This window comes from Lynx rufus, unplaced genomic scaffold, assembly GCF_022079265.1.
Source record: "Lynx rufus isolate CCGP_SWC_20201006 ecotype Redwood Valley unplaced genomic scaffold, mLynRuf1.p SCAF_1, whole genome shotgun sequence".
NCBI lineage: Eukaryota > Metazoa > Chordata > Mammalia > Carnivora > Felidae > Lynx > Lynx rufus.
Window position 1 is genome coordinate 165,372,655 of NW_025814823.1, and position 144,179 is coordinate 165,516,833.

General features: G+C 34.6%; 1 pseudogene; it reads left to right on the top strand.

Annotated features, from left to right (window-relative positions):
- Positions 1 to 10,263: 10,263 nt before the first annotated feature.
- Positions 10,264 to 111,105, top strand: LOC124509965 (40S ribosomal protein SA-like; annotated as a pseudogene).
- The last annotated feature ends 33,074 nt before the right edge of the window (positions 111,106 to 144,179 follow it).

Here is a 144,179-nt window from a genome sequence, read left to right on the forward strand (position 1 = left end):
TTCAAAATAAATGCTATTAACTAAATTTTAGCTGTATCAATTTTTTCAACTAAATGTATCAATTATTTAAATACAAATTATAATTAATATAACTTAATATAAGTTAATATGCATTCTGTATTTTTTAAATTATATATAATTTTTCTTTTTTTCTAATAAGAAATAAAATACATTTCATTCTTTGGCAGGAGTCTTATATTATTTTTTCAGCCAAAAGTATATGTAAAAAGTTTTTTTAATCAAAAAACTCCTATGATAAATATCTATTGTTTTTATACTAAAGACCTCATCTACTTTACAGTATAAATCGTATGATGTTATAATTTGACAATATGACTGTTTCCTTTAGCAAAGTATAAACTCTTAAAAGCAAAGTTTTACTAAGTGCTTAATAAATTCATTGATAAGTGAATGCATGAATTTTTTATGTTACTAATTTTTTTGGTTACTTTGGAGTTTGTTTAACATAGGGACATAAATCTTTAGGTACCTAATTTAAATGAATATATAGCTATCTCTGGACTTAAAAAAATGAAATCCAGTTTAAAATTCTTCCACCTTTAAGTAAATGGATTGGTTTCGTATAATTATTGTTAAATATGTTTTCCTAGGTAATCCATTATGGAGTGCATTACAAAATTCTTGTGAAGAGCTGTGATTGATTTATAATGACCTTATTCATTCAGATCTTGATTAGCAATTTCTACATTTATTTCTTTAAAGAAAATACAACAGTTTCAATTTAATTTATGATTCCAAGTTGGTGTGGAAGAGATTTTTTGTGGTTACCATTAGGCGCATATATAATATCTTATTCAAATAGCAGTCTGTATTAAGTTGATGGTCACTTAAGTTTGTATCCATTCTAAAAGCACTAATTTATCACCCCTCCCTTCTTTATTTATATGATACTATACTTTACATCCTTTTTTGAATGCCTTGACTTTTATACGTATAGTTGATTTTACTGCTTTTGTGCCTTAACCTCTATACTGGTTTTATAAATGATTAATCTAGTGTTTTTATTATCTTTATATTTACCTATAAATATTTTCCTTTCATAATTTTCTTTCTCCTGACTATGGTCTTTCCTTTCCCCTCAAAGTATTCCCTTTAACATTTCTTGTAAGTCTTGTTTTGTGGTGATGAACTCCTACAACTTGTGTTTGTCTGGAAAACTATCTCTTCTTCTAAGGTGAATAATAGTCTTGTTGGGTAGAGTATTTCTAACTGTAGCTTTTTCCCTTTCATCGCTTTGAGTATATCATGTCTCTACATTCTGGCCTGAAAAGTTTCTGCTGAAAAATTAGCTGTAGCCTTATGGAGTTTCCCATGTATGTAACTGTCTTCTTTTTTCTTGTTGCTTTTTAAAATTCTCTCTTTATCTCTATTTTTTTGTCATTTTCATCATTATGTATCTTGGTGTGGACCTCTTTGGGTTTATTTGGCCTGCAGGGGGCAGCGGGGGGTGGCTCTTAATGTCTCCTGGATCTGGATGTCTGTTTTTTTCTCCTAGATTAGGGAAGTTTTTAGCTATTCTTCAAGTAAGATTTCTGCCTTCTTTTCTCTTTCTTCATTTTTTGGGATCCCTATAATATGAATGTTATTACACTTGATGGTGTTGCTGAGCTCCCTTAACCTATTTTCATTTTTTGTTATTCTTTTTTCTTTTTGCTGGTCAGCTTGGTCATTCTGTCTTCCAGTTTGCTAATCTTTCTACTTCCTCAAATCTACCATTGATTCCCTCTAGTATATTTTTAATTTCAGTTATTGAGTTCTTCATATCTGATTTGTTCTTTTTTTTAGTACTTATTTATTTTTGAGACAGAGCACAAGCAGGAGAGGGGCAGAGAGAGAGGAAGACATAGAATCATAAGCAGGATCCAGACTCTGAGCTGTCAGCAGAGAGCCTGATGCAGGGCTCAAACCTATGAGCTCAGGTCATGAGATCATGACTCAAGCTGAAGTTGGATGCCCAACTGACTGACTCCCAGATGCCCCTGATTTGTTCTTTTTTATGTTCTCTATCTCTTTGTTGAACGTCTAACTGGAATCCTCCTTTCTTTTATCAAGTTCATTAAGTATTTTTATGATGATTACTTTGAATCCTCTGTCAGGCATACTGTTTGTCTCCATTTCATTTAGCTCTTTTGCTGTGTTTTTGTTCTGATCATTCATTTGGGACATATTCGCCTAGCTTCTTATTGTCTAACTCTGTGTTTGTTTTCTATGTATTAGAAAAGTAATTTACATCTCCTATCTTGAAAGTAGTGGCCTTATGAAGAAGAGGTCCTGTAGTGTCTTGTAGCACACTCTCCTTTACACCAGAACCTGGCACTACAGGGCTATCTCCTATGTTGGTTGCATACACCTACTGTTTTAACTTAGTCTAATTTACCTTCAGTTTAGTCATCTGCCATGACACACTTTGCCTGTTGTGGCAAGGGTTTGGTCCCTGTATTGGCAAGGGGCCAGTTTGGGACAGCTCTGTTCTTCTAATTAGGTGGTCTCAGCAGCCAGACAAGATGCTTGCCCTCGGCCCATTTTCTGGGGCTGCAGTTCCACTGATGTGCCAGCTGCTCTCTCTGCATTGTCCCTGAGAAGCTTTCATTGGTGGGTGGGGCCTCCAGAGAGACCAGATATCTTGGTTGTTCTTGGAGATGTCTTTTAAAGATCCCTACCCTTCCAGCATGAATCATCATGTTTACCCCAGGTGCCTTTCATACTGCTGCTTCTATACTATATCTCTGTGGGGTTGTTTTTTATGTGGTCTCACATAACAAACAGGGGGCACTCAGTTTCCTGTCAACCTCTGGCTCTCCTAGAACTGACCCTACTGATTTTTAAAGTACACAAGGGTAAGCAAAACCCTTGAAAAACTCACAAAGTTAAGCCCACTGGTTTTCAAAGCCATATGTTATAGGGATTTGCCTTCCTGGTGTAGGTTTCCTATGCCTGGGGTCCCTGGGGTGTCTGGTGTGCCTGGTGTGGGGTCTGCTTCTCTCCCTTCTCTGTGCTTGTGGTGTCCCTCCCCTGTGGTTAGTCTCAATAGGAGTTTGATTTCTGACTGCTTTCTCTGCCCCTCCTACCCTTTTTTGATGTGGCCTCCTCTCTTTGATCAAGTATGGAAAATATTTTCTGACATTCTTTGGGTCATTTTCTGGGTGCACTGATGTGGCTCTTATCTAGATGTGTCTGTGGGAAGAGATGAGCTTAGAATCCTCCTACTCTGCCATCTTCCCAGCAACCTCTTGGGGGAGATTTTTTGAATGTTGATATGTTCTTATGATAACTTGATGACATTTTGGATAAATATATCTTGTGTCCATATACAGTGCATAAATAATGAGGAATATATAGGGAGGAAAAGACTTTCATATGGCTTCTTGCCATAGTACTCTGAATAATGTCTCTTTGGCAAATTCATACTTCAGCATTTATGTACAATACCAACTTAAACTAGTCATTCTTAATAAGAAGGATGAATTATCATAGCCTAAGGAGCTTTTTGAAAATATGGACTCCACTGGAAAATTCTTATATAGACTAGGAATGGCACTCAGCTGTATGTAAGTGGTAATATTATCCAGGTCATTTCTATACATAGCCCTGATATAACTCCTGAATTATAGGCATACAATGCTCATACTTGGGACATATATTTATATTCCAGCTAAGCTGGACATGTATAGATGTTCATATAATATAAATTCTCTTATATGTTTGATACTTTAGGAGTCAGGCCAATAAGCCAAATAATCAATATATCTTAGTGATGGCATGATAGTTTTTTTTTTTTTTCAGGCTGGTTGTTTTACTAACATATAAGAGCGATAGTATTAGAAATATATTCTGGAAGAATGTAAATCTTCTAGGCCACTTAACACCAGTGGTCACAAGTTGAATATATATCCCTCTCTATCCCCATGTCTTACTTTCTGCTTTTTCTTGGAGACTCCACAACTACTTTCCCTTCTGCACTCTTGTATTTTTAGCTGCCAGGATTAGTGCTTTATTTCAAGAAATTTCATTCTTCTCAGTAGGTGTGAATATCCTTCTCTTTAAACTGCATTTGAGATAATTAACTACTATTCTGAAAGGCTGCCTAAACCATAATCCCTTCCAAATAAGTAAGTTCTTACACTAACAGCAATAATGCTTAGTGTAGATTGCACTAGGCTTTCTGACTTGATTCCAAAGCTATCATTTTTAGTTAACCTAGACACAGAAAAGTCCAGCATTCTATACAGGGGTTAATATAAAATCTCTACTTAATAATGACAGGTACCATTAGTCAGTTACTAACCAATGCAATCTCAGGAGTGGCACAGATGCCAAGAGATATAGGCAGATACGAACTAGAAATAATGAAGCAACAGGTTTCAGTATTTGCATTTCCAGTGTTCAAAATGCACAAGCCTCTCTTGTATTGCTATATGCTATTTCCTAATTGAAAACTTCTTTACCTTTTCCACCATGAGATTCCATGTTTATAATCTGATATTCAGAGGAAAATAAATATAATTCTCACATGTGTTAGATTAAGAAGATAATAGTACAAAAAAATGAAGGAAAGAATACTACATAAAATAAGTGTCATGAATCAAGGTGGGGAAATTATACTTTTGCTCCAAACCAAAGTTTTAAAAAATTATCAAAAAACTAACACAAGTAGAAAGAGTTACCTCCATTAGAGATTATGCCTTTTGACTGATTACATTTTAGAGGCTTCTTTAGACTCTAGACTTTAGACCCCAGACCTCCCTTTTCTTAGAACATTTGCTTTAGAAAACTGGTTAATTGTAATTTTTTTTCTCTTCCTCTTTGAGTTGTAAATCTTTCAAAAGGTCCTTGTAAGGTTTAACCCAGGAATGTCTTTCTGAAGTATCAGGAACCATCCCTTTGAAATCTAATTATCAAAGATGGGCCCCAGTCTCTCACCTTCTGTGGGGAGATAGGAACTTCACTCTGTCTTGACCCTGCTGCAATTTATAAAATTACCTTCCACTATGAAAATGGAAGAAAGTTTACTTATCCTATGAGTAAAACCATTTGGCAAACAGGGTAGCCTATGATTACTACCATCTCAGTTCTTACAAATTCCCTAATCCTTTTTTTTTTTTCTCTCTCTCTCTTGGTCGAGTTGAGCTCAGTCTGAGGTCTAGTCTCTTTCCCAATTGCAGTAATCTTGAAGAAAGTCCTCACTGCCTGCTTAACCTTATCTGGGACAGTTTTTGCTCCAATACTCTCACTCTTTCCTCTCCTTCTTCCTTAAATAATGCTGTTTATGGTAGAATCCATAAAGAAAAAGATGCCAAGGCCACACTAAATTCATGCACTATTGGCAGAGAATAGGAATAACCAAGACTATATGACCAAGAAAGTCCAAATCAAAAAGAAAGTTGATTAGGAAGGGAGAAATGGGTCCTTGCTTTTGAGGTGGCAAGTTATCCTTTCTCTAGAGCTGCCCTAAATAACATTCCATTTCTTCATAAATTCAATGAGACAATTTTCTGTGATTTGTTGTACTAGATTTCAAGGATCATTACTTTTACTGTCTTTATTCCTCCCAAAGGATGGTTACCAGAAAATTCCCAGAATTCTCCCGCCACAAGGCAAATGAAAGTTCTTAAGTTTGGGTAAACTGTTCAGCAAACATTTTCAAGGGATGGAGAATTCTTAAAAGAGGAATCACAGGACACATGGATATTGTAGTGAAATTCACAGGTTAAAAACACAGCTCGCTCAGCCCCCCTCCCTCTCCCAATTTCTTTATTGGGCAAACACACTTTATTTATCTTATTCTGTTTCCTCTGGGATGGGGAAGTCTTTTATTCTTATAGTGCTTATAACTTTTAAGCTTAAGTGGAAGAAAACTTCTTAGTCCCCTCCCCTAGACTAAAAAGAAAAGTGGATCTTATTGATGGATTAAAGAGAACAAATGAAATTTGGAGATATATCACCATAAATAACATTTTGGTTGCTCTTGACTTTTTCAAGGTCATATTTCCTCACTAATACAGATCTTTCTTTTTTTCTTACCAACAAGCGAATATCTCCCAAACCAAGCCAAAACACACACACACACACACACACACACACACACACACACACACCAAGAGCAATTGAGTATAATGAAAATTGTTTTGAGGTGCAGACTTTAAAATATGTGATATAATACTGAATATTGTATTTAGTTCATAAATATATTGAACCAGGAATCTAAAGGCTGGAGTAATATTCCAGTTTAGCTACTATTAGCTTTTGCCTTTGAGCAAGACATTTGAAATCTATGAACCTCAGTATTTTGCCTAAAGATAGAAATAGTGATTCCTGCTGTAAGAATATCAGAGGAATACTTTTAAAATTGAATGCAATACTGAATATGAAAATGATTCATGAAATATGAATACGTACAAAACTAAAGATGACAGTACTAAGGAAAATAGTCCATTAGTGCTTGATGTTGTACATCTTAAATCAAGTATTGACTTAAACAACACTGATATTTCAAAAATCTAGAAGTTGATACTAATCAGTTTGAGAAGAAACATCTTAGAGAATATAAAAAAAAAACTTTTGGATGACATCCATGGTGTGCTTATGTAAGCATTCAAGTATTCAGGTATATTTATTTACCAGAGATTTTTATTCATATGGTTAAATGCTTACTGCAGTTCAGGGTCTTTCTGTTGCAACTACTAAACGTATAGTTTTGAGTGTATTTATAGAGCAGTGTTTAGCTTTGTTGATTATAATGAATTAAAATTTGATAACAGTGATGGTTTTATGAAGCTATAGTCTCTCCCTAAATTAACTTGAAACTACATTTTTAAACCAGACAAAGTGTATTCTAAGGAATATATCAAAAAATAAACATGTAAAAACAATCTAAGAACAATTTTGTAGAAGAAAAGTTAATAGAGATTTGGATTTCCTTGTGTCAGAAATGCAGTTAAACCTTAAAGCATTTTCTATAGCCCAGTGATTTTACAGCAAGATCATTGAAATAGAACACAGAGTCATGAGATAAATCCCAATACCTAGATGGATTTGGTAGGTGAATGTCTGGTCCCACTTCAAATTGGGGAGGAGAAGGGAATGAGTTGTTTTAATACATGAGGTTCAGACTTCTGGCTCATGATAGACATACAAACAAAAAATATAAACAGATGCCCACTTCATTCCTTACACCATGTAAAATTCAAGGTGGATAATAATTCAGAAGTTAAAAATGAAACTGCAGAAGTGTTAGAAGAAAACATAGGCATATATACCTTTATATATGTTAGGAATAGGCAAACACTTTCTAAACATAATCTGTAATATCCTAATAAAATTAGCCAAGATAGTACAAAAATTTATTTCCTTCGAAGAGTAAGGTGGATCAATACTCAGGATATGAAGAATCTGAAAAATGTGGATATTTAAAAAGAAATAGTGAAAAGAGTATGTGTTATTTGTACATACCCTCCTTGTATAAAGATAAATAAATAAATGCATGCTAGTTCTCATATATGAAGAATATTTTTTTTAATGTTTCGATCTTTTTATTTTTGAGAAAGAGATAGGGTGCATGCACATGAGCAAGGGAGGGGCAGAGAGAAAGGGAGAGAGAGAATCCCAAGCAGGCTCCATGCTGTCAGCACAGACCCTGATGCGGGGCTCGAGCCCATGAACCATGAGATCATGACCTGAGCTGAAATCAAGAATGGGACACTTAACCACCTGAGCCACACAGGTGCCCCATGAAGACTATTTATGAAAAAAGCATATGGAAATATATTTAAAGCAAACTATTATTAACATTTATTTGAGGGAAAATGTTCTCTAGACTCTGAAGAAGACAAATGTTAGAGCTAGGGTTTCCAAAACCCTTGCTTTTAATATATATTTAACCTTCATTTTAGATTCAATTTTAACATGTGTTCTAGTGAATTTTTATTTTTTAATATGTGTAGGAAACAGTACTCCATTGTTTATATTGGTGTTAATATAATATGGTTTGAAATCTTGTAGAAGTATTTTTAAATAATTGAGTTTCTTACAGGGTTTGTCTTTTGATGATTTTTTTTATTAACTTCTATAATAGGTAATTGTGTAAAAGTTATCCCAGTGATTTTCTATACAGACAAGAAATATAACATAATATAATCAAAAAATATCTGAAGAAATATACATTACTGGGGTCAGATTGGACCAAAGTAATAAGAAAGTTCAGTTACTGACCTTCTCCTAAACAAGGCTCTGCTCTAACACTAGATATCCAGGAAAGCTTCGGGGGTGAAGGGATTGGCCTTGAATCTACGATCTAGATTGAGAGCATGAAATACACCATAAAGCAAATAAAGCAAATAATATAATTTTATTTTTGATAAGAGTGCTTAAAAAATTAAGCTTGAGAGGAGTTGTTTCAGATAGAATACACAGAGGGTATTTTTTCTGAGGAGATGACATTTCAACAAAAACTGTAATAAAGTGAAAAAGAGCTATGCAAAAATGTCCAGATGCAATTTACAATGTCATAGTTAAGTTGCAGCTATAAAACCTGTGTGTCTTTGAGGAATGAGCTGGGTCAGGAGTTGGAAAAAAGTAAATCAGAACGCTAAGCAGAGAGTAGATTATGTAAGGTCTTGTTGATCACCTGATGGTATTGAGCACAGAAAGGATAAAATATGATTTATATTTTACAAAGGTTACATCACCTGCTGCCAAAGAATGAAATGTCTTTGGGTTTGGTGGGTGTTGGCAAGTGTGGGGGTATGGGAGCCAGAGTACTGCTATGGTCTCTGCTAAAGAAGATGGTAGCTAGCTTGGTCTAAGGAAATAGTGGTACATTTAGTGATAAGTTGTTTGATTCTGATTTTGAAACTTGAGCCAGTAGGCCTTGAAGATGGATTTCATGTGAGGTATAGGCAAAGCAAGGGATTCACCATGACTCCTATATTTTGCCACTGAAGACTGGGTAAATGGTGTGCTTTATTAGAATGGGGAATCCTGTGTGAGAAGTAGGTTTTGCAGGAATGCTCAGAAAGTAAGATTTTGTTTTCATATGCAAAATTTGAGACACCTGGTATTCTAGGTGTCAAAAAGTCAGTTCAATATGAGTCGATAGCTCATAGAAAGTGTCAGACTAGAGATACAAATTTGGGAGTGATCAGTGTATATTTAAGGTCGGAGGATGAATTTTCCTTATAAATGAAGAGGAAAAGACCAATATTTGTTCCTGATATTTATGTTTTATATAATAGATGGTATATATTTTTTTCTTTCTTTCTTTTTTTTTTTTTTGGCTGCGTAGATGAATTAGGTCAGAAATGTAATAAAGAACATTGATAATGTAATGTATAACCGAGGGGGAGCAGCAATGGTAAGTTCAGTGACTTTCCTTTTTGTATAACATGATGTGAGTATTGGACAGAAGGTTCATGAAATTGAGCCCTTTTTAGGCTCTGCGCGAATAGCAGAGAGATTCTCCCTGTCTCTCTCTATCTGCCCCTCCCCTGCTCATGTTCTCCTTCTCTCCCTCTCTCCCAAAATAAATAAATAAACTAAAAAAATTAAAAAAATCAATTGACTGTGAAAATAATGACTATTTTGGTCTCTATTCTGCCCCATTGATATATAATTGATTCTTGTTATCTGTGGTAGTTTTGTTCTATAAAGTCCACTGTGCTGATGAATACTTAGCAGTTACTCTTAAGGGAGATATAGGGTTAGGTTCTTGTAAACCTCTGGTCACAACATTTTTTCAGTTGATCAATATATACTATTGTTATACATTTGTTTCTGTTTTAGAACATCTTATTTAATATACTGTTGATTCATCAACATTGAACTCACTGCCAACAGCACTAAAACTCATACCTGAATGATGTTTATCTAATACACTCATTTTCTCCATAAGGCACATGGTAGCCTTCTTCAGCTTGTAAGCCCTAGATAGTATTTGAACACGATGCTTGGGAACATTCTAAACAGCAAAATCACCAACTAAAAAATGTGAAAAGCATGGCACTAAATAGACTGCAAAAAAGGACATTTGTTTACACTATGAGTTGAAAGAAGGCAGAGTGTTGCCTAATTGGATGTCAGCTGGGAAAGTGTCAGGGGACTCAAAATGTTACTGCTCTGTGTATGTCTGAGACTGCACAGCATATCTTGATTTGGGGGTTACAAATAATATTAGTCAGGAAGTAAGTTCACAAATAGAGAATTTTTTCCTAAGCCCGGGCTCTTATGTTCCTGGGGAAAGGAGGAGCAATGCCGGGCCCTGGCCGGGCCTCAGAAGCCCAGCGGGACCAGGATGCTTCACAACATGAAAGGGTGAGCATCTCTGGGTCACAGAGATACCTGCAGTACATCTGCACCCACCCTGATGTGGCCAGCACTTCCCTTTGTCTTCAATGTAATGATTTCATCATAAGTTTATACAACTTAATAGCCACTACATTTAAAACTGGTGAACACAATTAATGAAAATCAGCATTTAAATAAGCACATTAATGTGTAATTCTTTATCTCATGTAATTTCTTTTCTAAACTCAGTCTTGTCTTCAATTGAGTAAGATCATGACTTCTAGCATTATTTTCCTGCATGTATCCCATAAGACATAGTATTTTTTTTATTTATTAAAAAAAATGAATTGCTTATAGGTGTGACATGCACAAAGGCCAGATTGGGATTTTATGTTATGAAAGATAATGTAGCTTATTGGTTAAGAAAATGTACTCTATTATAAATATATTATTATCACATTTTTCCAAAATATGTTTTTATTTAAATCAAACTCAAGCTTGCACAATTTTATTTCCATAATCTCTAGTATTAGAAGATTACTTTGTTAAAACAACTTTGTATATCCAAAATATATTAGAAATCTTAAAAATTCAGTGTAATTGCATTAAAACCATGGTATCCATAAGGTGGACACAGAAAGTAATATATTAAGTTCATGTCCATACAAATATCAGTGTTTAATGTAAAATTACAAAACTGAACACTGACAAAAGTTGAATTAATGCATTCTAATATTAAAAATAAAAACAAAAGACTTTGGAATTTATAGAAAGAAAGACTTTTATATGCTGCCTCGGTGCTGCCTATTTGCCTCTTCTCTGCCACTCGTTTACTACATGACTGTGCAATTTTCTCGTAACCTCACTGTGCCTCAGTCTTCATCTGTAAAAACAGAAGTAACATAACACCTCATCAAATGTTTTTCTTTGCTTGGTTTTTGTTTGGTCACCTGATTCTTTTTTTTTTTTTTTTTTAAATGAGGATCAGATGAAGTATAGCACTTAAAACAGTAGGTGTCACATTTTTAGGACCATAGAAGTTTAGTATGGTAGGAATAGTATTATCTAAGATGAATTTTTCTTTTACTGATTTTAAAATCTATTTGCATATATTTTTTAAATTTTTTTAATGTTTATTTATTTATTTCTGAGACAGAGACAGAGCATGAGCAGGGGAGCAGCAGAGAGAGAGGGAGACACAGAATCAGAAGCAGGCTCCAAGCTCTGAGCTGTCAGCACAGAGCCCAACGCGGGGCTCGAACTCACAAACCGTGAGATCATGCATGACCTGAGCCAAAGTTGGTCGCTCAACCGACTGAGCCACTCAGGCGCCCCCTATTTGCATTTATTAATAGGTCATCTACCTGTGTTCTTTGGCCTGTCACATGTCCTTATATTTTCATGGCCCAGAAAATTTTACTAATGTGTTTTCCTATAAGTACATGCATGCATATATATTCTCCTAAGTTGAATGTTTGTAATTATTTCTTGTATTTATATGTACAGCCATAACTTCACACACCTGACTCCTATATTGCTTTTTGCAGTATTTATTGAATACTTTCTCTTTTTTTAATTAAATGTTTATTTATTTTAAGAGAGAATGAGCACAAGCAGGCAAGGGGCAGAGAGAGAGAGAGAGAGGGAGACAGAGGGGGAAAGAGAGAAAGAATCTCAAGCTGGATCTGCGCTGTCAGCGCAGAGCCTGATGTGAGGCTGGAACTCACTCACTGTGAGATCATGACCCAAGCTGAAATCAAGAGTCTGACACTTAACTGGCTGAGCAACCCAGGTGCCCCTGAATCCTTTCTAATGACAAAAATGAAAGTTACTGTCCCTCACCTTTCCTCTCCATCTGCCCCTCCATGCTATTTAAGATGATATTACTTTAATATTTAAATATTTTATTATTAAGTATATTTAAAATCCCTTTATTTCATGTATCCATTTATCTATAACCCTCATCTGTAAGATGTAAACAGTTTACTAATTTATATTTCCCCTTCCTCTTCTAACTTAGCTAGATAAGAAATTATAACTTGCATTAAGCCTTAATTTTTGAATAAAATACAAACCATGTCTACCTCAAATTATTTGGAAGTTATAAAAATGATGATTTAAATTATTTGAGATGAGCTCATAGTAACAACTATTTCTGAATTCTAGTATCTTCACAAAGACTTGTTGATACTGTATTAGAACTAAAGATAACTGGGCATACAGTACTTGGCATATGCTTTCTTTTTTGGATATTTACTTGGAATTGCTCCACTATATTGTATCATTGAATGTTGCTCTAAAATAACATAAGCCATCTTGTTCTTTTACTCTTATGTAACATGATTTTCTTGTCTTTTTAACCAAACAAGCAGAATTCTTTGAAAATAAGTAACTTTGTGCGTATGTATCCTAGTACTGACCATCTGAGCTTAATTTACTCAGGCCATAGTATGCCTTTTCAATCTGTGAATCTAAATCATCTTTTCCTTTTGGAAATATTTCCAGTTGGAATTACATTGGAATTACAAAAAAATATTGGAATTACATTCATTAACTTCTGCTCAATTAGTTTAGCTTCTTTTGACAAACCAATGATGTGCATTTTGGAATTTTGACTGTATTCAGTAGAGAGGGAGAAAGAGAATCCCAAACAGGCTCCACACTCAGCACAGATCCTGATGAGGGGCTCCATCTCATGAACCCTGAGATAATGACCTGAGCCAAAATCCATAGCTCAACACTTAACCAACTGAGCCACCGAGGCACCCCAGTCTAATACTTTTGACCTCATGCATTTCTATTTCATTTTGCTCTCTTCTTTTCTGTTGTCTATCATCTAAATCTCTTACTTCATTTTCAGTCATTTGATTTTATCCAGGAACTTCAAATATACCTGCATTTCTAAAACAGTATTATTTTTTTTCCTTTCCTTTTTTCCTGAACTTTCTGAGTCCTATATCTTTGCTTGATGGCCTTTTTATAAACTATATTGCTTCAAATCTTATTTTATCTTCATATTAATATAAGTGATCACAAGTTCTGTTTGTTTAATGAAATCACTTTTTCTTATGAAAATATTCATGTTCCATGCATTTCTTGTCTGTTCCCCCCCCCCCCCCCAATTTTTGGTAAATATCCTGTGCTGGTTCCTTTTTGGTTGCTCATCTGAATCAGGTGAACCTTTTCCAAGAGGGATCCATTTGTATCCAATCCATAAGGGCAAGACCATATCCTCATTCCCAGGGAGAGCATGTGTTTTTTGTTTGTTTGTTTTTGTTAAGTATTTACTACTCCCCTCCATAGATAGAGGCAGATGTACAGCATTATTCATGATTCAAGTCTCACCTCATCACTCACACTACTCTTCTAGACACCTGGTTGTTTTGATTAATGTAAACGTGGTCTGAGTAATTTCCTCATTCAATTCCTCCATGCCTATTTTTTCAGTTCTAGGGAATTTGCCAATGTTGCAAATAAATGTTTTGGTCATCCTTCATCTTACCTTGTCAGATATTTCTGGGAACTTCAAATAAAATCAAAATCTCTCCTTTTCTACTGAAATCAGAGATTTGGGGAAACTTTCCATCTATGTGGTTATTTGTTTACTTGTTATTTCTTTGCAAATGGGGTTATTTTGTTCTCCTTTTTTTAGGCTTGTTCCCAAGACAAGTAGAAGGAAATGCTAGGTGTATGTTTCCAACGTTGTGCCAGTTATTAAGCTAGTGTCTTAAGCCCCAAATTCATTCATCTACACTCCGTTTTGTGATGTTGTGTTGTTGCTGTAACTCTAATCTAATTTTCTTTGAATTAGCTGGCTTCCTATTAGATTCTTCCAATGAGGGATACTGGAGGTTGACTTACAGTCAGAAGTGAAATGAAGAGACTTACTTCTTCCTGTTTCCTTGTTTCCATTTGGCTTTGCTTTCATCAACAGGACTTCATTCTCAGAAAAAGCAGTTGGTTTTAATCTTCAACCACCTGCACCAGCTTAATGGCAGTCTCTTCCTAGAGGCCTAAACCTCTAGCTTTGTCATTGTTCTTGTCTCAATTCCTGGGGTGCTGGACGTAACTGGTCACTGGCCTCTTCTTACAGACCTGAGTAAGCTCCCAGGTGCTCTTCCCCCATGTCTCTTAAGTTTGGATTATCCCCAAACCTTGTTCATCTAACCACATGGGTTTTAGCTGCTTCCAGAATTTGTGATTGCTATGTTATAATATTGTTCCTATTTGCTTTTGCTGGTCTTATAATCAATACTTTTCAACCAATTATCTAAATTAAGCTCCCTGTTTAAATACCTCACATAGTTTCTATTTTCCTGAGAAGAATTTAATTGCTCTCCAAAGAACAAAAAAGTAAAAATGCAATAATAATGTTATTCTTGTTATATATGTTAAACAGTTTGGGTTTCTGTTTTTTTTATTCTGATATAAGTTGACACAACTTTTAAAATATGTCTTTCCTTGGTTTAAGAAGCAGAATAGACAGTTATTCCCATTAACTGTCCATAGTGGATAACCATAAAAGTAAATGCAAGAAATGCTTGGTTCCTATATCACTTAGAGACCTTTATAAATTTGTGGAACCCAGAGATGAAACCAGTTCCATAAAGGTTTTTCTTCTTTTGTGCGGGCTGGAAGACCCCACCTGAAATTAACAGTAAGCCACAAGAGTCTGTTCTGGCAATGTCATCCATAATACTATCTCACATGTCACCCATAATGATACCTCCCTTTGGTCAACACTGAATTAGAAGGAGGATAATATGTCCAGTGGAAGTTTTTTTTTTTTCTTTTACTATGCTATCAGGTTATGTCTTCAAAGGGAGAAGCTATAGCTCTAAATTGCTAAGACTAAAATGATACTGTTCTGCCCTTTTCCTGGAATCTGAGTATTGCCAACACTATTTCCTTGTTCTCAATTTTCTATCCCAGGCTTGTACTTTTTCTTGGGCTATCTCCAGTTCTGCCTTAAAATTTTAGGTATGACACATCATAACTCTTCATGATAATTAAAAAAAATCTTACTCTGAATTTTAAAAATTTGTACAAAAATATGTAAACAAATTACCAACCTTGCATTTACCTAATAAGACTTTACTTTAAAGACTTTGTTTACTGAACACCTGTGTGCCACCTGCTATTCTCTGTGCTGGAGATAAGACATGAACAAAACAAAACAAAATCCACAATCTCATGAATTACCATAACAGTAATGGAGTGAAATGCTTCAAAATTAAGTCAATTACCATGCATGTGATGTTCCACTAAAATTGAGAATCACTGAGGTAACTAATCTGATGACTACCTAATTTTTGATGTCTCCATTCAGTGAAGTAGATTCACAATCTACTGGATAGTTTAGGATAATATATACTCAAATGTTGAATTTATGTAGACAAGTTGTATTTTTATTTCCCCAAATAGAAGCTCTTACATGGAAATAGCTGATTGGCATATTTAGTAAGATTAAAACCTTTACTCAAGACTTTGTTTAAAGCTAAAAGTAAAATACACCGTGATTTTAATATAGGCAGAGCCACTTCTAACAGGTCATTTCTGACACCAGAAACAAGAGAAGATACATGTTTAAAGTCCAGCTGCAAAATCGTGGTTTTTGAGGTAGTAAATAGAAAAGAAATCCTGATGCCACAGAAATGATTTCTGAATTAAATTGATAAGAAATGGTATAAAATCAATACATTTAGTGAAAAGTAACTATAAACTAGAATTTTTAATTCTCCATGGCAAAATAAAACAGAAATGTTTTTTTAAAGAATTTTCAGTGTGTTTTAATTATAATTTTTATATAAGGTGATTTATTTTAGAGTATCTTTAAATATTATTGATTCTAATGCATTTAAACTTTGAATAATATTTAGAGTATGCCATCTTCTCGTCTCAGCTGCTCACTGCAAATGCTGTCTGAGAACGCACCATGACTTGGCAGTTGCCCACTGACCGCAAGTTCAGATTTATGACGAGGCAACAATCCAGCTCTGTTTGTTTGCCTTTGGTTCAGCAGTCTGTTCCTGTGGTGATTTCCACATGGCATACATGCAAGAAGGTCACAATCATCTTGGTCCAGGGATTTGGAATCTAAATTACTTATTAGAAAAAACAAATCCATGGTCTTTAGAGGAATATGAAACATAGCATTTTTTTGGAAAGTGCTGTCTTAAAACATTCAGAATCTTACTCTGAGGCAAACAAAATGCATCAATCACCGTGATGACTATGGACAAAGACTACAACCTTTCCTCTAGGTGTCATTGCTATGGGCATACAATAAAATCTAGCTTCTCACAAAGACACTCTACTTTAAAAACATTTTAAAGTATGGAAATAACGAAGATTACAGGCAACTGAAATTAGTTACATTATTAGAAGGAAGTAAGGAAAAACTTGTTCATGTGTCTCCATTTTATATATACAATAAATATTCAGTGTATATATACTGAAACTTGAATGCATTCGATGTAAAGAATTGGGGCAGTTGTAGATGACTTGAGACAGGAAGCTCATCTATAGCATCTGAACCATCTGCCAGCCGTTCAGTGTCTCTGGGTTGCCAGTTGTATCTGGGACCTGCCAAGGAGCCAGATGCTCTCATGGCTTTCTATCCTATAGTAATTGCTCTCCAAAGAACAAAAAAGGAAAAATGCAAGAATAATGTTATTTTTTGTCATGTTTGCTAAATATTTTTGGTTTCTGTTTTTTATTCTGATATAGGTGAAAATAAATGCTTGAAAACAAAATACTTTTCTAGAAATGAAACTTGTGTATTCCAAAATTGAATCTTTTACGTTTCCTTCAACTATTAGGAGTAAATAGGTCAAGAAAAATGGCCTCAGATCCCAATACATTCTGTCTGTCTACATTCTTGAAAGACCGTAAGGGTGGTTGAGGAGAGGCTAAATGTTATCAGAGGAAGAGGATAATAGCACCATATATTCAGCATTAACTTCATAAATATTTGTTTCTTTTTGAATGAATAAATTGTATTAAGAGAGATGACAAACACAATTAGAAGTATTATCTCTACCATAGAAAGGAACCCTGAATAGAAGCTGGGACCTTGATTTTTTTCCAAGATATAAAGATGTTTAAGTTAGTTGGTGTGGAAGCGAGGGACAAGGAGAAAATTAGGACCAGGTGGAACATCCTAGCAGGACCTATGTGTCATGTTAAAGAGGCATTTTGTCACTACTGACCAGCTGATTCATTCCATTTTCTGAAGCACTTCATCTAAAATCTGGCTCTCTGAAGGATATTTTGGTTTCTTACTAACTGTAATATCTGCTACCTAGTTTCCTCCAAGCCAGCTTAATTTAAGTAAGTGAAAACATCCTTTCTTTGTTCTACAAACAATAAATAGTCTCTCTCTCTCTCTCTCTCTCACACACACACACACACACACACACACACACACACTCCTTCGTCAGCCTAGTCTGGAATTTAGTAAGTGTCCATAAATATTGGATGTTCCTATTAATTTGTATGTAAGTAGTAGTCTAGCATTTCAAAAGGGTACACATATATTCCATAGTCTAAAAAGCCTGGTTTCCAATTCTGGTCATGAAGTTTCATTAAAAATCTCTGATCTTCATTTTCTCATATCAATAAAAGATAGGTGGTAACAATTCTTGTATAAGATTAATCAAAGATTAAATTTAAAAATATATTTTAAAAATATTTTAGAAACAAAATGTAGTTTATTAATCCTACTTATAGCAGTATACTTATAACAAATGAAAAGGGCACAGCTTCTCCTGGACTCACTTTCCTCATCTATAAAGCACATTCGAAAAATCCCCACTTCTTACCTTAGTTTTAGCCCTGTATCATTCCACTTTCAGGAAGAAGTTAGTGAGAATACACACTTATGAAGAATTACGTTTTGAAAGAAGTGTCATGAATGTGGGACTGAATTGATAATGGAGTATATAAGAAAGATAGGTCTTTAGCACCGCCAAAGGGAGAAGGTGGGCATCCACAAAACATAATCTAATTTGAGTGTCTTGCCAATGTTTCAATGGATTGCCGAGTATAGATTAAAGAGAGTTGCAAAACGGTAGAGGGTACAGCATGAGGACATAGCACCTCTGTTAATGCATAACACACTGATGCTTATATTTTGATATTGTTGCCTCCTTTTACTCAAATTGTAGTTGAAGTGCTGAGAAAACTGTTGTTTACAGTTGAGCACTTTAGTTATTTCGTCTCCTTATTTATTTAAATTTTTTTAAGTTTATTTGTTTTTGAGAGACAGAGACAGAGCATGAGCAGGGGAGGGGCAGAGAGAGAGGGGGGGACACAGAAGCCGAAGCAGGCTCCAGGCTCTGAGCTGTGAGCACAGAGTCCAACATTGAGCTTGAACTCATGAACCACTAGATCATGACCTAAGCCAAAGTCGGATGCTTAACTGACTAAGCCACCCAGGTGCCCCTCTCCTTATTTATTACTGGACTGATATGGTGTTTTCTAAGAGTGATGTACAAATACAGGAAGAAAAAGAAGAGTTTCCATTGAACACTGTGAATACTTAGTGCAGTGCCCAGAATGTGGTAAGTGCCCATAAATATTAGATATTATTATTAATTGGGGATTTTTAAATTTATTTGAAAGAGAGAGAGAGAGCAAGAAAGAGCACATGTGCATGAGTGGGGAGGGATAGAGAGAGACAGCTGTCAGTGCATGTTGATCCCATGAACCGTGAGATCATGACCTGAGCTGAAATCAAAAGCCTGACACTTAACCGACCCAGGTGCTCTAAGATATTCTTACTAATTTGTATGTAAGTGAGAAACATGATAGCATTTCAGAAGGGCATATAATCCAGTATAAAATACCTGTTTTCTAATTCTGGTCTTGGAAGTTTCATTAAAAATCTCTGAACTTCATTTCTTCCTATAAAGAAAATATAGGTAATAACAATTCTTATGTAAGATTAATCAAAGATTAAATTTAAAAACATATTTTAAAATATTTTAGAAACAAAACACAGTTCATAAAGCCTACTTATTAGGAGTGCCTGGGTAGCTCAGTTGGGTGAGGGTCCGGCTTCAGCTCAGGTCATGATCTCACTACTCTAGAGTTCGAGCCCCACATCGTGCTCTCTGCTGACAGCTTAGAGCCTGGAGCCTGCTTCAGATTTTGTGTCTCCCTCTCTCTCTCTCCTCCTCCCCTGCTCATGCTCTGTCTCTCTCTCTCTCTCAAAATTAAATAACCATTAGTATATTTTTTTTAAATAAATAAAAATAGAGCCTACTTGTAACCAATGAAAAGGGCACAGCTTCCCCTGGACTCACTTTCCTCATCTGCAAAGCAGATTTGAAAAATTCCTAACTCTGTGACTTATACTTTATGTTATTTCAAAATAGTGTGCTTTTCTTTTTCTCAGTTATAAAAAGTCACCAATTTCTGAAAAATATAAATAATATAGGAACACATAATAAAAAAATAAAAAATCATGTTTATCTCATCCAAGAATAAACATTGTGCCATTTTAGTAAGAATATTTCTGGGATTCTCTCCCTTGGGAGATTACCTTGGGAATTACTGTTCCCAAGTATTATCCTACCCTCCTGCCTATTTAAGTCAAGTTGCCATGTCATCTGTGTTCCTCCTGTGGCAAAGTATACATCCTTGCTCATTGACTTTGTCTTGGTTCCTGTGACTCACTTTGGCTCATGGCATGGAAGGTACATGATATTCACCTTGTCTGAGCAAAAGCTATTGAAACATTGTGTGTTTTTGCCTGCTGTCCTTCTTTTTCTCTCTTCAACTAGGAAGAAATGTTTCATATTGGGGCTGCTCCTTCAGTGAGGTCCCTGAATCCTGGAATGAGAAAAAAATGGAAGAGAGCTTGTGCTATGGAAAATTCTAAGATGGTCCCCATGACCTCCTGATGTTGTTCTCATGATTATATTCTGGTACAAGCCAAAAGGGATTTTGAGGATGTAATTGAGGTTTCTAATCAGTTGACTTTAAAACAGGGAGGTTATCCAGTTGGGGTTAACTAATCATGTGAGCCCTTTCACAGCAGAGTTTTTCTGACACAGTAGAAGAAGAAATCTGAGATATTGAAAGCATGAGAGAAACTCAATATAAGGAAGATTCACTATCATTGAGGCGAAAAAGGCAGCAGGGCAAGGACCTAAGAGCAGCCTCTAGTTGGTGAGTGGTCCCTGACACTTTGAAAGAAAAAGGCTGACAGCTTGCAAAAAAAAAAAAGAGGGCTTCATATCTACGACTTTGAGCCACTGAATTATATGAAAAATGAATGAAGTTGGAGGAAGATTATTTACTTCAATTTACAGATGAAAACTCCAACTGGCAAAGACTTGACTTGGGCCTTGGGAGCCCATAAGCAGAGAACCCAGTTGAGTTCCCTTGGACTTCTGACTCCAGAGAACTGTGAGATGATAAATGAGTTGATTAAGACACTACAGTGGTGTTAATTTGTTACGCAGCCACAGAAATGTAATAGAGCTACAGCAACCAGCCCACAGCAGCTGCCACATAATATAAACGAGAAACAAATATTGTAATAAACCACTGAAATTGGAGGGTGATTTTGTTATTACAAAGCTGTAATTAAATACACTGTGTCTTCACACACATATTCTCTGTGTGTGTGTCACACACAGTATTTTCATGCCATTATACACATCGTATTGAAAATTCTTCTTTGTAACTTACTCATCCATTGCATGATTCAGTGTAGAAATTTTTCCTACAATATTGCTTGTAATGGTTATGTAATTTCCCATTGTTTAAATGTACAACATATTATTTCCTGTAAATCAGCACTACTTCTTTAAACAAACCCTATTTCGGAAACTTTTAGGTTATACAATTATTCATGATTCAAAAAAGAAAACTCCCAACAACATCCTTTTGTATGAATATTCTCACAGTGTGCTCTCCTGAAGTATCTTACTAATTTGTAGCTTTTATTATTTTATTTTAATAATTTACATTCTTTCTTGTTTATAGTTGTTACTATGTCCCCAATTTTTACCACTGAGATATCTGTGACTTATACACTTATACAGATATAGAAGGTGTATACATACACATATATATACACACATATGCATACTTTAATACAGTTTTTAAAATTATTTATTTTTGAGAGAGAGAGACAGAGAGAGAGAGAGCATATAGGAGGACCAGAGAGAGAGGGAGAGAGAGAGAATCCCAAGCAGTCTCCACCCTGTCAATGCATGACCCGATGCGGGGCTTGACTTCGCGAACTGTGACATCATGACCTGAGCCGAAACCAAGAGTCAGTTGCTTAATCCACTGAGCCACCTGGGTACCCCATGCAGTTTTAAAGGTTATGAAGCCATGGGACATCCAGGTTTCTCAGTCGGTTAAACATCCAAGTCTTGATTTTGGCTTAGGTCATGATCTCACAATTGGAGCCTCGCGTAGAGGTCTGTGCTGACAGGGCAGAGCCTGCTTGGGAGTCTGTCTTTTCCTCTCTTTCTGCCCCTCCCTGCACTCACTAGCACTCTCCCTCTCCCTTTCTCTCTCTCAAAATAAATAAATAAACATTTTAAAAAATGTTATGAAGCCAAAAGTTTCCAGGTATCTTTCACTAGTGTTCCCTTAATTTAGAAAGAAAGAAATATGAATTTTAAGTTAGAAATGATGGCATATAAGCAAACATTCTTTACTGTACCTTCTACATTTTCTGTTGGTATTTCAGACAGCACTTGGAAAGTCCAAATTTTAAAGCCAGAGCAGCTGTTCAACAAAATGTTCACACAAGCCAGCAGGCTAGTACACTCTCAATAGGTTTGTGTAACAAATAACTGCAAAGTTGTTTCTGCATAAATGAGAAGTTCATGGCCAACTACAAAGTTTACATGTGTAATTTAGCTCTAACACTGGAAAAGATAGCTAGGAATGTGCATATCTGGTGTATATAATGAAGGAAAGGATAACTAGGGAAGCAATGAAGAATTCAGAACATTTTTATCTGGATAACTTAAGGTATTGGCTTGAGTTCAGCATCATTAATTACTATTTTCCTCAGTAAATTTCTTACAATTCCTTTGAGACAAGTTTTATTTTCTCTATTTAAATCTTCTGAGCCTGATTACAGTAAACTAAATTGTTACTGTTTTCTTTTCTGTACAATGGATATCTATATATCATAATGTTGTTTGTGTATTATGGAAATTGTATGAAGTATTTGGGGTTCTTTCAGAATGAAAGACATTGCCTAGGCTGAAGATAGCAATGTTAAACAATGTGATAAATAAGTTATTTCCTTTTTGTCTGACCGAAGAGTTTTATGGTTTACCATTGGTAGTAACTGTATTTCAAGTGTTTTCATCTGAACAAACAAACAAAAATTGCTTTTGAAAAAATCTAATCTTTAGGACATTTAATACACTAGAAAAACTTGTATTCTTGACCAAACTAAGTGGCTCCAGCGGTATTTCCTGTTAGATTGGAAGTAAAGTGCCTCTGCCAAGAAAAGACTAATAATGTATATAATGCCAGTGCTACCTGCATTGTTTGCTTGATTGCTTTTTAGCAGTAGGAGTTTGAAAATGAAAGGCAGTAAATGGAATTATAAGCTTTGTACCTCATTGTCTGAGAAAGAAATAATGGTATGTTAGGGCCCAAAATTCAATGGCATATTTTATTTTTATTATTTTGGCTACGTAAAAATTTCTTATGAATATAAAAATGTATAGAACCTTCCTGTAGAACATTTTAATGTTTTAGTTCATGAATTTTTCACTTTGAAACCAAATACACAAAGACCTCAACTTATAGTGATTCACCCTAACAGAGAGCATTCCAACTGCATCAGTCCTGTTCTTTGTGATACGACAGGTAGTGAGAACATGACATGTCACCCAACTAATTCTGAGGAAATAACAAAGGAAAAATCATTTATGAGAGACAGGTAATTTTATTTAAAAAACCAAATGACTGTAAGTCTCCACAAAATTGCCCTCACGGCACCTGTTGACGTTCCACCAAGAAATTCTATGAATTCCACAACCTCCATGATAAAATACCTCATATTATGATTTGTTCCAGAAAATAGGGATACATATTAAAGAAGATCGTTATGTGAAAATGAGTCCGTATCGTATTAAATATTATTTGAATTATGCTTATTGTTTCTCTTATGAGAAAAAAGAGGTTGAGATCTCAGCCATAGTCAGTGTAGAAAGATAGATGAGATTAGCAATACCCGAACTCATGATTTGTATATTTTTCTCCCCCTGACCTGGCAATTCCTGCTGGGACCTTTAAATTACTTTCTTCAAAGACAATTTGTCCTCTAAATCTCTTCCCCTGCCTTGATGAGAGTAGATAAATTTGTATGACTGCTAATTAATCATATAAGTAAGTACTTGATGTGTCTGCTCATTTTTGTAAAAGTTTGGGAATAGGGTACTTGTTATGAATACAGATCCCAGTGATATCACTGTGTTTAAGTCTTAATCTATTTGACTTTGAATACTTTTTCTAGAGATGTAACTCATAATGAAGAATGTCTCCTCTCTGTCCAAAGCATTATAAAGATAAGACTATCAACAAAATCTACCTTTCACTTTTAGGCAATAAACCTTCATGTCAGGTAGTATAGAAAAGGCTACAATTTTATGCATTACTTTGGAGAAATATAATGAACTAATGAGTTCTATTATGTATCAGGTATTGTGACCACAAGAGAAAAAGTAATGAACAAGCTGTTCGGTGTTTTAAGGGAGCTTACCACCTCCTTGGGAAAACAGACATTACATTGTAATATCAAACTACTTAATAAATGATGGTGTATGTGATGGTAAATATAGTGCTATAGGACCCAAAGGGAGGGCACTAAAGCCATTATGAATTGTTGATGGGGATTGTGGTCAGTGAAGTGATCACAGAGTTCAGAGATATTTATAGGACTTCAGTGATGAGTTTATTTTAGATAGGTCATGTGAAGTAGAGAGTGGGGGAGGACAGAGAGGAGAGCTCTAGAAGTGCAGTATAAACAGAGGTTTGGATGCTCAGAGCCTAGAAAGCATAGAAAATTGTGGAATTAAAATGAAGTCCTCAAACTGGCTTATCATTTTCTGTTATCACATCTTAAAATTAAGTTTTTATTATTTAATAACTTCACTATATTTCATTATTTTATTTTATTTTTGCCTTGTTTTCTAGTTTTATATTCTTATATTCCCTGTATTATCTGGCTATTCTCTGGTCTACTGCAAAGCCAGAAAATGTAGGTAAGGTAGAAGAAAGGCATTGTGTCACCATGAATTCTAACACCTTGATTTTTCTTTTCTTTTCTTTTCTTTTCTTTTCTTTTCTTTTCTTTTCTTTCTTTCTTTCTTTCTTTCTTTCTTTCTTTCTTTCTTTCTTTCTTTCAAGTTTATTTTTATTTTTGAGAGAGAGAGAGAGCAAGCGAGCAGCAGAGGGGCAGAGAGGGGGGAAAGAAGATCTGAATCAGGCTCAGAGCTGACAGCAGCAAGCCAGACATGGGGCTCAAACCCATGAACTGTGAGATCAGGACCTGAGCCAAAATCAAGAGTCAGACAATTAACTGAATCAGCCACCCAGGCACCCCTAATTTTTCTTTTCTTAATTTTTTTATTATATTTATTCATTTTTGAGAGATGGAGGAAGACAGAGCACAAGTAGCGGAGAGGCAGAGAGAGAGGGAGACACAGAATCCGAAGCAGGTTTCAGGCTCTGAGCTGTCAGCACAGAGTCCAATGTGGGCTCAAACCCACAAACCATGAGATCATGACCTGAGTCCAAGTCAGACACTTAACCGAGCCACCCAGGTGCCCCATCCCCAATTTTTCTTAATAAGAATAATCTACCAAGATGTCAGTGAGAAAATGTGCAGAGTTCCATCCAAGAGACTACTGATATTTAGGAATATATCCTTTCACAAGTAGCACTGAAAAATCAATAAAAGGTTGGCTAGATTTGAATCTTTCTTATCATTTTTGATAAGTTATCCTTGAATCTCTACTCAGCAAAGCAAGACAGGTAGTTTCTGCTTATTTCCTTTCTCTATTTAAGGAGCATACTCAGAGACACATCAGGCGGTTTCGTATCTGTTATACATAGCACCCTGACTATTGGAAATGAAGATACCTTCAATAAATGAGGACTATTTGAATAACTATGGATCCTAGAAATCATTGAGATACTGCAGATAATCTCTTTACAGACTCACCCAAGGTACAGATCATAACATTTTGATAAACACACAAAAATCCCTAATACGCAAATAGACATATTTGCTCTATTAAAAAAAAAGCAACAAGGTGATGTGATTACACTAAATTATATGTTGAAAGGTACTTTGTTGTTCCCCGTTTCTTTACATGTACTTACTGCGCTACTACTGATACTTTGGGAAGCCACTTTTGTTCCTAAGGTTAGAAGAGCTTTATTTAATACAGGTGGAGCGGTAATTATGATCAATGTAAATTTCCAAGCACAGATTGTGCAAGCTGCTGGTGCTGGCAGTGTGCTTTGTGTGTATTGATGTCCATGTGCCAAATGTTGTATCTATTAGCCTAGAGACATCAGCAGGATTGGACATCAGCTGAACACGGCATACTGAAAAGTAAATAGAAACTCAGCATCTGAAGTCAAGGTGCAAAATCAGTGTGAAAAATGTAGTGAATGAGAATTTTAAAAATTGATGAAATAAAGCTTGCTTGAACTTAAACTCTAAATTTAAATTTCTCTAGAAAATAGAAATTATTACCGGTTCATTATTTATTTTGCTTCAATTTTTGTACTTGCCTTTTAAAATTCCGTAGCATTTTTGGAAATGTTAAATTCTAGAATAATGTAAGAATAATGTAAGGGATTCCTGTGGGATAGCTGAGCAAATCACTATGACATATTTGATATATAAAATACATGAAAATGGGGGTAATACAGATACACATACATCTCATGTTCTTAATAATGAAATGAACATTGGTAAGCCTGTGCATCAACAAATAAGCTTCAGCATTACAAATCATTCCCTCACATACAGATATAAAAATACTGTTCTGCATTTCTAGGAATTAAATTTTTTCTTTTTCAAATTGAAATATTTAGTCTGTATTAAATACGTTATTGTGGATGCTTGCTGTATGGATTACATTTTAATTTTTTGTTCTATTTGGATATCCAGTTGTATCAACATCATTATTGTTAATTTCCTTTTAAAAACTATGTGGTTTAGCTGTAAATGTATGGATTCAATAGATCAATCTTTGTGGTATAGACTATACCTGTCTTCTAAAGGGTGTATTACCTCACTCATTTAGATCTTTTAACATCTTTCAGTATGTTTCACATTTTATCTTCAAAGTTTTTGTATATATTTTGTTTACTACAGCCCTTGATACCTTATAGTTCTGTTATTAAATATTGTTTTAAATGTTTTGTAACTATTTTTACTGATAAATAAAATTTCAGTTTGCTGTTTATGCCAATATTTACAACCTTGCTAAATTCTTAAACAACTCTAATAAATATAATTTGTCTATGAATAAATTTTAGGGGGCATTATATAAATAGCCATATAATTAATTAATAATAAGAGTCTGACTTTTTCCTCTCAAAGATCTCTACTGCATATTTACAAAGAGTCTGCTATAATAGTCGTCTTTGTCTTGATGTTGATCTAAAGAAATAATTCTGCATTTTCACAGAAGAAATCATATTTGCTGAGTGTTGATAGAATTTAGGAAGTTAAGAAAGTTTCCTCCTATCCCTAGTTTGCTAGGGGATGATAAATTTATAGTTCGTAAATTTTGTCATGTGTGTTTTTTTAATTTATTTTTCATTTATTTATTTTTGAGATAGAGAGAAACAGAACACAAGTGGGGGAGGGGCAGAGAGAGAAGGAGGCACAGAATCTGAAGCAGGCTCCAGGCTCTGAGCTGTCAGCACAGAGCCCTACACAGGGATTGAAGTCACAAACCGTGAGATCATGACCTGAGCCACCCAGGCGCCCCCATGCATTTTTTTCTGATTCTATTCAAATGAGAGTTTAGATTTTTCCTTCATAACCTGTTAATGAGATAAATTATACTTATGAATTTTATAATGTGAAGCCACTATGCATTCCTAGGATATATCCCTATTTTTTTATATGTTGTTGCTAATATTGTGTTTTAGATTTTTGCATCTCAAGGTCCTTGTTTGATTTTGATATCAAGGTAATATAGGACTTATTAACTAAGTTGGCTTCCCTTCCTCTATTCTATTCTGTTTAAGAACTTGCTTAAGGTTGTAATTATAACTTACTTGAACTTTTGCTTGAACCTACCTGTAAAACCATCTGGGCCTGGTTTCTTCTTTGTAAGAAATTTTAAATCACAGACTCCATTTATACAGTGATTATAGAAATTTTACATTTCTTTTTTATATTTTTAATTTTAATTTTTACTTTTTTATTTGAGTATAGTTACATGATGTTATGCTAATTTCAGATGTGTAACAGTGATTTTACATTTTTATATGTTACACTATGCTCATCACAAGTGTAACTACCATCTGTCACCGTGCAATGATATTACAATACCATTGACTATATTCCCTATACTGTACCTTTTATTCCCATGACATTTTAAAAAAATTTTATCTTAATTTTTTTTTTTATTTTAGAGAAAGAGAATGCATGAGAGTAGGGGATAGGGACAGAGGGAGAGAGAGAGAGAGAGAGAGAGAATCTTAAGTGACATGGGGCTAAATCCCATGACTCTGAGATCATGACCTGAGCTGAAATCGAGAGTCAGATAGACACTCAACCAACTGAGTCACCCAGGCGTCCCCACCTCATGACTTCTTTTTAATTAGTTTTATTAAATTATCTATTAAAAAGCATTTTCCCATTTAATTGTAACATGTTAATCTTTACTGACATTAATGTTTTCATAATACTCTCATTAACTTTTCTTTTTTTCTTTAGTTTGTCCTCTTTTCCAATATGATTTCATTGCATGCTCTTTCTCTCTTTTGTCAGTCTTTCGAGAAGATTTTCTTTCTTATTAGCCTTTTCACTAGAGCCAACTTTTGAGCTTTGTTGGACCTCTCTCTTGCATCGTTAAGGAATCAAATTGTGGTGCCTTTCTTTTGAGAGGATTTGGAAATTCTGTTTCAGAATCCAGGGGAAGTTACCAAGTGAACCTATTCTAATTCTCCTAAATATTTATAGACACATGGGACAATTTCAGGGTCCACCTTCTGTCTCTTTGGTAGAGAATAGCAGCCTAGTTTTTCCATTTCCAATATGATATTGTCATTTTCCTGAATGCAGTCTGATTTCTGTGTGCACTAGTTTTCAAGTGTCAGTTTTACCTTGATGACTTATTTTTATTTGTATTTGTCCTTGGACATTTCCTTTGCTTACAACAGTGCCTTAGAAGTGTATTTGTTGTAAATTATCTAGGATCAAGTATTATTCGTGTAAGAAGTACCTCCTGGGTATCTTTCTGTCATACTGCTAGGAATGGAATTCCCCTCTGAGATATTTTCAAAGGTTTAGGTATTTCAGGTAAACTTTACTTAAATATTTGGTCTTAAAGAATGTCTGTTTGAAGTCTGCCCTTCAAACCTTTGGGTAAATGAGGAAAGTAAATTAAGATTCAACAATTGAAGCCTTAGCTGTTATTATTTCAAAATATGAAAATAAGTTTGTCTACACTAAGAGAAATCTCTTTCCAATGCTAACATCTTGCCAACTGCTTCATATCGTATTTTAGCTCTCTTGATATTATCAAAAAGGGAAGAGGAAAACTAATTTATTGAGCTGTTGTAATATGCCAGACATTTTATTAGTTACTTTTCATTTGCCAGTTCAATAAATCCTCAGACCAATTTTATGGCTGAGTGTTATGGCCATTTTTAATTTGAAGAAAGAAAAAGATGGAGAAATTTGCACAGGCTAATAACAGTTTAAGGATTCAAACTGAGCTCTGTTTGACCTAAAGTTATCTTACAATATGGTAGTACAACCTACCTCTGTTTTATAGGTGTGGAAATTGAGGCTTCCAAGGTCTAAAAAGTAACTTATCCAAATAAAACTGAAATGTGCATCTCGCTGATTTCAAAGTCTGTGCACGTTCCAAAATATTTTGTTTTGTACATGCATCACAACCACACCATAAAATATAGGGTGACATGTCAAGTCTCACATATTCCCCAACACATCAGGACTCTTTAAGAGCAGCAAGGTTTTATCATCACCCCTTTACGTCACGTGTAAATGCAGATATTGACCATCTAATTTTATAGTAACATAAAATAAAATATATCCATTTACACTGTTTAATTTCATGAGTTTTGACAGAAATAGACATACCAGAATCCACAGCCACAGTCACAGTACTGAACATTTCCATCACTCTCAAAAGGGTTCCCCTGGGCCAGTTGCTGTTCATTTCTCCACCCACTCAGACCTCAGCAACAGCCGATATGCTTTTTTGTTTTATAGAATATTTTGCCTTTTTAAGAATTTTTGTATAAACAGAATTCTATAGTATGTGGTCCTTGTATCTGATTTTTCATTCATCACAATGATGAGTGAAATGTGATGTTGAGGTTCCTCCATGATGTATATATTAATATGTCATTCCTTTTTAGATGACTGGTATTCTATTATACCATATTTTGTTTATTTATTTCCTTATTGATGAATATTTGGGTTATTTACAACTTTGGGATATTGTAAATGAAACCACTGAAGAAATTGATGTATAAGTCTTTAGGTTCACATATACTTTAATTAATCTTGGATACATACTTGGAATGGATGGCTAATCTATATGGAAGGTATATACGCAACTAAAGAAACTGCCAGTTTTCCAAAGTTATAATGATAATTTACATTCTACCCAGTTTTTGAGAGTTCTAGTCATTTAATGAGCTCTCCAATACTTAGTATATTCAGAATTTTTTAAAAAAATGTAGTCATTCTAGTTTGTGTGTGTGCGTTTGTGTTTGTGCGCATGTATATGTGCATTTGCATGTGCATGCACACTCATGTAGAATTATCTTATGTGGTTCTAACTTGCAATTAGTTGAACACTAATTCTATGGAGCAATGATGTGACCATTGGTCATTTGTATATCTTCTTTTCGTCTTTCAAGGGTTTTGTCCACTATTCAAATTGGCTTATTTGTCTTCCTATTGTGTTTTTGAAAAAAATATTTTTAATGTTTTATTTATTTTTGAGACAGAGAGAGACAGAGCATGAGCAGGGGAGGGGCAGAGAGAGAGGGAGACACAGAATCTGAAGCAGGCTCCAGGCTCTGAGCTGTCAACACAAAGCCCGATGGGGGGCTCGAACTCACAAACTGCGAGATCATGTCCTGGGCCGAAGTCTGACGCTTAACTGACTGAGCCACCCAGGTGCCCCCCCCCCCCACCCCGCCTATTGTGTTTTAAGAACACAGTATATATTCAGGTTACAAATCCTCTGACTGTGGAGCACATGAGTGACTCAGTTGCTCAAGTGTCTGACTCTTGATCTCAGCTTTGGTCACCATATCATGGTTTGTGGGATCAAGCCCCATGTCATACTTTGAGCTGATAGCGCCAAGCCTGCTTGGGATTCTCTCTCTCCCTCACATTCTGCCTCTGTCATGCTTGCTGTCTCTCTCTCTCTCTCTCTCTCTCTCTCAAAAGAAATAAGTAAACTTAAAAAAAAATCCTCTGACTGATTTATGCATAGTAAGTATTTTCTCTCTATTCATGGTCTGACTTTTGATTTTCTTAATGGTGTCTTTTGTTTAGAAGTTCTTCATTTTGATGAAGTCCATTATCAATTTTTCTTCTTTTATGTTTGTATTCATTGTGCACTATTTAAAAATATTCACCGAACCACAGATCATAAGAATTCTTCTATGTTTTCTTCTATAAGCTAATAGCTTTAACTTTTTTAAAGTTTTAATGTTTATTTTTGAGGGGGGGTGGGTAGGGGCAGAGAGAGACACACACAGAAACTGAAGCAGCCTCTAGGCTCTGAGCTGTCAGCACAGAGCCCTTCGCGGGGCTCAAACTCACAAACTGAGAGATCATGACCTGAGCCGAAGTTGGACACTTAACCGATTGAGCCACCCAGGACCCCCTATAACTTTAACTTTTATAGTTAAGTCTATGACCCGTGGTCTTTTCAGATAAGAATAGATATTGAAAAGTTTTTATATAGATATCCAGTTTTAACAAAATGTCATGGAAAAGACTTATTTTTCAACCTTGAATTATCTTGGCGACTTTAAAAAATCAATTATGTACGTGTGTGTATACATATATACATATATATATATATATATAATCTATGTACATATATATGCATATGTCGTTTCTAGACAATCTCTTATTTTTAATTAATTTATATTATACCAACCACGCTTTTTTTCATGAATGCTTCATAAGAGTAGTTCATAAAATCAAGTATCCTAAGTTCACAGATTTTGTAAAAATTGCTTTAGTTCTTATTTGTGTGACTTTCCATATAAATTTTGGAATAGATTGCCATTTAAAAATTCCCGACATAATTTTGATAGTTGTCACATTCAAATATACTGGTCAATTGAGGTAAAATTAACATCTTAATGATACTCACTTTTCTAATCCATGTGGATAATATATTTTTCCATTTACTTTGCATTTTTTAAATTTATAACCAATATTTTATGTTTCCATATAATACCATTCTCATCTTTTAAAAATTTTTATGTTTGGGGCGCCTGGGTGGCGCAGTTGGTTAAGCGTCCGACTTCAGCTAGGTCATGATCTCGCGGTCCGTGAGTTCGAGCCCTGCGTCAGGCTGTGGGCTGATGGCTCAGAGCCTGGAGCCTGTTTCTGATTCTGTGTCTCCCTCTCTCTCTGCCCCTCCCCCGTTCATGCTCTGTCTCTCTCTGTCCCAAAAATAAATAAACGTTGAAAAAAAAAATTTAAAAAAAAAATTATGTTTGTTTTTGACACTGTTGTAAATAGAAGTTTTAGAAATTTCATTTTTCAACTTTCTTGCTGTGTTGGATTTTATAGATTAACTGTGTGTACCATGGCCTTTCTAGTTACATTTATGTAGTTGTTTTGTAGATTCTTTTGAACTTTCTACTTAGACTGTCATGTATACAATATATTTTTCTTTGGTTCATTTCCAGATTGATTTTCTATTTATCTTTGTTCTTCAGTAGTTTAACTATGATATACATACATGTGATTTTTTTGTGTGTTTTTCCTGTTTGGCTTCACAGTTTCTTGAATGTATAAAGATACATTTTTACACATCATTAATATTTCATCTTTATTTGGTCAAATGTTTTTACCTCATTATTATTATACTATGTTAACACTTCTTAGATTTTTGTTATTGTCTGCTTATTTTTTCCATTTTTTCCTGTTTCACTCTGATTGGATAATTTTTATTGATCCATATGCAAATTTCTGACTCTCCCATTATCTTTACTGCATTCTTAATTATCCCAGCCGATTTTCATTGTGTATTTCTCATTTCTAGGATTTCCATTTTTTAACTATATATTTCCTATATTTCTATCTTTGTGTTCATTATGAGCATATTTTTCACTACTTCATCTTATGTAGGTATAATAAATATCTTCAAGTCATTTTTTATAATTGCAACATCTGGGTCTGTTAAATTTTGGTCCTGTTAATTGTGTTTCAGCAAGCAATTAATTTAGTTAGACCCAAATTTCTAACTTTGTCACAATTGCAGTATGCATCACCTCATATCTCAGCTCATTTCTTTTGACTTAGCCACATTCTGTTCTGGTATACCTCATGCATACTTGATTTGGGGATCAGCAGAATGTGGGTAAATTTTATACAGAGAAGCTGGGATTTCTCTTATCCGCTTCTCTCTTTCAGTGATATTCCCCCTCACTTTCCAACAGCAGTGGTTTGACTCGGTTCCTTGCCTTTACCTCTGCAGGACAGAAGGTTCCCATGACTTCCATTGGAGTTTCCAGCACTCTGCACTATATTGCAACTGCCTGCAGGCTAAAGCTATAAAAATCTTATCCCATGCTCTAATTCTCTGTAAAGTTTTAACTCATCTGCAAAAAATTTGCCTGCTTTAGTTTATTTTCTAGAGCTTTTTGGGCATTTTTGCAGAGAGGTAGGTGGGTAAATGTTTTTATGTTTGTTAAGTATTTGCTGAAATGTTTATAGTTGTTATTTGTCGGATGGTAAGTTACTACTTTACCACACCTAATGCAGAATGACTCTCATATACTTGTTTCTTGTACTTAAAGAAGAATATACCTCTCACATTTTTTTTCTTTTCTTCTATCTTTTAGTACAGAAGAGGTGGAAATTTCATTTCCTCTGTTCCACATCTGGCTTTGGAGACATGAAGTAGCTATCAAAATTAGTATTCTTTACAGTAGAAAATGATTGCTATGATCTTAATCAGGTAATAATGGCTCCTGTCTAAACATTTTGAAATTATGTGGAATTAGGCATTATCAAGGACAAAGTAAATTAGCTCAAGCTTCCCAAATTATATTTCTTTTATATACATATATGTGCATATAAAAGGTTATTAAATCAAACTTTTCTAATTGTATAAAAATTCGGTTTAAGGTTTAAAGGAATTTAAACATGACAAATACACCAATTTGCAAAGAGAGTCATTAAATTCCTCACTGCGGGGGTTGAAAAAGCAGCATATAAAACCAGCATTGCAAACCTTAGCCTATCAGCAGATTGCAATTTATATGGGAAGAGAAATCTAGAGACTGCGGAAGCAGTGAGTTTTTATTTAAAGTTTGTTGGCATAGTACTCTTCGTTTTCTCTCACTTACTTGTAGGGGAGCCCAGGAGTAGAGTACTTCTCATCCAGTGCCAACTAAAGAAAGTATCAATAAAACTGCTTTTAGGGAAAGAGTGTACTTTCAAAGAGTGGGAGTTGTTACTATAACTGTATGCTTGCTGATAGGCAAAATCTCATAGACTTGCCCTTTACTGCTTCAGGGCCAAGCAAGGGGAGAGAGCTCTTCAAACTACTTGTGTTATCACATACAGTTTGGAGGGCCAAATCAATTTCTGGCTCTGTAACCCTCGTTTGTAAGAACTACTCAGAGTTCAAAGATACAATGAAAATATTTTCCAAATAAAGTCTTCTCCTACTTTTTAATGTCTTTTTTGGACAGTCTGTTTTTCTATTATTCCCTTTTGTTCATCATGTTAAATAAATGTTCAACTCCCTTCTAATATTTTTTGTTTGTTTCAAGTTATAGAGATATATCAACATGTCCCATTACAAATATAGATTTTTCTGCTTCTTAGATATTACGCCCTTTAAATAAAATTGTAGTTACTGATACTATGATATATGTGAACACGTCGAAACCTGTTATATCTTTCTGGTAGATATAACATACATACATAAAATAAAATATATACATAACATAAAATACATTTTCTTCATTTAACTCCCTTTTGCACTTTGTGCTATGGTTTTGGGAAATTATAAACTCCATATGGTGCTATTTTTATTTTACGTAGTCAACATTCAATTAGAAGTAGTTCCCTATCTACTTTTCGAGTCTTGTATCATCAGAGACTGTTTTTCTTTCACCTGTAAAACTCCATTTTGTGTGGATTTGTTGACAGATACTTGCTCTTCTTGTTTGTCTTAAATTCTGATGTATTTTCATCATTGGAGGGGATTTTTACTAGATAGAGAATTTTTGGCTAGGAGCTATTTATTTTTTAAAAATTTTGTTTCACCGTTTTCTAGTTTCTAGTGTGCTGGATAATCAGCTTAGCCTTATTGTTTTCTGTTTGAAGCTGACTTGTGTTTTAATTTTTTCTGGTTTAAAATTTTTATTTTCTTTAACTTGAATTTTAAGTGCACTAACAATGAGTAATTATCATACTTCCTTTGAATTTCACTTATCATATGTCCATCTCTGGTACTTTTGAGTAATTTCCTTCCTTTTACTTTCCATGTGTCTGTCAGGCTGAATATTTTATTCAGGTTTCTAGTTAACCAGCCTTTACACCAGAATTGTTTTCCTGTTAAAATGATGTATTGATTACTTATATTCAGTTATTTTAATTTCTGTTTTAGGATTATTTTTATGATTTAATAAAAATCTGATAAAATTCTTTACATTATTCAATTTTTGAAGCATTAATCACATCTATATCTAATAATGTTTCTGGATCTTCTGTGGATCTATTTCTATTATCTCTATTATCCATTCTGTCTTTTTGTGCATTTAGCTGTTTTATATTTGAGTTTCTAAAGTTTCTATGAAAACTTGATGAGGCAATTTTCATGTTATCTTCCTCTAGAGAGGATTTACTTTTGCTCTGGTCAAGCAGAGACAGGTTGCCTTCATTTGTTCAGAGGTTGAACTGATTAGAAGTTGGGCTTCAGCCTTTGATACAAATTGTCTAATTCAATTTTATCTTTACTAGTAGAGTATGGCACGTTAGGGATTACATGTGAAATCCTGGGCTGTTTCCTAATATTTCTCCTTCATGCAGAGTCATAAATTTGAAAATTGTATACCCTAGTCTTAAGAATGTCAGAAATTCTGTTCTAATTAAAACTCCTGAGCAGCCACTTTCTGTTTGGCTTTTGAGTCTTTCAGCTGCTCCATTGGACTCAATAGAAGTGTGGCTCAAAATGTAAACTCACCTTTCTTCCATTTCCTTTCCTCTAGTATACTGGATCCTCAAGTTCACATTCTGTTAGCTCTTTTATTTTGTTTTTGTGGGGGTTTTTTTGCTCCCTCATTTTTTATGCTTGATATTTTTAAATTTACTCAAATCTAGCTTTGCTTGTTGATTGACAATATTGGTCTAGAAATAGTCTTCCTTTCCTAGAAGGGGAATTCCTATTTTCCTTTTTATGATGTTAAATTCATGTTAAACTCTTCAAATACAAATATTCAAATGCATATTAAACTATTTTAATGATGTGTTTCTGAGTTATTTTCATTAGCTAACCAATGTCGTCTTATGATTATACATTGAATTATCATTGACTCTTTGGTTAATGAATTCAGAAATCAGGAAAAATCAAAGCTAGCTTAAATACTATGAGAATTAGGAATAGAACCTTTCTATTTTACTTACTTAATAGATGTAATTTTAGTACATGCTCTGCCACTCGTTGTGTGGTATTTTGCAAATTACTTTACTCCTCCCGGTCTCAGTCTTCTCCGATAAAAGAAGTAAGTTCAAGTAGATGATCTTTAAAAGTCCTTCCATACCTAAAATTCTGTGATTTAATAAGAATAAATTAAACTTGAATCTTTGATGATTAGAGTTTAATTTGAATCTTGAATCCATGAGATTTTTGTAGTTTCTAAATTTAGAAAAAAATAATATTCTTTCTCATCTCTAGTACTGGAAGATGTCCCATATGACCTGGACAAATTTCAATGCAATAATTACTTTTTGAATATTTAATTGCCAAGAAATATTGAGGAGGTCTAGTAACATCAGGGAACACATCCTACCACATATAAATAAATAAATATTATAATGACTAATAGTTATGATATGGTATGTTAATATTAGAATATACAAATTAATACACAGATGGAGAAACTGCAGTTTTATGTATATATGAAAGACTTGATATAGTGAGATTTAACATTGCATATCAGCGAGGAAACATGAGGTAGTCAAAAATTGTTTTGAGACAATTAATTATATAGAAAAGGGAAGAAATCCTCAGTATTCAATGTATATAGTCAAGATTGTAAATATCCATATGTAAAAATCACTTTTTTTTTTAAGAGGGAGAGAGAGAGTGGGGGAAAGGGAGAGAGAGAGAGAGAGAGAGAGAGAGAGAGAGAATCTTAAGCATGCTCCTTGCTCAGTGCAGAGCCTGATATGGGGCTCAATCCCATGATCATGGGATCATGATCTGAGTTGAAATCAAGAGTCCGATGCTCAACCAACCAAGCCAACTGGGTGCCCCTAAAATCACATTTTTAATTCATTAGGTTTACAAAAAATATTAAACTTGAAACTAAATTTTCAAGCCATAAAAAATTATTTCTAAGAAAATGTGCAGGAGGTGGAAACATTTTAATTAAGATTAAGATGTAGAACTCTGTCATCAGATTCATGTATGATATCAGACATATGCCATCATGCCCTATTCTAGCTGTTTAAACTTGGAATGACTACTTAAAAGTTTAATCATCGTCTTTCTCTGCTGTACGATGTGAATAATAGTACCTGTTTTACTAGAAATACTGTGAGAAATAAATAGGATAATATCAAAATACTTAGCATGTTGCCAGAATAAAATAGTACCCAACTATTGTAGGAATTGTGTTTGAGAAACCTCGATTTTTTTTCCTCTGTTGAGATCAGTAGAACTTAGAGAAAAATTTAAGACTTGGAGAGAGACATTAATTTTGGAAAATATGTGCATTTGTCTAGCATTTAGGCCAAGCATTCCTAAATACTAAAAATACAAAAAAGACAAGGCATGGTAATTGTCCTTCATTTGCTCCAATCTAGTGACTTTTTTGAAGAATGAGAGAGTGATGTGAAGCAGCTTTTGAAAGGATTATAAAGTAGAACTGAAGGCTCACCCTGGTAAGGTTGGAGACCAGGGAATAGAATGGCATCAATCTACATGTTCCTTGATTTTGTTTATCACAGCTTAGCATCCCAAATCTAGGGGCAGAGAAAGTGGAGTTTTTCTTGTTTTAAGTGTAAAGATCTATGGAATGGAAGTAGCAAAATTACCACATTTTATGGTTCTTATTAGATTAGCTAAGAGATCTTGGTTTCTAGGACCTATAGCAAGAGAACTAAAGCCATTCAGAGATAAAATAAAAGAAGGAAGGACTGAAGGAAGTAGATATTCAATAATTTCTGATAACCTATAACTTGCAGTAAGGAAGTGGGGGGGGAAGAACATGAAGTTGAGGCACAGAATCATATGTTAGGGTGTACGTTTGCAGAATTAAGATACTTACATGTACATGCAAATCTACGAATTAACTATGGGAAGAACTTACTGAAGTAGAGTGGGTATGACATTTCAAGCAGAATTTCCTGAAAATCTCTGGAGCCCAGCCAGCAAGAAAAGTGCATTTGTTAAACATGAGCACCTGGGAATTGCTGATGATGACTTAAATTTAGTTTCTTTTGTATCCCCAATATGTGAGAGTGCTTGGCCAGTATCACAGACTTGAATTTTATTGCATGTATTTATGTTAACTGTCCCCCCTGTATCCTAGGTTGATGATCTTAAAGGGATTCTAAAACTGTGAGTGTAAATCTAGAGGAACAGAAATAACTCTGTGAATGAGCTTCATTGAACAAGTTCTCATGGGAAAGTTTCCATTTCTAAGCTAAAGGTTTCACTGAGAATTCAACTATCTTTGTATTCCAACTCAGACTGCAAAGCCACGGTTTGCTTTTTTTTTTTTTTTTTTTTTTTTTTTAATGTGAAACTGAAAAGGTCAACTTGGGGCAGTTTGTATAACAAAAAGATATAAGGTATAAATGACTAAAACATTTATTAATCATGGAACATGCTTTAGCTTTAGTATTTTTTCTTTAATAGAGTCCTATTTCAGGCCTAAAATGGACAAAATTTTGAATATATTTTTATCTTAATCACCTTAGTTAAAATTAAAATATGAGAAAGATTATTTGTGTTTGAACTGGGCCTTTGAAATTAAGCATGCTTTGCATGGAAGAATTATCTTGGTTTTTTTTTTGATGTTTTCTTGGGTCTCTCAAAGATGATTCCTAATGAATTGCTAGATGTAGGTTTGAGACTAGAATTTATAGACCACAGTTATTCATTCTAGTCAAATGCCACAGACAAGAACAGCAACAAATCAAAGTTAATTCGTAATTGAAACCGACTATTACTAAAAGCAATTTAGCTTTAAAGAACCTTGACATGTTGAAAAGATGAATTACTTGCTGCAGCTTTGTTATTTAAAATTATTTTTAATCATTTAATAGGAGAGAAGTCTAAACTTAGGAAGGCCAGACAGGAGTGGAATCTATTTCATGTTCTTTTTAAAACTCAGAGGATAAAATACCTTTTGAAGATAAATTAAAATGTATTTCAAGGAATCGTAACAGGGTTAAGTAAAGTTTTAGGGAATTTCTGTGTTGCAAATGGTAATATAATTTAATGCAAAACTTTATACATTAAAAAAGAATTTACATGGTTGCCATTTTACTTTAATTTCCTCCCTCTAAATTACCTAGCAAATTGTCTTTTCTTAATTTTTTGCATTTTAGGGATTGGTTCCATGAAATATGTGAATAAGAATGTGATAAATTAAGCTCATAATTTTGCTAATAGCTTTATGTTTTACAAATACACAATCCCACTCAACTTAATTTATACTCATTGCTATACCTGCATGACATTTAATTCTATTTAACTTCAGCATGTTAGTTGGAGTGAACCTTTCTCTACTAATGTTAGTCTGGGCAACAGGTTATTTGGGGTTTTGTTTTTGTGTTTGTGTTTTAAATGGCAGAATAGCCTAGATGAATATCTCTAAAGTCAAGGTCTAATAAGTTAGGAATAATGACTCTTCTTGACTTGTCTCATGTGGTCATTTATATGGAACTTGCATATAACCGTTTTCTCCCTCAAGGAAGTCTCATTTAATACCTGCGTTTATATTGGCCCCCACTGCTTTTCTTGTATTGATACTGCTCTACTTGTCCAGCAGAAGAAAACACAAGTAGCAACTATAAAATGTCCAGGTTAATAATTGAATAGAACAGAGATATTCTGTAGCAACAATGAATGGGTAAGAAGAAAAATAGTCTTGATTATTGAAGAGCTTGATCATTTTGATTAAAACTCTTAATACATACATTTAGTAGATTCTGAGAAAATTTCACAATAGAAATACATATCTAACCTATGAAAGTGCTTCTGTGTTTTCACATGGAACCATTAAGTTTGGAAATAACAAAAGAAATGAAGCTTTTAAAAATTTTATTGAAAGCATTATTGCAGTTTTTATCTGCAAGTCCCCAGATAGATTGAACGCCACAGTTTTAATGGAAATTTCATGAAGTGGAAAGTGAAAAGAGTTGAGAACTACAATGATGATAGATATAAAACAATGACAGGCAAATTGGTTGGTAATTAAAGCATCCATGTTTGTAGATAATATTTGGCATGTCAAATTGAATGTCAGTATTTGAGATCAGAAATCTAAATATCCATCACCATAGGTTGAAATTAAAATCAAGATAAAAAATGAAAAAGGGAAAGGAAATACCACACAAGAGGCAAGAATATGTAAGATCAAATCTCAAATGTATCATATTTAGTACACAAAGGGAAAGTTAAACCAGTGGGCAAAAGCCAAGTGCTGATACTTGTTCCAAAACATGGTGTTTGAATATTCAGCTAAATTGTTAGATGGAACAGGACATAGAAGATCTATTTTATTTTTAGCTATATAGTGCATTGGTTCTCAATCTTTGGGGTGATATATTATTTATTTTTGAGAGAGAGATAGAAAGCAAGCAGGAGAGGGACAGAGACAGAATCCAAAGCAGGCAGGCTCCACGCTTTCAGCAAAGAGCCCGATGCAGGGCTCCAACTCACGAACAATAAGATATGAATGACCTGAGCCAAAATCAAGAGTGGGACGGTAAACTAACTGAGACACCCAGGCACCCCTTGGCTACATACTTTAATCACTGAGGCAGTTTTAAAGGTTCTGATGCCCATTGAAATTATACAGTTTTAGCATGGGAACTAAGCAACAGTAATTCCAATTTGGTAAAGTTTGGCAAGTGCCATATATCTGTATTCATCTGTGAGCCTGATTTATTCATTAAGTAGTTACTAGTAACTTTCATTTACATTTTTTGCATAAGGAAAAGGGAACATATATAAATCTAATCATGTTATTTTTAAGTTTCTGGAAAAATATATCTTCCAGCCTTGTGAAAGGCAGTAATTCATTTCCTTTGTGATTTAAATTTCATTTAGAGTTTATGCTCTAGGAAAATCTCAAAATTAGGATTAATGATTAATATACTATTATATAAGATGGGGGAGAGTTCAATATAAATACTTCTTTGAAGAAATTTACCTTGAATATCTATTTGCTTTAGGATTTCCTTGACAGTAAAGTGGTGTTTTTGACAAAACAATTTACACTTTTTATTACATGGAAATTGCAATCATCACTATGCAGACAAGTAGTATTTTACAATGAAAAAGTAAGGTTTATTCATGTAGTATACTTTTATCATAATATAACAAGCCAGTGTTTGGAGTATTTACTTGGATCTGGAGTGTAATATCCTTAGACATTTCGACTCTAATTAAAATAAATGTCCTATAAATATAAGTTAGCATTTTGTAAATTTTGTCATAGAGTATAAAATATTTCTCAGAAAAAAATTACATTTACCTTTATGGCAAGCACTTTTTGTCTGCTTTAATAACCATAGGATTATTTTAGTTTATACGTAATGCATGTTTCACATTTAACACCTCATCCTCAGTACACATTTTGGCAATGTTGTTTTTTTTTCTTCAGGTTGATAAAATCAGTTAATATAAATTCATTTCAGAGACACAAAAGTGATATTGGGCTATTCTGGCCATCTAATTAGGATGACCATCTAGCTGTAGTCCAGTCTGTTGAGATGTTCCTTTTTACTTTCAAAAGTGTCCTAGTTCAGATGACAAGTTATACTGTCTCTCTATATCTAAAAAGCTGCCACTTGTGATAACACTGTTCTCAGAATTTTAAGTTGTAACAGGATTTTTTTTCAAACAAGGCCTAGAACATGAATCATCATCCATCGGGACTGAAGGAGAACTCTTCTGTCAATGTTGAACATGAGCCTGACCCTGGTTTTATGTTAAACATCACCATCTTCAGTGTTTCCCCTATAATTTATACATGTGAATTGGGGAAGAGAATACTGTGGCTTTCTTTTTTTCACTCAGCACCTTGAATCTCTGTTGTAACCTAATCAATGTCAGCTTTTCAGTAAAGTTGACTCCCTAGGTTTATTATTTAGTGTCTACAAATTTGTAAATTTTGGCAATAGCAATAATCTTATTCACCTTTGAGTTACTCTCTTCCTCAATCATGGTACTTCTCTCTTTTAATTTTACCCAACAAGAAGGAAATAACTTTTTTTTTTTTTAACAATAGGGGAGAGAGAGAAAGGAAGGGAGAAAGAATAAAGACTGACTGACTTACCATAGCAAAGTATTAATATGGAGTTATAGTGGTAAATGTGGTAATATATAGAACAGGACAGGTGTCCTGATTGCACAGAAATATGGCCAGAGGAGTAATAAGAAATGTACTTCCTTGGAAATAACATTATGACAATAATAAAAAGAGAGACATTAGCACAAGGAGTTTAATTTTTTCAGCTTTCTTCTTTAACATTTCTTTCTTCTCACCCGATCCTACTTGCTTTCCTCTTCCTCTTTATCTTTTTTTTACTCTTCTTCTTCCCCTTTTTCTGTCCTGTGTTATTCTTAGCCCCTAATGGCCCCTAATGATGTTGGAATCTTAATGAATGGGAGTTATTATTGCTAGGAAACAGTGTATATTTTCTAATCCTGTGCTCTAAACTGGAAACTAAAATAGTAGAGGCTAGTAGAGATTATATAATTATCACTTTCAGAAACATGAAAAAAATAATTAAAATGACTAGAGGGGGACACCTAGGTGGTTCAGTTGGTTAAGTGTCGGACTCTTGATTTCGTCTCAGGTCATAATCTCACATTTCATGAGATTGAGCCTGGAGAGCTGACAGCATGGAGCCTGCCTGGGTTTCTCTTTCTCCCTCTCTCTCTGCCCCTACCATGCTCACACTCTCTCTCACTCTCTTTCAAAATAAATAAACAAACATTAAAAAAATGACTAGGAATTGGTGTCAGGGGAAGAAATACACATAAGGTCTTTAAAATCCACAGTAAATTCAATTATATAGTAAGTAACTTGTAAGTAGACTTCATTTTCAATACCTTCTAATTTGCCAAATGATCATAATACACTTTTAAAGTACCTCAGCAAACAGAGTCTAGACATTCTAAAAACATGCTGAATTTGCTAATGAACAGAAAGAATAATCCTTGCTGAAAGATTCGTTCTTCTGCTTTAAAATACATCTCAGGAAGTCTTACTGTAGTCAATTATCAGTTTTTTTTTTCTCTCAAGCATGTAAAACTAGTCACGTAATGGTAACTTGTAGCCTATTTTGTAGCAAAGGTCTAATTTCTTCTTACCTCAGCGTTGATCTCCGAATCATTTAATACTCTATCAGATTATTTCCAATAATCTCTACAAAGAACAAGATAAACTAGTGATTTTTTAAACTTCAGTGCTGTACATTTGCATAGAAGTTTATAACCTTACACTCTTGGCAGTCAACCTCAGTTGTGGATACTTTAGTCCTTCACAGATAGCCATTTAAGAAAAACAGTCTGGGAAGAATTACCATAGGAGAGAGTTATGCTTGATTCTCTTGTTTGCATGTTAATACCCTAAATACTCTTCAAGTTTATTCAGGATGGCTGTTTTATAGCAGAAATGCCATCTGAACTCTAAGAATAAACTAAAAAGACTTGGGAGGACCTCTGAGCTCACTGAGTTCTTTTTTATAAATGTAAGTGATCATAAAAAGCTCAGCATCTCTAAGGAAAAACAAAAGAACAGACCCTCTTTTAATATGCAAATACAAGAACTCAACATCAACAGTGTGTTAACTCCTAATCTTTTTTTTTTTTTTTTTTTTTTACAAATCTTTAATTTTGTGATCCCATTTCTTTGCCACGCTGCATTAGATTCATTGTTCACAAATTGGCCCTGGATTCTCTGAGGCAGAAAGGCCAGGCAGTCAGCTTAATACAGTTATTCTCTGTCGGGAGCATCTGTAGGCAGGTTCCATAGGAGGTGGAAAGAAGAAGGTGGCAAAAATCTAATACATGGCTAATTAAATGGGAATGATACAAAATTTGGGACAGATTTGCTCTTTTATTTTCTTAGTTCAGGTGTCTGACATGACAGGCTTAACTGTGGAGCACAAATGATCTATTTTGAAAAAAACAGACAAATGGAAAAGCGTCTATTGTATGTGGTAGAACATTAGAAGCCTTTAAAGTACCAGCACCTTTCAGCCAACCATCATGTTTTCTATCTGATAATAACTTGTTCCAAGTCGAATCACCATGGTTGGCTGCATCCTATCACACCTTTGGATTAGGAAAGTGGAATTTAGAAGTTTGTGAAGTATTTCTTGATTATTCACAAGCTAACTCCTGTTTCAAACAGGCTGCAGCAAAACACTGAGTTCACCCCACCATACAGCAAAAGCACTGAACTGTGCTTCAACAAATTGACCTTCAGAGATTATTATGACCTTCAAATTGTCACTAACATCAATGATACATTTTTTCTCATTTTATTTTTTTAATGGAATTTGGTGGTAAACCTCTGGGAAGGAAGGCACATTGAATCAACTTATTTGCTAGTTTTCTGAAAAGGGTAGGAATCACTGATATTTGTAGACATATTAACCAAAAATACAATTATTTCAATGTAAATGTTAATTCTTATTAACATTGAAAGAATATATGCCTGTATTTTTAGAATGTTAAATTCTACTGGAAAGAGTAAGGTCTGCACTGTGCATATATAAATATTTAATCTGGGTTTTTTTGTAAACATTCTAATGAATCTATTTGTGGAGCATTTTATAATTAAATATTGTGTTGTAATAACTTCAAGTTTTGGCAGTTCACACTAAGGTCATGTTGGCTTAAAAAACACTGAAATGATTTACAGTCCAAAGCAGGCAGTAGTTTTCTCCTTGACACTGATACTAAACTCACATTCTTAAAATTTACAACTTGAAGGTGAGGGGTAGCAACAAAGAATGACAGTTATGGCCATTATCTCTTGTTTTTTGTTTTAATCTGAGAACTGAAGAAGACACTTTGCCACTTCAACAAGCTTGATAACAGAAAGAGCATGTGCCTGACGTGTTTGTTAGTGTGCAGGCAGACACGTAAAGCGTCCGTTCGTGGCCAGATAGAAAATACGTGGATATGAGTAAATGCTGCAAAGACCTCATTTACGCATTGTTTTTGAATGAATTACTCAATGTTTTCTGAGTTTTTTGTCTCAATGCAATCTAACGTTTGGAGGAGAAACTGACATATTCCTTCAAAAAGCAGATGCTTCTGTATATGGAATGAAATATTTGAAAAAGAATTCAGAGGACATGAGTCCTCATTTCAAATAAAAAGTCCCTTCTAGGAATGTGGACAAGTGAATTACAGAGTTATCTTTGGCCTCTCCCTATTGACTGAGATTTCTTCATATGAGGCAGCTTTCATTCCATTAGCAAGCAGTTCTAGATGACACTGAAATTGAAACTAAAATTTCATTCTAATACTGGCTCAAAATTTGACCTTATATTTAATTGCAATCTATTTATCCATGTTTTTTTTTCAATTTGTAACAATTCAGAAGAAATGTAGTCTCTGTTGTATATTAGAGATCATCAAATGTTTGAAAATATTTACTGTTGCTTCAAAATCACAAGTATTTGATTTCTTTCAATCCTATGTCTTCTGTTTCAAAATCATAAAAAAATAGATTATCACATTTTCTTCTTCATGTATGACCACAATTGTTGGCAAACTGTTTTTACATATTGTTATTGAATGCCTTGGAGAGATTATTTAGCATGTGAATCTGTTTATTTTATTGCTGACTGGATTCCAGGCTGCTATGCTTTGTTGAATCCATTTATATCATCCTGTACTCTGTTAACTTTTGCTCCAGGCATGGTTATGCTTAAGACATCCCATTTACTTATAATCCTTATAATATATAAGTTGGGTAAAATAAAGCCTTCCAGATCAAAATAGATAACCAAATTCCCTTAAATTAATAACATTAATTTCAGACTGGGCTCAACATCAGTAAAGCTGTGGGATGAAGATTTTTAAAGCAGTTCTAAAAGTGTATTCTTGAACTATGTGATGGTTGTTTTTCTCATAATGAATAGTTAATGGGGCTTACTAGATAAATAATTATTATTTAAATAAATAAGGATGGACCTGCTCATATTTAAAAAAACACAAGACATATAAGAAGTAAAAAAGGGGCATCTGGGTGGCTCAGTGAGTTAAGCATTCAACTCTTGATTTCAGCCCACATCCTGATCTCATGGTTTGTGAGTTCGAGCCCAATGTTTGGCCCTGAACTAATAGTACAGAGCCTGTTGAGAATTCTCTCTCCCTCTCTCTCTGCCCCTCCCCCACTTGTGCTGTCTCTTTCTCTCAAATAAATAAATAAATAAATAAACAAACCTAAAAAAAAGTACTAAAAGGGCTATTGATGAATTTCTGATTTGAAAGTAAAGATTTTGAAAGTTATTTCTTTTTTGCCTACATAATTAAAATTATCTTCTTCACATGCCCTATATTGTCTGCTGAATGTTATCTCTGTCATTCATTTCATTTGCTTGTTTTTATTGGCTACTGCTAATAGAAGGCTATTTACATTCTAGAAGATGGCTATGCCCCATTTCTAGGTAGCAGGTGGCAAGCAGCCAACTGTGACAGATTTTGACAGTTGTAATCTGGAAGCTCTACACTGGTCCTATGTTTATAATGGCTAATAAATGACTGTTGCAATCCATCTTGTAAAGACTAGTGTAGGTGATACTTGTTACATGAAGAGAGTTTCAGAATCTGAGTTGTATCTAGAAGTGATTCCTAAAAACAGTCATATACTGTGATCCTGGAACTTATTCCTCTGTGGTTTCACTCCCTCTTACTCTATGCTGCATGAGTGGGAGAGACTTTTTTGAAGCTTTGAGAGAGTGGCTATACATTAGGTGTCCTTTCTCATTTTTGGCTGTCAGTTTATTTTGTCTAGACAGTGGGCCAAATTCTTTTGTAAATTAGAGGAAACTCTTTGGATTAAAATATTCTAGTGGATCAATTACTATTCATACCCTATTTTTATGCCCCAGAACTTTAACATTAGTTTTGATCTATATAACCACTTTTGTGTACTTCCACACTTCATATTATTTATCTTCCTTTTCATTTAATATGAAAAAGAATATTCACAATTACTTACCATAGCAACCACTGTAGAAGTAGATTCAGATGCCAAGACTGGCACAGAGTTCACAGTTGATATAATCATGCCATGCAGTTTGCAACATGATCCTATGTAATTATTTTAAGGCTTTTGTGTTCTGATGAGTTCATTGAATGTAATATACCAGGAATGGAATTTTCCTAAGTCAGCACGCATGAATACATCATCGTCATCATCATCATCAACAATGACAACAGAAAACTATCTTGAGTGCTCCCAATGGGCCTCAATGCTACACTTCATGGAATGTTTGATTCCATATTAAATATGAACTATTGATTGCATATTGATGTAAAATGCTATTGATGCTCACATCACACACACACACATATCTCGTCTCAAAATTATAAGTGATTAGATCATTTTAGATGGAACATGATTAAAAGGTTTATTATCAACTCAATCAGCGATCATATATCATATTATCCTTATACATGGCTGTAGCCACCTCTGCCCTAACAAGTGAGAGCCCATGCTTTTGGACTTATGCATAGCCACTGTCTTTGCCTTAGAGCAACTTTGTTCATGCACCCATTTTGCCAACACTGAGGTGGCCAATGACAGTTTATTTTATGATATCAACTGTTGGAATCTTTTGTCTACTCTGCTATTTACTGTCTCTTCTGTGCTGGATGCTCTCTGATGGTTAATTTGGAATAAAAATGTTTCCACTATAAGAGCTCATTTTCATATGCCAATCTACATGTCTCTACCTCAGAGTTTCTTTTCTCTTATCATATATTTTTCCTTCCAGGCACCTAAGCAGGTAGCCAGCCATTTACTACTTGAGTATGTGTGTATTTAACTTCAGGCCACTATCCCCTCCACATCAAGTGGATTCCTGGGTGCAACACCTAAAGCTCTATTCAGTGAGAGAATTTCCCACCAACCACTTTCTTTCAGAGGCCTCCATTGGTGGGTCTGTATTGTGGCCACTGTCCGTTGTGGCTTCCACCCATTAACCTCATCCATCAGTGAGTTTTGACTCACTTAGACCGTGGCCTCCCTATCAACTGGTCAGAAGGGACTGATCTCTTATATTCGTAGGCATGAATTGAATAGCCAGGCACCTAGGTAACAGTGTGAGATGACATAGGAGTCTAGGATATCTCTTCATGAAGATTGTTTATGTCCTCTGGCTCGTGCTTGATTCCTGATGCATTTTCTAACTTATGGTTGCTTGCTGCTGAGCTTGTCTAAGTTTATGACCATGAATGTGTAAATCTGTTAGAAATCAGCTCATAACTGGCAATTCTGTCTGCATGCTTACTTGGTATACTATGGTAAGTAATTCTATCTTTACCAGGGCTTTGCAGCCTGCCAGTAGCTGTTTTTCTCAAATGTTTATAATTATTTACTATGGACAATGTGAATTTTTTCAGAACTTCAAGGATATGCATTATTTCATTGGGGATTGCCAGAAAAATTTCTTGGTGTCTTTTCCAACTTTGAAAACTTTGAAAGCATAGGGTTTGCTGGATCATATGACTCAAGCTGCTGGACTACTTGCACTGCAGTTTGGACCTGTGATAAAGCAGTTTTCTCTCTAAGCCTCAAACCTGGAAACCTTTTGTGTCATCTAGTTTACGGTTTAAAATAGTATTCTAGGGGCGCCTGGGTGGCTCAGTCGGGCAAGCGGCTGACTTTGGCTTAGGTCATGATCTTGCAGTCTGTGAGTTCGAGCCCCGCGTCGGGCTCTGTGCTGACAGCTCAGAGCCTGGAGCCTGCTTCTGTTTCTGTGTCTCCCTCTCTCTCTGCCCCTCCCCCATTCGCACTCTGTCTCTCTCTGCCTTTCAAAAATGAATAAATGTAAAAACAAAAAAATTTAAATAGTTTTCTCAGGTAGGATCCAAAGAGTTCTAACAGATATTATGCATCGTTATTTGTGGTGAGAGGGTTAAAGTGAACAATTTATCTTTTATTTTGGGAGGGTAAACTGGCATACCCACTCTCGTAGACCCCTACATAATCTATTGATGTAACAGATACCTGAAACTTTCTAAGATACCTCTCGGTCCTGGGAATTATATGTTTAATGAAGTACTCAAAAATATTAGTCACTTCTTGCTTATCCTGTGAAATTGGTGTAGTCATGAATATAATGGCTTAGTGTGATATTCTGCAGGATGCCAAGCTGATTCAAATCTCTTTAGAATATGTATTTGCAAAGAGTGAGGGAGCCCAGTGGCAAGACTGTAAATACATGATATGTTCCATTCCAAATGCATGTGAAATGTTTTTGATCATCCTTCCTGATAAAGTTGGAAATAATGCATTTTCCAGATCAGTAGCTGCTTACCATGGATGTGAAGTCATATCAATTCTGCTCTAGCAAAGATACCAAAAGGAGAACAGCTGCAATCCATGTTATGATTTTGTTGATTTTTCCATAGACCATCTCCATTCTCCAGATTTATTTGTTTTTTGCAAGTGACACCTACATAAACTAAATGGCAGGGATCACTGTCCTTATATCCTTTAGATCTTTATGGGTAGCACTAAATTCATTGCCCCCCAATTTTATATTGCTTTTTATTTTCTATTTTGGGCATACAGAGGGAATTATCATTTCAGAGTCTTCCAACTGGCTTTCCCTATAATGAAAGTTCTTAACCGTAACCCCACATCTATCTCTCTCTCTCAATCTCTCTCTGTCTCTCTAATATATATTAATGTTTGTATATGTGTATGTAGGTATATGTATATGTTTGTGAATGTATATGTGTGTGTGTGTGTGTGTGTGTGTGTGTGCAATCCATTTATACATTTGGAAAAGTGTATAAATTAAATATTTGTACATTTTGTCACTTGGAAAATGCCCGCTCTGTATGCCCAGAAATCTAATATGAGCCAGACCTGAGCCACAACCCCAATTATTACCTACTACCTATACTATTACTCTTTAATAGGCGATCTGTGATGATGGTTCAGGTCTCTTGGTATCAATATCAACTAGAAACCCATATCAAACAGTCCTGAAAATATGTGGGTTCCTTTTTCCCAAATGTTATTAGAGTAAATAAACAGTCCCATTTATTTAGACTGTTAGACTGGGAGAATCAGTCAAACTATGTATAATTGCCATTGTGTTTGAGGGCTCTTCAGTCAATGATTTCTAGGCTTGTAAACTGTCTTAAATTCAGAATCTCAACAAGGTATTATATAACCATTATTTTTTTTTCTTTTAGAGAATTTTTTTATAATTCATAGGAATTTTCAAAAGTAATATGGGGAGGTCCTGTATACACTTATCCCAGTTTTTTTTTCCATCTTACATAATTATAGTACAATATCTAAACCAGGAGTCTTGGGGGAACATTGTGTTTTTATAGTTCTGTGTCATTTTGTCACGTGTAGATTTGTGGAAGTGCAACAACGATCAAGACAAAGAACCATTCTCCATCACCCAAAGATCTCCCTCATACTACCCATTTACAGTTATACCTTCCCTTTTCCTCAACATTCCAACCTTTGAAATGCACTGATCTCTTTCCTATCTTTAAATAATTCTGTATAAGTGGAATCATACAGAGTTTAAGACTGGATTTTTCACTCAGCATGATGTCTTTGAGTTCTATGTAAATTATTGTGTACATCAGTAAGTCATTCTTTTTCCATGATATGCATGGAAAACAGGTTAGCATTCACCTACTGGAGGACATTTTGGTTGTTTCCTGTTTTGGGGCTTTTACAAATAACGCTGCTATAAGTAATTGTGGACAAGTTGTTGTATGCACATATTTTTCATTTCTCTGGGATAAATGCCCAAAAGTAAAATGTAGGATAATATGGCAAATGTATGTTTCTTTGCTTATAAAACTACCAGTAATATTTCCCCCAATAATGTATGAGAGATGTATGAGAAATTGGATTTTTCATATCCTCATCTGCATTTAGTATTATCACATTTCTTTCCACCTTTCTCTCCTTATCTTTCTCTCTGCTGTTACAATTAGTGTGTAGTGATTTCTTATTGTAATCTTAATTTGTAGGTCCCTCATAGCTAGTGATGTTGAAGATCTTTTCATGTTCTTATATGCCTTCTGTATGCTTTCTTTGGTTTTGTTTAACTATTAAACTTTGAGATTTATCTATTCTAGATAGAAGTGTTTTGTCAGATATATAATTTATCAGTAATTTCTCTGAGATTACAGCTTGTTTTATCCTCTTAAAGAGTCTTTTGCAGATGAAAAGTTTTTTTTATTTTGATGAATACAAATTTCTTTTTTTTCCTCTCTTTTATGGATTATGTTTTTGGTGCCTAGTTTAAGACTCTTTCCTTGCTCTAGAGCTGGAGATTTTAAATTTACAGTTTTACATTTTACATTTAGTCAGTATTACATTTTAATTTTTTTAATGTAAAATTTTAGTGGAGGTTTATTGTTTCCCTACAGATAACTAATTATTGCAATGATATTTGTTGAAGAGGTTATCTTTACTCCATTGAACTATGTTTGCATATGTATCATGAATGAGTTGACCATGTGTCTTGTGGGGCCACTTCTAAGTTTTCTTTTCTATTCCATAGATCTATATATCTAACTTTAGATAGTTGTTAAACTTTTTCGAAACAGAACACTAAGGTTTGCAATGATCTCAATAGTGTATATTCAAGAAATACTACTAAACCTTGTTAAAAATGGAGGCTTTTTGACCTTTTCACTTACCATACTCTTAATATGTGTATTCTAGTCTTTCCAAACTCCATGATAGTTTTGAGAGCCAGCAACATGCAATCAATGAAGAGGATTGAAATTGCTCAAAAAGGCCTATCTTTTTTTTAAAATTTTTAATGTTTATTTATTTTTGAGAGAGACAGAGACAATGCGAGTGGGTTGAGGCAGAGAGAGAGGGAAGCACAGAATCTGAAGCAGGCTCCAGGCTCCAGGCTCCCAGATGTCAGCACAGAGCCTGACGCGAGGCTCGAACTCACCGGCTGTGAGATCATGACCTGAGCTGAAGTTGGACACTCAACCAACTGAGCCACCCAGGCGCTCCAACAAGGCCTATCCTTATAGCATTACACTCTCTCACATTTAAACTCTGTTTTATCTCACTATAAAATCCCCTTTCAGAATATTGTTACCATTTGAACTGGCAGCATTTGTTCTGCAAGAAAAATCCCTGTCTCTAGGGTATTTGTAACAAAGAATTTGGGACATTGCAAATTTAACATTGCAACTGCCTGAAGCTGCTATACAATTGGGACACACAAGTGCCTTGACAAAACTTAAAGTGAATATCTGGGTAATGAGGTGTACATAGGGAGCTTAGAATTGCTCTGAAATATTTATGGGAATTTTTAAGAATGAATACAAGTACATGATTGTACACCTGTCCAGAAAAAGTGATTGAGAGAGATTCAATCATTCACCACTTCCTCACTTTGAGGCAGATTTTTAATCTTCTTAAGCATTGAAGTTATCCCCAGTAAACACACAGGATTCCTCAGCAAAGAATACAAGTACTATTGGTCATTTAAGGAAGTCTCGTGACTAATCATTGGCTGAAAATAAGATATTTAAGCAGAAGTTTCACTGGCCACATACGAGAGGAAATCTACTTTATAGCATCAGTCCAGAAATGTCACTAAATAATCAAATAGCTATAACAAGAAAAAAAAACAATAACAAGAAAAACAATAAAATCTGGTCAAAGGGGGAGGGAGTATATGATATCCACAGTTGTCACATAATGTTATCTAAAATTTCCAAGTTTTAACAAGAAATTATAAAACACACACAGAAACAGTTAAGTATGGAATATACACATAAAATAAAACCAGTCAGGGAGCCTGGGTGTCTCAGTCGGTTAAGCATCCAATTTGGCTTAGGTCATGATTTCATGAGTTTAAGCCCCACGTCAGGCTCTGTGCTGAAAACTCAGAGCCTAGAGCCTCCTTCAGATTCTTTGTCTCCCTTTCTCTCTGCAGTCACCCACTCGCACTCTGTGTCTCTCTCTGAAAAAATGAATAAACATTAAAAAAATTAAAAATTAAGAAATAAAACCAGTCAATAGAAATTGTCTCATAGTGGGGGCATAGAGGCCATAAAAGAGCTAATATAAATATGTTCAAGTAACTAAAGGATAACACACAAAGAATTGAGGTATGGCAATAATCTATAATGAAATAGATATATAGATATATTTATATATAATATAAAGATATATTAATTATATTAAAAAACTAAATATAAATTCTGGAGTTGAAAAATACAGTAACCAAAAGTTCATTAGAGTGACAATCACTAGAGCAGATCAAAACTGTAAGATAAAAGAATCGGGGCACCTGGGTGGCTCAGTCGGTTGAGCGTCCGACTTTGGCTCAGGTCATGATCTCACGGTCTGTGAGTTTGAGCCCTGCATCGGGCTCTGTGCTGACAGCTCAGAGCCTGCAGCCGGCCTCAGATTCTGTGTCTCTCTCTCTCTCTGCCCCTCCCCTGCTCATGGTCTGTCTCTCTCTGTCTCAAAAATAAATAAAAACATTAAAAAAAATTTTTTTAAAAGATAAAGGAATCAACAACCTTGAATATAGATCAACTGAGATTATTCAGTTTAAAGATCAGAATTAAGAAATATAAAGAAAAAAGTACAGAAAAGAAAAAAAATGGAACTGGGAAAATGTTTGAAGAAATAATGGATGAAATGTCCCAAATCTGATGAAAAGATTAATTTGTATAGATGTTCAACCAACTTCAAAAGGATAAACTCAAAGAAATCTACGATGACTTCCAGTTTCAATTCCTCACTTAGAGAGTTTAGAAGTCACTACTCCATCCTAATAACAAGTAAAAAACTAAATGGACTGAAAAATTAGCTCATCTTAGATCTATAAGAGAGAGGAGGACACTGACCCAAGATTGAGGAGACAGGGTACTTTGGTTTACTGAAGCAGAGACTAAGCAGCAGAAACCAACAGAGGAACCATAGCCAGGGTAGGAAAACCTGGACTGCTCTTCATAACATTCTGGAGGATCAATGTGTAGAAATCTGAGTTAAAAGATCCTGAGGGACCCCCACAATGTTGTGAGATTTACTTTCAGGAATTTGATGATTCCCATAGTAAAAATGGAAGAAAAATCCCTTCCTGCTTCCAGCAGCAGGAAGGGAAAAGGAATCATTTTGATATATTCCAGTATATTCTTCTTAACAAGGCCTGCCCTCAGGAGAAATAGTTAATCAGAGTCTAACATGTTGGAGGTACTATCAGAGCCAAAATGACCAGGGGAAAGAAAATACCCAAATCCAGCCCACTCTAGCCATCCTGTACCACTTAAGGAGGGAAGAAAAAACTAAGAAACACTTGGGAAGTTCACAGTCCAGAGGCATAAATTCACTAAAAGACTGAGATCTAATCATAGGACCACAGAGCACTTCCCCTCCCCTTACACCTCACCACTGCCTTACTAAAGGCTTATTACAACAGTTCCTTATACCCAGTACAGCTGTACCCATGATAGCAAGCAACAAAAAAGTCTAAGGCATACCAAAAGGAAAAAACCCAGAACTTGAGCAGACAAGGTAAGCCATCAGAACCAGACATGGCAATGATGTTGGAATTATCAGACCAGGAATTTAAAAACAAGGATAATCAACATGTTGAGGACTCTTTTGAATTAAGTAGAATACAAGAAGAGAGTGCTGTTAATTCTGGAGAATTCCTTGTATGTGATTTTTCTCTTGTTGCTCTCCATATGCTCTCTTTGCCTTGGTTTATGCTTACATTGAAGATGGCAGAAAGATGGAAATCCAAAGAAATCACCAGAAAAGGATTCTAGAGATAAAATCATTGTAACAGAAATTTAAAATGCCTTTGATGGGCTTCTAGGTAGACTGAACTTAGCTGAGAAAAGAATCTCTGAGGTAGAAAATATGTCAATAAAATCTGCAAAAACCTAAGAGTGAAGAAAAAGAGCCAGAGCAAGATCCATTATGCCCAGAGAACATCAAGATGGAGAAATGCCCAAACAACTAACTATACATAGATATGTTATCTTCAGACTACAGAAAATCAAAGATTTTTATTACCAAGTGAAAGAAGCCAATCTGAAAAGACTACATGCTGTGTGATTCCAGCTATATGACATTCTAGAATAGACAAAACTATGGAGACAATAAAAAGATCAGCGGTTTCCAGGGCTGGTGGTAGGGAGAGATTAACGGGCAGAACACAGAAAATTTCTAAGGGAATGAAAATAGTCTCTATGATATTAAGTGGTATATGTCATTATCCATTTGTCCAAACCCATAGAATATACACCAAACTTGAAGAGTGACTCCTATGGTAAACTAAGGACTTTGGGTGATTATGATATGTCAGTGTCAGGGGTATTTGGGAAATCTTTGTATCTTCCTCTCAATTTTGCTCTGAACCTGAAACTGCTCTGAGGAAAACAAAGAATAAAATATTAAAAAAAAAAAAAAAAAGAGATCCACAGTAAGCATAAACCAAGGCAAAGAGAGCATCTGGAGAGCAACAAGAGAAAAATCACATACAAGGAATTCTCCAGAATTAACCACACTTTTCTTCAGATGCCATGGCAGCCAGAAGGCAGTGACATGACATATTCAAAGTGCCCAAAGAAAAAGACTGGGGAGGACAAGGGAACTCCCTACCCTTTCCCCATACTATGCCCTATGTATCTCTTCCATCTGGCTGTTTCTGAGCTATATCTTTTTATAATTAAACCAGAAATGTAGTAAGTAAAATATTTCTCTGAATACTCTGAGCTGCTGTAGCAAATTAATTGAACACAAGAAGGGGGTTGTTGGAACCTCTGATTTATAGTCAGTCAGAAATAAGGATAATAACCTGGACTTGCAGTTGACATCTGAATTGGGAAGTGTGTTGGAAGTTTTGCAGAATTGAACCCATAATCTGTGGTATCTGATGCTATCTCTGGGTAGATAGTATTAGAATTGAGTTGAATTGTGTGTATGGCACTCAACTGGCTTTTGGAGTATTGTTTGTTGGTGTGGGGAACCCAACCACCACCACATTGAGAATTGGGTCTCAGAATACCTTTTTAGTTAGTGTCAGGGAAGTGGTATTTGCTAGATCAGCCCTGGCTCATGGAAACATATAGTTTGGGAAGAGAAAGGATGAAATGGCAGAGAATGAGAATTTGGGGAGAGTGACATGCTCAGAGGAACACAGAAGCTTTGTGCCCTTTTACCTTGCTCTATGCATCTCTTCCATCTGGCTGTTCCTGAGTTATATCCTTTTATAATAAACCAGTGACCTAGTAATTAAATTGTTTCTCTGAGTCTAACTCAAGAAGGGGTTCCCTGGAACCTCCCATCTATAGCCAATTGATCACAGCATAGATGATAAACTGGCATCTGAAGTGGACAGTGGGCAGGCTTTAGGACTCAACTCTTAACCTGTGGAATCTGATGCTGTCTCCAGGTGAATAGTGTCAGAATTGAGTTGCTTCTTGGTATGGTGAACCCCTACCCCCAACTTTGGAATTGGTTCCACAATGTCAAATTGGGTTCAGTTCTTTTAGAAATAATAAAGAACAGAGCAGAAATTAATGAAATAGGGAATAATAAAGCAATAGAGAAAATTAACAAAAGCAAAAATTGGTTCTTTAATATAATTGATTAGTGGACAAACCTTTAGCTACACTACCCAATAAAAAACAAAAAAAGAAAAGAATAATCAAATTACTCAAATCAGGAATGTAAGAGGAGACATTAGTTTCAAGCTCATATTAAGATAAAAAGACTATACATCAATAGTAAGAACAATGAATTAAATAACTTAGATGAAATTGATAAATTTCCAGAAACAAACTGTACCTGTTTTGAGAAGATATAGAAAATCTGAATAGATCTATATCAGGTAGAAAGATTGAATTAGTAATCAAAAACCTTCCACAAAGAGTCCAAGTCCAAATAAGTTCAGTGTTAAATTCCATTTGCTGTTTGCATGATAATCAATACCAATCTTTCAGAAACTCTTCCAAAAAATAGAAGATGAAGAAACACATCTTAAATCATTCTACTAGGCAAATATTATCCTGCTATAAAAGCCAAAGACATTACAAGGAAAGAAAACTTCAGACCAATATCACTTTGGAATATAGGTGCGAACTATTTTAAATCATACCAAAAGATCAAGTCTAGAAATACATAATAAATATACACCATAAACAAGAAGAATCTATCCCAGGCATGCAAGCTTTGCATCTGTAAATCAATCAGTATGATAGACTATATTAACAAAATAAAGGAGAAAAAAATTCATGATCATGTCTTTAGACAGAGAAAAAGCATTTGGAGAACAACAGCATCCATTTACGATAAAAAGAAAAAATAATAGACTAGGAATATAAGGGAACTTCCTCAAACTGAAAAATGTCCTCTGTTAAAAACCTATAGTGAGTATCCTACTTAATTGGAAAACTTTCTGCTGCCTGTTTGTATTTTTGTTTGTTTTTTGAAATTAAAAAAAATATCCTAAAATTTACATAAAATGGTAGGGGCCCAGAATAGCTAAAACCTAGTCCTGAAGACAAAGGAACCATTTGGTCAGCTAACAATTCTCAATTTCAAAACTTACTACAAAGAGAGAGTAATGAAGACTTTGTAGTACTGGCATAAGGATAGACAGTAGGTCAAATGGATAGAATTGACAGGCCACAAAGAAACTTTCACATTTGAGGCTAGTTGATTGTGACATGGGTTTCAAGACAACTCAGTGGGATGTAATAATTTCTTCAACAAATGATGCTGGGACAACTGGATACCCACATGAGAGAATAAATGAAATGGATTTCTTCCTTACACCATACACAAAGATTAACCCAAAATAGAGTATAGGTACAAATGTAAGAACTAAATCTCTAAAATTCTTAGAAGAAAACATATGAGTAACTTTGTGACTTTGCATTGGGCAGTGGTTTTGGATATGACACCCAATGTAGATATGACAGAGGAAAAAAATAAATTGAACTTTATCAAAGTTAAAAACTTTTGTGCTTCTAACCATACCATCAAGAAAGTGAAAATCAGTCTACAGTACCAGAGAAAGCATTTGCAAATCTTACAGCTAATAAGGCACTTTTATCCATAATATGTAAAGAATTCTTGGGGCTCCTGAGTAGCTGTTGGTTAAGCATCCAACTCTTGATTTTGGCTCAGGTCATGATCTCATGATTCCTGGGATCAAGCCCTGTGCTGGGTTCTGTGCTGACAGCTGGAGCCTGCTTGGGATTCTCTTTCTTCCTGTCTCTCTGCCTCTTCTCCCTTACTCTCTCTCTTTCTCAAAATAAATTAAAAAAATATATAATTCTAACAATTCAATAATAAATATCTCAGTTAAAAAGTAGTTAACACATTTAAATAGATGTTTATCTGAAGTAGATAAACAAATGGCCAATGAGGACATGAAAAATGGTCAATATCATTAGATAAATGCAAATCAAAGCCATCAGATACACTTTATAACCACTAGATTGGATATAATAAAAAAAAGATGGGAAATAAAATGTGTTAGCAAGTGATATGGAGAAACGGGAACACTCATACATTAAGAGTGAGAATTTAAAATATTGCTATGAAAAACAGTTTCAGTGGTTCCTCATATGATACTGCAGTTCTGCTCCTTGGTGTGTACTCAACAGAATTGAAACCAGGGGTTCTAAAAAATTTAAAAACAAAAGATCAGAGCAGCATTATTCTTAATAGAGAAACAGAGAAAACAATCCATATCTCCATCAACTCATGAATAAATTAACAAAATACATATTTACTCAATGCAATATTGTTTGGCTATTAAAAGGGAAGCATTGGTACATGGTACAACATGGCTGAGCCTAAATAGGCTGAACTTGAAAAATATTATGATAAGCAAAAGAAAAAAAAAGTAAAAGAGTTGCTTATTCGTGTTTCCATTTATATGACATCAAAATAGGCAAATCTATAGAGGCAGAAAGTAGATTTTCGTTTACTTAGGGTGAGGAGGTGACTCCGAATATGTAACTGTTTTATTATGGAGTAATGAAGACTGTCTGAAATTAGATTTTGAGGATGGTTTCACAACTCTGTGAACATGCTAAAACCTGTAGATCTGTACACCTTAAGTAAATTAACTTTTAGTATGTTAGTATAACATACTAAACATATGTAGGGAAAAACTCTTTGATAGCTATAATGATCCAGCTATAAAACTATGTAATAATAAGTATTTTAGAATATTGAATCCAGTGTGTGTGTGTGTGTGTGTGTGTGTGTGTGTGTGTGTGTGTACCATTGCATATGGTGGTTGTTTCCGGAAAAGCCCTACACATGGTTGCTAAAATTTGAAAAAAGTTGAAGAAATGTAAAGATAAGCATCTTAAGTGAGGAAATTATAGGATAGAGGCATTAGTTCTATGAACCAAGGAGTGATTTGTAATCTAATTTGATAAAAGTAATAATTAAGACAAAAGAACAATATATCATAGATTGCCAATGAAAATTTTAGTTTTCTATGGTGACCACTGCATCTCCCTGATTATGGGCTTTTATGAGTAGCTCAAGAAATTTTTATTTGTTTTTCTCCAATAAATGAATTGTATCTGTAGAATAAAAGGTATTTCTGAGTGGTTACTCTGCTTTTGTACAGAGGTGTCAATAACCTATATATTCTGTGATGGTGTCAATGATCTTGCTTCCTTTAAGTGTCAGAGAATCACAGTATCCTTTTCAAGACGGGAGAATCAATCTCTGTTTTCTCTTTGCCTGTGAGTTACAAAGGTTTGAATAATCCAAAGCCTTTTTTATGATTAGAGAGTGATTTTAGGTAGTATAGTAGAATAGATTCTATAGTCAATTGCTCTTTTGAAACTGTTCAGAGATGTATTTCCATAAATAAGTCATTTTCCTCTTACCCTATTTTTTTATTACTGGAGAATGTTGGATGCTAACATTTTCTTCTTTCTTATGTATTAACTTCTCATTCCTTAGACATATCCTTAGTTTAATAATTTCAGTCTTCGTGTGAAAATATCTAAATAAATTTGTTCTTTGTTTCCCTGAAACAGTACCAGTTTTCTCACAGTTTCTTTTTTTGTACCAGTTTCCTCACAGTCACAGTCATTATTTTTGCTCCCAAGGCCAGAAAATTTGAACTCAATTCTCATTCTGACCTGTAGTCTCCCCTCCCATGCACATTTTGTACCTACCTATCATTACCTCTGGAATATTGCCCAGAATTGTCCTATTTTCACCTAGCATCTATTCTTTTTTCTGCTAAGCACTTTTTTCTCTGCTATTTCACTTCTCTAGTTCATGAGGTTACTAAATCCACCCCTATGTGTCCAAGACCTAAGAAAGACAGGGATCTCTGTGGTTTTGAGGAAAATAATTTTTAGCATTTTTTTAAAATACACAGTGAGCACAGAGTATATTTTGTTGAATATATTTTGAAAATAAAAGAACTTTATTAAAAGGATAAAAAGGAATGAGAAGACATAGAGTAGGGAAAGCAAAAGAAATAAGGTGAAAAATACAACTTGGTGAGAGTAGGATGCTTGAGAAACAGAAAACAGAAGAAGAATGCCTGGTGTGGTCTATGAAGGACAAAAGTTAATACAGGAAAAAGCAAAGCAGACACTAAATAATTATGCAGGGGGTGGGAAAAAAAATCCCCCAAATCAACAAGAACAGGAAGTGAATGGGGACATGGGAAAGTTTGGGAAAGGAGATTCTGCTTTTAAAACACATAGTGAAGGCTTTGATTGTTCACTCTGTGAGCTCATCAAGAGGGAGCCCCTAAAGCTTTTGGGTATAAAATGCCTTTAGTAGATGGAGTGGAACCAAGCAGCTCAGTGTCTGGGGAATGGGCTGCCTGCACTCTATGCTTTGGCCCCCATAGCCACCGCACAACGTGCTATTCATAAGTGGCCCCAGTGCTCCCTGCCTCTGAGAAATTCAATGTGTAAGCTTTAGTTAAGAATGAAAAGCCATTATAAATTTTTGTCTCCATGCATATGGATAAGCTTTGATAATAATGTGTGGTAAAAAAAAAAACACACTACATGGTGGAACCTAATAGAAACTTTCACATGGTATTGTTTCCACCATGCATAATTCATAGAGAAGAAATTAGAAGAAAGCAGGCAGACATTGACTTCCTTAAGTTTTTGTTTTAGATTTTTTTCCTGACTTTTAATTTATTCCTTTGAGGGAAAAAAAATGCGTGTCTTGTGCTCTATTGATATTGTTTTGCAGTGAGCTTTAAGTGTCATCCAGGTTTTCTTGTTCAATCTAAAATCATATTTTATATGTTAATTTTACCCTTCATTGTTTGTTGTCTCATTTGTTTTTAATCATCATCTTTTAGAGAATTTTATTCAGGATTCAAGAACTATTATCCTTCAGTGATTCTACAATATAATGAAGCATATTTGCAACACAATATTTTTCTTAAATCCAAGGATATTATCGTCATATGCATTTTCAAAGTCTCCTAGAAAGTCTTCGTGTAACTGAATTAAATATAGTTTGATTAAATTAAGTAAATTAAATTACTCATTACCAGTAATAACGTTAAGCTTTAGAATGCATTTGAATTGGAAAAGAATTTGAATACCTGGCTTAACAGCTCTAGTGTGGTGTGAAATTAATTTGCATTATACATATCTTCCCTCTTTTCAATAAATGCATAGATGGAAGACAGAATGAGAAAGATAAGAGACTCTGAAAACCACTTTTAAAATTTATTAATTAAAAAGGGCATTTTCCATGGTGAGCAAATGAACTAAAACATGATTACTTATTGAAGAAAAAATGTTCAATTATACAATAACATTAAATAATGAATCATTAAATACCTAAAAACATTATTTTCCTAGAGGCCATATCATTTCATTGTAACCCAATATAAGCACTAGGACTATTGTTGCTAATGCTAATAAATTCATTCTGAGGGGTCTAGTTTTGGTAATTGGTTACAGAAGGGGAGGAATAATAGGTAATGAAGTCAGAAGTATAACCTATCACTTGATTCATTTCACTTGTTATTTTTGCTACTGTGAATTTCTAAGGCCAAGGTAATTTTTTATCTTGTTTTTTGGCAAGTAAACTTTCTTCTTTTTCTGCAGACAAATGGAACTCACCATCAACTTCTTAAGAAATGTTAGACTTCTTCCTAGAATAAATTTATGCAAGACATGTAAAAACATGTAAATGATTATCCTGACTGAATTATATGAATGTAGGTAATATTCTAGTGTTAGATAATATGTAAGAATTTTTCCCCACCTAATACTAGTAGCATGCAAATTCTAAAGATGGAATCTGTGCTTCTCTGTCTAGTATGCTATCATTTAATTTTAATTGATCAGTTGGTCTACCACATCTAGTAGATGATATACATTATCTGTGAAAGATCAAATATTTTAAAAGATATTGGACTAAAAATGCTGCTTCCAGAAAGCCTAACAAAACTTATATCAGGAAAATGAGACATTTAAAAGTCTTTGATACATACTTTAACTACGGAGAGTACTCAACAATGAGATTATAAAACAGAGGCAAATTGAAACTTCTTAATAAATAAAGGAGGAAGAAACTAACACACACACACACACACACACACACACACACACACACAATCTGCAACCACAAAGGGACATGGAAAGAAAGAGAGCATATAACAATTTTTCATAAGAAAGTTATCACAGAATCCAAACATGTGGAAATATTTAATATAGTCAACTTTTTCCCCATAAGTTAAGAAGCACTCAATCAAATAATCCCTCTCATAAGATTACCTTTTAAGATATTAAATTCATATTTATGACATCAATAAAGCATAGGAATGCAAAAAAGAAATTCAACTTTGAGAAATTATCTACATTGTTCCAAATATAAATATACAAGGAAGTGTGATCTTAATTTCAGCATACATGTAATAAAGTTTTGTAATTAGTAATACATAGATGGGGGAGGAAAATGGAACATCATTACCTCTTTAATTCTTAAGGACTTTTAAGGTCTAACTTTATCTACAGTTGTGTTCCATTCAAAGTTATGAGTTAAGCATCTATTTTGGAATTTTTGAAAAATAATTTATATAAATGACATTAAATGTTAGAAGAGATACATTAAAATAATATAATATTATATTACCTGAGCTAATTTTACTATGTAAATATAAGTGACTTCAAGTCATTTTATACATGCATAATTAGTCTTAAAACCATAAAGTGCCAGTAAATTTTATTTTTAATAATGCTGCACACCATTTATTTTAATATTATTGCTTTGTATCTTACCAAAGTAAAATCTCATTTTGATATGGGACATGGAGCTGCTAGAAATTATCCAGATATCTAAGGTTAAAATTACTCTTAAAGAATGGAACTGGCCTATATCAATATGTTAGTGATAAAGTCAGTAATCTGGTTAAAAAAAGGAACTGTAAGTTCAGTCATTAAACAAATCGTATTTAAACATGTAGAATTTGCTGGCACACTTACAAGCATACAATAGGAATGAACATCCAATATCCATTAGGAAAGTGTACCTGTTAGAATCTTTAGAGTCATAAGGGTTTTGTTTGAATCATGACTTTAAAAAATTTCTATATCTTTGTATACATATGAAAGCTATTCTTTCAGAAGATAAAATGTGTTATTTAAGGAAGATGATTTGCACATGATTTATAAAAGTCAAGCAATCTAATCAGACCAAATTGGCCGTTATGTATCCATCCCTAACCAGGGTAGACTGTGACCAGACTAACGAAAATGTCTCTAGGCTGTAGAGCAGATCTGTCATTATAAAGGAGATGAATGCATCCAATGTTCATTGCTTGAGGACATTAATCATAAAGATTTTACAATCTACCTCCAACCCTTGTTATGATTATCTAGTAGGAAGCAATATTCTGATTTTAATTTGACTTCTCATACAATTTTGCCTACAGGGAGTGATTATGAACCCAAGTATCCTATTATATTCCCTACTTTAATGCATTGGCATTCTTATTTTAATGTATTAGTTTCAGAGAGCTTGTTCAATGTAAATCTTTCTCCAAGTGATTAATCCACTATTACACAAATGAAAATAAATGAAATTTTTAAATCTATAATCTGACAGATCCTGTTTTTTTCAAGGTAGTGTTACACTACAGGACTCTTAGAAATGTCCACATGGATTCCAAACTTACTATACAAAATCTTTTCACACTGTAAAAAAAAATGATCCACTTTTACATTACAAGAAGGGGAAAATTTAGAAGAGAAGAATGCATGATAATGTGTAGCTTACTACTTTCCTTCATTAATAAAGTAGAAGCACAAACTGGAAATGACTTGTATAGTGTGTCTGTAGAAAACAGACAAAAGAGGCAGAAAGTTACCTTCTGACTTTGTCATACCATACAAATGAGTGATTGCAACTGTCAGAACTTAATACATATTTAAAACTCTAACTGCATGGGATTCTGGGACACATAGTCTGTGGCTTCTAGACTCTATGGTGAAGTTTAAGAGAAGGAAGGTGAAATGGACTTTGAGCTATGCCATACGACACAGTATTTTTTGTAAATGTCCTAAAGAAATATATTACATTTTTCTCCAGGTAAGTTGTGTAAGGATATTTATTATGGAATTCTTTGTGATAACAGTGAGTTGGAACGTATCTAAGTCTCATCTATAGAGGAAAAGGAAAGCAATATATACTAGATATATACTATAGATTACTATGTAGCAGTAAGAAGCAACAAACTAGATATACATACCTCAACAAGATAGATGTAAAAATAGTTTGGAGATAAGGGACTACATCAGAGAGCTTGCAAAAATAGCTTTTATGGAAATCTAAAACACCATAAACAGTGTGTATTTTATGATATGCATGAATTATTAAAAGGCTTGAAAACCTATTCAAGTGTGTATTTATCAGATATATTAGTCTAGGCACCTATGAGAGTGCTTCTTATTACCAGCTTGAACCTGGAAACCACAAATAGAAGGGGATTCTGGAATATATTGTTCTGTCTCCTCCTCTTGTGATACAGAAGAGATGTTACTTAAGCCATACAAACCAGCATAGTCCACCCTTTGCCAATTTAGCATCCATATATCTTCCCTTTAAATTCTATCTAATCTTTTAAGACTAAGCAGTGTTATTCCTAATTTTCTGTAACTATCCTTAGTACAACCATAGACCAATCTTCTTTGCCCCAAAATGCACCTTTATGATTTCTGAGTTCTAAATCATTTTTGTAGTTTAATCACAGTCTCCCTTAACATTTTAATGTAAACTGGATTATAATGTAGCCACTATTAATCCACTTTGATATTAGGTAGGAGGGCAATGGGGAAGGGAATATCAGTTGATTATATACAAATACATTCTTGTCAAAGAAGTAAGAAAATAGTCATGGCTACTACTGATTAGATTCTGCAATGTGTGATTATGTTTGGACTTATATTTTCCTTTTATCACCATTTGTTCAATCATCTCATTGGTTCCAACATCTGCATTTTTTGTTTTTGTGTTGTTCTTGGAGAGAGAGGGAGGAAGGGAAAGAGCACACAAGCAGGTGAGAGGGTCAGAAGGAGAGAGAGAGAGAGAGAGAGAGAGAGAGACTGAGAGAGAGAGAGAGAGAGAAAGGATCTTAAGCAGGCTCCATGCTCAGCGCAGATCCCAATGCAGAGCTGGATCCCACGACCCTGGAAGCATAACCTGACCTAAAAACAAGAGTCAATGCTCAACAGACTGAGCCACCCAGGCATCCCTCAGCATCAGCATTATTTACCTAGTGGGGTACCCAGAAGGGTCCAAATCATAAGATCTGCCTCTATTGGATCTTCAATCATGTACCCAAAATATTGGTTCTATCTGTGTGTGCATAGGGCTCATTCTGGGGTGTCTTTTAGTACTTTTTTATCAAATTAAAATTAAAAGAAAACTGTAGTCCCTATAGTCTAGCCATATGATTACTGGCTAAACTCTTTATATGGCTCCATTCCCCAAGGAGGCTGACTACTGTTCCTTGGAAAATTTTGCCATATAAAAAGTTTAGCACTGATTTCTACTGTTGGCAGTTTGTTTGTTTGTGTGTTTGTTTTTTAAACTCAATAATAGTTGCACCTGAAATATATGTGGTGAGAATAAAAGCATACCGGTATGATTGCATATAACATTCACCTTTGCTGCAATCCATAAGCTCATTATTCAATAACTGGATGTTAGAGGGAGAGACTGTATGACATCCACATAAAATGTAATTTTTGTCCATGTGATTATTGAAAGTTTCCTCTATGGTGGATTTTCTTTGGTGAATGTTTACATGAGATGTGGATATAATTATACTATGTCTTCTAAGGGAACCTACACATATTTTTAACCCAGATCTCCACTTTTCCAATTATGCTCCTTCAAGTCCCTGAAAAATCAATCACACCATTATTAACTGCTCTTGAATTAGGATAGATCCATATCCCTGATCATTCCTCCTCCAAGCAAAGTGAATAACCAGATGCACTATTTTAAATCATTTTCACTGGGAATATATTCCTTTCCTACTGAGAAGTTATACTTCCTGAGCCATCATCCCTTGAATGGTGTCAAAATGTCATGTGGAATTGTCTGAAAACAGCTCCAAGTATTGTCTTTCCAAGTCCATTGGACACAGGCAATTGCCCATGTGGCTGTGGGTAGGAGTGTGGAAGCAGGAGTGGTATGAGTGAAATTTGAGCTATGTCTCATGCAAATTACTTGTGACTATAGAATCTGTTCTAAAGCTATGTTGATTATTTGCACATGATAAGTACCTTTTTGTATGTCCAACTTTATGGTTTCATAGGTTAGACAAGGTAAAGAATATCTTAGGATGCATCATACCTTGATGTAAGTTAGTAAAGGATTCATTGTCTTTTAAGGCTGTTATCAAAAATAAATAAATAAATAAATAAATAAATAAATAAATAAAAGTTAAAAGAAGAAGATGAAGTTGAAGGAGAAGGGGAAGGAGAAGGAGAAGGGGAAGGGGAAGGAGAAGGAGAAGGAGAAGAAGAAGAAGAAGAAGAAGAAGAAGAAGAAGAAGAAAGAAGAAAGAAGAAGAAGGTGAGGAGGAGGAGGAGGAGTTGTATTGTGAAGAGAGCATGGCTATTTTCCAGATCTCTTAAGGAGCATACAGTTTGGAGAATGTAGAAATACAGTATTGGAGAATGTAGAAATCTTGTACATAATCTCTGTTAGTCATAAACATTTTAAACACTATTGGGTATGCACAATTATATGACCAATGAATAAAGGACCTTCTGTGGCAATATGGACTTTTGTTCATATATATCTCAACATGATGCAAACCACTAGACTTACAAACTTCACTGAAGTGATGATAGTCCCTTAAACCTTGGGAGACTAGACTATATTGAACATTCTCTGGCAAACATAAATATTAATGGGGTTTCTAGGGTATTTTATTTTTCTTGATCACCAAATCCAATGAGCATGAGGTCATCAATACAGATGAGGTCATACCATATAGATCAGAATGAGATCTTGAGTAATGGAAAGATAATCAAGGTCTGTAAGGACTAGGTGATGATAGAGGTAGGGAGCTAAGGAACTTCTGCTCTAAGATAAAAAAAAACAGCACTCTCAAGATTAACAGAAACATATAAAACATTACTAGAGGTATTAATTTGCTCCTATTAAGTAACCACATCTGGAATTCAGCTACAATTATAAGAAGTTTCTGGAAACCCACTTTAATTCTCCAAGATGAGTTTTTCTTTTGCATAGGCCAAACAGGAGTTTGGGAATGTAAATGTAATATCCACCACTGCATCTTTCAGGTATTTGATTATGATATTAATCTCTGCAGTCTTCCAGGATGTGGTATATAACTTTTGGTTTATTCTTTTGGTAAGAAGAAGGAGTCCCAGAGACTTGTGCTTAACCTTTTCCATCCTGATAGTCCACACTTCATTTATCATGGGACTAATGTGGGAATTCTGACAGTGTGGAATTTATTTTTTCATATTGTATATCTGAGAACTGGCAAAAAAAAACCAAAAACACAGAGTAAGTTATGTGACCCACCAGGTACATTGTGCAATGGACCACGACAAACTCTCTATCATCTCACTACTAATAGCCCTTGTTTTTACTGGTAAGCCAGGGGAGTGTTTCTGGTCCCAAGGAATTAACTTCAGTTCAGAGATAGTGCCAAGTAGTCCATGAAAAGTTTTTGATTTTTCCTCTCTCCCCATTCCCCACCTCCCCCTCCAAATTCACTCTGGCAAATGGGTTCAGGTTCCCTTGAGAAAGACTGGGAGAAGTGTTATATTATGTAATTGTGGCAGCATTTCAAGCTCCTTGCTGAAGTGGTCCTTGCCTCTCTCATGAAGATCTGGGTCTGGAATTGGCTTATATCTGGGAACTGAATATGGGTTCATGACTATCTCATTCCAGTGTTAAAGAGGACTTTATTGACTTCAGATAAATCAGAATAGAGAGCCAATTTTAGATTGTCATTTTTGAAGATTTTTCCCCCTGAAATAATTTCTGGTAGCCACATATATATCAGTCAGTGTTAATTTAGGAATAGAGAAAATTTTGTATAAATTAAAAATGCTGAAGATTTTAATATTTTTGAATACATGTTTATGCAGTTATTGAAAGAGGAGTGAGGTTATTGCTGGAGGAGTGAGGTTATGAAAATATTATCAATGAGAATATCAGCTTGTTAGTGAAATCTCAAAGCTGAGAATCTTTGACAAAAAGTATCAGTCCGCAGTGGCAAAGCAAGTTATTCACGAGGACTTAACCCGAAGAAGCAAATGCCTTTGGTTGTCCCACAAGTGTGGCCGTCATTATCTCTGGAAAATAATGGCTTCTTCTTGAAAGACTTAAAGCTAGGACCATAAAAGGAAGAAAATCACGGCGGATATATATTCCAACACCTCTGTAACTGAAAAGAGTCCTTAAAAGTTGGCAGTGATGAAGCTGGGTTAATAACCAGCAATTCAGTGCATATAGAAAATAATATCCAGAGGGCTTTTTTAGTCTGTTTGAATATATGGAATGATGATTTTCCATTTTTGGATATATTTGTTCTTTCTTAGAACTCGTAATTTCATACTATTACCACTGAATTTCTGAATTTTTCTATGCACTCTAAGAAAAGAAGGACATTTTGTTTTATTTAAAGATTTACTTTTAGGGTCTAGAAGAGTACCTGTCACTTATTAGCTCATAATTATATAGACGGATAGATGTACAGATAGATAAGATCATATATGTGAAATTACATCTAGGTAAAATTCTGATGGTTAGAATATACTTCCTTAAATGGAGATTAAAATATCTTTGTAACTCTTCTACTCTTTCATTTCTAAATCTAATCCTTGGCAATATACAAGGTATCTTCAATCGTTTTAACATCGTTTCAAATACTTAAAGATTCGTTCTTCTTGTATCTAGTTCAATGCAGGCTAACTATCCCAATTCCTTTGAAACATATCTCACATGATATGGTTCCAAATCACCATTCTAATTATTTTTAAAAAATAAACCAATGTTTGTCAATGTCTCTCTTAAATCCTTATAAGTCAAGGTGTCCAGGACGAGAGTGGATTGTTCCAAATAGTTTCAAGCAGAGTGTTGTTATTATTCACCTTATTCTACTCTCTATCTGGCAACCATGTCAACAATTGTTTAATATTGCCTTGTTGCATCTAAGCCACATATATCTTTTTGTGTGTATCTGCTATTGGTTTTAAGTATATAAGAGTTAATTCATTCCTATAAAAACATTCACTTCTAAAGCAAGTGTAGCTATGAGTTTTGAACTACAAGTCTTTCACAATCCATAATAGGAGTGAGATTTCCTTAGGCATATAGTTTGGTGGCAACACTGAGAGAAGTCAGTTATCAGCATTCATAGCGCATGATAACAAGTGAAACAATAGTTGACCCTGTCTATTTTGAAGAGTAATTGTGCACAATATAGTTCTCTTGAAGAAGAGGAAGCTTAGGGAAAATGAACTTAAAATTGACAGGAGAGCAAAAGGGGCTCAAAGCAAAAACAAACAAACAAACAAAAAAACCAAAAACAAAAAAAAAACAAAACACTAGACTTCATCAAATGAAGTTATGAAGAGAAAAATAGAACAAGATCTTATACATTAAATTAAATTTTCCAGAAGCTATAACCAGCAATTATTTTGACTAAAATCATGGTTTAGGGCTACAAAGCACTTTATTTTAGGAATCTTATTGTGAAAGAAATTCATAGTCTAAGCAAGTCACAGTTTTGTGTTAGAATACCTACTTTATGTTCCAATTGTGTTCTATAAACATTTAAATGTGCTTTAATGAATTATGGGCATTATTCTCTTTCAAAATGATGTACATTGTTTTAAAAGGTTTTTCTAATCACCTCTGAATGTATTTGCTACAGTAAAAGTATTCTTTTAGTCAACAGAGAGGCCGAACTTGAATTTCCATTGAGAATATTGCAGTGACAGTGAAGTATTTGGTGGATACAGTCATCACATGGCAATGCGTACATGATTCTGATATGGGTCTTTGGTGCACCATGAAGATAAATAGCCAAGAAAGTTATGAGAAAGGGAATAGCCAGAGTATAGAGTTAAAAGAAATGTTCAAAGACTATGGGTTGGTGATTTATTGTTTTAATAACACTTGATGATTTGTCAAAATCTTTTAAAGGGCACTTATCTTCTTTCATAGAATATGACAGATTGCAACCATGAAATTCTGTACTTCCAACAATGCACAGAATTCCCACTGATACCCTTGATCTAATGGCAGTTTTTCACAGAAAAAGAGTTCTATTTCCCAAGGCCTATATATACCCTGATGTCCATACCTCCACAGAGTAATCAATCTATAACATCACTATTAGCTGAGCAGAGATTCACAAGAGACTCACATGCCCTATGTATGTGAATTGATCATATTAATATACGTTTTCTTCATGTTTAAATATATTCTCTCATTTGTGTAACAGACATATAGCAATGGTTTATATTGCACATATTCTCTCTTCTATATACAGTGCATTCCTATTTACATTCTATACAGATTTTAGCCTTCAGAGGTGCATATGAAAAGCATATAACACTGTATTGCATGCATTTCTTAACCACCTATGGGTAGGTCCTCTTATTTTATTGCCATGAAGTTTTGTTATAGTGTCTTCTTTCTCAACTTTCCAGTCTCACTTAATAGTGCATTCTTATCAGCAGACAAATACACACGCAGACAGTGACATTAAAATAAACAAACCAAATACTATCCTTAATCCTGGACACTTCCCACCCAGGCATCTATTCCCCACATTCACACACTCATACTCCCAGTACCAAGGTTTTGCTCTGTTTTCCTCATCTCTCATATACTCCTTGAATTTTGAGGTCTGACTTTTGTACCATCTCTAAAACCCCTCACACACTCTTGTATAACTTGTGTTCCAGTTCCATCAAACACCTAGGTTTTCTTACATTTGCTGCGTAAATCCCTGCTCTTTGCTTCTGTACTGTTTATTGCTTCTGTACTGTAGAAGTAGTTTTCTCTGTGTCTTTCCCCCCAACCCCGGTTTGAAACAGAACAGTAATCATCCTTCAAAGCAAATTTCACTTCACATTGCACTGTACTGTACAATGTATTCCAGATCCTTGGTATAGTTATTTCTATGGTAAATAATTTTCTATTCTCTGTTCAAACACTGTAGTGCCTGTAGATTGAAACAACAAAAGCATATATATATAAATTTCAGATCTTTTCGGAAAATAAGTTGTATTTCTTAATTAATAAATACATAAATAAAAGAAGTTTACTGTGGCAGCTAACATTTTAAGGCTCAAAAGTGTTATATATGTGATATATAGAATGTACATGTTCATAGAGTGTATATATGCAAGTATGTAAGTACATATATATAATTAATTACAAAATAAATACCCAAACTTTGGTATAATACATCTCAAAAAGTAATAGTCAAATTATTAAAAAGGATTTGAAAGGCATCAAATTTGAAAATATCATATTTGTTAAGGAATGATGAACTAGTTGAATTCTACATCATTTATTAGGGAGAAGCTGAAGTAAACATAAGAGGAAAATAAAACAGAAAATCCCTGTTTTTGTCAAAAAATTCATTAATTAGCAAGTTGATTTTTATTTTAAGATTGGAGATGTGCATTCACATCCATATATGCTGTCTCTATTTTAGTTTTTAAAATTTATATGATTGATGTTATTGAAATAAAACTTTAATGACTCATTTTGGAAAAATATTTTAAAATCCAATCTCCCAATCCTTAATCTCACTGATTAATGCATATTCCATTTTGGGGGGCTTAGATTAGTCTCATCTTTGCCATGAATTTTATAATCTAATTAAAGGAAGCACGTGATGAACTAATTTTTTATCAATAATTAATCTATAATGAGTCAAGTAGGTGCATCATTCATAGATAAATTTTTAATTAATTAGTTAATTAATTAATTTTTTATAATCTGAGTATGGTTGATATACAATGTTACATTAGTCTCAGGTGTACAATATAGTGATTCAACAAATTCATATTTTATGCTATGCTCCCTGTAAGTGCAGCTACCATGTGTCCTGGTACAATATCATTTACTGTATTCCTTATGCTGTGCCTTTTATTCCTGTGACTTATTCATTCCATAACCAGAAGCCTGCAGATAGATGAGCTTTTAATTCCTGAAATGTGTATCCTCTACTGAGTATACAGTATAGACCCATAGTTTATATGGGGGTATATTATTTATGACTTGCTGTTAATCATGTGAGAGTGAAAATAAATCAATTAAAAATATAGAACTTACTTTCTACTCATCAGAGGAGAGTTTTGAGCCTTTGCTCCATATATCAAAGTCAATACACACCTATTTTGAGTAGTTCTGTAACCTGCTTTACAGTGTTATTGACATTTAATTTTCTTATAAAACAGAATTTTTGTCTAAACTAATGCTGCACATTTATATAACCTAACTAATTGTAAGTCATGTGCTTCTTATTTTCATGGTTTTCCATATTTCTATGAAGTACAAAGACAGCTAAGAATAGTAATAGAAATGCTTTATTGATTTCTTATTGTACACCAAGCTTTATTTACATGATACATATACAGAAATATACTAAGCCTCAAGTTTGTGAAATAATAATTGAAAGGAACAGCAATGAAGTTTCTAAATGATTGTGAATATATCCTAGGAAATATATGCTATTTAGCCAACATAGCATTTGATAAAATAGTAATTATATATATTTAAAAATCAGGATAATATTAGTTTGTAATATTTTGAACACTAATTGTTCGATCTGCCTGGATTGATATCCATACTTGCAAAAGATTACATGGTCTCTACCTATTTAAAATGTACCCAATATGTTTCCATCACTTGTGCCACCTTCCTGCTCCTCACAGACATTTGTCACTGTTAAACCCGTAAAAGCATCCAGATTTTTGAACACCATATAACCACTCTAGCCATGCTGCCATCATGTTGCCTCATGTGATGTGGCCAGACAAACTCTTTGGTAAGATATAGAAAGCTCACAAGAAGGAGAATGCTCAGTTTCCTCAGGAGGTCATGTCACTGCTTTGCTATTAGAAGTATTCTTTTTATCCTTCCATTTCATCATACATTTTCCCCTTTTTTTATACCCTAAGAAGGTATTTAATTTGTACTTTAAAAAATATTACATTTTTTATTGTTATTTATTTTTGAGAGAGAGAGAGAGAGAGACAGAGTGGGAGTGGGAGAGGGGCAGAGAGACAGGGAGACACAGAATCTGCAGCAGGCTCCAGGCTCTGAGCTGTCAGCACAGAGGCTGTGCAGTGTTTGAACTCAGGAATCATGAGATCAAGACCTTAGCCAAAGTCAGAGGCTTAACCAGACTGAGCCACCCAGGTGCCCCTAATTTATACTTTTTAACTTCAGCATATAAAAAATATTTTTGTTAGTTTTTAGTGAAAGGGATTGAACATGGTGAATTACTGGTTATCCAGGTTAGGTAAGGACTTGAGAAGACTCTAGGCTCTGCCTCCTAGAAAAAGCACAACCAGAGCTTGCTCCTGAGGGAGCTGCACTATGGTTAGAAACCTAAAGAACCAGGAACTTGCTGCTGTAACTGCTAGCTTGTGAACCACATGGCCCTGGTTGTTACCTGAGGACCAGAAAGCTACTTCCAGAACTATTACATCCAGGCCCACACTACTTTAGCCATAATCTTTATCAGCAAAAAGAATATCCCATGCCGTGGTAGACCTTCCCAACACGAGGATCAGCTGAAGAATAGGAACATTCTCCACCCCATAAATTTCCTCTAAATCTCCTGCTGTATGTCTGCTTAGTAGGAACGGAGCCACAATCCAAATCCAAGCTAAAGAAAGCTGAGGAGTGTATTCTTTGGATTTCCAACTTCTAGCATGCAGTGACTTTTTATTTCTTCAAGTTCCTTCCACTACAGTAGTCTCTAATCATCTGGGAACTAATTGGAAATGCAGAGTCTCAAGTCTCATCCCAAACCTATTGACTCACCATCTGCATTTTAACAAGATTCCCATTAGAATTCGTAAACAGATTGAGATTGAGAAAGTAACTCATCTGCAAATGGGTTGGAAAGGATAGAGTGAGTCAGTCAGCCATGTGTATCATGCCTTAAGACCACAGATTCACATATCTGAAGAGTTTGCTGATTTTTTTTATTAATACATTAAGATTATTTTATCTCTCTAATTATGAGTGTAATTATGTGGGTCAGGACTCTGTAAATCTTACATTACAGAAACCCAGTAGAAGCTGGCTCCGGCAAAAAGATACTAAGTGTTCAATCTAGCATCAAACATGAAAGGATATTGGCTCTCAGATGACATCATCAGAAATCCTTTCCTTTTTTATCTTAGTTGCACTTCCCTGTGTTTGTTTTTATTCTCAGGTAGTTTTCTCGAAATTGATAATCAAATAGTTGCCAGAGCTCCAGCTTGATGATCCCAGTGCAAAAGGAGATTTTTTTCATTCTGAAATTTATAGTAAAATGTATAGAGCCAATTGCTCTTTTCATTTGGTAAACTGAATTTAAGTAATCTGCCCATCCCCGAGGCAGTCTTTATGGCCATGGTGATATGATACTCATGCCCACTCATAGAATGACAAGTTAGGGTCAATCTCACATACAGAGAATTACTGATCGAGAAGAAGGGGTGGTTCTATAACCGGAAATCTGGATGCTAGTGTGGAAGATAATAATTAGCTGAGCAGTAGAAAACAATAGATACCCACTGTATTATTTCACAGTAATTAGTTATAGGACTATTTAATAATTATGTTCTCTATTCCTTAGATAAACAAATTCATAGATTTAGGTTATATTTTGTATAGTTATCAGTCAATAGAATTTTGCATGGATGTAGATTAATGCTACAATATGGGATTTTTTAAAGTTCATTTTATATTTCTTTACAATTTGTAAGTTCCTTGGATTCCATAAAAATGACACATGCATGACCAATTTCAGGCAGTCAGATGTCAGTTGAAAGTGGTAAGATAAATCTTTTCAGTGTAGCATTTCTTCTAGTATGTAGGACAAGAATGTTGATAATATGTCTTTGTTTATAATAAAATAACTCAAGACATTTTTGTACTCCTTGAGCTTACATAGTAAATATATTGTACTAGTTTTCACTTTAACAAGCAGTTAATTCAAGATGAAAAGTTGTTTTCCCCTCTGTCTCGAATGCTGGTCAGTTTCTTATTCATAAAAAACTATGAAAAACATAAAGACTTGTAAAACTTTACACTAGGTCTGTAAAAACATCCAACACTACAGAAATTTTTTTTTGTCCCTTTAAAACATATTCTCTATTGCATATTCAGTGGGTAGCCCTTCTAAAGAACTATTAGACTCTTCTTCAATGGATTCAAGCTCCTTAATGACAGATAGTGAAGAAGATTTCCCTGGAATGTAGCCTAAAGTTATTTCTATCATCTACTGTATTCTGAGTAAATAATATTTAGGTACCCTTAAGGCATTTTTAGGGCTTATTTTTAAACATATTGCAATACTAGTGTGTAAAGAAATTTAAATCTGAAGTTTCAGTAGACTTAGTATTGGAAAACTCATAGATCTGCCTACAATTTGCCAGTATGATGAAACAAATAAGACTAGTCAAAGAAATCTTCAAAAAGAATTGATATGAACAATCCTTTGTGTTGAGGACTTATTTCAAGAAACAATTTTAACTAAAGATATCTCCCAACTTGAATTGGGGAAACCACCACACCACACGATGACTTTAAGCCCTGACACTTTGGCAGCTGTATTTTTGTGAAGGAAATTTTGTGGTACACAATAGGTTGCCTTAGCCATAAAGAGATAGGTTTTAAGAGTTTGTAAGTTAAATTAAATATATCCACAGGTTCGTGTTTATGGACAACATTTTTCTCTCTTAGGACATCAAGCAAATACTGGTTTTTGAGATTCATGGTAATTATGTTCCGTCACTAATATTTTAGATTTCTAAATCCAAACTGTGACATATTTTGATGGCTGCTAATAATTGCAGCTGCCTTAAGATGGGGTTGCCCTAGAAATACTTTCTGTATCTGGAGAGCCATTTTTTACTTGTTTGAATTGAGATGGCAGGGAAGTAGAACTAGTGCTGTTGAGATGGCTGCAAGACTACAGTTAGTGACCAGGGGCTCCCTACGGAAAGACAACTTGAAAGTCATGTTGCTCTGGTTTCAGATGCCTACCAACCTGTCCATACACGACGTTGGCAGAAGTGTTAGATATTTTTCTCTGGCACTCTTTCCCACAGAATTGTCCTTTGCTTTCATTTGCAAGCTAATGGGATGTGTTTTCTGACATTGAGGCATCACTCACCACCCAGAGTCTCTGCTATCTTTTGAAATCCTTTCCCTAAAAGTTCAGGGAAACTCACTTGTCTTGAATTACATCTTCCCAGAGCTATTATTAATGATCGAAGGTCGTATGTTCCAAGATTTAGAACATAAAACTTCTAAACTACAAGCTACCTTAATGCTAAACTTGCTATCATACTCAAAATCTGTAATTTGCCATAACTCCATTTGGCAAGTATCCGCTGAATCATGAACAGCCAAAGACAGAACTTTCTGTTTGCTATAAATGTCAAGTACAAAATCCCTTCCACAAAGTCATGGTTAGAATTAAATAAGAAATTTATAGAATATTTCCATAACTTTATTGCATAACTCAAGAAAATGTCTGTAAGAAGGGAAATTGAGGCATGGCTAAAAAGATCCAAGACATGTAGGGCTACTTGAGATTATATTAAATGAGTGAATGAGTTGATATAATGTAAAAATATGATTCAAACTGTGCCTTGAACATAGAAATTTCCCTGTGAATGATAATTTTCATTGCTGTTATTATTTATTCTCATTATTAAATTGCCATAGCCTAAAATGCCCCCAAACAATTGTTGGACCTGTATTTTGTCTGCATTTTAATTCCCAAGTAAAAATTAGCCAATTATGAAGTTATTCACTTAACTTTCAGTAGCCTTGAACATTTTAGTCCAATCACAAGTAGAAAAATAAGATAAAAACTTTGCAAAATTAAGCAGATGACACTTTGGAATAATTTTGAAACACCTGAAAAACACTGATTGATTCTCAATGTAAATCATCTGCTGTAATCACCTAAGTAAGCAAACAGTTTGGGTCCCTAACCCTTCATTATATTATTAAATGTCCACAGCTCCACATAATTTTGTTCCATTATTTAATTACTTTTTCAGTATACAAGTCCTTAATTACGTGAAACAAAAATACTTCTGGAAATGTTACTACTGTTTCCTTGCTAAGCTATCTGAGACATTCGGTAGCACAATCAAAATGATGTAAATTGAAGAAAATCACTGTCACTATTCCATTTGATAAACCTCGTTTCCTTTGACTTAGATTCCAAGAACTCTTTCCTCTCACTTTGTTGGCAAGTGACTTTAAAAAGTTTGCTAATTCCCTTCGCCCTTCCTGCATAACCTCTGTCTACATCAATAGTGGTGATGCAGGGACTGGTATTAAGAGAGTTCTGTAGGATTCCAGAGATTTTCAGGCACTGGTTGCCCACCTTGAATTCTGATAGTCAAACTTGAATCTTCAATTAGCAATGTATGCCAAAATGCAGTTTCAGCTTTAGTGTGGCCAGAACAATACCAGAATTATATGAATAATTTCAAGATGTTATAAGATGTCCTATTGTCATTTTATTCAAGATAATTTGGACTATTATGACAAAATAGAAATAGAAGAGAAAAACATAGATACAATTCCCTTTGCTTCATTACAAAATCAAGTCAAAGCACACTCTTAAAAAACTAGGCAGAAAGAACAACAAAGTACATTATTGTTCAGTATTAAATGCCTATGTTTTGCTAGACATGGCAAAACATCACTGCTATTTGGCAATGTTTATAAGAGTCAGTGACCTGTGAAAAAAAATCATGTCCTTTTGAATTTTTTAAATAAAGGATTTTTGTCAGAACTCAACTTTCCATAATCAGGCAAGGAGGAATTTCTAAAATAGAAATCTAGAAAATAGAAAATTAGAACTACTAAGTTAATTTGATGGAAATTTAATGTGTGGTTGAAGTTTAAAGTAGGTATCCTATTCTAGCCTCCTTTTCCTCACCATTACTTGGAGGAATTTAGATGTTGGGCCTATATTTGATTATTTAAGAATGTAAAATCAACATGAAGGGGAACCATTTAGATTCAAATACTATTATACTGAAGTCTTTAAACCAATAAATTTGGATAACTCCTTTCTTAGGAAGACAGAAATTTAGAGGAGCCCATAGCAATATAGTATTTGTTTTTATTCCAAGGGCTCCTAGGCTAGAGTCAGCAAAATGCTGTATGAATCTGTTACAGTAGCCTCAGTTTTTTCTAAGGAACAAGTGTAATAGTTATTATCTGAAATAATATTTACCTTCTTAATTGTTTATTCATCTGTGTATGAGGAGATATTGCAAGATAATCTAAATTGGACATCTTCTTAATTGTGAAAAAATTAGAAATAAATAATAGAAATAGCACGAGTACTTGAGAGTAATGATAAGACTGCCAGGAATTTGCATTTAGGATCTTTATTTGAATATTAATGATAACCTACTGATATACTTGCTCATTCACATGATAGATGTTGTCATGTTCAAAGACAAATTCAAAGTTCTCTGAAAGGGAAAGAACAATATTGAAAACGGTCCTGGACAACAAGGTGTGTGATGAGCACCTAGTGCCTTATCCAAGGTTGACAAAAATGTAATTAAATTTTAGGAAATTTGACTATTTCCTTCAGGTCTTTTATCATTCACCTTGTATCCTAGGGAGATGATTTGAACACAGAGTGCAGGCTGAGTTAAAGAAAAACAATTTTCAGTTATGCCAGAAGGCAATTATTTAGTTTATGTACCATTATCCAGATCCTTTGATTTTCCCCCTTCTTCTTCTGGCTTTCTTCACATGTTTGTTTTAGTTTTCATGAGTATCTCTACAAAATAGAAATAGGAAATACATAATGGAAGGAAAAATATACCAGGTTATTTCTCTCTGATGGTAGATTTGGAAGTAACAGTTCGTAAAAGGATTCATCAAAAGACCTATTTATTCCTTCCAGGGTTTCCTTAGAAAGTATATGTCAGATTTTTTTTTCTCTTTTTCAACACAACACACACACACGCACACACACACACACACACACACACAGAGAGAGAGAGAGAGAGAAAGTGGAAAGAGAAATTTGTTTATTCTTTCTGTTGTCCCTCTGCAGGCTTTTACTCTCTAAGACATGGACTTGTGCTGCCATTCCTGATTCTATTCCATCCTGCATATCCTTGCTTAACCAAGCTTCCTTAAGCATTGCACTTTAACTCTAGTCTTAGAGTGACTTGCAAACATCTACTCAATAAAATCCAAATCCTTTACATGACGTTTAATATCTTTCACATTCTACCAACACCTATCTTCTCCCTTCTCATTTTAAGTAATTCCCTGAAAATCTCTCAGATCGTCAGACCAGGGGCTCTTCACCATCTTAGGATCATAGTGAGTCATTTGCACTTTTCACCACAGTTTGTGTGTTCCATACCACACCAGGCTATGATGCTTTCCCTTCATCTCTCTAATTATCCAAATGCTTCCTATCACTCAAGGACAAATGAAGGTCTCTCTCTTTGTGTTACTGGAAACCCAATTCCGAGATGAAGATCTGTGTGCAAAAGTTTCTTGAGGCTTGCTCTAAAGAAACCCGCAATGACGATGATATAAGGGAAGCAGTACTGCACAAATTAAGGAGGTAATAACAATGGTTTTATCTGATCCCATGGGGAGTGTTGAAAAGAGTGGCCTTTTAGACATGTGTGGAATTGAGGCAAGGGTGCAACCTTTGTACTGACATAAATCACCAGATGCAGAATGAAGTGAAGGCAAGCAAGTTTTCAAGGCAGTAGCAGTAGGTGAGGTGTAGTTCCAGGAGAGGAACTCAGCTCTGGGCTGTCAGTGGCAAACATTCTTGGTGGCTGGGATAATGAGCGCCCTATTTCTGAAGGTGGACCTGAGCAAGGTTAACACTTTCCACTCTGGTTTTCCTTAATTTTTTTTTTTTTTACCTTGACAGCTCTAGAAAATTACAATGAACTTAAACTTATTTTTGTATTTATTTCATATTTGTTAGACTAGTCTCATCCACAGAATCTCAGACTGCTGAGAAAACATCTTTCCTAGCCTCTAGTGCCATCCTGAACTTAGGCACTCTTAATACTAGTATAGATGTTTTATATTTTCTGCTCAAACTTCTAGCCTTGATATGTATTAATTTAACGGAATAGAATTATCAAAAGGGAATGTATTTATCAAGATATATAATGTTTCAGACTCATCTATACACTGTATTCTATCTGTATGAAATGTCCTTTGTACTGAACAGAAATCTTGAATACAGGTCTTTAGTGGGGCTGGGATATATATCAAAATTTCAGTGTAATACATGAAAATAAAGATGTTTGTCTCTGGCATAAAAATTTCCTACATTTTATTTGAAAGGTAAAAAAAAAAAGTTAAAATTTTAATTTAATTTTAATTCTGCCTTTAAAAAAGGCAGAATGTGGGAAAATGGTTCCACTTACATAAATGGATTAGGAAAAAGCTTAGGGCGGAAAGCCTCCACTAGGAAGCAAAGCGCCTGAGGTTAGCTAGCCAGATATTTTAATGGGATCACAAGTAACTGGTTATATCACCTACAGGAAATTACTTTCCGTCTGGTGCCAACGTACCTTGATCACAAACACCACATGCCCCTCAGACCATTTGCTTCTTACACACACAAGTTAATGATTACAGTCTGATTGTTTTCTCCATGTTCATCTGTGTAAGATCTTATTTTCTTCACATTCATCATGTGGGTAATATCTTGTGAGCTCAATAAATACAGAGAAGAAACCCCTGTTCGGAGCTCTTGTCTCCACCTGGACATAGCCTCTCTTGTATTCAATTCTGTGTCTGGTCTCTTGCTGGACAAGAGAGAACTCCAGACTTCTAGTCTGTGACAGCAGAAAAGTGATGATGTTAAATGGGAAAAATGGCAATGTCCCTGCTATGAATTTCATCTATCATTTTTTCGTAGTAGTGAGTCTTCAAAGAGTACCATTTTGAAAATTGTAATGTTTCTACATTTAGTATTTAGATGGCTGGATTTAAATGACAACAATATTACTGTTATATAAACATGGGGGCTTTAAAGGGCTTCAGTTAGAGAAAGGGCAGAAAAATTTCAGGGGTGCCTGGGTGGCTCAGTCAAGTTAAGCATCTGACTTCAGCTCAGGTCATAATCTCACGGTTTGGTTCATGGCTAGGAGCTCCATATCGAACTCTGCGCTGACAGCTCAGAGTCTGGAGCCTGCTTCTGATTCTGTGTCTCCCTCTCTCTCTCTCTGCCCCTCCTCCACTTGCACTCTGTCTCTGTCTCTAAATAAATAAATAAATAAATAAATAAATAAAACATTTAAAAAAAAGAAAAAGGGCAGAACAATTTTAAAATTGAAGTAATGTTTGAAAAATATAAAGAAAAAATGCTTTAACTCAAAAAATTGGGCATTTCATTATATTTTTTCATGCAAACTAGTCAGATTTGTTGAGGTATTTTGGTTTTTATATTACTTTAACATGAAATAACAAGCAACTAAACTTTACCTTTGCTAGGTATTATTAAAATAAAAGTATTTGATTCTCATTCAGAAAAAGGTTGAATCAATATTTTCACCTGTGCATCACTTTTATATATATAATCCACTGACAACTCATAAGTTTGACAGAGGGGAAAAAAACTATCAAAGATACTTTTACTGGTTTAAATCAACAAGGATAATTGAAAAGAAAATAACTGTGTGTTTATATTATTTCTTTCTCATTAGCACAAGATAAGATACATTTTGTTTTGCATTTGAAAAGGCTATGAATCATCTTAAGGGATTTATATTGTTTAAAAAAAAACATGCTTTATTTCAACCTTTTTAAAGCTGTTCTTTTAAGAATATTTATTTTTAAGTCTTGTTTTTTTTATGTGAAAAACTGATTCACTTTCAAACACCCTCTAAGATTTTGTTAGTCGTTAAAAATATTCAGCTACGAGATAGCCATTCAAGGCAATGTCACAAATGTCTGAGTTATTTTCAATGAAGACTCAATTATATGTCTTCATTTTTCTTTCCCTTTGATATGAGCAACCAGCAAAGAAGAAAATCATTTCTATGATGGACAAAAGACATTTCATATTGACTTCTGGGTTTCCCAGAGAATGAAGAGCATAATGAAAAATAAAAAGGAGTGAATAAAGAATGTAATGCTTTGTAATCTTGAAATCTATTCTTGAAGAATCTGTAACTGAAATCCACTTCTGAATGACACCATACAACATCATATCTAATTCTTCACCAGAAAGACAGCTTTTCTTTTCACAAAAGTTTTATCAATTATATATTTCAAAACTGCCAGGCAGATGAGAGCTTAGTTGATCTAAACCATCTTAAGTCCTTGCAGGTCAATGGGGCCATTGATTCAGTTCTTTGGACATATTGTGAATGTGTTATGAATTGCTGGGTTTCTGTCACATGAGGAGAAAAGGTCTCAGACAAGACATTTTTGAAGGAGTAACTAGTTTGGTGGATTTATTTTATTTTATTTTTTGTTTTGTTTTGTTTTTGTGCATCTAAGAAAGATAGAAAGGTCTGCTTAGTTTAATCCTACTCTGATTTCTTTTTAGTAACAGTCTTAACTTCTTTTAAGTCATATCTTCAATTCAATAATTTAGGTAAACAATAAGTTCAAGAAAAAAAAATTGATCCCTCAAAGTAGGCCTTCATCTGCAGGGACTAAATGACAATTTACAGCATATTTCAATAGTGCATGATTTTTTCACAAATTTCATTAGCACACCATTGATTGCTCATTTTTCAGCTCTCAAAACAATTTAACATAGTCTCTTTCATGCAGAGGATAACATATTCATATTATTTGATTTTTGATGAAACCAAATGACCCTTTAAATTTGCAATAGAGTTCTTTAATTTTGTATGAGTTTCTTTACTGCTGTTCATTTAATTTTCTGTTTCCATTAACCACCTGCAAGCATTTGACTCTATGACAATTATTCAGCTGTGCTACATCATGACTGACATATTTTATAAGTGAAAAAATAAAGAAGAAAAGAAAATGGAGGAGGGTTAGAGATCACAAGAGAAAGGAGGAGAAAGCAATCGAACACAAATGTCATGGTTTGGAATCATGTATTTTCCATTCAGCTGAAACATCTGAGTGGTAATTATTGGTCCAACTGTAAATCTAGCCTAATTGCATTTTGTCTTCATTTCTGATAAGCACTTCACGATGATGATGATTACTCCTGCTAAATGCATTCGTTCCATGAATGTTTTCCCACACTGATGGCCAGGGGGCCTTGCAGATAAAAAGACTGCAGACAAAATAGCTCAATTCTGCTACAACTAAATCAGTATTGATTTCTTTTTCCAAGTGACAGAGGGACCCACTATCTATGCCTTTCATTTCTCTGTCTACCCACCACATACAGGGGTTTGGTCAGTACATATGAGAATGTACTTTAATTAACTGACATAACTGAGAGGCCAATCCTGGGCAATTAGCACTGATTAACTGTGTCACTTGTCTGACAAATAAAGAACATTACATCTTGCCCGTTTCCTTAAAGGCCTCAATTGAAAAGAACCCCACTGTTTGATTTAATTTTTCTTTGTACCATGGAAACCTTTTGCCATGTTGATTTAAATGTAATTTTTGCCTCTTTATACTTATGCTTTTTTTCTTTCCTATTATTGAATACCCAGTGAGCCTTTTCAATGATGGCACGGGGACAGGCTGTTAGCATCTTTTCATAAATCTCTGTATTTCATAGTAGGGCAATTAAGCTAAACATTTGGATTTCTGCTACAAATTTAAATGTGCAAGTGGGAGCAAATGGCTATGGAATTGAAGGCCATTATATGGCTTCATCATTGCAGTGCAGCTTTTCAAACTCAACGAGGGTTCTGACAAAGAAATTCTAGAAAAATTGTAGTTCTGGAGTCTTTCTGAGAAAATTTCAATAACTTAGCATCAAGTAAAAGCTACAGACTGAAAATCACACTTGGCTATTCATTTGGCTGATTTAGACATTTCATCTTCTTCTTAAACATTTATGAGCAGCACTTGAACCCATCTTTGACAATGGGACAAGAGAGAAAGACTGTCATCAAGCTTCTGGAACACAGGCTCTGAACGATTCTTATTTTAACTCAGGGCTGAACACCTGCAGATGGGGATAATAGTCAAAGATGTAAAAAGCTAATGTATAAAAGTATGAAGACTGCAGTTTGTGGAAAAAAAAAGGCGTAAATTAAATGGATCTGGTTCTTAAAATCTGGTACAATGCTTGGAATATTCAGAAATAAATAAATCCTCCTGGAATAGAACTTTTACAAAGATTATTCTCAGTAGATGGTTACTTGCTTGCCCAGTATCCACTCTTTCTTCTTGTGACAGCCCTGGCTCTTCATTTGCAGTTCTATCCTTCCCTTAATCCCAGTCTATGTGGCCTGAAACAGGCTTCACTCTAGCAATAAGTAAGGGGCCTATGAACCAAGCCTACACCCATCCTTGGGTAACAATTCCTGGCCACATAATTCAATTAGGGTGAGCACATAATCCAAGCTACTCTGATCAGAGTGACTCTCCAGGCTTTTCAGATCACTTCAGAAAAGATCTCCTTTCCACTGGACTTTAACAAGGAGGTGTCTATTGTATCCACATATCTTGCCAATATGCACAGCCACAGAATGAAGTTAACCCATTGAAGAATGTAGAAAGATAGCACAAGCCAGTGCCATCACTGGGGTTTGTGCTTATGAGTCAGTATATTCCATTGTTGTAAGCCAGTTTGCATTGATTTTTCTGTCCCCAAAATAGTTAATTATAAAAGCTAAATCTATTTGAGTGAGAGCAGTATTAAAGCAAATAGGGGTAAGAAAATGCTCCAACTTTAGCTGGGAGCAAGCACAACTTATCTTCCACTGCTCCCTTAAATTTTATTCATTCAGTGTAAATTTCCCTGACCCAGATGAAAATTCTAGCAGGATGGTGATTTTACTGCATATTATATAAACCGTCCAAAAATCCCCTTTAATTTCAGTGATTCAGAAATAAGATTGTTTAGTTCCATAGATGAATACAAACTCTAAGTTGCCTCTGTGTTCAGTCATTTTACCAGCCTCAGAATGGAAGCCTATAAAAGGAAGAACATGATCCTTTTTAATATTCTCCATCTTGTTTTTTCTCCTTGTTTACTGTGGCTTCAGAATTGGGTGATTCAGAGCAATGAAGCTTAGGATGCTCTTTGAGGAAGTCAAGGAGGGGAAACCAATTTATTTGGTGGCTAGTGGTAGGATAGATATAGACAAGATGGAGAGTCATTTGAATTGGGAAAGAAAAGTGGCTCCGGAATGAGATAGATGGTTAGCATCTCTGCTTGGCTTCCATTGGCTGTGACCTCAGAGTAAGTTGCTAAGCTTTAGCCTTTGCATTTAGGGTTAAAATCTTTTAGGTGTTCTATAAGAAATGCAAGATACTGCACAGCAGGCTTACCCATTGCAATCATTTAATAAGTTGTTAAAGTTATTTGGGAAGATTTATTAGCAGGGGGTCGGGAATAGTCCATCATACCCTTTTCTAGTCATACAGAGTGACAGCATATGAAGAATGGTTACTTTGTTTGAAGTGTCATGATTTCCCACAATGTAAAAACAGATAAAAATCCATGTTATAGAATTATTCTAATGATCTATCCTTACTGATAAACATTTTGAATCAGGAGTTAACTATTTCTGAGAAGGGAAAACATTAGCATCAACTAAGAGTCTTAAGTCTAAGTCCTCTGTGAGCAGATAGCAATCTAGGCATCCCTAGGAGCACATTGGAGAATGCTTTGTGAATAGTTGGTACATTCATGACTGTTGGCCAAATAACCTTTACAAGCAAATGTGATGAATATTAAAGATAACAATATATTTTGCTTTTTACTAAAAATACTACTTATTTTGTGTGTCATTAAAAAACACAGCAAACTAAAACTTACCTCAGCAATTAATTTCTTCCTCAAATAGCTATACTTGTACATGATTACATATTTCTGCAACTCTATGTATTGGATCAATATGCTCTATAAGTTTTGCAGCCACATGCATCATAAAGCATTAATGTTTTCAATTCTGAGTGTTAATTTAGGGTTCCACACTTAAACATGCTTTAATCAGTGAAATATGAATAGTTTGGGCCTGCTTGAGAGTAAAAAGTAGAACTTAATTCTTTCAAATTATACCTATGTCTAAATGAAGAAAATATAGTCCCTGAGGAATATATGGGGTATTTGTGTGTGAAATATATTCTTGACAAAAAATATATAATTTTTTTTGGAAAAATGTGATTTGAATTAAGCAATATGTGATTATAATAAAAATAGATAAAGCTTATGTTGGTTCTCTTGGTAGGAACTAGAGTTTACTCTGAGGTTAAGAGTCACTTTCTGTTGACTATGTAACAAGTTACCAAAAACTAAACCATGTAAAACAACATACATGTATGGTCTCACAGTTTCCATGTGTCAGGGATCTGGGCATGTCTTCATTGGATTCTCCTCTCAGGGTCTCTCACAAGGATGAAATCAAAATGGTTTCCACATTGTGTTCCTTTCTGCTGCTTGAGGCCCTCTTCCAAAGCCTATGGTTTTTAGTAGAGTTCAGTTCCTTGTGGCTATATGATTCAGGTCCCATTTTCCTTCTTTTTTTTTTCTTTTTTAATGTTTATTTATTTTTGAGAGAAAGAAAGACAGAGTGCCAGTAGGAGAGGGGCAGAGAGAGATGGAGACACAGAATCCAAAACAGGCTCCAGGCTCTTGAGATGTAAGTACAGAGGGAACTTGAACTCACAAGCTGTGAGATGAAGACCTGAACCAAAGTCAGACGCTCAACTGACTGAGCCACCCAAGTCCCCCTTAGGTCCTCTTTTCTTGCTAGCTGTTGGAGACTAACACTAGGTTCAGTTCTTTGCCCTTTGCTCTGCCTTGACACTGACTTTTTTGGTTCATGTTTTCAAAGCAGCCAGCAGGAGAACATATCTGACCTCCATGAAGGCTCTAGTCTTTCTTTTACCTGATTAGATCAAGTCCTCTTAGGGTAACCTCCCCTTTAACTAAGTCAAACACAACTGATTAAGGGCTTTAATTACATCTGAAAATATTTTGTCATGTAAAATACCTAGCTTTATATCACATCGTATTCAGAAGTTCTTCCAATAGTCAGAGGGAGAGTTTGTAGAGACATGTATACTGGTGCATTTGAACCTTCAGGGTCATATAGAATTCTCCTTACCACAGAATCTAATTGAGGAATATATCTTTAAGTGAGACTAACTTTTTCTTTCCAAATATAATCTCCTAGGTAATGATTAAAAAGAATTCTTTGAATCCAACTATCTAAATACAGTAATGGACAATCATGGTTCTTTTTGTCTCCCTTTAATATATTCTATACTCTATAATGGGAAATTATACATAGATATGTGCATTTTGCTTCAGGACTATCATTACTAAGATTTAGTCATTGTTTATTAATTTGCCTAAAGAACAATCTTTATGCAGGCTTAGTCAATTGTTTTTAGGATTGGCTTTGATTCCATCTAAAATGCTTAGAAAAACATTGGCTGTGACTCTGTGAAGCTATAGTTTTCTTTCCTTTAACTGTAATTATTGTTTTGCTTTAATCAGTGCCATCCATGTATTCTATTTATGAAAATTGAGGTTTGATGTCTTCTGATAGAATAAGCTAATTTTATCCTGACATCTGTGACTGTGATGTGATGTCTGCTTAACATCATTACACCTCCAGTGACATTAGTAGCTTACTTATCCCCAATATCATACAAAGTTAACTGTATAGGATCAAAAACTCAGGAATGAAGCTGAAAGCTCACGTTTAAAATGTTCAATTTTCCTGATTTTGAGAGTTTGCAATCACTCCACTTCAAAGTGATAGGACCTGAGGTTACAGATAACCCTTCATCTTTCACCTCTGGGATGTTAGAAAGCATTAAAGGTGGGGGAAAACAAGAAGGTACAACATTGACTTAAAGCCGGAGGGTTTGGGGATGAAACATTTATTTTCCTTGTCTGCTGTCAAAATCCACAAAAGTGTACTATGTAGAAAATTATTTGTTTTCAGTGTTAGTTCAGGTACTGTTCCAAGTGTACCAGTCTAGGGGTGTGTGTGTGTGTGTGTTGAATGACTTTGCAAAGAACTGGAATTTATACAGTTTTAAGTACTTTTGCTCAATACACATATTTGGGACTACTTGAGTAAGTTGTATTTAACATCTTTCTCTTTGTCAATTTATTGACTGCCAAATAGGAAGTCAATACACATGAAATAATCCTTAAAAGTGTACTGCCCGTTCTGAGAAATATTATTTCAGAATATAGGTGTTTATTTTACTCAAATATTTTTTTTATTTTTGAAATACAGTATATACACTTTTTTAATAGTTGCAAATCATGCATATGGACCAAGTGGTCATCAACTCAGACATCTAGGATGCTGTAGGCTCAGCACAGCCTCCAAGCCACTTGCTCAGATTCCATCAGGGTGATTACATAGCCCTCCATGTGGGGCCTTTTATGTTGCAGTTGATGCAGCAGCTGATATGTCCATGAACCCTATGCATACCTGCATGCATGATCCCTGTGTGCCTGCCCGACCTAGCACCTGGTGACTCTTACCAGCTTGATGGGCTGCAGAGACCACTGGCCATGAGAGTGGCTTGGTAGCTGTCAGAATGCTACTCAACTAATTCTTAAGCAAAGTTTTGAAAGCTGGTGCAGAGTTGCTTTTCAGAATTGATTTTCAAAATATAAAATATATTCTCCTTTTTATTCTTCATTTGATCTTTAGAATTAAAATTGATTGTGAAATCAGCTACAGGTAAAAGGATAAACAGGATTTGAGGTTATATATGAAAACTGTTAAAAGTACAACTTGTTTTATCCTTCCTTGTGGAAAAAGCTTGATCATTTCATTCTCTATTGGTAAACATCCTTTATCTATGATAAATCTCAGTTGTATGTTCCTGGATGCACAGTTCAAAGTCAACTGAGCAAAGCTGCAGGTGCTACACATGAGGCTGAGCCTGACGGTAAGCTATTCAAGTAATCAAAATTGAGAATTAAAAAACCTACTATGTGCTAACTACTAGTTTTAAAAATAAGAATTGTTATGTTGTATTAGAGAGTCTTTCAATATTTTTATTTTTTTATTTTCTGGGTTTTTTTTTAAATGTTTATTTATTTTGAGAGAGTGTGAGTAGGGAGGGGCAGAGAGAGAAGGAGAGAGAAAATCCCAAGCAGGCTCCCTCCTCAGTGCAGAGCCTGATGTGGGGCTGGATCTCACAACCATGGGATCATAACCTGAGCTGAAATCAAGAGTTAGACACTTAACCCACTGGACCACCCATGTGCCCCTTAATCTTTTTAGAATGTAATCTCTGTGAGTGGCTTAAAGGGGTGGTAAAAATAGGGTAGTAACTGATGTCCTCCACAGGCTCAGCAAAATCTATAAAGATACTAATAAATCTTAGTAAATATATTATTGTTGAGGTGTTTGTAAATTTTCCTTGGCCTTCTAAAGATAAATGGTATGTTGTTTATATCTGGAACAGCAGATTACATTTTGTCCAACTACTAGCTAAAGTATTATTTTTTTCAATTGCAAGCTAAAGGATTTTTGCCTTACGCTTATGGTAATTTTATCTTTTTTAGATGTCAAAAATTTCACATTGGTACAATTATTTTGGGTAACATATTTTGTTTACTGTCCCCTTACCCACTAAGATTTTAATTTAATTTCTTTATTTAAAAAAATTTACATCCAAATTAGTTAGCATATAGTGAAACAATGATTTCGGGAGTAGATTCCTTAATTCCCCTTACCCATTTAGCCCATCCCCCTCCCACAACCCCTCCAGTAACCCTCAGTTTGTTCTCCATATATATGAGTCTTTTCTGTTTTGTCCCCCTCCCTGTTTTTATATTATTTTTGTTTCCCTTCCCTTATGTTCATCTGTTTTGTCTCTTAAAGTCCTCATATGAGTAAAGTCATATGATTTTTGTCTTTCTCTGACTGACTAATTTCACTTAGCATAATACCCTCCAGTTCCATCCATGTAGTTGCAAATGGTAAGATTTCATTCTTTTTGACTGCTGATTAATACTCCACTATATATATATATATATATATATATATATATATATATATATATACCACATCTTCTTTATCCATTCATCCATCGGTGGACATTTGGGCTATTCCCATACTTTGGCTATTGTTGATAGTGCTGCTGTAAACATGGGGTGCATGTGTCCCTTCAAAACAGCACACCTGTATCCCATGGATAAATGCCTAGTAGTGCAATTGCTGGGTCATAGGGTAGTTCTATTTTTAGTTTTTTGAGGAACCTCCATACTGTTTTCCAGAGCGGCTGCACCAGCTTTCATTGTAAAAGAAAATGTAATTATTTACAAATTCAGGATAATGTAATGGGGATTAAGTACACATCCTATAGAGAAGTTTTGAGTTTGAATATTGCTCTTGCTCCTTACTTGGTATAATTTTGAACAACTATCCAGATGAATCTATTAACTATAATGAGATTGCACATAAAGCATTTATTATAATGCCTGATTCAGGGTTAAGTGTCAGTAAATATTAGCTATTTATATCACTTTATTATCATGATGAGCATCTTATAAAGTCAAAATGATAATGTTTCTGAGAAGAAAGATAGATAAACAATCGCTTGGCTTTATATGACTGCTGTATTAAATTTTGTTCGTAAAATTTATAAGGATATTTAGGACCTGAAAAAACTTGTCAAAAGTGCTAAATATATAATAAAAGTCAGGTTGTGAAGTTTCATCAACAATATTGAACACATAGTTTTGAGATTTTGTATTCATTGAAGTCATTTTAACTTCAGATTTCCTAATGAATTTATTTTTTTTCCAGATGTGAAACCATTGCTATCCTTTTAAAAATCAAAACCTGTATTACAAACATGTTTAAAAAATAAAGATGAAGGGTTCTGAGATTTTACAACTAGTTTGCATTTGTGTGTTTGTATGTATACATGTGTATGTGTGTGCATATATGTGTGAGTGTATGCACATACATATTACCAATATATGCATAGATAAGCTTAACATGTTTACTACCAGTCTTTAATGATTTGCTTTAACAATTTAATTTTTAATCTGATTCTTTTCTTTTTGATATATTTTATTCTTAATAGAAGGAGTTATGTAATATTTTTACCATTTAAAGTGTTAATTTGAAGAATCATTTTCACTAGAATCTTGTTTTTAGTGTTTTCTAGTATTCAAACATAGGATTATAAAATTTCTGATGTTTCTTATTATATAACCTTACTTTCCAGTAAGTCATTGTATGTAGTAAGGAATGACTTACTGGAAAGTAAGGTTATATAATAAGAAACATCAGAAATTTTATAATCCTATGTTTGAATACTAGAAAACACTAAAATTATGTTATTCTGCTCTACCATGCACTTTCTTGCCCTTGATTAAAGCATATTTTTCCTTATAATTCCCCATGTTTTAGAATGTGGTTCTTTCTTTATATATTAAAATATCAATTAGAGTTCTGTAAATGAAAAAAAGTCTTCAGAACCATAGAGTGTTTAATGTATGGGGAATAAGTTTCTAGAGGTATCATCAATATTATACATTTTAAACGTTTACTGGGTGATGTTTTCTATCAAACAACTCATCACAAACAACTACAATCTTAGCCTCTTCATTTCTTTATTTTTGTATTTGTGTTCCCTCTTCTAATGGTACAGCCAGTGTTCAGTTCTTCTTTACATCATTTCTTGCCTTGTGTTTCTGTACCTTGTAACTCTGTCCCCACAGAAGATTCTTCTCTTTAAAGTGTAAGCCTAATCATACCATTTTCATATATAAAAAGCTTCAATAAGCCTAGAACTCCAAAGAGGTAGAATATATGTACTTCTTCCTGTTCCACCCTCCCAGTAGGAAATTGATCATCTAAACATAAATGTTACAAAAATAATACTCTGAAAGGCAGCAAGAACGCAAACAAGCTTGGGCCCTCAGGGCTCAATGAAAGGTGAATTTCCCCGGTTTTCTTTTTGCTTTATATATACAGACAAAGCCTGGAGAGGCTGGCAACCTGGAAACACCAACAGATACAGACCAAAAAAGGCCTTAAAAAACTTACTCCCTTAAGACAACAGACCAGAAAAGGGACAGCTGGCAAGACACCAATCTTTTAAACAATGATCATACTACTCCACAGGAAAGAAAAACCACAGAAAAAATGCTGTCAAATCTCTACCACTGACAGCTGTCTAGACTTCAGTTGCACCAGCTTGTAATCAGGAGATCTAATTCCACACCAACCCCTGCTGATGAGGTGTCAAACAAGACACGATATTGAGTAGGTACCTTCATCACTGTCCTGCGATACTGAGCCACAACCTACCCACCCCTATCAGTGACCATACAGAAAGCCTGAATTTCCACTCCTACCCAGAGATGAATCTCCCTTTCCATCTATGTTGAGATGGCATCAGAGGGACCTAGGGAAGAGTCAGGACTTTGACCATTTCCTATTATAAGGAAAGCACTCCCACAGAGGCCAAGTAGGAATCACCTTCTCAGCCAATGTGCTGTAAATGAAGACCTTATTGGGTAGCCATTATTCCCACTCATGCCCTGAGAAAGCAGGAAAACCTCCCCCTAGGTATCAACAGAAGCTGAGTGGGAAAGCTAGACTTACAATCCCATTTGGAAGTAAATAATTGGTGTCGCCTCCTTTTCTCTGTTGCAAAAAATCAGGAAAAGCTCAAGGTGAATAAAAAAAAAAGGCGGCATATGCCAAAATTGAAATGGCACAGATTATAGAATTATCTGACAAGGATTTTAACTCATAATCATAAAATGCTTCAAGAAGCAATTGCAAAACATTTGAAACAAACAAATGATTGAAAAGTCTCAGCAAAAGCTTTGAAGACCCTAATGGAAAATTTTTTAGACTCTATTTTTTAAAGCAGTTTTAGTTTTACAGCAAAATTGAGAGGAAAATACAGAGATTTCCTACATACCCTGGCCCCAACACGTGCATTGCCTCCTTCATTGTCAACATCTTCCGCTAGAGTGGTACGTTTGTTATAACTGATTAACCATCCAAAGTTTACATTAGGGTCCACGCTTGGGGTTTTCTCTTCTGTAGATTTGCAAAAATGTATAATGTCATGTATCCATCATCATAGTATCATACAAGGTATTTTTGATGCCCTAAACATCATTACACCTATTGATTGCCACCCCACTAATAGTTTCTGATTTCCAATTTTGCCTTTTCTAGCATGCCGTATTGTTAAAATCACCACAATATGTAATCCTTTCAGATTGGCTTATTTCACTTTGTAATATGCATTTAAGTTTCTCTTATGTCTTTTCCTGTCTTGATAGCTCATCTCTTTTTAGCATTGAATAATATTCCATTGTCTGGAGGTACCACAGTTTATGTATCCATTCACCTACTGAAGGACATCTTCAGTGATTCCAAGTTTTGGCATTATATATAACACTGCTATATATCTTAGTGCAGGTTTTGGATGGACATTAGCTTTGAACTCCTTTGATAAACACCAAGGAATATAATTGCTGGATCATATGGTAAGAGTATGGCTAGTTTTGTGAGAAACCACCAAGCCATCTTCCAAAGTGCCAAAGTGCCATATCTATGCCATTTCCATTCCCACTGATAATGAAGGAGAGTTCCTATTACTCTACACCTTTACCACATTCTTGTTACCATTTGGAGTTGTGAGTGTTCTGGATTTTGCCCATTCTAATAATTAGCATTTCAGTGTTGTTTTAATTTGCATTTGCCTATTGACAAAATGATGTTGAGCATCTTTTCATATGCTGATTTGCCATCTATATGTCCTCTTTGGTAATGTGTCTGTTCTGGCTTTTGGGCATTAAAAAAATTTTTTTTAGTTTATTTCTTTATTTTTGAGAGAGAGGCAGAGACAGTGAGTGGGGGAAGGGCAGAGAGAGAGAGAGGGAGAGAGAGAGGAAGAGAGAGAATCCCAAGCAAGCCCTGCACTGTCAGCACAGAGCCTGATGTGGGCTTGAGCTCACAAACTGTGAGATCATGACCTGACCTGAAACCAATAGTTGGACACTTAACCGACAGAGCCACCCAGGCACCCAGTGTTCTGGCTTTTGGAAATATATATTTTTTAAATTTTTTAACGTTTATTTATTTTTAAGACAGAGAGAGACAGAGCATGAACAGGGGAGGGGCAGAGAGAGAGGGAGACACAGAATCTGAAACGGGCTCCAGGCTCTGAGCTGTCAGCACAGAGCCCGATGCGGGGCTGGAACTCACGGACCGTGAGATCATGACCTGAGCCGAAGTCAGACGCTTAACCGACTGAGCCACCCAGGCACCCCAGCTTTTGGAAATATTTTTAAATTGGTTTGTTTGTTTTCTTATTCTTTGTATATTTTGGATGGCAGGATTTTCTTTTTTTTTTTTTATTGTATGTGTCTTTTGCAAATATTTTCTCCCAGTCTGTAGCTTATCTTTTCATTCTCTGTCAGGGTCTTTTGCAGAGCAAAAGTGGGTTTTCTTGTTTTATTTTGTTTTGTTTATCTGAGAGAGAGAGAGAGAGAGAGAGAGAGAGAGAGAAAGTAATGGGGAGGGGGGCAGAGGAAGAGGGAGAGAGAATCTTAAGCAGCCTCCAGGCTCAGCACAGAGCCCAACACAGGGCTCTATGCCAAGACCCTGGGATCATGACCTGAGCTGCAACCAAGAGTCTGACGCTCAACCGACTGAGTCACCCAGATGCCCCAGAAGTTTGTAATTTTAATTAAGTCCAGCTTATCAATTATTTTTTTTCATGGATTGCATCTTTGGTATCTAAAATATCATCAGATACCCAAACTCTTCCAGTTTCTTTAATCTACATAAGCCTATTATGATTGTCTATTTCTTCTCCTATGAGTTGTGGCAGCTTTTGTCTTTCAAGGAGTTGATATTCATTTCATCTAGGTTCTCAAATTTGTGGAAATAGAATTGTTCATAACATGCCTGTATTATACTTTTAATGTTCATTGGATTTGTAGTGATGTCTCTTCTTTCATTTCTAATGTTAGTAGTTTGTGTCCTTTCTCTCTCTCTCTCTTTTATTTTCTTAGTTTCCTGGCTAAGGCTTATTGCTTTTATCGATTTTTTTAAACAGCTTTTGGTTTCATTAATTTCTGCATATTTTTCCTGTTTTCTAGTTTATTTTCTGTTCTAATTCTTATTTTTTTCTTCTGTTTGCCAGGATTTAGTTTGCTCTTCTTTTTCCAGTCCTTTAGAAAAAGATTTTTAGATCTAAAAACTTAGATTATTGATTTTAGATTTTTTTTTCTAATATGTGTTCAATACTATAAACTTCTCTCTACACACTGCTTTTGCTTTATCCCCGAAATTTTGGTAAATTGTGTTTCCACTTTAATTTAGTTCAAAATATTTCTTAATTTCTTTTCAGTTTATCCTTTGGCTCATGTATTATTTAGGAGTGTAATGTTTTATGTCCAAATATCCTTCAAGGGGATGGAGCATAAGTCCTTACACTGTAAGTGAGCTCTGCATAGTCACTTCCCTCCAAAGAGTACAGTATGAGAAAAGCAAAACAAGATTGACTTTACAGTGAAGAATCCTGACAAACACTACCTCAGCCAAGTGAGCAAAATTAATAGCAACAGTGATGAGTAATGTTGATATCATATACCCTAGATATGGATGTGTGAAAATGCCCTCCTCTGTGTTCTTCCCCCAAAAAGCCCATAACCACAACCTTATCAAAAGAAGAATATTAGATAAATTCCAATTAAGGGGTGTTCTATAAATTATCTGACTAGTATTGAGGGTTGCTAGAGGGGTGTTGTATATGGGCCTGGGCTAAATGGGTAATGGGTACTAAGGAGGGCACTTGTTGCGATGAGCACTGGTGTTATAGGTAAGTGATGATCACTAAATTCCATCCCTGAGATTATTATTGTACTATATGTTAACTAACTTGGATTTAAATAAAATTTAAAAATTAAAAAAGGTTTGATACCATATTTCTATTTTCTCAGAGGGTTTCTAGTTCTCCGTTCCTGTTTTAATATATTTTCTTTCATGGAATAAATATCTATTCTTACCTCTCTGAAAAAAATTTTCAAGATTATTGAATAAAAAGGAGGTCTGATAAACTTTTACAGAAGGAGGAACCTAATGAAGATTACATGAAGATTAATGTAATGTTCCCTGGGTGGGATTCTGGAACAGAAAAAAGAACATTAGGTATAAAGTAAGGAAATCTGGAAATATTATGAACTTTTGTTGATAATAATGTTTCAACATTTATTAATTGTGACAAACATATTGTAGTAATGTAAGATGTTAATAATAGGAAAATCTGGGCTTGATGGATATGGCACTTGTGGGTACATGTGGGGCATGCTACTATTTTAACTTTTCTGTAAATCTAAAACTATTCTGGAATAAAGCTTTTATTAAAAATAAAAATAAGTCTTGGGGCGCCTGGGTGGCGCAGTCGGTTAAGCGTCCGACTTCAGCCAGGTCACGATCTCGCGGTCCGGGAGTTCGAGCCCCGCGTCAGGCTCTGGGCTGATAGCTCAGAGCCTGGAGCCTGTTTCCGATTCTGTGTCTCCTTCTCTCTCTGCCCCTCCCCCGTTCATGCTCTGTCTCTCTCTGTCCCAAAAATAAATAAACGTTGAAAGGAAAAAAAAAATTAAAAAAAAATAAAAATAAGTCTTGTCACCCAGAATCCAGAGCTTAAAACTGCAAGATGCTAGAAACAGAAAGAGATAGTTTATAGAGGTAAAGACTTATATTTCACTTCAATAGGAGGGGGGCATATACAGAAATGTTACAAGTGTTTTGGACAAAATTAAAGACAGCCTGATACACAGGCACTCTTATAGCTTTAAGGAAATAAGTTGTAACTCTCATCTGCAGAATTGACCTAAAAGGACAGAGAATAGACCACATGTGATAATTTCAGCAATATAAAATAGATTCCTGCCTGATTGACTCATAATTTGCTGCAGATTCATGGTGGGTTATATTATCTAAGTGGTAAACATGCTGAATTATGATTACTCATGAGTTGTAATCAATCATGAAAATGTTTGCTAAAAAGTAGTTTTAACTTTAGAAAACTAGTTACCCAGTAATCCTGGCGATAACTGTATATGTGAGCAGGACATCTGAAAACTTTTTGTAGACGTTATCCAGATTGATAGGCTTAAATATGGGGCTTGTATGAGAAGGCAAATAGCTTTGTAAATTAAATAAAAGGCAGCAAGTGAGATGTAAATCCTAAGTTAGTTAAAAACAGGGTCAGACTTTCTTACACCATACACAAAAATAAACTCAAAAAGGATGAAAGACCTAAACATAAGACAGGAAGCCATCAAAATCCTAGAGGAGAAAACAGGCAACAACCTCTTTGACCTCAGCCACAGCAACTTCTTATTTGATATGTCTCTGGAGGCAAGGGAAACAAAAGCAAAAAATGAACTATTCAGACCTCATCAAGATAAACAGCTTCTGCACAGTGAAGGAAACAATCAGCAAAACTAAGAGGCATCCAACAGAATGGAGAAGATATTTGTAAATGACTTATCGGATAAAAGGTTAGTATCAAAAAGCTATAACGAATTTATCAAACTCAACAACCAAAACACAAATAATCCAGTAAAGAAATGGGCAAAAGACATGAATAAACACTTTTCCAAAGAAGACATCCAGATGCCTAGCAGACACATGAAAAAATGCTTAACATCACTCATCATCAGGGAAATCCATACCAAAACCACAATGAGATACCACCTCACATCTGTCAAAATTGCTAAAACTACAACTCAGGAAACAATAGATTTTGGTAAAGATGTGGACAAAGAGGAACCCTTTTACACCGTCGATGGGAATGCAAAGTGGTACAGCAACTCTGGAAAACAGTATGGAGATTCCTCAGAAAATTAAAAATAGAACTACCCTACAACCCAGCAATTGCACTAGTAGGTATTTATCCAAAGAATACAGGAGTGCTGATTCAAAGGGGCACATGCACCCCAATGTTTATAGCAGCACTATTGAAAATAGCCAAAGTATGGAAAGAGCCCAAATGTCCATAGATAGGTGAATGTATAAAAAAGATGTACACACACACACACACAATGGAATATTACTTGGTGATCAAAAAGAATGAAATCTTGCCCTTTGCAACAATGTGCATGGAACTAGGGTGTATTATGCTAAGCGAAATAAATCAGAGAAAGACAAATGTCATATGATTTCACTCATAATGGGGAATTTAAGAAACAAAACAGACGAAGGGAAGGGAAGGGAAGGAAAAATAAGATAAAAAAACAGAGAGGGAGACAAACCATTAAAGACTCTTAAATATATAGAACAAACTGAGGGTTGCTGGTGGGGTGTTGAATTGGGGGATGGGCTAAATGGGCGAGGGGCATTGAAGAGGACTCTTGACGGGATGAGCACTGGGTGTTAAATGTAAGTGATGAATCATTAAATTCTATTCCTGAAGTCATTATTACAGTGTATGTTAACTAACTTGGATTTAAATTTAAAAATATTTTAAAAAAACGGGAAACAATTGAGTCATTTTCTTTAGATGTGTTGCTCTTTACCCCCATTCCTCCTGCCATTAAACCTGAAATTAGGAATAAGAACTATCATAACAGCAGAGTGATTCTAAGCTTATCACCATAAAGTAAACGTTAGTAGGTGTAAAACGTGACTTGATAATCTCCCACCAAATGTAAATATAAGATTTGATATTCATCATGAATTATGAGCAAGAAAACCCTGAACCAGAGAAATAAAAATCTGAATAATCATACTTTCTGCAAATATTTTAAATCAGACACTTACTTAAAACTTATTTAACCCCAAACAAGGAAAGACATCCAAGTATTGAAATCGAAGTATATTAGTGCATCCATTTGAGTTTCTTATTATGCCTAGGTGATATAAGAATATCACAAAATCAAATTTTGTAATTTGAACATGTTTCAGGCATTTTGAGTGAAATGTCAATTTTAAATCACTTTAAATGCATGTCTTTATTCAGATTGAGGCTAGGCCTGAAAATATACATATATGCAAACGAATATGGAAAGATATGGAATGATAAAGACTTAGAGCTCGTTTTTTTCTTGCCATAACAATGGTCACTACAAATCTGCACACTAGAAAAGTATACCAGGTAGTTAATAAATATCATGATCAGCCATATTTGTATAGGAACTACTGACAGTTAACTATACATTTAGAGTACTGGGGTACTCATTTTTCATTATGTTCAAAATCTAAAATACTGTGGACCACACTGTATGTCACTATAATCAGTAATTCATTTATCTACTTATCTCCTGTTGATATGCACAGCATAATTCAATTCATCATGCAATACTTCTGGATTTTCCTCATGATGGCTATTATCACAAGAACAACAACATACTGTTACCCTTTTTTTTGTTGCAAAAGTGTACTCATTCAATGTTGAAGGAACCCAGCCTTCTTTCAATTCACATGGATATTTCCTGTCTCTAAATTGCACTTTTCTCCTTTTAATTTGGTAACTTTCTAAATTGCTTTTTGTTTTTCTCACATAAATGAGATGACAAAGGCATTTGAAGGGAAGTGAAAAAATACAGAAATGATTACCATTGATTATCTTTCTTCTCTTTACCTGGTTGCACTCTTTGACTGAGTGTGCCTGGATGAGCTGAACAGTTTGTTAGCACATGCTGGGCAATTACTGTGCTACAAATTTGCAGCTACAGTGATCCTGCAAAACACCACTTTCTTGATCTCTCTGTCTGCAATTAAGAAATGACATGACTAACAAAAGGTATTCTTATTTTTAGTATGAAAAAGACTGAATTGTGCTTTCAATTTACAAAAAAAAAGAAAGTGAAAATAAGGATAAATATGAGTGAATTTAATTTAGGGTGATTTGTAACATAGTATGCTGCCACGTTTTTGTCATTGTAAGATTGCATGGGTAGCAATGTTTTTGTTTTTGTTTTTTTTCTTTTTTATCCAATGGGAACTAGATAACTCATGTACCTTACTTAGATGATAGGTTTATGCATTATTTTTTTTTTAGAAAAAATGCAGTAGACTGAAAAAATTCAACTCAGCCCAAGTAATTCTGCTGGCAGACAATAGGATGTAAGAGACAGTCCTCAATAATCACAGTTCTTATTCAGATGAAGTATTTTGAATATAAAGTGACAGTAGAAAATGGCATAGATTTCAATAACTTTAAGAACCAATCTTCCATTGTCTGAGTAAACTCTATGGTTGGTAGTTATTGAATGAGCATGTTTACCGTGATTTTACATAGGAAAGAGTATCATTTCATAGCAAGCTAAGGATCCATGAATTATAAAAGGAATTATTAATGTTCAAATAGTACATCCTAGGAATAGATCAAACTGGAAGGTTATTTTCTGCATTTGCAATTGAATAGCATATTTGATTTTAATAGCAAAAACTGAGTCATTTTTAGGATAATGTCAAAAAAGAAAGGAAGAAAGAAAAGTGTCACTCAAGAGCCTTAGTGTAATCTTAACATATTCAAATAAACATTCATAATAACTGAGTTGCTTTTCTGAAAGGAACATAAAAGTAGTCAAGCTCTACTGTGAGTTGCCATCCAAATTTGCTATTTTCATGCCTATTTCTGACATGAACAGGCTGTCATAAAGTGAAAAGAATTATTATGAAATGAGATTAGTAAGCAGCTTGCTGATGGATCAGAACACATTATCCAGGATTCTTAGCCCAGGATAGATGTGATCTGGAGGCAGGTAGGCATCCCAGCTAGTAAAGAGGAGCCATAAGTTGCACTGATACACATCCACGCAGAGAAAGTTTGTATCAGAAATGTTGATGGCATCAGACATGGGATTTAGTCAAAAAACTGCCTAGACTGGATAGGAAGCAAATTAGAAATGTGCTTTAGGGGGGCGCCTGGGTGGCGCAGTCGGTTAAGCGTCCGACTTCAGCCAGGTCACGATCTCACGGTCCGTGAGTTCGAGCCCCGCGTCGGGCTCTGGGCTGATGGCTCAGAGCCTGGAGCCTGTTTCCGATTCTGTGTCTCCCTCTCTCTGCCCCTCCCCTGTTCATGCTCTGTCTCTCTCTGTCCCAAAAATAAATAAACGTTGAAAAAAAAAAATTAAAAAAAAAAAAAAAGAAATGTGCTTTAGGGCAGTGTAGTACAACTTTGCCTATTGCTGAGAGTCAAAAGAGACATTAGTGAAAAACAGATTTCTAGACTACACCAATACCTACTCAATCAGTAGTTATAAGTGGGGGAGACTCTGCAAGTCTGTATTGTTTAATAATTATCATAGATGATTCTAAAACGTGGTTAATAAAGAAAATGATCCTAAAAGTACTGAAAAGCCAATTATTCATTGATTATTTAATAAATATTTCTTGAGAAAGTAATATGTATTCTCAAAGTTCTATGGTATACTTGTGGTGATCTTTGTAAACCAAAAAAACCACCTCATTTGGAGCAATTTGATTTTTTAAATTGCTAATTTAATTTGTTGACTTAATATATGAAAAAAAAACAGATTGAGCATATATGATATCTCATAAACTAGTACAATTTAATTATCACTATTGAAAAGACTTATAATTTTGTCACTTAACATGTTTAAATGATACCGGCATTTATAATTTTAATAATTCATGTTCTTTTTAAGTCCTTAAATTGTCTGAATAACCAAATGAACTCTCTCAAGCACTTAGGTAATTCCTAGAGTCTAATGAGTCAAGTTTAAATGTAGCGAACCATAATTGTTTTTGTGAATTTAAAGTCAAATTATCAGGGCGCCTGGGTGGCTCAGTCCGTCAGGCGTCCAACTTCAGCTCAGGTCATTTATTATCTCGTGGTTCATGATTTCAAGCCCCCGAGTCAGGCTCTGGGCTGACAGTTCAAATTAGATGCTTTTGATATTCTTCCACTCAGTATCTTCCTCACTCCAATTCTCTGTTTAATGAAGACTTCTCAGATTGGTTTTTTGGTTTTTGTTTTTTTGCCACCTATCCACAATACCTCTCCTTCCCATCAATCTTTACTTCTTACTTTTAATTTTGACTTTTAAGCAAAAGCTTAACTTTGCCTCACATAATTTGTTACTGTATCATATAATAGTATCCGTTTACCTGTTTATATATTCATTTATTTATTATGTGTCTTCTTCAGGAAAGTATCAGTTTCCATTGGAAGGACTTAACAACTCTCTCACTATTATATCTCTATAATAATAATGCTGTTCAATTCATAACACTAAATAATTATTTGAGAAATTAATACCTTTAAAAAATCACTAGTGCTTGTATTAAGGTTTGTCATACAGTCATATATCTAATATTCCTTACACTGACCTTGACTAGTGACATGACTGGTCCTAGTATTTCACAAAAGGCTTTTGATGAGTATAGTTGATAGGATCAAGAATCAGAAGGAAATTACACAGATGACTTAAAAAATTGGATTATAAAATTTTATTACCCATATCATAAGCAACACATATTCTATGATTTTAAAACTTCTCATTCTAAAAAGTTAAAGTGATATTAACAGTTACAGATACATCTCTTCAGTACCTACTGCTAATTATTTTGTTAGTGTTCTTTCCTTCACCCACCTAAACCTCTAAGATAAGTTTATTGAGAACGGCTAGCTCTTATTAACTCGTGAATTCATGAAATCTAACACAATGTCTGGTACATTTAATTGTTAAATATTATAAGTGAAAAGCGAAGCCCAAAGTACAATTAACCTTATATCTTTTTGATGGATTCAAAATGTGATTTCCATTTATGTACCTTCGAAGGAAGGTAATGTAATGTCTTCATTGCATTAATGACAATCTCAAAAGCAGAAGACTAAGGTTAATAATTCTATTTCTTGGTAAACTAAACCACTGTGAATTTCTTTTTCTTCTTCAAACAAATGAAAAATCTTATTTTTAGCTTAAGAATGCTTTCATTGCTTTCTCCTTCTTATGAAATGTTATCTTTGGAATTTAAATTTTATTTAACAGAGGGCTCCGTCTGCTCTTTTTATAGCTGAGCCTGCATTAATTTGCTTTAGACCATCCCCATAGTATTGGTACATAAGCTCCTTCTGCTGGTGAAAGTAACTTGTAGCTAATATTCCTTGTATTTTGTTTTGGGTTTTTTTTTACTATTGGTTTCTCAGGGTATTTTGGGCTTAAGAGTACACAAGGCATTGTTTTTACAAATCAGCTTTTAATTGGAAGACAGCTTCTAAAAAATGCAGATGAACTATCTCATGTTCTGACTGGGGATTAGCACAGGGGCACTGATAATCCACCTGACTTGATGGCTGTTCTTCAAATGTGCTACTGAGATAGATCCTTTCTGGCAAGCTCCACTTGAGGGGTCTCTTCAAACTAATCCTTTTCCCAATTAATTGGATTTTCCTCCTCCAGGGTCACTGTCAAACTATGCAATTGGCTTTCTTTTGGGTTCAGATTTTGTTATATGCATGAGTCCAGTTCCAGATATTTTTCTTTCACTTTAAACTTCTGACCTGCAGTGGTCGAGACTGTTCACTTTCTTAGTTGAGGGATAAGCTACCTCTTTGGGATGCATACCTCAGAAATACAAAGACCAGGTTCCGACTTCTGTGCAGCCTTTCCAGTTAGCTTCTAATTCCATCACTCACTCATTTTCTTAAAGAGAGGGGTGGAGGTACCTTTCAAATCCTCAAATTAAGTCATTATGTCACTTTATAAAGGAAGCATAAAAAAGGGGGGGTACGTTTTCTGTACATTCCATGTAACTCATAAAAGCCACATACAGATTTGTGTTTTTCTGGTGAGGTTAAAAACATGCATTTATCCCAAAAGTAAGTTGTATTATATAACCCATCTTGTTAGGTAATGGAGAAATTTACATTCTCCAATGATATTATGAAATATTTGGACTTTTATAATCTTTAATATACATATATACTGTTAAGAACACCCAAATTATTAACACAACAATGAAATGAACCAAGTCATATTTATAACTCATTTTAAATCTATATTTGAACTCTTCATAGCTAAACACATTAAGATGTTGTACGAAAGCAACCACTCATAGATTTGTATAGTTGAGGTGTTTTGAGAGGTATAAAGCTTGTAAGAAACAAGAGAATTCATTATAGATTTTAGATACTAGCCCTTTGTCCGATATGTCATTTGCAAATATCTTTTCCCATTCCGTTGGTTGCCTTTTAGTTTTGTTGGTTGTTTCCTTTGCTGTGCAGAAGCTTTTTATCTTCATATGGTTTCACTCTTATGTGGATCCTGAGAAACTTAACAGGAACCCATGGGGGAGGGGAAGGAAAAAAAAAAAAAAAAAAAAGGACGTTAGAGTGGGAGAGAGCCAAAGCATAAGAGACTGTTAAAAACTGAGAACAAACTGAGGGTTGATGGGGGGTGGGAGGGAGGGGCGGGTGGGTGATGGGTATTGAGGAGGGCACCTTTTGGGATGAGCACTGGGTGTTGTATGGAAACCAATTTGTCAATAAACTTCATATAAAAAAAAAAAAGAAACAAGAGAATTCAAATGTTTGTAGAGTAGAAATGCACTCTTAATGAAGCACTATTTGGTTACACCAAAGTATTATCCATTGCAACATAACTAGTAATAACTAACAGAATATACCGAGGTTTATTTCCTGATTTCTAGGTAATATTTTATTTTCTTTTTTTATAGTCAGTTTATACTTTATTTACTTGTTTTTATTTTATTATTTTTTTCCTACATGATAATGGTACTCTTTAGTCCCCATCACCTATTTAACTCACCTTCTGACCCACCCCCTCTTCTGGTAACCATCAGTTTGTTCTAGAGCTAATAGTCTGTTTTTTGGGTTTCTCTCTCTCTTTCTCTCTCTCTCTGTCTCTCTTTGCTTGTTTGTTTTGTTTCTAAAATTCTACATATGAATGAGATCATATGGTATTTGTTTTTCTCTAGTTGACTTATTTTGCTTAGCATTATACTCTCTAGCTCCATCCATGTTGTTGCAAATGACAAGAAATCATTTTTTATGGCTGAATAATACCCCATTATATGTGTGTGTGTGTGTGTACGTGTGTGTGCATGTGTGTGCGTGTGTGTGTGTCTTCTTTATTCATTTGTCAGTAGACACTTGGGCTGCTTCCATATCTTGGCTATTGTAAATAATGCTGCTATAAACATAGGGGTGTGTGTATCCCTTTGAATTTTCTATTTTTTGGGTAAATATCTAGTAGTGCAATTGTTGGATCATAAGGTGGTTCTGTTTTTAACTATTTGAAGAATGTTCTTCATACTGTTTTCCACAGTGGCTGCACCAGTTTGCATTCCCACCAACAATGCAAGAGAGAGGTTTCTTTTTTACTGTATCTTCACTGAGATGTCTAATGTCTTGTGTGTGGATTTTAGCCATACTGACAGGTGCAAGGTGCTCTATTATTGTAGTTTTCATTTGTTGAGCATCTTTTCATGTGTCTTTTGGATATCTGTAAGTCTTCTTTGGAGAAATGTCTGTTCATGTCTTCTGCCCATTTTTAAATTGGTTTAGTTTTTTGGGTGTTGGGTTGTATTTGTTCTTTGAAGTATTTATATGAATATTTCCATACGCATTCAGTTTTCTTGAGTAAATAGTTCATGGTAGGTGTACAGTTCATTTTTTAAGGCAGTTGACATTTTTTTCTAAGTGGTCTACCACTGTGAATTCCTTCCAGAAATGTAAAAGACTTGCTTCATATCTTTTCCAGCACTTGATATGGTTTAAATGTATCCATTCTAATAGATATATAGTATTCTCTCACTGTTTTAATTTGTACTTCCCAAATGACTAAGGATCTGTAGCATCTTTTCACATGCTTATTTCCTATCTATATATATTATTTGATAAAATGTTAAAGTATTTTTCCAATTTTAATTTTTTGTTGTTGTTTCCTTGTTAAGTTTTGAGTAGACTTGAGATATTTTGGATATACACAATTTACAAATATTTTCTCCCAATCCCTGTTTTGTCTTTCCATTCCCTTGGTGGTTTTGTTGTTGTTGTTGTTGTTGTTTTGTTTTGTTTTGTTTTGTTTTTGGACAACATACATTTTAATTTTGATGAAAACAAATTTGTCAACTTCTTTTTTTATGGACTGTGCTTTTGGTGTTGCAGAAATTGATGTCATTTAATAGATTACAAAGGTCTTCTCCTATGTTTTCTTCTAGAAATTTTACAAAACATTTTGTAAAATGTTTGGAATTACAAAACATTTTGAGTTTATTTTTGTATATGCTGTGAAGTGTATATAAAACACTTTTTTTGTATATAGATATTCAATGATCCCCAAATCATTCATGGAACAAAACAATCCTTCTTCCAATGGTTCATCTTGCAAAATGTACACACATGCCTATATATACAACACACACATATATTATGTGTTATATGCATTACATGTATATACATATATAAAACACACTGATAAATCATACATATAAATTGATATTATTTATAGATTGTCCTTTATGGTTACATATAGTTTCATTTAAGAATCAATAAACTTAGAATGTCCAGTTATGGATCTCTGCCCCATTACATGAAAAGCGAGGCAGAGAAAATTTGTGTATATATGCCATATTCATTTAGCACCACTATAAGCAAAGGAGTATTTTTACATAGTTATCTTAATAAACGCTGACAGAATTTATGGGAAGTAGACATTCTTATAGATGTTTTAAAGAAAAATGCTTGCTAATCAGAGATTACAAAGCAGTTATTTAAAGTCACAGATACTTTAAGTGGTGGAGGTAGAAAGCAAACCCAGATGACTGATACTCTTTCTAACACTGCCTATCCTAAAGGGTTAAATCATAGCATCAGTTGGGGCACCTAGGTGGCCCAGTCAGTTGAGCATCTGACTTTGGCTCAGGTCATAATCACATGGCTAGTGAGTTCATGGTTCAAGAGTTTCACATTTCGTGAGCTTAAGCCCCACATCAGCCTGGAGTCTGTTTTGGATCCTCATCTGTCCTGCTCCCTGCCCCTCCCCCGCTCAAGCTCACACTTGCAAAAATAAACAAACATTTTTAAAAAATCATAGTATTATTTAAAATTGACAACCACAATACTTTGGCCTATAGCAGTTATAAGGTTACCCAGGTGAACCAATATTTCCAATTTTATTACTTTTATTCCTCAAAATAAAGTCCATTGTTTAAGCTGTAGCTACATAAGGAAAGTGAAGAAGTGAGAGGAAATATACTGCAAATTATGATCAGATAGTCTGCAATTCTAAATTGTAAAAAGCTAAACAAAATCCACTTTCTCCTCACGATGTAATTTTCTCTTAATGTAGGTTATAAAGTCATTTTTCTTAAATTTTAAGTACATGAGGCCTGATATAATAGAACTAATTTAAGTGAACTTACAAGTTTGAATTTCTCCACAATATGAATGCCTTCCTGAATGATCCCATAGAAGCAACATGACTAACATTATGTATACTGGAGAGAGCAACCATTCATTGACCAATGGCAGTGATTTTGGCATACAGTCTCAGTCAGCACTTTGCGTCATTTCCAAAGTAGAGGTCATCTGGCAAAGTTCAGAGTCAAGAGAGGTGATTGGCTCTGGGGAGCATAACTGCTCCATGCCCTGTACTCCATTCAAATCCCAGGTCATTTAGTGTACTCGTGCATGTGAGTACTCCTGCATGTGTCACACAGAGTTTTAATAGTCAAAACAAATGTCTCTCAATATGTATCACTCTAGAATTTCTACACAGAGCAGGGCTCTTACAAGGACATTGTAGTAATAATTTCAATAAACCCTATGAAGATTAACTTTCAGCATCTGGAGTGGAAGACTATTTTAAAACACAGGATCAATAAAATCTAAATTGCTCACTAATCTCTATTTTATAATTATGGTAGTGTGATTCCAGGTATGACATCGACGTGCATTTGATCTAATTTTTCTGCAATACACTTTAAGAATATTAGATTCAGCTCCATGGGCTTAAAGGTTCTATAATTCCAGATACATTTTTTTTTATTCATCCATTTTTTCTGTGTTCAATACTATAGGCCAGAAAATTGTACCAAATGTCAATGCAGATATTCTTCTTATCCCAGATCTCAGGGTCCTACTCCAACCATATCTCTGTTCTTACTTTAATCTCAGAGATTTGCCAGTGCCCTATATACTTAACCAATTGGGCCACACAGGCACCCCTATAATGTTATTTTTAACTAGTGGAGTATAAATTCTCCACTTCATTCCATCTTCTAAACTCTCTCTCAAAGGGGATTACAAACTCATGAAGTTTTCAAACTCTGGTCATGACCTTTTTGTTTGTTTTTCTTTAGCTAAACAAAATACCTTCATAGGTAGTGTGAGTACCTTCTACCAAGCAAATAATCCTGATTTAACCTTCCCACTTGCTCAGTTATCTCACTTACAAGTAAGCATACATATACACATAAGATATATACAAAAGATTACATAATTGAATACATTGTGGCTATTATTGTTTTGAACAAGCTTATCTGTTAGAGCAATTAAAAATTAAAAAAAAGTTTTTATTTTACCTTTGGTATTCTTTCTTCAGTAGTCTTCCTCTTAATCTGAGTTTCTGACCTATATTATTTATCTTCTCTCTAAAGAATTTCTAACATGTCTCCCAACACTATCTACTGGCAGGAGATTCCCTCAATTTTTGTTTGAAAAAGTCTATTTCTACTTCATTTTGGAAGGATAATTATTCAGGGTACAGAATTCCAGCTTGTTGGTTTTTTTATGTCTACTCTTTAAATATTTTCATCCCATTCTCTTCTGGCCTGTACAGGGTTTAAGAAGTCATAGGCAGTTCTTGCTTTTCCAGTCGGGGGGTCCATACAGTTGTTTTGCATTTTCATCGTAACTTAAAGGGAAATTTTCACAGTGTCTGAAGCCCTTGATGTCCAGCAAATGAAGGAGGAGGATGTCCTCAAATTTCTTGTAGCAGGAACCCACTTGACCTCTAAATAAAACAGTATATCTACAAAAGGAAAAATGATGGTATCTCTATCAGAAATCTGAAGAGAAGCTGGGAGAAGCTTCAGTTGGTAGCTCATGCCATTGTTGCCATTGAAAACTCAGCTGATGTCAATGTCTTATCATCCAGGAATACTGGCCAGTGAGCTGTGCCCAAGTTTGCTGCTGCTACTGGAGCCACCACTATTGCTGACCACTTCACTCCTGGCATCTTCACTAACCAGATCCAGGTATCCTTCTGGGTGCCAAGGCTTCTGGTGGTTACTGATCCCAGGGCTGACCACCAGCCTGATGTCTTATATAAACCTGCCTACCATTGCTCTGTGTAATACAGACTCTCCTCTGCACTGTGTGGACATTGCCATCCTTTCAACAACACAGTTGCTCATGCAGTGGGTCTAATGTGGTGGATGCTGGCCTGGGAAGTTCTGCACATATGTGGCACCATTTCCTGTGAACACCCAGGGGAAGTCATGCCTAATCTGTCTACAGAGATCCTGAAGAGATTGAAAAGGAAGAGCAGACTGCTGCTGAAAAGGCCGTGACCAAAGAGGAATTTCAGGGTGAATGGACTGCTCCAGCTCCTGAGCTAATCGCTACTCAACCTGAAGTCGCAGACTGGTCTGAAGGTGTGCAGGTGCCCTCTGTGCCTTTCAGCAGTTCCCTACTGAATATTGGAGCACTCAGCCTGCCACTGAAGACTCGTCTGCAGCGCGCTCTACTTAGGCCACTGATTGGGTAGGAACAACCACTGAGTGGTCTTAAGCTGCTCTTCTACAGAGGCAAATAAACAGATGGAAAATAAACAGTTTCTGGAAAAAAAAAAAAGGTCAGATGCAATTCTTATTTCTGCTTCTCTACAGGTAAGATGTTTTCTGCTCTCTGGCTTCCTCGGGAATTTTTGTTTATTTTTTTATTTCTGTATTTGATAATGATATGCCAACATAGTGGGGTTTTTGTTTTGTTTTGTTTTGTTTGCATATATTCTATTTGGTATTCTCTGAGCTTCTTGGATCTATGATTTGCTCTCTGACATTAATTTGGATAAATTCTCAGTCAATATTTTTTAAAATATTTCGTCTGTTCCCTTCTCTCTTTTCCTTTTAGTATTCTTATTATGTGTATGTTACAGCTTTTGTAGTTGTCCCACAGTCCTTGGATATTCTGTTCTGTTCTGCCTTTTTTTTGTTCTTTCAATCTTGTTCTTTTTGTTTTTCCATAGTGGAGGTTTCTATTGATTGACATGTCCCTTAGCTCAGAGATTATTTCCCCAGCCAAATCTAGTCAACTAATAACTTTGTCATAGGCATTCTTCATTTCTGTTACAGTTTTTGATCTCTGGCATTTCTTTTTGGTTATTTCAAAAGATTTCCATATTTCTGCTTACATTGGCCAAATTTTTTTTTTTTTTTACTTTATCTAATTTACTGCAATTTAGTTAACATACGGTGTAGTATTGGTTTCTGGAGTAGAGCCCAGTGATTCATCACTTACATATAACACTGAGTGCTCCTCCCAACAAGTGCCCTCCTTAATGCCAACGCCCATTTAGCCTATCTCCCCACCTAAATCCCCTCCAGCAACACTCAACTTGTTCTCTGCATTTAAGAGTCTCTTATAGTTTGCCTCCCTCTCTGTTTTTATATTATTTTTCCTTCCCTTCCCCTATGTTCATCTGTAATTCCACATATGAGTGAAATCATATGATACTTATCTTTTTCTGACTTATTTTGCTTAGCATAATACATTCTAGTTCCATCCACATTGTTGCAATATATATGTAGTATTATATATGTTATATATATAATATAATATATATACACCACATCTTCTTTATCTATTCATCAGTAGAGGAATTTGGGCTCTTTCCATATTTTGGCTATTGTTGATAGCACTGCTGTAAACAATGGGGGACATGTGCCCCTTTGAATTAGCATTTTTGTATCCTTTGGATAAATACCAAGTAGTGTAATTGCTGGATCATAGGATAATTTTATTTTTAAATTTTTTGAATAACCTCCATACTGTTTTCCAGAGTGGCTAAACCAGTTTGCATTCCCACCAGCTGTGAAAAGTGTTCCCCTTTCTCCACATCCTTGCCAACATCTGTTGTTTCCTGAATTCTTAATTTTAGCCATTTTGACAAGTGTGAGGTAATATCTTATTGTGACTTTAATTTGTATTTCCCTAATAATGAGTGATGAGTCATGTGCCCGTTATGCCTGTGGATGTCTTCTTTGGTAGTGTCTATTCATGTCTTTTGCCTATTTCTTCACTGGATTTTTTATTTTTTGAGTGTTGAGTTTGATAAGTTCTTTATACATTTTGGAGTCTAAAACTTTATCTGATATATCATTTGCAAATAACTTTTCCCATTCTTTTAGTTTTGTTGTTTTACTCTTTGCATGATATAATACTCGATGTGGAAAATCTGAAAGATTCCACCAAAAAAATTTCTAGACCTGATACATTAATTCATCAAAGTCACAGGATATAAAATCAACATACAGAAATTGGTTGCATTTCTATAGACCATTAATGAAGCAGCAGAGATACCAAGGAATCGATCCCATCCAAAATTGCATCAAACACCATATGATGTGTGGGAATAGACTTAACCAAAGAGGTAAGAGATCTAAACTTATGAAAGAAATTGAAGAAGACAGAAAGAACTGGAAAAGCATTCTATGATCATGTATTGGAAGAACAAATGTTAAAATGTCTATACTACCCAAAGCAATCTACACATTCAATGCAATCCCTATAAAAATAACACCAGCATTCTTCACAGAGCTAGAACAAACAATCCTAAAATTGTATGGAACCAGAAAAGACCCCAAATAGCCAAAGTAACACTGAAAAAGAGAACCAGTGCTGGAGGCGTCACAATTCTGGACATCAAGCTGTATTACAAAGCTGTAATCATCAAGACAGTATGGTACTGGAACAAAAACAGACACCTGGATCATGCAACAGAATAGAGAACCGAGAAATGGACCCACAAATATGTGGCCAACTAATCTTTGACTAAGTAGGAAAGAGTATCCAATGGAGAAGAGACAGTCTCTTCAGCAAGTGGTGCTGGGAGAACTGGACAGCGACATGCACAAGAATGAACCTGGACCAGTTTCTTGAACCATATACCAAAATAAACTCAAAATGGGTGAAATGTGAGACAGGAAACCATCAAAACCCTACAGGAGAAAACAGGCAGCAACCTCTTTGACCTCAGCCACAGCAACTTCTTACTTAGCATGTCTCCAGAGGCAAGGGAAACAAAAGCAAAAATGAACTTTTGGGACCTCATCAAGATAAAAAGCTTCTGCACAGCAAAGGAAATATGGCCCATCTTTTCTTAAATGCCATCTACTTTATCCATTGGAGCCCTTAGCATGTTCATCAGACTTGTTTTCAACTGCCAGTCAGGTAATTCCAACATCCTTATCATGTCTGCTTCTTATGCTTGCCCCATCTCCTCTAATTGTGTTTGCTGCCTTTCGGTATTTCTTGTAAGTTTTTCTGGATATCCAGATAAGATGTCGTAGGTAAAAACATGTGTTGTAAACAGGCCTTTAGTGATCTGGGGTAAATTGGTTGGGGGAATGGGGAGAATTCCATAGGCCTATAGTCAGGACTCAGTGTTTTAGTGAGCCTGTACCTTTGGACTGCGAACTTCACACATGCCTCCCAGTTCTCTCATCTCCCCCTTTGAATTGGAGGAATTTAACAGAATGGTTAAAGTGAGCTGCAGTTGGGCATTTCCCTTTTCCCAAGTGAAAAGCTAAGTGTGGCTGGAGTTGGATATTTTGTTTCCCAAAGGCCAATATGGGTTTGATTAAACCACAGCAGTTTAGGCTCTAGTTAAATAGTTTCTCCTGAGGGCAGGCCTTGTTAAGAAGAACCAGGTGCTCTGGAGTATTTAAAATGGTTCCTCTTCTTCTACCCTTGTCAGAGCATAAAGAGGTTTTTTCTCCGGTGTTTACTCTGAAAACCTAGTCCACCTCCTGGAGGTAAAACTCAAAGAAGTGTGAATAGTGTGGTGGCCCCTCTCTACCTGGATCCCTCTGGAGTTTTTAACTCCCAGATATGTCCACAATGAGCCTCCAGTAAATCATCAACTACAGTTCAAGTTTTGCTACCCTGGCACTAATTTCTGCAAAGGAATGTTCATTCTGGTAAGTGGTGACTCCCTCTATTCACCTGACTATCCAAATTTGGAGACAGCGGTTTGTCCTGTGTATTCCCTCCTCTTATGGATCCAAGAAGAGCTGTTGGTTTTTCAGTTTTTTTGTTTTGTTTTGCTTGTTGTAGAGATTGAGTGGTGGCTTCCAAACCCCTGTTTCTAACCCTGAAACAAGGCCCATCTTATTTATTTAAAGTGTTGGTTACTATGGCATGCCTGTGTGTTTTGGGCTTTAAAGCATACTCATGTGGTGATTTGGGTAGTTTCATGTTTGTACTGCCCACTTCTCTGGATATCAACCATTTCAGTTACATTAGTTTCTTACTTTTCAGGTTTTCATGTTCCTTTAATAAGATAAGTGGTTATTGCATGCAGATGTTTTGTGCGGCCTCAGGTTGAGATTGCATTTGGTTGATTGTTTAATCATAGCTTTACCTGAGCAGGGAGGATACTCTTGTTTTTAAGCAATGGGAAGATAGTTTCTAGCCCGAAGTCTGATAGAGAGGAGAGATTCTTGTGTTCTTAAGTTGGCCAAGCCAGGCGATGAATCTCTAGCTCTCACCCACTTGTAGAGAGAAACTATTGAAGATTTCAAGAAACAGATCCAAAAGTTAACACATTTTCTCTCCTCTATAAAAGAGACACATTTTATATGCAAATAACCACATACCTAAGGTTGGCAGTTAGTGTTATAAATAAAATATAAAAAACTATACAAATGTGGAAGTAGGGATACATGAAAAGAAAAACACTGTGCGAGCATGGACCAAAAGGAGATGTGGATTGCTGTCAGGTGTCCTCTCCATTATTCTAGTATTCACCTCCCCTCCAAAACCGACTCCCTTCTAGTGAGAAGTAATTATTAATTTTCTTCAAAATGCAGGTTGAAAAAGAAAAAAACCCTGCTTTACCAAGCTGAACAATTTATCATTTATCAGATGTGAACATTTTCCTATTTAAATATGCTGCTAGAGAACACAGCAGGAGCAAAAGAGAGATGGGGCATGCTTTTGGAAATTGAAGTTGAGACCAGATTATAAGGGGATCTGATCCTCAGGTGTAAGGGTTTAATTCTGTAGGCAATGGGGCATTATTGATTGTGTTCTGAGCTAGGGATTAATGTGATCTAATTGTACTTCTGGAAGAAGGCTTACGAAAAACTGTAGAATTGATTAGAGAAAAATGACTGAAAGCCAAAAGCCTGTTAGAGGTGTTTGGTATATTCTTAAGTATAAAGTACACAGCTGTAATGATAAGCTGTTAAATATGAAACTAAAGGCCAGTTAAGTTTATATCAAAAAAAATACTTGAACGGGATGATACAAGCCATGTGATATATCCAACAACACATGAGCATTTGTTTTAATGCAGCTGTCTATAGTTAATACTATGCTCCTTAAGACCTTCATCCATGGGCCTGTCTAATTATAGTGTCTGTGAAAGATCTTGCAGTAATAAGTCATTCAAACATTTTAAACTTGAGGTATGTATGATAATCTGTTATAATTATAGTGTCCTTAAAGCATTTCTTTTAAAAGTAAGATCCTATTTCCTTTAACTTATCAGACTGTTACAGTGTTGATAGAAAAATGTTTCCTCTTTTCATCTGAAATTCTCCACAATCATTTCTGAAAACAACCATATAATGGAAAGGTTGCTAACTGGAATGAGTTTAGGGACAACTTTTGACTCAGTAAACAAAAAAATTAAGTGATAAAAGTATTCACACATGTGAAAAGTCTTTTTTCCATTGTAAGATTTTTATAGTTAGGCATCTCTACATGAAGAGAAAAAAAATAATTACAACTTCATTCAATAAAAATTCCTTTTACCAAATAGTTAAATACAGTGCTACAAATTACTTGTATGTAGAACTTTTAGCCTAAATCAACCAATTCATATTTTAATCAGAAATCTTTCCATAAAAGTGATTTTTACCTTCTCAGAAAATGTCTGCAGTCTTTCATGACATGGTATTTCTTTTATTTATCTTTTCTCTTTGCTTTCTGCACAACATTCATGTTACCCTTCTTGGTCAGTATGTTCTTACTGAATGTACGAATAGCCTCCATTTCCTATTTCTACCAATTCTTTTGCTTAATTTTGCACTGATTGTAGTTACTTTGAGGTTACTTCATTTAGAATAGAAGGAGCCATTTGAATTTTCCAATTAAATGACAACAATCATATGTAATTTGTTTTCTGTCAACATACCTTGCTATTACAACTGTGAATATTTTAGTACTATCTTCTATGTGTTAAACAGTGTGGTCTTTTATCATGGAGTCTTTGTCCTCAAAGATACAAACATTTGGTATTAGCATAATTTGAGGAAAGACTAATTTGATACACATATTACCAAAAAATCCTGGAGCAGAAAAATTATTCAGTAAACATGTCAGTGTTCATGATGGACAGAAGAGGCCTGAAGAGGAACATAATGTGATTTCTGAAAAAAATTATATGAACTGGGGATACCGTCATTCTTTCCTACAATACATTAGACTATTAGAGAAGGTAAATTACAAGGAAAAACTAAGTTTAGATAATGGTTTTCTATTTCCGATTCTTCGGCCTAGTTAAGAACAATACACATGTTTCTGTTGGTGAGTGGAATGGGTAATTTAAACATCCAGTACCTGGAGTATATTCTAATGATGGAATACTATGTTGAAACATTAAACGTAGGGAGGAAGTAGAAAGTGGGGGCCGAATTCTTGAAAGCGAGGAAATGTTCTCTTGAACTCCTAGTGATAATGGCTCAAAAGCTGTAGTCAGACTACATAAAGCATAGTAGAACCATGGCAATTGAAAATATTTTGAGAATTTAGGTTTGTTCACTGTTATAATACTGTACACCTGGGTCATTTTCTTAACAGTGATTGTAGCTCAAGCTTTAAATGTTTGTAACACCTATCAGTAGCAATATTTCTTCTTTAATGTTATATTTCCCATCTATAATGCTTATTATATTCATTCAATGTATCTTTCTTTTTTAAATATATAATGCTCCCATGTATCCCATGTTAGTTTTTTGATAAACATAAAATTAGAAATGTAATATACATGAATTATGCCAAAATTAATACTGGTATTTTTCTATACAATTGATGGGTAAGTTATTGAGATAAATATTATAGTACCTTACCCTTTTTGTTAGTAAAAATGGGTTATTTTCCAGAAATTTTTGATGAAAAATTTTTCTGTCAGCATAGTTTATTAATACATAGTAAAATACTATTAGTTAATACAGACTTTAATGTGTAGGCATTATATCTTATTTCTTAAATGTAATGCCAGAGATTACCCATTTTTATTTCAAATGCTTTTTTTTTTGTCACAGAAACACCATTCACTAGTATTACACTTCCTAAACATCACAACTTGTGAGAGCCCCACACAAACAGAATATATGTATATATTTTTGCTTACTTAATGCCTTCACAAAGCTTTGTAGCAGGTGAATAATTACTTGTATAAACTGACCTTAGTGACTACCATAAAACATTCTAATTATTGCATTATTAAAGTGACTGTAATTAATGTAATCTCCAAAGCCGTAAAATACCAATATTTCAGGTAGCAGATTATCTGTAACATTTGTTGCACAAGATGGTAGTTTAATGTTCAATCAGTACTATAATTCACTGTTAATCTTTCAATACAGAACCTTAAAAGTGCCAGTTCTTAATAAATTGCTGGTGTAGTATCATAGGCTTGAACCCAACTCCCAATGAAAATGAGCAATTAAATGTGCAGCAAAACTGAAACATGAGAAAAAAATGCTATTAAAAATGAATGTTACTATCAGAGCACCTGGGTGGCTTAGTTGGTTAAGCATCCAGCTCTTGATTTAGGCTCAGGTCATGATCTCATAGTGAGTTCAAGCTCCACATCGGGCTCTGTGCTTACCGCATGGAGACTGCTTGGATTCTCTCTCCCTTTCTCTGCCCCTTCCCTACTCATTCTCTCTTCTCTCCCCCCTCTCTCAAAATAAATAAATAAACTTTAAAAAATGAATGTTACTATCTATAATATTTCATAAGCAAGATACTTGAGTACAGGATAAGTATCAAGCAAAATTTGAGAGCTTGAATTTTCACTGCAAAAGCTTTGCCAGTATGATATTAACAAAAATTATGTATGAATTTGGGCACAGTTAAGGAAAATACAATCTATGAAATTTGTTTAAGAATAGTATTTCCAAAATAAATATTTTTTCAGCAGGTACAAAAATTGCCAATTTCAATTGTTGTATATATTGAATAGCTTGGGCCTTTAACCTTGTGGCAACAAAAAAATGTGCAGGGGCGGAGTGGGTCAATAACTAAATAAAAAGATCTATGAAGTGTTATTTTTGTATCAAAAGTTATCTTAGCCACCAGTGCACCTTGTTCTTGAGACACCGTTAAGCATGCTTAAAGGATTTGAAACTCCAAAAACTTTTATTAAACTGTAGACTACAGTAAATATGTTATTAAAAAGTAAAGAACAGGCTTCTTTCAATAAAACTGTCCTTGGCATTGGGAGACCCTTTAGGAACAAACTACAGTTGATCCTCTGAGACTATTTTTTCTTACTATACTGAGTTTTTGCTTTATTACGCTTTAAAAAAAATAATTTCATGCTATTTAATTATGAGCACTAAACTTGATTGTCTCTCAAATTTGGGCCCTCTTCAATCAAATAGGCACAATGATTCATTCTTTTACTGATTTCTATTAAAAATCTGTAAGCAAATTTGAATGTTTATCAAATAAATCTGCTTATAATGTGTGTAAATCTCCTCTGAAGCATATAGGTAAAAAGTTCTTGTAAGGGAAAATGAAGGAGTGAAATAGAAATGATAGTATGTGCTTCTTCCCAAGTCCCACTCACCCCCCCCAGATTCTCTATATTTATAAATCAGGAGTATTTATACCTATATCTGACAGAAGTGAAAAAAGAACACTACATTATATTCAGAGGACAGGCTATAGAACAGAAATGTAATGACTTCTAATTAGAAAATGGAAATACTGTTTATATCCAAAGAAACTCTGATTTTTCCAAACTATTTTTTTTGTCAGACTTTGTAAATGGGTATAGACATAATATGAGCTGAAATTGAAGAGTGGTTGGTAAATCTTAGACTTTGAGAGGAAGAAGAAAGAGGACTTCAAATGAAGAAAATATTTTCTTTACACAGTTTTGCTGTGAATATGGTTTGACTACATGAATCAAAATATATTTCAATTATGTTTAACTCATTTAATGAGCGATGGCTTGAAATTTTCTAAATACAGCGTACATTTCTCTTTAAAATCATTCTTAGGCATTAAATCAGTCATTATAACCTATATAATAACTGTATATAACTACTTTATATAAGAAATAGAAATATCTAATTAACTTTACTGTAGATTTAGATGCATTTATGTCTTACATATGAAGGCATGAATCAATTTATTTTGTAATCCAATTTAAATATTCTCCTTCCAGAGTTTGTTTTTTAAGGATCATTTCATACAGAAACATGTTTGTGCCTTAAAATGCCTTTCTATGTTGATTTGTTTTTTATAGTTTTCAATAAAAAGGAAGCCTATTAGGACAAACTTCCATAATAACACTGATAAACCATGAACTATGAATAACTGTGAATATAAAAAGGGTGCATTTAATCTCAGATTTTAGAATGCATTTCCTTGTAAAATTTTCATGAAGTCATGTAGCATTAAGTGTAATATTTAAAAGCTTTGAGAAGGTAAGCCTGATGCTCTCTATATTCACAAGCCTAAGTTGTCTTTTTTATGAATTAGTTCTTTTAAACTCCAGCATCTTTAATTTTCATAATTCTTTACCTCTAAAAGATCTTAAAATATTGTATTGAGTTTTACTGGATCTCTAGATATATGTAAATCAATTCAAGAGAACATGTTTAATAGTAAAATAAAAGCTTTATCTCTTTATTTCGAAATGAAATTCATATATATTTCCAGGATAGCATCACAGGTGTTGCTCAGGGATTCTAAAGAGGCATTTGGGGGGAAAATATGAAAGCATTTAATTCAAATCTATTTAATTCATTGTTCATTTCCTTGACATCCTACTAGTCATACCAATTACTATTGTAAGGAGATGACAATACACATCATGATGAGCTGACATAAAGAATAAAAGCAGATCCTAAATCTTGTTCATTCTTCCACTGTTATCTGTGAGGTCTTCAATATGTCCAATAAGCTCCCTTGGATGCAATTTCTTCCAATGTCTTCATGGTTAAATGAAAGTGTTGGACTAGTTGAATACTGTATTTCACATATATTCAGCAGTAGGGATGAATAAAATTTGAAGACTCTGAAGGTCCAGTATGTTTCTCTAAATAGAAGACTATTGCATTTTTAAATTTTAAATAATTATCATGTGTCTAAATGTGGCATCAAACCAAATACTAATTTTCAGTATTATACATTACTTAATGTATTTTTACTTCATGTATGATGTTAATATATAAAGTGTTTTATATAAAAATAAGAATATGTTATAAAATAACATGTAGGTTTACGGGAGCCTGGGTGGCTCAGTCGGCTGAATGTCCAACTTCAGCTCAGATCATGATCTTGTGTCTGTGGGTTCAAGCCCCATGTCTGGCTCAATGCTGACAGCTCAGAGCCTGGAGCCTGGTTCAGATTCTGTGTCTCTGTCTCTCTCTGCCCCTCTCCTGCTCACGTTAGTGCGCTCTCTCTCTCTCTCTCTTTCTTTCTCTCTCTCTGTCTCAAAATATAAACATTAAAAAAAGTTAAGAAAAACTTCTATGTAGATGGTATTTTGTTTCATAGTGAAGGATGAATAATACTTTAAAATTTTATGTTTAATTGAAGTATAATTCACTTACAATATTTTATTAGTTTCAGGTATACAACAGAATAATTTGGCAATGATACATATTGTGAAATGTTCACCATGATACACGTAGTTATTATCTGTAAACATACAAAGTTACTACAGTATTTTTGGCTGTACACTTAACACTTGAACAACACGGAGGTTAGGAACACCAACTTCTCATGCAGTAGAAAATCCACATGGAAATTTGACTCATCCACAACTTAACTACTGATAGCCTACTAGTGGTCAGAGCATTACTGATAACAAAACCAGTTGATTAAAATATATTTTGTATGTTATAATATACTATATAGTATATTTTACAGTAAAGCTAGACAAAGAAAATATTAATAAAATTATAAAGAAAGCACATTTACAGTACTATATTTATTGATAATGTAAGTATTCTATCCTCTCTTGATAAGATGAATTATCTGTCACTAAGTCAGTATGTCTCACAGGATAAAAAACGCTAAAGAACTTACCAAGATTATTAACACCATATATAAAAAAATGAAAAGGTAATATGAAAAAGAAATGTGTAGGTATAATGAGTCATGCACTGATAATGAAGAAATTCCACTATGATTATTCTATGGTAGCCTAAGGCAATCAATTAGATTATTTGACAGTAGCCTTGCCTATACACTAAAGAATAAATATAAAATTATAAATGTACACTAATAAATAAATATAAAATTATAAAATTTTTATGACAGAGTGTTATTGTCATACTCACAATACAGTGTTAGAAACATTGTTAATTAAAAAGAAACACCACTGACGTATGAAAGACTGGTATGTAGTTTCTTTATAGAGAGGTGTACTATACGGTAATGTCATTCTTCTCAAAGCAAAGTTAAAAACAGTAAGAAAACTAACATTAATTGTATATTAACTATCTCACTTAACGCCTAAGATAGGCTACCCACTTCCATACAAGTCTTGCATATGATGTCATACACAATGGAAACTGAAGTGGTGATGACCCAAAAAAGTCTCTTCCAGTTCTTGTACAGTAACTAGATTTGACATGAAGACAATCACACAAGTTTATTAACTGTGAAGCATAATTATTAAGTGGAAGGGGATCATCCTAAAGGTCTTCAACCACGTTGTCACCTTGAGTAGCTGAGGAGGATGAGGGATGGTTGGTCTGTCAAAGTGATGGTGGAAGCAGTGGAAAGTGGAGGCAGAGCAGCAGGCACACTAGATAACTTGACAGAAATACATTATAATTTCTGTCTGTTTCATTTTTTATTTCTCTAAAAAGGTTTCTACATTATACTCATCATTCCACCTCTTGCTTTGTTCTCAGTGTGTTTCAATGTCATCAAAGAAGTCAAAAGCTTGTGAATAATCGGAGCTGTTTGGCTACATCGTCTAGTATCTGTTTTGTCATGGCCAAGTCTCTTTACAAAATTATCAAACCATCCTTTGCTGGCATTAAGTTCTCCATCTTTAGATGCTTCACCTTCCTTTTGCTTTACGTTGTTGTGTAATGACTTGGCTTTTTTCTCCAAAACCAGTTAGAGTCTGTATATACCTTTCTTATAGCAATCCTGTACCCACATAAAAGCTACATTTTCAACAGGAGATAAAAAGGTATTTTGCAAATTTTGCAAAAAGAGCAACGTTTTTATGCCTGCCAGGGTAGCTGTAGGGAGAGCCTAACAAATTTCCTTTTTTTTTTTTTTTTGACAATGGTCCCTATGCTGGATTCGTTTATCCTGAAATGGTGGGCAACCACAGCTGCAGACCTCAATATATCGTTCACATCCAGCATTTCAACCTTTTGTTGTAATGTCATGACCTCTTTCTGCTTTGGGGAGCATTTCCAACATCACTAGTTACATTTCACGTGGGTCCCATGGTGTTATTAAACTTTTATGCATTGTACTAAACTCAGTGAAAAATATATAAGAACTGTGAGATGTCTCTTTTTACTGTGATACAGTTACTGGAGAGACAAATTGTACTGTGGAGATGATTAGCATCACCTGGTGTTTTAAATGGATACTAGCAACACATGAGCTCATCACAATAGCAACAGGCAGTGGCTACAAAACTATTACAGTGGTACAGTTTATATTACAGTTAGTTAATGGGTTTATGATTTAATGCTGCATCTTGACATTCATGAGCCTTTAAGAGAAGGGTTTCAGTTTCCTATAGCCCTGTGTCTCCCCTGGAGTTAAGCTCTGCAGATTTTTAAAGCCAGATGTTATGGGGGGTGTCTTCCTGGGCAGATTCCTAGGGCTAAGTTGCCCACTTCAAGACCTGATCTCGTTGCTCCTCAAGGAATATCTCTATGCCTGTGATATCACTCGCTTCTGTGGGTCATTCCATCAGGGGTTTGGTTACTGACTGCATGCCTGCCCCTCCTGTCCTGTATGGCTTTTTGTTTATTTCCATAGCAGTGTGAAAGGTGTTCTGCTAGTCTTGAGATCATTTTTGAATGTACTTTGGGCATTGTACATATAATGTATAACATATATTTATGCATATATGTATATATATATATATATATATATACACACATAATAGTATATATTGCAAATAAATGCATTTGCAACCTTGGTGTGTTTATGAGAGGAAGTGAGAGCTCAGAATCCTCCTGCTTTACATCTTTCTCTGCAATTTGGATTTAATGGTTTATATTAATATAAATATAAAGTTAAAGGATAAATTTGGATTTTGCCTTTTATGCTTAATATATGGATATTTGTGCAAGAGAAGACATTTTTTAGGAAATACAACTTAAGCAATTCCATAACAGCAAAGACTGTAAATTATGTTATTTAAAATATCTGTTCGGCATATTTCCACCAAAAATTTGAAAAACCTATAAATCTGAAAAAAACATTTCAGTACACAAAAACAGTAAGTATGGTTTAATGCTATTACCATATTAGTGCATTGTGCTACTTAATGCAAATAAGGTTTTAAAACTCAATAGGTAATTTAGAAAAGCATAGAAAATTGACAAAAGATAAGAAATACAAACAATAAACATGTAGGCATGTGCTCATTCCTTTAGCATAAAAAAAATCTTAAAATTAGGGGTGCATTTCCATCTTTCAAGTTGATAAATATTGGTGACAAATGGTATTGGAGATGTAAGGCAAAAAAGCACTGGAGGGAGATTCATCATTTTCTGTCAAAATTAAAAATTGGATATCTTCGCATTTAGCAAGTCCACTTGGAGGTATTTGTCTTAAAGAAACAACCATGTACGTGTCCAATGATGGATCCAAAGCCTTCACAGCATCAGTGCTGCTTTTTTTATTCCTGACCTATCCCAACATCTTGACCACACCTACCTGCCTACCACTGTGGTTTCTGCCAAAGTTTGACAAAGGTGGGGCATATCTAAATAGAGTTTAAGGTCTTAATTAAATGTAATTACAAAGTTAATCTAAGATTTAATGATACGCATGGTTATTATGATGCCGTGTAAGTAAAATTGGTCAAGTATTCATTTAAATAACTAGAATTAGTATTATGCTTAGAGACAAAATCAAATCCCAGATGAGCCCAATAATTATTACTGATTCATGCTATTTGCAACTAACTGTGCTAGAGGTATTATATTTTGGGAAAACACTTTGATCAGTTTTATGGGATTTCTGTTGTCCTTTACTGCACACATTTGTATATTTATCTCAACCATTTCAAGAAAAGTAAAATTTACTTCTACAATTGTTTATAAATGGGCTGGAATGAAATTCGTACGTAGGATTTAAGAATATATAATTAGAAAAATGAATATTTTTATCCTAATCAAATTAATTTTTTGTGACCCCACTATGTCCCTTTTTCCCTCTACTCACCAAACTTGGTACTGCTTTCTAAGACAAATGTTTTTTTTTTTTCTTTCCTGTAACTGTCATTTTCAAAAGTAAGCATTCTGAAAAGACTTCAATATAGATAAACTATTCATATTGTTATAAGTGAAAACATCTTGCCAAATTCCCTTTAATAAAATAAATACTAATTAGTAAAAATATAAATTGAAAATGGACAGATTTTAAAAAATATCAATGTTTATTATTTCTGAGAGAGAGAGAGAGAGAGAGAGAGAGAGAGAGAGAGAGAGAGAGATAGCATGAGTGGCGGAGAGACAGAGAAAGACATACACACAGAATCCCAAGCAGGCTCCAGGCTCTGAGCTGTCAGCACAGAGTCCGAGATGGGGCTTCAACTCACTAGCTGAGTGGTGAGATCACAACCTGAGCCAAGGTAGGAAGCTTAACTGACTGAGCCAACTGGGGCCCCTGGATAGTTAGGTATCTCAAGGTTTTTAATGTAAATGTTTAAATAATGTTTCTTCTTTTTCCAAAGGTGCTTGCTAAAGATGGATAGAGAAAGAACTCATTAATATAAACATTGTCTATAAAGTACATAATTATTTGGTGGTTATATTAGAAGAAAATACTCTTCTCTGGTAGAAGAGTAAGGACTATAGTTTGGATTTACAACCTGGAAAATATGAGAGATACAGGATAAAATGATTTTCACATGATGAATCAATGACAATGTTAAAATAGTATAATTTCAATAAATGAAACTAAAACTCATAGTATAAAATAACATATCACATGCACTTATTGCCTATATTAAGGATTCTTAAAGCAGGCAGTTACAATACAGTGGAAATTTGTGATTGGAGTTAATAAATGTACAATAATTAAATCCTTTGGGATGTGTGAATGATCCAAGGAAAATTCCCTTTAGAAGATTTTCATTGAATGAGGATTGTTTTTGTTACATTGTACATTACCATCAGTAGAATGTTTCCAAGATTTTCTTTATTTTTTTTAAGATTATTTATTTATTTTGAGAAAGAGAGAGCATGGGTGGGGAAGGGCCAAGAGAGGGAGAGACAGAATCTCAAGCAGGTTCTCGAGTAGGGCCTAGAACCCACAAACTGCGAGACCATGACCTGAGTCACGATCAAGAGTCAGAAGCTTAACCGACTAGGCCACCAAGGCCTTCTTAAGATCTTGATAAATCTCTGTATGATATATTTGTACTAAGTAATTACATTTGTATTGATACAGAATCTGTAAATTGGGAGCTAAATATTTGGTAGAATGGTACAAAAATTCTTCACACACACAAGCATACTATGCCTCTCCTCCTAGGAGCAATTGTCCTGCTAGTTCCAGGAGCTGCCACTCATTTTAGAATCACCAACAATGCTTAGCCCTTCACACAATTTTGCTCAAAAGGAACATAGTTTGCCCTTAATTCCAGTAAAATGTAATTATGGTTATAATTATTAATATTGGTCCATGGTTTGAAGCATTACAGATTACATTATTGAGCGTTTTTTTCTTTCTTTCTTTCTTTCTTTCTTTCTTTCTTTCTTTCTTTCTTTCTTTCTTTCTTTCTTTCTTTCTTTCTTTCTTTCTATTTTTTTTTCTTAGAGTTCTGCCATTTCCATCCACTCTTGCCATGGTATTGTCTCCAAACTTGACCCTAGTGATAAATCTGATTTTTCACTGGATGGTGAGCCCTAATCTGTTACCATGATAAAATTTTTTAAGGAAATAAAATTACAGCTTTAAACTCTAATAGTTAAAATCTGATCCTAATTAGGTCTTAGGAATAATTTATTAAGTGCTATCATAACAATAAAACTTAGAGTAAGTCAAAACTTAGTTCCATCACAGCTTAACAAACAGAAAATGTAAAAATAACTTGTCATGAACATTTAGATATTTTCTGTAAAAAGAGATTTGATTACAGCTGCACACCTTGTTTACCGCTGCATTTGGAGAAGTGGATGCAATATTGCTTCTGTTACCATTTTGACCAGTGCTATTAGTTGTTAGAAAAGGAAAATATAAAAGTTATTCTAAGTTGCTAGTGATATCATTGGAGGTAAATGGTTTCTTTAAAACACATTTTCCAAAAACAAATAAATTTCAAATGATACACTGCTTAATCAAGTAATTTAATTCTAAGAAAGAATAATGAAAAGTTAACTAAAATATTGTTCTTGAATTGTTATAATATTTCCTTTAAATGTTTTGTAGAATTCACCATGAAACCATCTGGGTTTGCTGTTTACTGTTGTGGAAGATAATTAATTATTGATTCAATTGATTCAGGTTAATAGACATAGGTCCATTCAAATTATCCTTTTATCATTGTGTGCATTTTGGTGTTTTTCATCTTCAAGAAATTGGTCCATTTCATCTAAGTTATCAAATTTTGGAGCACAGACTTGTTCATAGTTTTTCTTTATTTCTCTAACGTCCATGACATCAGTAGTGAGGATTTCATTTCATGATTTAGTAATTTGTGTCCTCTCTCTTTTCTTAGCATGGCAAGAGATTATTAATCTCATTGTTCTTTTCTTTCTAAGAAGATTTTTTAAGTGTTTATTTATTTTAGAGAAAGAAAGTAGGGGAGGGGCAGAGAGAGGAAGCAGACAGAGGATCTGAGGTGGGCTCTGTGCTGACAACAGAGAGGCTGATGCAGGCTCATGACCTAAGATCATGGCCTGAGCTGAAGTCAGATGCTTAACAATTCAGCAATCCAACTCCTCATTGTTTTTTTCAAATGACCTAGCTTTTGGGTTTGTTGATTTTCTGTTATTCTCCTTTTTTTTCAATTTTACTGACTTCTCTAATTTTTAATTTGTTTTCTTCTGCTTGTTTTAGGTTTATATTGCTCTTCTTTCTCTACTTTCCTGTGGCAGAAATTTAAGTTATTGATGTCAGATACACATTCTTTCTAAAATATATATGTTGAATCCTGTAATTTTTCCTCAACACTCTATTTGTTACATCCTATAAATTTAGGTAAATTGTATTTTCATGTTCATTTTGTTCATTTATTTTCAGATACTTGCAGTTTATCTCGGATTTTACCTATGTGTTGTCTAGAAGTATGTTGCTGAATATTCACATATTTGAGATTTTTCTAGCTATCTTTCTGTTAGTGATTTCTAGTTGTCTTTTTCCATTTGGGCTGCTATAGCAAAATTAAAGAGGCTTAGTGATTTATAAACACCAAATTAACTTCTCACAATTCTGGAGCCTGGGAAGTCCAAGATGATGGTGCCAGCTGTTTTGATATGGAGGACCCACTTCCTGATTCATAGACAGTACCTTCTTGTGTCTTCACATGGTGAGAAGTACTAAGAGTTGGTCACCTTTAGTCTCTTGTGTAAGAGCACTAATCCCATTCATGAGCGCTCCATCCTCATGACCTAAGCAACTCCCAAAGGCCCACTTCCCATTACTATTACACCAAGGATTAAAATTTCAACCTATATATTATGGAGGGAAACAAACATTTTGACCATAGTACTAGTTTAATTATCATGTTTAAGAACATTTTTTATTTGATTTCTATGCTTTTCTAAAACCATGTTTTGTGGCCAAGAGTGGTGTCCATGTTGGAGAGGATTCCATGAGAGCTTGTGAGGAGTGTTCAGATGTTCTTGTAGTACTATGTGAATGTCATTTATATAAAGCTTATTGATGATGCCATTTGTGTCAAAAGTATCCTTCCAGATTTTCTGCCTGCTTTATTTATAACGGAAAGAGGGCTGTGGCATCTCCCACAACAATTAGTGGATCCCTCTAGTTCTCCTTTTAATTCTATCATTGTTTTTGACTCTCAAGATTGTTTTTGATTCTCATCATTTAATGACACTCTTTATTCTTAATACTTTTCCTTGTTTTGATGTTTTCTTTGTGTAAAATCAATATGGCTATACCAGCTTGCTTTTGATTAGTGTTAGCATGTTACATATTTCCCCCTTATTTCCTTTTACCTAATTATTTTTTACGTGTTTATTTATTTTGAGATAGAGACAGAGAGAACAAGTGGGGGAGGGGCAGAGAGAAAGGGAGGGAGAGAATCCTAAGCAGGTTCCCAGCTGTCATCATGGAGCCTGACGCGGGGCTCAATCTTATGAACCATGAGATCATGATGTGAGCTGAAATCAAGAGTCGGACACTTAACCAACTGAGAGACCCAGGCGCCCCTCCTTTTACCTAATCCTTTTTGTTTAAAGGAGGTTCCCTGTAGACAGCATGTAGTTGTGTCCTATTTGCAGTACTTCAAAAGAAAGTCTTCAGAACAAGGACACTTCACAGGAATAAACAGGAACAGTGCATGATGAAGTTAAAAACTGAATAGAAATAGGAGGAGAAATAGAGGAATCTATTATTATTGGAGCTGTTTCTAACCTCTAACCTCTAATGTAATCTGAAGATTCCTTGTTTATAGCTCTTTGCTTGATAGACGTCCTCTTCCTCAAAGAGAGCAATTTATTGCTCATTCAGCTATAATTCACTGTTAAACTGAAGCCCCTTTGGTGTGTTTTTCAGTTGTTAGGTAGAGGAAGCATTCTATAATCTTATCTTTAAATCTTAAGTCTTGTAGTGGGGACCTCATCAGGGCTGAGTCCATCAGAAGTGCTATTGCAACAGCAGAACTTTTTTTTTTGTCTCCTTTAGATGAGGTAGGAAGACAAAGCATGCTGGTGTAGAAAGAATGCCCTTCTCCATTTGGGGTAAGGTTCTAGAAAATTCTCCCTTGGAGAGTGGGACTTTGTTATGAAGGATACTCTAGGAATTGTTCACAAGGATTATGTTTCTTTCCCCTCTTCTAGACTCATGAGAGGATCTTTCTTGGCACTTCACCTTGAGAATCTGGTTGATTTTTAGAGTTAAAACCATTGAAAATGTGATCCTCTCTCCCTAGACTTTGGCTTCTAGAGATTTTTACTCTCAGTCTCATCCACACTCAGCCCCCAGCAATTTATAAAAGTTGCCATTTAAGTGTTACTTCTAGTTCATGTCTTCTGTACCTTCTCAGATCCATAAGCTGATGTAAGTTTTGATTCTCGGTATTAAGAGTCTTGGTATTTGATTCTTGGTATTAAGCTGTCTCTCCATATTTGGGGATGACTATCCTATGGCCTCAGTTCTCTGATAGTTTCAGGAAAAATAATACATGGGTAGAGTGTTCAGCTTTTTCTCCTTGTAAGAACAAGAATGAGAACTTCTAAGCTCTTTAAATGTTGGGGCCCAAACCAACAATCAACATTATTCATTTTGTTGCTTAAATTGTTCCAATTTTGTACATTGGGAAAATATTTCATGTTGACTTCCATTTCTTTGAACATGACAACATCAACATCATCGTTACTATCCCCACCATCATCATCATCATCATCATCATCATTTAGCATTTTCTTGTTTTCTGGTGGTACAAGATGCTCTAGTCTCATCTTCTGTTTTCACTGTTCTTGCATAGAAATGGGCTTTTTTCCAAGGAGCTCAGTTTGCTTTTATTGGATAATGGATATAGAAACCAAAACATGGTCACTGGGTGTGCTTGTAGCCACTGTAGTTCTAGAACTTTTCAACTTTGTCTCTGTGCAATTTTTACCATACCCTCTCTATTTTTCCAGCAATTAATGCTTTTTGAGTATAAGAAAAATAAACACACAAAGAAGAAAATGTTACTTAAAATTATGTATTACCTTACTACCTGTAAAAACATAACTCAGAATATCTGGTGGTATGAAAGGAATTTTTACTTATCAAATACTCTGTAAGTTGTTCCTGTATCCTCTAAAGTCAAAAAACTATTGTTTGAAAATACTCAATGATCTCAACACTAATAGAGAGGATAACATTATATATTTGTAATTTTTCTTTATTACAGGAGTGATTTCTGTAAAGTAGGAATATAACCTTAGAGAATTGAGAAACAGTCACTATATTTAGTATAGCAGTTTTAGGAGACTCGTAAAATTAGTAAACTTGAATTCATGCTGTACTACATTCCTACTTATTACCTGTTACACCTTGTTGAAGATAGAAGCACTTTTTTTTTTCCTACTTCTTCGGAGTGTTGTGGCTATTATTTGTACCTTTCTAGTAATTACCCTGGTTGAAAAGAGCTACTTATACCAAGGTTATACCCCCCTTTTTAGAAGTAGCCCACAGCCAGTGACTGGTCAGTATAGGGCTATGAAGAGTTAGTGCCCTTCCCACATTTGGGGATGACTCTGAAGAGCCATGCCAGCTCCATAACCACTTTTAGGGTAGCCCAGGAAGCTGGTGCAAATATTCTGTAATGCAAAGTATTCCTCTGTCCGGTCAAGCTTTTTTCACACCTGACTGGTAGTATTTTTGAGAAAACTGCACTCTAGGTCTGCCCCCCAAATTTAGAACATCACATTCTGCTTCTAAAGAACCCAACCATGACCATGTTATTTCCTCATAACGTGTTACATGATGAAACAAAGGAAGGATAACAAAATTGTTAATTTAATTGTGCATTTAGGATTTGGCTGCTGTATTATACTTACTGTTTGCATTTAATACTTCTAGTAACACCTTGAAGTTAGTTTATGTAATAGCCATCCATCCTAATTATGCCATCATTCGAATAGCATCTATTTTGAACTTTCATTCTAGTCAGGGTGTTGATTAAAGCACTTCCAAATAAATAAATAAAAGATACTTTCAATATTTAAAAGGCACTTTGAAATAAATAAATAATGCATCTAAGATTAATTTTCTTGACTAGGAAAAAATTAATAACCTGAGGTTTACAAAAAGAATACAAAAAGGTTAATGACCTAGAGATTTCCATAGCTACTTTTATTCCATTTGTCATAGGGTAGAGAGAAAGGAAAATAATAATTCTGTTGTTAACTGGCTTTTCCTTTATATATTCTCATAATGGTAAATGCAGATAATAAGAAAAGAGGAGGTAAGCTAAAATGGTTAAATCACTGAACTGTTACCTTTATTAATGCTTTTGTGTATTTTTCTTTGTTTTAGTTTTTTTTTTTTCAATATGAACTTTATTGTCAAATTTGTTTCCATACAACACCCAGTGCTCATCCCAACAGGTGCCCTCCTCAATACCCATCACCCATGTTCCCCTCCCTCCCACCTGCCATCAAACCTGAGTCTTTTATGGTTTGGCTCCCTCTCCTCTAATTTTTTTTGCCTTCTCCTCCCCCATGGTCTTCTGTTAAGTTTCTCAGGATCCACCTAAGAGTGAAAACATATGGTATCTGTCTTTCTCTGTATGACTTATTTCACCTAGCATAGCACTCTCCAGTTCCATCCACGTTGCTACAAAAGGCCATATTTCATTCTTTCTCATTGCCACGTAGTATTCCATTGTGTATATAAACCACAATTTCTTTATCCATTCATCAGTTGATGGAAATTTAGGCTCTTTCCATAATTTGGCTATTGTTGAAAGTGCTATTATAAATATTGGGGTAAAAGTGTCCCTAGGGCGCCTGGGTGGCGCAGTCGGTTAAGCGTCCGACTTCAGCCAGGTCACGATCTCGCGGTCCGTGAGTTCGAGCCCCGCGTCAGGCTCTGGGCTGATGGCTCAGAGCCTGGAGCCTGTTTCCGATTCTGTGTCTCCCTCTCTCTCTGCCCCTCCCCCGTTCATGCTCTGTCTCTCTCTGTCCCAAAAATAAATAAAAAACGTTAAAAAAAAAATTAAAAAAAAAAAAAAAGTGTCCCTATGCATCAGCACTCCTGTATCCCTTGGGCAAATTCCTAGCAGTGCTATTGCTGGGTCATAGGGTAGGTCTATTTTTAATTTTTTGAGGAACCTCCACACTGCTTTCCAGAGCGGCTGCACCAGTTTGCATTCTCACCAACAGTGCAAGAGGGTTCCCGTTTCTCCACATCCTCTCCAGCATCTATAGTCTCCTGATTTGTTCATTTTGGCCACTCTGACTGGCGTGAGGTGATATCTGAGTGTGGTTTTGATTTGTATTTCCCTGATGAGGAGTGACGTTGAGCATCTTTTCATGTGGCTGTTGGACACCTGGTTGTCTACTTTAGAGAAGTGTCTATTCATGTTTTCTGCCCATTGCTTCACTGGATTATTTGTTTTTCGGGTGTGGAGTTTGCTGAGCTCTTGATAGATTTTGGATACTAGCCCTTTGTCCGATATGTCATTTGCAAATATCTTTTCCCATTCCGTTGGTTGCCTTTTAGTTTTGTTGATTGTTTCCTTTGCTGTGCAGAAGCTTTTTATCTTCATAAGGTCCCAGTAATTCTTTTGCTTTTAATTCCCTTGCCTTTGGGGATGTGTCGAGTAAGAGATTGCTACGGCTGAGGTCAGAGAGGTCTTTTCCTGCTTTCTCCTCTAAGGTTTTGATGGTTTCCTGTCTCACATTTAGGTCCTTTATCCATTTTGAGTTTATTTTTGTAAATGGTGTGAGAAAGTGGTCTAGTTTCAACCTTCTGCATGTTGCTGTCCAGTTCTCCCAGCACCATTTGTTAAAGAAACTGTCTTTTTTCCATTGGATATTCTTTCCTGCTTTGTCAAAGATGAGTTGGCCATACTTTTGTGGGTCCAATTCTGGAGTCTCTATTCTATTCCATTGGTCTCTGTGTCTGTTTTTGTGCCAATACCATGCTGTCTTGATGATGACAGCTTTGTAGTAGAGGCTAAAGTCTGGGATTGTGATGCCTCCTGCTTGGTCTTCTTCTTCTATATTACTTTGGCTATTTGGGGTCTTTTGTGGTTCCATACAAATTTTAGGATTGCTTGTTCTAGCTTCGAGAAGAATGCTTGTGCACTTTTTATTGGGATTGCATTGAATGTGTAGATTGCTATGGGTAGTATTTTCATTTTAACAATATTTATTCTTCCAATCCATGAGCATGGAATGTTTTTTCATTTCTTTATATCTTCTTTAATTTCCTTCATAAGCTTTCTATAGTTTTCAGCATACATATCTTTTACATCTTTGGTTAGGTTTATTCCCAGGTACTTATGATTCTTGGTGCAATTGTGAATGGATCAGTTTCTTTATCTGTCTTTCTGTTGCTTCATTATTAGTGTAAGCATCCTTTCTTAATAAAATCCCTCAAGAAAGTTGGCATAGAAGGAACATACTTAAATATCATAAAAGCCATTTATGAAAAGGCCACAGCTAATATCATCCTCAGTGCGGAAATACTAGGAGCTTTCCCCCTGAGATCAGGAACACAGCACGGATGTCCACTCTCACCTCTGTGTTTAACATAGTGTTGGAAGTTCTAGCATCAGCAATCAGACAACAAAAGGAAATCAAAGGCATAAAAATTGGCAAAGATGAAGTGAAGCTTTCACTTCTTGCAGATGACATGATACTGTACATGGAAAACCTGATAGACTCCACCCAAAGTCTACTAGAACTGATACATGAATTCAGCAAAATTGCAGTATACGAAATCAATGTATAGAAATCAGTTGCATTCTTTTAGTTTTAATTGAGCTATGATTATATTGTAGGTACAAGTTTAAACCCATTTTATAACTTTTATAGTTAAACATTTTCAATTTCCTAGGAACACTGATTATATAAATAAAAACTATTCTAGAGGTGCCTGTGTGGCTCAGTCGGTTGAGTGTTCAACTTTGGATTGGGTCATGATCTCACGAGTTTGTAAATTTGAGGCTCCCATCTGGCTCACTGCTGTCAGCACAGAGCCCACTCCAGATCCTCTGTCCTGCCCTATCTCTCTGCCCCTTTCCCACTCCTGCTCTCTCTCAAATAAATAAAACATTAAAAAACTATTCAAAAATACCTTGAGTATATAATACCCTGTTGAATAGATACTTCATCCTGTATTCCCCTAGTGCTATTTTTTTCTTAGTGTTATTTTTATGTTGTTTTGAATAGCCCTATTATAGTAATACCACAGTATGTATTTTTGCCCATGGTTTCTTAGTGTTTGATAAAATTTTGTTATAGTGTCTCTGAAATGGAATTACATGTGAAATGGTATATTGCTATTTTTTTACCTTGAAATACATTACATGAGTTTTATCATATCTATTTTAAAACATTTAAAATGTTACCTAAAATAGATGATATTTATTTTATCATTTTGTTTCTAGTATTATATATTCAATATAGGCCAATTTTAATAATGAAAATAGAATTTGATAGACAGTCATTGAATGAATTTAAATGTTACAGTTGTTTAATCTGAATTGTGTTCTGAAATAGTAACACAGTTCAAATCATATAGGATAGACAGGGTAAAATAGGCAACTTGAAAAATGTTAGGAGGTAGATAAACAATGATGGTATATCTAGCTGGGTGGTAAACAAAATGGAAATATATAGGCAAATTCTAGGTACACTTTTTAGAGGAATGGAGAGTTTTAGGTGATGAAATGAGGATGCAATTGTGAGAAAAGAGTAGACTTACTTTAGATTCTGACTCATTTTCTGAAAGTTGTAAGTTTTGAGTCTGTGTCCTCACAGTTCATTTTTTTGAGTATACACACTCCAAGTCTGAAAGAAGTGTGTATGGTGTGCATGCTTGAGAGTACATGAGTGTCTGCATGTGAAATTTGCATGTGTGTGTATGTTTGTATGGAGGATATGTGCATTTGTGTATGTAAGTGTGCAACTGTGGTGGATGTATACATGTATGTGAATGTGTGTGGGGAGATGCATGTGTGTCTGTTTAGGTGAGGGGGTGCCAGTGTACAAGTGACGGTGTAGGGGGTTACACATAATTCATAGGATTATCTTTCAGTAGTGTCTGTGTATGTATATGGATGTGCAGGGATATGCATGAAATGTGTGTATGGGAATGTGTATGTGAGATATGCATATCTGTGTGAGGTTACATATCTGTTTGAGCGTGTACTTGTGCATGTGTTTTCTGAGGGCATACATACTTCCATTTGGTCATGTAAAGTATGAGAAGGCATTACAGATTGAGATGAGGTGATCATACATCAGAGGGAAATTTAAGATTTGATTCTATCATGGATGGAAAAGGAGGAAAATACTTAATGAACTAAAGTAATCAAAATCAACCAATAGAATGAGTTGAGGTTAAAATTATTGGATTGTACAATATGAAATCGTGGGTCACCTTGGCTGGATCAATTTGAATCAAGGTATAACCTAGATTGGAGGATGTCTAAGAATACTGAGGGAATAAAGAGGTGGAGAAAGTAAATATAGACTATTGTTTGAAGAAGTATGGTTGTGTAGAGTAGAGATACGAATTTGATGATGTGACAGGCAAGTAGGAGTATTTTGGGATTTTTGTTTTGATTTTAGGACATGAATAGTACAATGTGTTCTTAGAGCTATAGAAATGATATATTAGAAATGGAGAAAGAAAGGACATCTAAAGCTCAAGGTAAGGAGGATAGGATTCAGTGGACAATTAGAGATTTTGGCTTTGAGAGTTCTAGGGATACGAGTAGAGATACGAATTTGATGATGTGACAGGCAAGTAGGAGTATTTTGGGATTTTTGTTTTGATTTTAGGACATGAATAGTACAATGTGTTCTTAGAGCTATAGAAATGATATATTAGAAATGGAGAAAGAAAGGACATCTAAAGCTCAAGGTAAGGAGGATAGGATTCAGTGGACAATTAGAGATTTTGGCTTTGAGAGTTCTAGGGACATTTCTTCTTTTGAAATAGTACTGATAAAACAAAATATATTTATTTTGTTTAGATAGACAAAATATATTTATATATTTTATATAAACAAAATATATTTATTTTGAATAGATAGACCTTAATAAAGAGTGAAAGGAGGGTAAGAGTTCTCCAGTCTGATGGCTTCTCTTCTGTCAGGAAATACAATAGCTATTGCTAAAGAAAAAAAAATAAAAATAAAAGTCAAATATGATAGGAGCTCCTGGGTAGCTCAGTCGGTTGAGCAACTGACTTTAACTCAGGTCATGATCTCATGGTTCCTGAGTTCGAGCCCTAAGTAGGGCTCTGTCCTGACAGCTCAGAGCCTGGAGCCTGCTGCAAATTCTGTGTCTCCCTCTCTCTCTGCCCCTCCTCCACTCATTCTCTGCCTCTCTCTCAAAAATAAACATTAAAAAAAAGACAAATATGATAGATTTGCAGAGAAGTTTTGAGTGTCAGTTTAACCCTAATGGTCTTGAATGTTTTGGACCCTAATCTGAATGCGTGATTTTCAGAAGTAATGCTCACCCAAACAGAGGTGACTATGGAAAATGCAATATATTGAGTTCATTATGATTATGGGTTATCAGGTAATTTCATCTGAAGGAAACAAAAAACTAAGGATTTGATTCAGTTGCAAAGCTGTATTTATAATTGCTAATCATTTAATATAAGCAGGAAAATGAGAACAGACTGCAAAAAATGATAGAAAAATACTTTGAGGTCACTAGATTAGGTTGTTTAACTACATGTCATACACTGTACATTTCGTATCCCCTTCAGTGAAGTCTGTGGTGATACAAAAGCAAGTGGGCCAAAGTGTAGGATGTTTCATTTGTTGTTTGGAACCACAACAAATGTCTTAATTCCTGCTATTTGTCAAGTACTATTCTAGGTACTAGAGAAACTGTACAAAAAGAGTAAAGAAAAAATCCCTCACCCTCTGGAACTTTTTTTCTATTGCCACTGGCAGGTGATAAATGTATGGTTTTATGCTTTTATATGTATTAAAAAGCAATAAATGCTATAAATAAAACAAATTAAACCTAGCTAATTACTGAAATGTATATTCTTAAAATTGGCTTATTTGGACCAAACTAAAAAGTGACCTTTATCTTATTTTAATTTTTTTTAACGTTTATTTATTTTTGAGACAGAGACAGAGCATGAATGGGGGAGGGGCAGAGAGAGAGGGAGACACAGAATCCAAAACAGGCTCCAGGCTCTGAGCGGTCAGCACAGAGCCCGATGTGGGGCTCAAACTCATGGACCGCAAGATCATGACCTGAGCTGAAGTCAGATGCTTAACCGACTGAGCCACCCAGGCGCCCCAAAAGTGACCTTTAAAAAGCAATTTGATGAAGTGAAAAAATAAGCTACAATAATATTTGAGAAATTACATTCAGGGAGAGGGAATATCAAGTTAAAAGTCCTTAATTTGTGGGACACTGATGGGTTTTGAGGAAAACCAAGCAGTTAATGTGGCTGTAGAACATTGCATGTAAATTTTGAGAGATAAATGAGGACCTATGATAGAAAGGTTAGGTTTTATTACAAGCGTGGTGCGAACTTCTTGAAATACTCTAAATAGACCAATGCCGTAATATGATTCACATATTGAAATCACTGCTGTGGTTTTAGTAACCAATAAGAGGACAAGGATAGAAACAGAGCCTTTGGGAGGCTATAGAAACATTGCAGTTGAGCCATGTATGGAATAATGGTAGTGCTGGTTGAAAGTGGTTGTATTCAGTTAACATTCTTAAGAATTTAACTTTTACTCACCTTGTGCCCCACCCATTGCACTTCTACGTATTTATTCAAGAAGTGAAAATATGCATTATTCTGGAAATGAAATCTAAATTTATTGTTGGCTTAAACAAGTAAGACCCATAACTGAGTGGTACATTTTTACTGAGCCAAGCATAGATATAAAAACAGGAGGTAGTAGGGTCTTTGAATTTACCAACTGATACACTTATAATATGGATGTTGCCAAAGGGATTAGTTGAATCTTAAATACATAAAAAAGCATGTTGATTATTGCAAAACTGACCATGGGTATTTTTCTAGAGTGGGTACTTTTAATTCTCACTTAGGATTTTGTCATAAGCCATCACCTCTGCATTAAAATGTTTAAGTACTGTGATAGCTAAGATGTAATAACATGAGGCATTGGTAAACATGGACTATACTTATGAGTGAATGATGGGAAAAAAACACAAATTTAAAATAAATGTGAAAGGGGGAGTTAATGGAAAAGGATATTCTTCTAAGGTAACAATCCACATAAAGAAGTGTAACTCATGGGGCCTTGCTGGCTCAGTCAGTAGAACATAGAACTCTTGATCTCAGGTTCATGAGTTTAAGCCCCATATAGAACTTAAAAAAGAAATATAACTCAGTAGAAAGTATATACCTTTTCCCTTTGGAAAAAAATAATAAATATGTAAAAACAATAACTATTATTAAGAAGATAGGAATGTAGTGCATTACACATTTTCCCCAGGAAGGTAAATTTCTGAGACTGAAGAGTGTTGGAATTTGTGTTGGATTTTAATAGAGATGTGAGAAAATTAAAGATGGTAAACCCAGTTTAGAAGCTTGAGGATTTGGAGGGCATCATTTTGTAGATGAGATGATTTTTATAAAATATCATTTTTTAAATAGAATATATTGCACTTTCTTCTAAATTATTATTTTATGGCCATCTAGGGTATTTAACCTTGGAAATCTCATTCATTTTCAAATTTGCCATTGACCTACTTCTCCTAAAGGCTCTATCTTAATGTATTTATGATCATATTTATATTTTATATGCTGCTAATTGGTCTTGTAGTACCTTGAGCAGGAACCTCATTTGTCTTTGTCCCAGGACTTTAATGCAATTTTAGGTAGCCTGTAAGGACTCTGTGAAGACAAATCAGGGACAAGAAACGTTTTTTAGAGTAGGCAGGAACACATTGAACCTTTTGTATCTCATTTCCTTTTTTTAAAAAAATGTAAAAAATGATAGCAGTCCTATGTCCTATATTTTTGGATGGACTACAATGTTCTACATCCAGACAAATAAACCAAACATGAGCTCACAGCCCCCACCACACATACATGTGCACGCTTGCACACACACCCACACACAAATAAGCAGAACAGTATTGGCATTGAGTCTTCATTCATTGAATATATATTTATTGTACACTCAGTATATGCCAAACACTGGACCATATGCATATTTATATTACATGCTATGGTATTTTGAATGAGAACAATTTTTTAGTTGTTTAATGAATCAATTACTTTGTGTTAAATTTTACAATTTAATACAGAATTGAAACACAAAATTTTATAATAGAATATTAGTTTATGAAATCTTTTCCAAAACATTATGTGATAATGACTTTAAAAAGAAGAAAGGAGATGAATAAAGAAGATTTGTGGTGTGTGTGTGCGTGTGTTAAATGGAGTGTGACTCAGCCATAAAAAAGAATGGCATCTTGCCATTTGCAATGACATGGTCGGAGGTAGAGAATATTATGCTAGATGAAATAAGAGAAAGACAAATACTATATGATTTAACTCTCATGTGGAGTTTAAGAAACAACAAATGGGTGAGGGGAAAAAGAGAGAGAGGCAAACCAAGAAACAGACACTGAACTGCAGAGAACACAGTAATGGTTACCAGAAAGGAAGTCACTGGGGGGATGGGTTAAATAGAGATGGGAATTAAGGAGAGCACTTGCTGTGATGAACACAGGGTGGTATATGGAAGTGTTGAATCACTATATTGTGCACCTGAAACTAATATTACCCTGTATGTTAATCAACTAGAATTTAAATAAGAACTCAAAAAAATTTAAAAAAAGGAGAAAGGAAAGGCCTAGCAGTTAGAGTATTGCAAGAGGACCCTATAGGAAAATGTGAAACATAAAGCTTATCTTTTCACAACGTCTTCACCATTGAGTTTTGATTGAATGACTTGATAAATATTCTGTTTTTGTAAATAATAAAGGGTGTGGGGAAAAATATCCAGCTTTGCTTTTTTTGGACAGATGGATATTTCAAACATGGTTGTTTCTAATACACAGTATATTTGGGGAGTGGCAAGATGAGGACGTTGTTTTTTTTTTTTCTTTATACTGTATTATTTGACTTTGAATAATAAATATGTGAGTTTTCTAATAAAGACATTACTTTAAAAAGCATGAACCATTCAGGATGTATGTACAGGTATTTAATGACAAATTATATATTTAAAATTAATACATATACAAATTAAACATTTTGAAAATACTTATTTTGGAAGAGATAAGTAATTTAAGATCTGAAAGGTAAAACTAGCATATATAAACTAACTAACTTTGATAAAACCTAACAACAAGAGTGTTTAATGCTTTGTATTGTGTTAACTTGTATTAGATTTCTCTAGTATCCGGAAGTGAATTTTTTGCCTAACCCTGACAGTGTTCTTGGTGATCCTGACATCAATCTCAAGGATCACAGATGCTCCAGATCCTACCATTCTTTGAGATCACAGAGGGGTATGCATTATTTGTAAATGGACTGTATATATAATCTTTGCCTACTTTGCTTTTTTATGTAACTCCTTGGCTACCAAAAAAAATGTCTTATTTGATAAGTACTGTATCTAGTTGTTAAAGAATTTAATACCCAGGTCTATATTGTTCTATATTTGAAAGCTAAAAGATGTTTAAAAAAAAAAACAAAACAGTTTTTGTCAGAAGTCTGTATTTTCTTTATACATCAAGTATAACCATATTACATCTTTATTATTTTAGAATTCATATTATAAATTCTTGATATATTCATGTTCTATACAGAGATCATTCTTCTCTTGATTTCCCATTGTAGAATGGGACATCGTAGAATCTGAACTAAAATTTGGCAGTTTATCTAGCTTCACCTCATTTTGAATCTAAAATTGAAATTGAACTTAAAATTTCTAGAGGAATTGTCTGCATGTGGGAAACAGCTAAAATATTTTGAGAGAGTAGACATGGAGAGAGTAATTAATATATTTACCAATTAAATTATTTGCTTCAAATTTTATTCCACAGAAAAACAACCCTTCACACTCAGATATAACTTATATTTTAGTTTAAAGAAATCTGGATTTGAATCCTAGATCTCCTAAAACAGTTAAACCTCAACAAAGTGATTTAATTAGTAGATAAATGATAGGCTTCTAAGAAAAAAACAATAACATACCCTTTAATTTCAACAAGATTTTCTGATGATGGGTTGATGGTTTAGAATATAAATTCTGTTAAGGGATCTGAACAAGATATTTGAGTGCCAGATGCAGTTACCCTTTAAATATTTTATATTAGCATACAAGCTATTAGAATTGTTTGATTTGGTTAAACACTAAAAACTTCTGTGCCCAATTGCCTGGTTATTAACAGTGCATGATTACTGTATAGAAAGGTAATATTGTAATAGAGCCTGTGACATTGTTTTTAATGGCTTAAAAACACTTTCTTCTCTGATTTTCCTATCAAATTTAGAAGAATATATGTTCAAAGAAAGACAATCTAACCCCAAATTTCTGAGACAGTATTTTGGGTCTGAGAGTATTATTTAGAAATCAGCTAAAATTGAATCTGTTCTTGACTGTTTCCATTAGGAATTTAAGACTGAAATGACAGCTGATATTTAGTTGGTGTAGACTAGCTCTCTTTGCACTGATGAGAGATTTGATTTGTTTCAAAGTGGAGGATTTTTTTTCCGTAAAATGCAGCAGAATCTTCCTTTATATTTTATAAGAGACAGATTTTTGTTTCAGGAAGCATATCATGGTATCCAGTTCTTGACAATACATTTTCATTGTGTTATTTACTAACCTATGTAATCATCTGTTTGAATGAATTGTGGTATTTTTTTTTCAATTACAGCCATTAAATTTTGAATAAAAATTAAAATGTGAGAATTGAAAAAAATTGTTTCAGTAGAATACTGTTTGAAAATATTTTAAAGGTTTCCATATCTTCTAAAACAATTTCATTTTAAGAAGTATTTTCCTTTTGAAGTCATAATCTGTGTAAATATATTTAACCTGTACAACATTAACCATTTCTTGGAATCTCCTATGGACATTCTATCATTTTTTTTAAAATGCTGGACTTGTGATTTGTTGAGAGTTAAATGATTTTCATTTACTTGTGAAATCCTTTTTTGATCGGGGTGAGAGTGTAGGTAGGCTGGCAAGACATTAGATTGTTTCCACACCTTGACTATTGTGAACAAAACTGCAACGAACAGAGGAAAACAGATACTGAAGGTGCACAGTTTACGAAAACCAGAGGGTTAATGGCATAGAAGCACATGTGCGGAGCAAAGTTTACTTTCTCATTTTCACTCTATTCTTTTGTGATTTAGAAAAAAGTGCTTGAGTTTCACAGGAGAAAAAGAGGCAGTTAATGAAGAAGGACAGAGGCCTCATTCTGTGAAATGAATCAGGTTTGGTACTCCTTCTTCTTATTTCAGTTCCTAACAAGTCACAAGAAGGTGCCTACTCTGATTCCTTGATGAGGAACTGCAGCTTCCCATAGTGACCTAAGGTTGAAAAATTCTTGTTTATATTATCTCTTTTAAAAATTCTTTTTACCTTTATAATGAGAATATTTAAGTTCTACTCCCTTAACAAGTTTCATTTACAGAATACAGTATTAACAACTATAGTCCTCATAATATGTATTAGATCCTCAGGACGTATTCATCTTATAACTGAAATTTTGTATTATTTTACTAGATTCTATTTCCACCACCAAGGAGCTCCTGGCAACAATCATTCTACACTGTTTGTAACATTAGAATTTTAGTTTCTATGTACAGTTGACCCTTGAACTATTCAGGTGTTAGGGGTACCAAGCCCCTGCACAGTAAAAAATTCATGTATAACTTTTGCCCCAAAACTTAATTACTATTAGCCTAGTGTTGACCAGAAGCCTTTCCAAAAATTAGAAGTTGATTAACATATTTTGTGTGTTATATAAACATATTGTATTCTTAGAATAAGCTGGAGAAAATCAAATTAAGAAAATTATAAGGAAGAGATAATACATTTATAGTATTTATAAAAAATCTGCATGTGAGTGAATCTGCGCAATTAAAACCCATGTTATTCAAAGGCAGTTGTGTAAGTGATTGCATTTGTCACTGTTTGTTACTTTTCTGTCAGGTATTATGCTAAGTGAAATAAGCCAATCAGTTTCCCATGTTGTTGCAAATGACAGTTTTTCCTTCTTTGATAAGGATAATAATATTCCACTCTATATATGTATACATGTAGCTGTGTGTGTGTGTGT